Source organism: Marmota monax, unplaced genomic scaffold (assembly GCF_021218885.2).
Source record: "Marmota monax isolate L192 unplaced genomic scaffold, Marmota_monax_Labrador192_F-V1.1 WCK01_AAM20220418_F8-fsc00015, whole genome shotgun sequence".
Lineage (NCBI taxonomy): Eukaryota > Metazoa > Chordata > Mammalia > Rodentia > Sciuridae > Marmota > Marmota monax.
This window is the reverse complement of record NW_026692194.1, coordinates 393,624-537,802: the sequence shown is the minus strand read 5'-3', so window position 1 is coordinate 537,802 and position 144,179 is coordinate 393,624. Positions and strand designations below refer to the sequence as shown.

The 144,179-nt window shown below is 41.7% G+C and overlaps 2 protein-coding genes and 1 pseudogene across 5 annotated transcripts; 2 read left to right on the top strand and 1 right to left on the bottom strand.

The window, feature by feature from the left end:
- The first annotated feature begins 7,888 nt into the window (after nt 1–7,888).
- Nucleotides 7,889–19,309, top strand: Prokr1 (prokineticin receptor 1). Its single transcript, XM_046425815.2, has 3 exons — nt 7,889–8,181; nt 10,061–10,700; nt 16,770–19,309. The coding sequence occupies exons 2-3, from the start codon at nt 10,216–10,218 to the stop codon at nt 17,464–17,466; spliced, it is 1,182 nt and encodes a 393-aa protein (XP_046281771.1). The 5' UTR covers nt 7,889–8,181; nt 10,061–10,215; the 3' UTR covers nt 17,467–19,309.
- A 39,786-nt stretch (nt 19,310–59,095) lies between these two features.
- On the top strand, nt 59,096–140,222 carry Arhgap25 (Rho GTPase activating protein 25). Of its 4 annotated transcripts, none has more exons than XM_046422477.2 (11): nt 59,096–59,551; nt 94,974–95,173; nt 101,372–101,459; nt 104,777–104,893; nt 118,917–119,124; nt 127,068–127,200; nt 130,063–130,136; nt 131,765–131,886; nt 132,712–132,908; nt 135,721–136,250; nt 139,382–140,222. In XM_046422477.2, exons 1-11 carry the CDS (start codon nt 59,491–59,493, stop codon nt 139,587–139,589), a joined length of 1,938 nt encoding a protein of 645 aa, XP_046278433.1. In that variant the 5' UTR covers nt 59,096–59,490; the 3' UTR covers nt 139,590–140,222. The 4 variants fall into 4 exon arrangements, with proteins under 4 accessions (XP_046278433.1, XP_046278441.1, XP_046278451.1 ...); XM_046422485.2 differs by lacking the exon at nt 59,096–59,551 and adding an exon at nt 87,234–87,379; XM_046422495.2 differs by lacking the exon at nt 59,096–59,551 and adding an exon at nt 87,362–87,475.
- LOC124077940 (elongation factor 1-alpha 1-like) lies at nt 106,570–108,173 on the bottom strand (annotated as a pseudogene).
- Nucleotides 140,223–144,179: the final 3,957 nt, after the last annotated feature.

The window sequence follows — 144,179 nt, the reverse complement described above, 5'->3', positions numbered from 1 at the left end:
AATTTCCCTAGGTGTAATTTGAATTCAACCTCGTCCTGTGTATTTCTCTGTAAGTACAGGGAGCAGTTGGTCAGCACAGAGCTCTGATGCTTGATGTGACTTTGAATGATGTCACCTTTCTGGCCTGGCGCCTTTGGCTGTTCTGCTGGTGGCAGTGAAACAAATGTCAGACAGATCTAAAATCCACAGAGGGAAATGGTTGAGTGGAATCCACCGAATCAGTGTATATTTATTATAAAGCAATTTTGGACAGAATGCAGTAAAGACTGAAAGTATCTGAGGAGGAAGTTCAGGCCAAGATATTTCCAATGTTAGATTGTTTATTTAAATTCTTAAACTACTAATCCAACTTCTATTTTTACAGTTTATGTTTTTGGCTAATTTAATAGACAAAATGGTTCCATATTGTTTGTAGATGTCATATTTTGGGTTACTGGTGAGGATAAGCATTTTTGAATACGTTTTTATTGTTATTTTCATTTCTCGTCAATTGCCTATTTGTGTATTTGCCTGTTTTATCTTGAGACACTAGTATTTTCCTTAGTAAAATGCAATAGTACTTCATATGTTAGGGATCTTGCCCTTTTGTTTGCAAAAATTCAACATAAATATTTTTACTGGTTTGACATTTACTCTAATTTTGTTTATGATTTTTCTTACTTTGAAATGCTTAAACTTTTTTAAAAAATATTTATTTCTTTTAGTTGTACACAATGCCTTTATTTTTATTTATTTATTTTTATGTGGTGCTGAGAATCAAACCTAGGGCCTTGCATGCACCAGGCAAGCACTCTACCATTGAGCCACAACACCAGCCCCACAAATGCTTAACTTTAATGCAGAAAAATTTATCAATCTTCTCTTTTGAGATATCATATACTGCTTTTTTCCCAGTAAAAACCTCTACTAAATTTTCACCAATGTTCTTTTCAGTTTTTAACTTTAAACTTTTTATACTTCCATAATGTAGTGTGGAATGTAGTGTGAGAGAAAGACTTAAATAAATGTTTTTCCCTAATAGTTGAGTCTCCTGCTCATTGATTTTTAAATTACTTCACCCTTTTCTCCTTTATGATATTTAAAGCATTACACAAATAATACAGGTTCATTTTAAAATCAGAAAATGCAAATAAATGAGCCGAAGGGAAAAACACTTGCATTTTCTTTCCACTCTGAGCAGAGTGTTAGCAGTTTACTTTTGCCCCTGCAGACATTTTCTTCTGTGGATGTAGGCAGCACACATTTCCTCTCCAAATGGAATCATGCTGCAATACAGTTTTGTTAACCTAATGTGTTTTTTTTTTCCATTCAGTAATAGATCATTTTTCCTTGTCAATCAATGTACTTTTATAGCATCACATCCTAAATAACTTTTTAGAAATAGACTATACTTTCAGAAAAGCACACATTCTGTAAATATAAAGCTGCATAATTTTTTGCCAACCAAAGATACTCATGTTAGCAGCTACCAGATCAAGAGACAGAATGTGACTAGTACCCCAAAAGTGCTCCCAAATGATTCTTTTTGATCACCTCCCTCACTGTCCTTTGATCCTGATTTCTAACAGCTATAGATTTACTTCACAGCCCCCCACTTTTTAATAGCTACGTAGTATTCTGTCACACATACACGTGTCAGAACATATTTGTTACAGGCTAAATTGTGTTCCTGTGAAAGACATCTTGAAATTCTAAGCCCTGTTATTTGTGATTATAACCTGACCTGGAAATAGGATATTTGCAGATGTGATCAGGTTATGATAAGGTGTAGAGTGGATTCTGATCTGCTATGACTGGTGGCATTGTAAAAAGAAGACACCATGTGAAGACACCACACATAGAGGAAGGCCATGCAATGACAGAGGCCAGAACTGGAGTGATGTAGCCCTGAGCCAAGAAATACCAGGGGTGAATGGAAGGTGGAAGACAAGGAAGTATTCCACCGAGTATCTCAGAGGACTCAGAAGGAGCATGCCTTTCATGATACCCTGACTTTTGACTTCGGCTTCCAAAATTTCTGTTGTTTGTGATATTTTGTTATGGCTGCCCTAGAAAACTAACACAAGAACTCAATTTGGAATAATTTTTTTTCTAACATTTTATTATCCCTTGTAGGGTTATGTGTAAATAGTTCTTTAATATTTTTCCTCAAAACTATAAATCTGAATCAAAAGTATTAGTGGAAAATATTAGTAAGACAGTGGATATGAATCACCAAACTGCTTTCCTTGAGGTACTCTGGATGTAGATGTTACAGGCTGCTTGCTTTGTAATGCATTCTCAGGTAACTCCAGCGTCCCCAGCCTGTAACAACAATAGGCCCACATAAAGATAGAACTGCCTCCTACCTCTACCTACCTAATGCAAAACCTCCCAGACTCTTATCTCTGGGAGCCTGTGGGGGCTTATATTTGGGTTTTTGAATATTCCTCTCATATTCCCCTCCTGCCCAATATCTCAACACATCCTCTTAAAAGACGTTTGGGGGCTGCTTCCTCTAGGATGGTTACTTCCCCTGGGATGGCTCCAGATCAGTGGAAAGGGTGGCTTGAGAAGCTGTAGCTTAGGTGTCAGGGCACTGATGCCTTAAATGTGGCCCTGGTTGCATTAAAAGCAGCCTACATTATTCTAACAAGAGGAGAAGGCCTTTCTTCTTGACTGTGTACTGGAGTCTGATAGCGGTATTACCTGTGTTCTCCTGTCTCCAGAAGTCCTGCCACCTATATAGCCTTGTCACAATGGAACTAAGTCAGAAAGGCTTGACTCTGAGGCAGATACCATGGGGTAGTGGGTGATCTGTCCCTGTCCTTCCCTCTCCCTTTCACTCTCCCCATATAAAATATTCCAGAGGATGACTGCACCAAGTCTGCAGGCATTATGCCTACGCACGTCCCAGTGGGTGCCCTTGTGCTCAAGCTCATTATCTTATCACTGTCTTCTTAAACCTTCATAATATTTTGATATTAATGGGACATTAATGTTCTTATTACTTTTTCAAAATATTCTTCTATGCTATTTCCTATTTGTGCTTCCAAATAGGAAAAACTGTTCATATGTATTGAATAGTTTTTCTCACTTCCAAAATAATTTCATTAAGAATTGGTTTAGGGCAATAATAAGGCACTTAGCTGGGTGTGATGGCACACACCTATAATTCCAGCGGCTGGGGAGGCTGAGTTAGGGGAATCTTGAGTTCAAAGCCAATCTCAGCAAAAATGAGGTGCTAAGCAACTCAGTGAGACCCTATCACTAAATAAAATACAGAATAGGGCTGGGGATGTGGCTCAGTGGTTGAGTGTCCCTGAGTTCAATCCTAAGTACCTACCCTACCCCCCAGAAAAAGCAAGTTGAGAATAATGAAAGAGTTACAATTTTTGTTTAGGCTCTTTTTCAGAAACAGGGCCTGTCTGTGTACCTATCCAAATGCTCCTTCATATCCCCTCCAGCAGGCCTTAGGGGATGGCAGAGGGCAGCCCGCGCAACCTGCTGAGTGGGCTTTGGGAAGCTAGTCAAACATGGCTGGCTCGGATGCTGGAGAGGTAATTGGAACAGGAGGCAGGATGAGCTCTGAGCCAGTTCTGGCATCTTCCAGGAATCCTTGATTTTTTCATGGCACTGGATGAGGGTGTGCTGAGAGAACAAATTTGATGAAAGCAGAATATAAGCTGATTTAGTAAATTTTCCAGAGAGGCGAAATTGTGACTGGGCCCTGGAGCCAAGGATCATGGAGAGAAGGTCAAAATGAGAACAGGTAGATAGTGTTGTGAATATAGCTGGCCAGAGAAGTGGGTAGAGGGATGTGCTAAACATCAGGAGACTGGGACTTGAATATGGACTCTGAAATCAGCTGGCTCTGTATATTGGGTGAATGGCTTTCCCTTTTGACCATCTGTTGGCTCCTTTCTCAATGAATAGTACTCACCAAATGAACTTGAAGGTCCTCCTAGAGCCAGATTTATATGTGGTATTCATTATATCACAGGAGTTGCATGGTTGACAAAAGCACTAAGATGTTCAAAACTTCCATGTCTAAACCCAAAGGGATATAACTATGGGATAAAATAAATAAATGAGAATTATTCTTGGAATTATACCTGTGAATGGAATAGGAAAGGAAAAAAATAAATAAAAGCATCCAAGAACATTATTTGGGGGTAGGTGGACATCTCCAAAGAAAGTGCTTCCTCAAAAGGTTCTTTGGATCTTGTTTGTCAAGACTCCTGAGGAGGCAAATTTTCTAAGATATTGTGGATCATTGTAGGCAAGGTGAGCCAACGTACTTCTGCCCTTCATGGCAGTGAACTAATCACAGGCCAATTTTTCAGTTGTTGGTGTCCTTGGGGCTTTACATTTTGGGGAATAATTATCAATGGAGTTCCACATTTTTTTTTAACTCATTTCCTTTTCATCCATTAAAAATTAGTTTTGAGTTACAGTTATTTCTTTAAGCCAAGGTAGTCCTAGTTTAGTTCTGTCACAGAGACAGACTATCAAAATTCTAAATGGATTCTACTTGGATACTCAGAGAGTTTCAGCTGAAGAGAGGGCTGGGAAAGAAAGCAGAAAATAACATACAGGCTCCCAAACCCTTCAAAGGAGCCCCAATAGGACCTGTAGCACATAAAGCCTGCCAGACCACACCGACTCCCAATATTACATTTCCCCTAAACAAGTCCAATGAATCATCCCAATTATGTCCTTATGTCCTCCTGACTTATTTACCATGGCATATCCATTTATCCAGAAGTCATCCACAGCCTGTCCAGCCTCAGGTCAGACAGAAATGTCTCCATTGTGGCTACCCTCATTATTGGCCTCAACTACCATTTCCTACCAGGACTGTGAAGGAGAAAGGGGAAATCTGGAGTTCTACTTGGTACCAGCCTCCAAGATGTCTTCCATGTTAGTCACAGTGGCTCTCACCTTCTGGTGTTCATGCATTTGTGTGGTCCCCCTTCCCTACTTCCCTTTACTAGGGTTTGTCTGATGGTATAAGACATATGGTAGAAGTGGGAGAGGTCAGATGCCATGCTGTGAGGTCACTCAAGTAGACCCACTTGATGAGGCCCCACAATAACCACATGAGTGAACTCAAGGGCACATTTCTCTCTCTGTTAAACCTTCAAATGAGAATGCAGCCCTGGATGACAGCTTGATTCCAATCTCATGGCAGGCCTTGGGCCAGGAATCACCTGGCTCAGCCTCTCTGACATTCCTAGCCCTCAGAAACTGGGAGATAATACATGTTTGCTTTAACTACTAGGTTGGGATGATTTGATAAGCAGCAATAAATAAATAGTGAAATTGTTTTTTTTTTTTACTTCCAGGAAAAGATAAACAGAGTCAAGAAAACATATGCTATGTCTACACTGACAAATCAATGTCTACCTGGTGCCAGGCTCTGGTCTATGTTACCATATTCTCAAACACATTTGGCAATAAGAATGACCTGGGGTGGGGTGTTGGCTAAACCTACAGATTTCTAAGCCCCATTTCTAGGTTTACAGTCAGACCCAGGAATTAGTAAGATCTACTAGCACCCCAGATAATTTTTATCACCTGGAAAGTTTGAGAAACAACTGCAGAATATGATGCAAAACTGAAGGTGATCTAGCCCTTCCTCAGGGGACAGTACAATATGGAGAACAAATTGATACACAAAAGTGCATTTAAAGAAAAATTCTAAGTGATAAGGAAGAAATAAAAATAAGTAGGAGAAATAAGTCATATTTCCCACAAGAAATGGCATGTAAGCAGGGTCTCTTAGATTGGTTAGGATCTCACAGAGCAAGATAGGGAAAGAATCAGTTACAGTAATAGCTGGCATTTCTCAGAAACGTGGCTAAATGCCAATCATTGAGCTAAGCACTTTACCTGCCTTACTTTGTTTAATAATCACAACAAGTTTATGATGTAGGAGCTATTGTCAACCCTAATTTACAAATGAAGAAAGTGGGCTTTGGTTACCACACTGCCCAAGATCACACAGGTCATGTGTGTAGAGCTAGACAGAAAGCAGGCAGGTGACTCTGAATCCCAAGCTCTTTACCACTGTCCTGTTCCATGTCTCAGGAAGCTTGAGATTCAGACTTGAAAGTGGTATGACATTTTTTTTTTTTTTTTTTTTTGCAAATGACAGGAGTTTTGCAGGAATGATAGAACTTGTCCAGAGTGGGATGCAGGCCCCAAGAAGATACTGCATGAACTATTGGAATCTGGTTGTGATTTCTTAATGCAAGCACAACTCATCCATTTTATTAGTAAGAAAATGGAACCCCAGAGAGGTTATGTAACTTGCCTAAAGTCACACAGTTCAACAGTGGCAAAGTGAAATAACAGTCCAGATCCTGGGCAGCATCTTTTCCATTATGGACAGCTGGAGGCCAATCATGGATAGACACTGGATGTACGACTTGCTAAAGAGATCTGAGCTGTTCTAAGGGACAGGTATTTTTGCAAAATACACATAAAACTCACCAATTTATGCTTTTTCATCATCTCAAACAGAAAGTCTGAACCTATTAAACAAACCCCATCGTGCCTCCCTGCAGCCTCTGGAAACCATCATACTTACCTTCTGACTCTGAATTTGTCTGATCTAGATGTGGAATCATACAAAATTTGTCTTTTGGTGACTGGCTTATTCACTTAATATAATGTCCTTAAGGTGCACCCTTGTTACAGCATATATCAGAATTTCCTTCCTTTTTGAGGCTGAATTTCATTACATATTTACATTTACATATATCACATTTTGTTTGCCCATTTGTCCACTTCTATTGCTTCCATGATTTGGCTATTGTGAATAATATTGATAATGTACAAATACCTCATACATTTTTTTAGATATACACCCAAAGTAGAAATGCTGAATCATATGGTAAGTCTATTCTTTAAAATTTTGAGGAAACACTATACTATTTTCCAAAGTGATCACATTATTTAATATTCCCACCAGTGTGGTACACTAGAATTCTGATTTCTCCACATCCTCACCAACATTGTTATATTTCACTCCTTTTAAAGGCTGAATATTACTCTACCGTATGTACACATCATGTATTTTGTTTAAACGTTCATCAGCTGGACATTTGGGTTGTTTCCACCTTTGGACCATTGTGAATAGTGAACATTGGTGCACACACATCTGAATTCCTGCTTTCAATTTTTTTTTCTAGTTATATCCCTTGGTGTGGAATTGCTGATCATATGGAAATTCTATGTTCAAGGTTTTGAGAAATCTATAGGATTTTGAAGGAGATCCGTGTTCTGGAAGTCAGCTCTGGTCGTCCCAACCTTCTTCTGAGCAGACCTCCCTGGGGGCTGAGGAGACCTTTCCTTTCTCCGTGGTGCCCGCGTCGCCTCGCTTTGCTCTCTAGAAAGTAGATCTCAGGCAGCTGATGATGAAGATGACCCTGGCGCTCCGCTGGGCTCCCTGGAGAGGATGAGGTTTGGGCCAGTCCTCGCATATCCTGTGAGGGTCATGTTGTGGGCAGCAGAGGAGGCTCCTCCCGGTCCTTTGAAAGCTCTAGGCTCAGCCGGGGCCCTGTCCGCCCGCCCACTCTGGTGGCCGCGCTGGGTGGTTCGGTCAGGTGAAGCGGCGTGGAGCCGGGTGCCCTGGGGCGGGCACACCCCCGGCAGGCTGGGCGCAGAGCCCTGCTCAGAGCGTGGCGCCCTCCTTCCCGCCCGAGGCGGCCGTTCCGGAGGCTGAGCCCGGGGAACGCACCGCCCGCCTGGGCTGCCTCCCTCCAGCGCGTCCCCGCCGCGAGCTGCCGCCTCTGCGTCCCGGACACAACGGCCGAAGGACGACCCCCGGCTCCCAAGCCCCGCGTGTGCCCGAGAGACCCCCGACGTACCCCTACTTCGAGAGGGGACCCTGCCACCCCCCGTAGCCTGGCGCCCTGGTCCGGAGCTCACCTTTCGGAGCCCCCGCCGCCCCGCGACCACCGGGGGCGGGGACAGCGAGTGCGGGGCGGGTTCCAGAGGGGGTGGCCTCGCTGCGGCTCTCCCCGTCTGCCGCGCTAGAGACAGCGCAACTCCCTCCCTATCCGGGAGAGATCCTCCAGAGGAGAAGGAGAGAGGGGACTTGTCCCCGCCAGCGGGTCTCTGAAAGCCTGTACTGTCCACGGCCCTAGAATGAAGAAACCTGACCCTCGTCCGCTGGGCGCCGAGATGCCGCAGGTACTGAGCGCGCTCTCCGGGGAGATGCTCCAAAGACCCCAAGTGGTACCAGCCCGCAGAGGCCGGCGTGGTGAGGGTGATGAAGCCGGAGCTTTTGAATGGGGAGGGGACTTTTCCAGGGACTGGACTGCGTTCGTTTCTTCGGGGAGCCAATCTGCCCCCTCCCTCTTTCTTTAGGCATAGCCACCTAGGCTCCTAGGAGAAAGTTGGGAGCAGGAGAGAGTTTATCAGCAAGCGCTGCAAAGGGACGCTTCCAGCGATCCAGAGGACAGCGGAGGATGGGAACTGGGGTCCTCCTTGAGGGCTGAGAATACAGGGGAAAGGATCCCTGAGCAATTTCTCTTCCAGTCCTTAATCTCCTAATGCCTTAGTCTCCCCCCCCCCCCACCGCCCTTTAGAAGTTTCTGCTATTCTTTGTTCTAAATCCTGACTTTGAGCCTTCCTGGTAGGTGATTGTAGGGTACCTCTCTGGAGGTGGAATGCCTCAAAGACACACAGAGATTGCAAGCGGTGAGATGTGTCCCAGGGTATTGCAGCCCTGCCTTCCTGGCTTCCAAGCCTGACCCTTTTGGCTTTTCATCTCTGGGTTCTGCCTCACACCTGACAGAGACAGAGAGCAGGGATGAGATGGACCGAAGTGATAACTCAGAGAAAAGGCCAACTCAGGGTGAAGAACAGGGAGGGGGAGGCAGCAGTGGGTCTAAACTTCATTGAGGTGCAGAGGGAATTTAACCCTCCATAAAGACATGCTCCAGATGTCTTGTCTTTTTGAGGAATAAGGCAGCAGGATTTTGGGGGGTTCTTCTTTATGTCCCCCCTTTCCAGGAATTTAGATTTGCTATTCTTCTCCCTCCCGTTCTCCTGAGCTTTAGGATGCTCTCCAAACCTAGCCCTTCTCTTACATCCAGCTCCCTGGCCTGATGTCTTTGGCTGTGGAAGGGACTGCCCAAAGAAGGGACAGGGAACTCTGGCTTCCTCTCTTTTCCCATCCCAGCCCCCGTATGTGGTGTGGGGTCTCTGCAGCAGGATTTCCCTCCCCATGTTTGCAACTGGCTGGGAGGCCTGAGTGCAGTTCTGGGGTGTAACACTCTCCCTCTCCAGGGAGCTCCATGCTTTACAGACGATATTGATCTCCTGTCTGGAGGATGTTGAAACTCTGAGTGTTTAAGCTATTTACCTCAGGACACGCAACCAGCCAAGGAAGGAATTTGTTTTCAGGTTCTCTTTATAACTCACTCATTTAGTGACAGGCTGTGACTTCCACCCTGCAAGCTTCTGCCTGGGGACAGGTCTGGAGAAACATGGTATCCAGCTTCTAGGGTCACAACAGATTTTGATGTGGGAACAGGAAGCCCAGGGAGGAGAGAGCTCTGTGATTTTTACAGCTGTGTTTTGCCAGAAGAATAGCTCAGAAGAGCTGATGGGGTTGTCTCAGAGTGTTCACTCTTCAATGGCATACAGAGGAGTTTCTTTTGAGCCACTGGAAAGGATCTGTGGTTACCACACAGGACTATTGGTCTGGCTTTTAGGATAGTGAGTGGACTTTGGAATAGGTCACTTCTATTCCATTCAGCTGCCTCACACTCCCAACTTTGGTCCTTGAGAAAGAATGCATCATTTTTTTTTTTTTTTGAGTGGAATGGAAATAAATGGAAGCACAGCCTCATTATCTCTACAGCTATCCAGCATTCTCTAATTGAGTGAAGATGTGGTTTTCATTCATTTGTTTTCTCTCACTGGTTCCTTTATTTCCACTCCATCACCCTATCTATGTTCACTCGGAGCAGGTGGCTAATGGGTCTGCTTAGGTTACAGAATGATTTTAAATCCAACCAGGTTCACTTCAACATGCAGCCAACTATTTGTATGTCTTTTAAAGGCTTAGAATGGAGCTCGGATACTGCACCCCAAGGATGCTGGCAGGGACACTGACTCATTGAGGGAGAGCAGAGCATCAGCAGAGAGAGGGGACATCAGCCTGCAGAGATTTCTCCGGAATTCCCAGCAGTATCACTCAGAGCTCCGCAGGGACAGATGGAGATCACTACGGGGGTCGTGGATGAGAATGTCACCAACTCCTCCACCAGTTTCCTCTCTGTACTCAACCCCTATGGAGCCCACACAGCTTCCTTTCCATTCAACTTCAGCTATGGTGACTATGACATGCCCTTGGATGAGGATGAGGATGTGACGAACTCCCGGACATTCTTTGCTGCCAAGATTGTCATTGGCATGGCCCTGGTGGGCATCATGCTGGTCTGTGGCATTGGCAACTTCATCTTTATTGCCGCCTTAGCCCGCTCTAAGAAGCTGCGTAACCTCACTAACCTGCTCATCGCCAACCTGGCCATCTCTGACTTCCTGGTGGCTGTTGTCTGCTGCCCCTTTGAGATGGACTACTATGTGGTGCGCCAGCTCTCCTGGGAACATGGCCATGTCCTGTGTGCCTCTGTCAACTACTTGCGCACCGTCTCTCTCTATGTCTCCACCAATGCCCTGCTGGCCATCGCCATTGACAGGTGAGTGCAGGGTAGTTGGGGGAAACAAAGTTAGTCAGGGAAGAGGGGCCATTGGAATGATCCCTTCCTTTATTGCAGTTGCAGGCATGAGACACTCAAAAGTTTCCCCATTGACTGGACAGTTGGAAGATTTCCAGTTTTCCAGCTTTGGTGAGACAGGAGGCAGAGTTGGGCACTTTGGAGCTGGGCAGTAAGAAGGCATCTGGTTTGCCTGCTGTGGACCTGCTCATAGATGTTGTACCAGTTCAAGGTTAAGAGTAGCCATAAGAGATGTTCAGGAACAAGTTTAAGTTCCAAGTAATTATTTTAATATCTTAGGAGAAGTTTCTATCTCCTCAAGACTTCCTCCTCTAACACACGACCTCTTAGCACTAATTGATGGCTCATTGATTGAGGGAATTGTTTGGAAAAGAAACAAGGTAACCTATGCTTCCTTATTTTGTTTGTTGTGGTTACATGAATGGCTTTGTGCCTTCAAACCCATTTGCATGCAGCTCGGCAAGAGACCTGTTTTTAGAACTGGTAAATAAAATCAATAAGAGCAATCTCGGCAAACCTTTCTTATATTTAGTTGTTTCATTGGTATACACTTGTGCTAAATGGGCCAGAGTGGTCCTTGTTTCCTGGGGAGGTCTTTGCAAGCTCCTCTGCCCACTTTGACTTTCATTACAAAGCATCTTGTTACATCTAAGACAGTAACCCTGAGGGTCAAATCAAGACTCTGTGTACTGGGAGCTGAACAATCTGCCTCCCTTTATATCCAGAGAACCTAAAGCACCCACGCTTGTCCTGTCCCATTGCCTCAGGGCTCCGGGGTGTTCCATCTGCCTCTCACAGTTCAGGCACCCCAGATCAGTGATCAAGCGAGAAGCACAGCTAATAGAGCATGCTTTCTGAAGCTAGGGACAAGGTAATCAAAGTGGAATAACCTGGAAAAAGTCTGTTCTTAAGGAAAGAGACTACAGAGGAGCCTGGCTTTAAAACCACTGAGTGGGCAGCCACTGGAAGAATGTCAGGGAGTTAGTAGCTGAAATGGCTTTTGGTCTGTCACCTAGAGCAGGTGCTTGGAGGTATCATTCTTTCAGATGGCAGCCTCACCTTGGTCATGGTCTTCCACACAAGTGGCAGAGCCCCACAACATTTGTCCACTTAGGCAAGGACTCTATAGCAGGAGGGTGGTGATCAAGCACAGTATTCACCTAAGTTTCCTTTCAGAGCTACTGAGGAAGAGCTCCAGGGATTTGACTTCTAACCTTTTCTGAAAATGGAAACTGTTCCCTTTACTTCTAAAGACAAAGAATATGGGGTTGTTTCCTGAACTTTCATGCTAGCAAGACATATTTGCCCCCCAGTTTCTCTGAGCTACAAAAAGGAGTGTAAGTAGGTACCTGCTATGGAGTGGGGCCTTGTTCCCTGAGTGAGATCCATCTCACCACGGAAGGCCCACTTGTCATCAGATCTGACAACCATAGGAGGCTTCAAGGGAGAAAGAAGTTAGGATAAACTGAAGGGCACTGGGTTATCTTTAACATGTGGCGGTATTATCTTTGTCAATCAATCAACCTCAATCCACTGAACTCCTCCAAGCTCATATCCTAATTTCATACCAAACTCAGCTTGTCTGAAATACTGTGAGCATTTCTCTTGAACCATTAGTTGACATAATACAGATTAGATGTAATAAGAAAGAGGAATTGAAGGGCATACTTTACACTGAGCGCACTGCTATTGTTCAGAGTGGGATGTCTATCCCAATGCATCCAGACATTGGTGGAAAACAAGGTGTACTAACACTGCCATCCAAGGCCTGGCCTGACTGACCAGCTGCCTAAGGCATTAAGTTTTTTTAATTGATTTTTTTTTATTTTTTCTTCAAATTATGTTTTTGTAAAAATGCTGCTATCATGTAATTTAAATTTTGTGGCCTAGGAATCACTGATTTTTGTCTGTTCCTTTGTGATATTCAAAATCCTATGAGTAATCTTCAGGTTTAATTTGGTTAGCTCAAGGCAACTAAATTCTTATCTTGGTGTAACACACACCTTGACAGTTTGTAAAAATGCCTTTATTTTTGTTTAATGGAATTTCTGTAGGAATAGTGTTAGCCGTTACTCTGGGTTTGAATTGCTACTGTAACACCTATTTGTTGTAAGGCCTTGGTTTTTTGACCGATATCTCCCTCAGTTTTCTCATCTACAAAATGAGGACAATAAGAAAATCTAATGTATTGCATTTCTTTGAGGATTAAATGGAGTAATCTCTGTAATTGCTTAGGACAATGTTTAAGATAGAGTAAGCATTAAATGAAGAGTGTATCAGAAAATTCTTATATTAATCTCCTTTCAAAGAACAAGAACCACAAAACCAGGTAAATTAATGAATATTTTCAATTGGCTAACCTTTTTGGTCTTCACTGAAACAATTGTTTCCATGTGCTTTACACAAAATAATAATATAAGAATTTTAAAATATGTAACTCTCAAGATATGGCAGAACAGAATTATGTATTTTCTACCTGTTTGGATTTCTGTTTTAACTTTTTTTTTTGGTACCAGGGATTGAACCCAGGGATGCTTAACTAGTGAGCCACACCCCCAGCCCTATTTAATATTTTATCTAGACACAGGGCCTCCTTGATTTGATTAGAGCCTCACTAAATTGCTGAGTCTGGCTTTCAACTCTTGATCCTCCTGCCTCAGCCTCCCAAGCTGCTGGGATTACAGATGTGTGCCATTGCACCTGGCTCTGTTTCTTCTCTCGATTCTGTTGTTCAAACTAGAAGGCTTCTTTATCCTTGTCCTTCTGTTCTCCAACATTCTTTCAACTTCCAGGTCCTGGTAAAACTTACTCCTGCCCCCTACCATGTTCATGTAGGTTGGGCCATCCTAGTCTCACCTTGGCCTTCCTGACTTCAGTGTCTCTTGACTCTGCCTGTCTGTCAGCCCCTCCATTCATAATCCATCCTAAACATTCATTCCCTCATGCAGGCATTCATTCAAACAAGCAGTTACAGTGACTGCCACGTGACAAGTATGATTCCAAGGATTAAGGATATGATTAAAAAAAAATTTTGCTGTCATGGAATTTATGTCCAAGAGACACAAGGGATGGAGAGAAATGACTGTTACAGGCAAAGCCTTAGGAAGCACAGACTGTTATAGTCCAGCCTTAGGAAGCACAGATGCCCCCTGGACCCTTCATCAGTTGGGGACAGCTACCCCAGGAAGCAGGTGGTACACTCTGCCCATCCCATGACCAGGCCAGTAGCTGCTGTAACCATTACCATGGCTGCATGGGGTTGAGTCCTGGGGACAGAAAGGGAGCCAATCTTGTGCTTGATCACCCTGCCCACTATCTCACAGACTACTTCCTGGGCATTACTTTGTCCAACAGGCTTTATTCCTTATTCTCCTGGAACTGTTGGCTTTGGGTGGATCTGGACCGAAACCATTGAGGTTGGAGATGCAGAGGGCAAGCAAGGTCATGCTCATAAGTTGAGAAAAGTAGTTGTCAATTATCTGACTGCTTCCTGGAACATCAGTGGGTAAAACTCAGCATGATGGAGGGAAAGGTGAAGGGCTGCTGAGCTACTGGGAAGGTGGAGGAAAGGGCACTGTTTGTTCTTACTGAAAGTAAAGGGACAAATGGCATATTGAAGAGGCCTCCAGATTTGTAGCAATATGTGGGTCATGGCTCTTGTCAGTTTCTAGCTGTGTGGCTTTTAGCAAGTTATTTCACTTCCCCAAGACTTAGCTTACTCATCCATAAAATGGGTATCTTTGCTCTCTTACCCTTCTAATAGGGTTGCGCTTGCCTGATGAAAATATAGATTTGAAAAGTCTCTATAAATTGTAAACTTCTTTACAAACAGAAGCAAGAATTACCAATACTAGAGTCATTTCTGACCTTCACCCAGCCAAGGCTGATGGGAATCCCTGAAACTCTTTTCTGCAACTTACTAGGTGGTAAGTGTATGAGGAATGTCCTTTGCACAGCTCATGACACTGATCCTTTAGGGATGGATTTGGGATGATGTCAGAGACAGTCAGGATAAAATAACCTTGAAGGTTAGTTTTGAAGTGAAGGTTTGGGTTCAGTAAAGTAGAAAGTTGTCGAGGACTTGCAAAAGCAAAATTTATCAAGAACATTGTTGTGAATACAGAATAACTTTGAAAAATAAAAGTGATTTTAAGGTACTAGTAGCTTCTTGTATATTAATAGCTTATTGTTGTTTATATGCAGTAGCTCATTGGAACCTTACAATATCAGGGTGATATCTCCAGTTTACAGATGAGAAAATTAAACCAACAGTGCTAAGAAAAAAGACTGAAATTGATATAGCAAGTTGCAGGAAATCTGGGACTAGATTCTTGGTCTTTTGAGGTTCTAGATGGGGTTCTGGCTTGCGTATTCATTAAAAAACATTGAATTTGATTCATCATAAAGAGTTAGAAAGCTACTATTGGGAGAAGAAACAGAAAAAAGTCATATTGTGAACACATACGAAGGTAGAAATTTTCTGTGACAACCAGCAGAACCCTGTGAGGTAAATAGAAAGCAAATGCACCAATGAGAACAGAACTCCACACTCTTAATTTTAATGGCAAATCCAAGCACATTTGATGTTCCTGTAATATTGGGAGCATTGTGGCCTTTGATGAAAGGCCTCACGCATGTGCAACGGTCAAAATGTTGTCAATATTCTGTGGTTATTTCCATTCCATTTTCAGTACTAAGTAGCTGGCTAGAGTGCCGGGAATGGATGCGGGTGGCCAGGGCAGCCAGCTGGGTGTCCAGTAGGTAGACTCAACCTATCCAGCATCATTTAACATCTTCTGGGAGCTGGAAGAGAGCAGGCATCTCACTCCAGTGACCTCTCAAATATACTCAATGGCTTTGGCTGCCTATGTCATGTGGGGAGGGATGGAAGTAAGAGAACTACAATTAGGGGAAAAAATTTTTAAAAAAATGAAGCTCTCTTTAGTTTACAATCCCAAGAAACATGACCTCAAAGGGATCGGTTTCAAAGGAAACAGAACTGGTTTGGCCTTCCTTCAGGCCCCTGTCACATTTGCACTCCATTCTACCTGGGATAAGCTGTGGACACATGAGAACATGTTTATTTCCAGCACTGATTTGTCCTTCCCTCCCACTTCACTTCCCATTTTTCTTCTTCTCCAACTTCCACTCCCTACCAGGCACGGAAAGCCTTCCAGGAAACCAGAGCTCTTTGCAGAAGTGTGTGCATCCTCTGGAAAGGCTACTGTCATACCACACAAATGACTAACGGCCCCCAGAAAGTGCTCTCTCCTTCCTGGACCACTGTGGTAACTACAATGTGGGTTCTTTTGGAAAGAACAAAAAGCAATATCTTTTATTGTCTGATGCTTTGTGGTTAAAAAAAATACATTCGTGTATATTCTTAATTGATTTTCACATCAACCCTGTGAGGTAGGGTTAAATGTTTTCTATCAAGGGTCTTGTGTAGGTGACCTTGAGAAGTCACTCATCTCTCAATAGACTCCATTTTCCATCTGGAAAATGAGATAAATGGCAATGTGCATTTCCTCCACCCCTGCATGCAGATATATATATATATATATATATATATATATATATATATATTTTTTTTTTTTTAATGTGGGATGAAGACAAAGCTTAGCTTGCTGCTTCTACTGGAAAGGGTGAGTTCTCCCAGCAACTCTTTGGAGTTATCCGGCCTATTGTCTCTTAACCTCTTGATAATTTGGATACATGTCCTGAAAACCGGAAAGACCTGGGAATAGTGCCAGACTAGAAAATTGTGGCCATTTTTTTTCATTATATACCAAGTTTAAAACGTCTTCCAGGAATGAGTATACATTATCACATCTAATCTTTAAAAACAAATACTTTTGCAGGAAAGGAAACTGAGGTTAAGTGATTAAACAAAACCGACTTGAGGCTGCCCAGCTAATTAGAGGTGGAGCCAGGGCTTGCTATCGAGTCTGCCTTTCCCCTGCAAAAAATTAAATGGTACCCCAGCATTGGCTTCTCACAGGGCATGATTCTATTTGTGTTTTGCCCCAGGTATCTGGCCATTGTTCACCCACTGAGACCACGGATGAAGTGTCAAACAGCCACTGGCCTGATTGCCCTGGTGTGGACAGTGTCCATCCTGGTCGCCATCCCATCTGCGTATTTCACCACGGAGACGGTCCTCATCATTGTCAAGAGCCAGGAGAAGATCTTCTGTGGCCAGATTTGGCCGGTGGACCAGCAGCTCTACTACAAGTCCTACTTCCTCTTCATCTTTGGCATCGAGTTCTTGGGCCCGGTGGTCATCATGGCCCTGTGCTATGCCAGGGTCTCGCGGGAGCTCTGGTTCAAGGCGGTCCCCGGGTTCCAGACAGAGCAGATCCGCAAGCGGCTGCGCTGCCGTCGGAAGACCGTGCTGGTTCTCATGTGCATCCTCACCGCCTATGTGCTGTGCTGGGCGCCCTTCTACGGCTTCACCATCGTGCGTGACTTCTTCCCCGCGGTGTTTGTGAAGGAGAAGCACTATCTCACCGCCTTCTACATCGTGGAGTGCATCGCCATGAGCAACAGCATAATCAACACCCTGTGCTTCGTGACCGTCAAGAACAACACCATCAAGTACTTCAAGAAGATTATGCTGCTCCACTGGAAGGCTTCCTATAATGGAAGTAAGTCGAGCGCTGACCTTGATCTCAAAACCATGGGGATGCCTGCCACTGAAGAGGTGGACTGCATGAGACTGAAATAATCCAAAGGACCTTGCCAAAGTTTAAACCCAAGACAGGATCTTTGGGTCCTGGATCAGTGTGCTTGGATATACACATGGACCACCGATTCTTGGTTTTCTGCAGAGGACAAATTGAATGTGTCATGAGGACACTGTGTTCAAGGAGCTCAGGATTTTGAAAACTGATGTGACAAGAGACTGTCATTAGTAGTCGACATTCATTAAATGCCTAATTTGTATGATGAGTAGGCACTGGTGAAAACTAACATGTTGATGATATTTCGTTGACAAAATGAAATAGGCATTAAACCAAGGAAAATGTGGCGAAGACTCTGGAATAAAGAGGGAGCTGGAGCAAGTATCTAGGAGCACAGTACATGTGTGGACAGCATGAAGATCTCTCCAGGTCATTGCAGCTACTCATCATATACTGGTCGAGCTTCATCTCTAAGAGTACTCTTAGGCTTGAGTTCACTCCTAACATTTTGAAGGCTGGGGAAAGAATGCAATGGAGAGTCCCATCTCATCTCATCCCTGGTTCTGACCCTCACTGGGAGCAGCCATGCATGCCTGCACATAGAAACCTGAGGATTCATGGCCAAGTTCATGCAAACTCCCCCTTCCCCTGCCACACAATGCCTTATGTATGGATCTGCATAGACATAAGGCTTATCATCAAGAGGATGGACATGAGGAAGAAGCCACAATACCCTGGCCACCATTTGGACAGTGAATTGTAGAGTTTTGAATCTTTGGGGCAAGTCTGGAGAAGGGAAGCCTGGGCTCAGGGTGGGAGTGGCTCCATGGACTATTCACCCCTGGGTGAAGGGAAATACAGAGGGAAGAATCAAAACAGGACTTCTAAAAGCATTTGGAGCTCAGGGCAGGGGCTTCAGTTCTTTGGGTATAAGGATACTGCATCTTTGCTTCTCAGTTATTCTGTCCTAAACCTATTTAGGCTTCTCATTCAACCCTTTCCTTCTTTCTTATGTATCCATGCCTGTCCAGCATGGAAGTTTTGAAAGTTGACACAACACCTCATGGATGTGGCCAACAACCTATGTGAGAAAATGCTTCCGACCATACAAAACACCAAGAAAAACCAAAAAAAGAATAATAATTCTGGGTAATGTGCTGGGACAAAGAAAACCCTGTTACATTGCCATCTCCTTCTTTCAGTATTCTAACTGTGAATTATTCCCCTACTTTTTTTTTTTTTTTTAAAGCAGAGCCTCATGCATTCTGTTCCTAAAAACATGGTACAAGCAGAGCTGAGGGACTTGGAAGCAAAAACTTGAAGGGAATGGTGATGGGCCTCCAGTCAGGAGCTGGGCGCAGGGTGTTGGAAACTCCAAAATCAAAGCATCTTCATGATTCTGGAAGTAATGACCATCTTCCCTTGTGTGTTCCCAGTCAGCATGAATCTGTGTGATATAATAATGTTTCTCCATCTGCTTTTATTCTCATGAGTGTGTAGACCTACAGAGTGGACGTGTCTTGTCCTTCTTGTTGAATTCTAGAGCAGAACATTTTTGAGGCTGGGATTCCTGGGTCATGTTTTCTCTCCAAGTATGGTCAACTCTTTGTTTTAGGCAGCAAGGTTTATTTTTTCTTTATTTCCATGGAAAATACATCTCAAAGACCTATATATTCTCATTCATCACCCAACCGAATTACCCTACGGTTTAGTTAGAATTTTCTAAGAAAATAAAAGTTAACTAAATTATTAGCCTAAACCAAGCACACATTGGAAAGAATATCTTATTTTTTCTAATAGAATCACATATTACATTCTAAAAATCACTAGTTAGCTTTTGGATTAAAAAAATAATAAGATAATGCAATTTATGGACATTATGGTTACCATGACTTTTAAGAATACTAAACAAGAGTTGACTGTATTAAATAGAAAGGTTTTTTTTTTTTTTTTTTTTAAATATGACAACAAAATTCCTTTCTGCTTTTCAGCCTAAAATGTATCAAATTTTTCAGTTGTTTAACTGTCTGTGATATTTCTGGGTATTAGTGTCTGCTTGTGATTTTATAGTGAATGAAAGTGTTACTATTCAGTGAAATAAAAATAGATGTATATATAGGATGATTGACCATACAGTTCCTGTAATTTCTCTCTCCTGCCTATCTGTTTCCTAGCTGTAGTAGACGGTCTTTGAGTGAATATCAAGTCAATTCCATGATCATATGAGCTGTGAGAACAGTGCTACCTCATGCTCTTATTGCCTACAAACTTCCCCTTGCCATCCTGAAGAGATGGAACTGATTTAATGTATCCGCTTCCGTTAATTCTGCACTGGTAAAAATATGAATGCTTTTTAGCATCTAGGTGCCAAGACTTGAAATCTGAGGACCAGTTGATGCTGATTATGTAAGCTAGGGCAAACCCTTTGAACAGGCTCCATGCCCACACACGCAAAGTGAACAAGACAGGAACATACCATGCCTGCTGTGTTCAGATTCATCAAACTGGCTACTCAGCTGCTGGCTTCTCCAGAAAAGGGTGGTGAGCCCAGCAAGGTGACATGTAGGATTATGTATTTCTTTTCAGTTCTCAAAATATTTTAATGCACAAAGACATACTCACATGGTCCTATACAGAAGCATAAAGACTTGATTTTGTAAAATTAAATGATTTTCATAGCTAAAAATAAAAGATAAGGACAGATTTAGAGTAAAAGCTTTTGCCTGCTTAGTGCCTATTTTCAAAACAGCTTCTTAAAGACACTAAAACAAGGCAATGCGGTGGTCACTACAGCAAGCTCTGAAGCATGACACAAGTTCCATGCTCATTATGGAAAATAATGCTAAGGAATTGGCGAGATGGCCAAGAAATTATAAATAGGAGTCCTGTTTCTTGAAAAATAAGATAAATTTTGGGATGCATCCACAAAGAAGGAGTCCAATTCTCCTTCCTAGAGTGTAAGGGAGAATATCAAATTCAAAACATTTGTTTCATGGTCAATGAAACTGAACTCCAGAATGGGGAAGAGAGATGTTCAGGGTCACACAGCTGGTCACCGTGAGAGCCAGAGATAGAGCCCAAGGCTCCTGAAGCTTAGTGCAGGATTCTTCTACATGCCTGCCTATCATTTCATGCAAGAGCATCAAAATCTTAGAAAGGAAGGATCTTTGCCAAGAATCCTTGAGGTGACTGTTCCACCCCGGTCTGGCCCTCTCTGGAGACCCTTAAGCAGTTTAGCAGAGACATTTCTGGCTCCTTTGCAAGCCAGGTTTAGCTCATTCTACCCCTGGGAACTCAGCACAGACATGGAGGATGGGAGGGTTTAGGGGGAAAGAAAAATGCTTAGATGTGTTCATAGCTGCTCTTTCTCTAAGATACCTAGTTGTGGGTCCCTAGGAATATCAAAGAAAGATACTAAACAGCTGTGTGCCTTAGGGAGCAGAGGAAAGGGATGCAGAAGCCATGCTTGGTGGCATGTCTAGACTGGCAGGAAGGCCCTATGTGCCAGGGTTCAGAGGCTTCAGATGCCAAGTTACCTCCTGCCCCTGCCATTGAGGATGAGCGAGGCGGGGGAGATTTTTGGATGATGTAGAACTTCAACTGGACAAGTGAGAACTAGAAGCAAAAACGAAAGCATTCACTTGGGAAGAGAAACGTTTCTTTTTTGTGCTCCTAGAATCTGGAGTTGCTTTTCACCAGGGAAGGATTTCTTATACAATGATGGATTGTCGTCCCTGAAGAGGTGACCCAAACCCCCAAACACACAACTAAATAAGGGTTATCTGAGCCTCATCTGAGAGTGGGTTTTGCTAAGAGGAGATATGGATGGGGGAAGAGAGAGAAACTGGCCATAGGAAGCAGACCTGTATGATGGGGTGAGGGAAGCATCCATCTCCAGAGGGAAACAAGAGAAGGGGTGTACAGAGGAGGTTACTCAAAACAAGAGTGGCTGCAGGATCATTGGACTGAGCTGTATATGTCATAGGACTCCTCGGTCTAAGTCTTCACCCAGCCTCCTAGCCCTTTATACAGAAGAGGAGGTCGAATCTCAATGCATAGTGGTTTTTTGAGGTCACGCAGGCATTGAATGGTGGGCAGAGATCTGAAGCTAGGCAGCTTGACTCCAGAGCTTGTCACTCTGCTACAGCCTTTAAGTGATTTTTCTGGGCCTTCCTTGAACTTTTTTTATTTTTTTGGGTGTCAAGGATTGAAACTAGGGGTGCTCTACCACGGAGCCTCTTCCCCAATCCTTTTTATTTTTTAATTCTGAAACATGGTTTTGCTAAGTTGCTTAGGGTCTTGCTAAGTTCCTACAGCTGACCTCTCCAATTTGCAATCCTTCTGCCTAAGCCTCTGAAGTTGCTGGAATTACAGGCATGCACCATCCTGCCTAGCCTTCCTTGGACTTTCTAGCAAACTAAATACATATTCCAATCAATAAATGGTAAGTCAGCTCCTAAATTAACCATATTTTCTCCAAACCAGTATAGCACAACTCCCTCTTTCTCTTTTTCTTTTTTGGGAAGTTTTATTTGCCCTCAATACATGCCCCTAGTGCAGATGTCCTTAACCTCTGAGTTCCTCAGGGTTTTTTTTTTTTTTTTGGCATTTAGTGATATTTCTAGCCCCTTTTTAAAATAATATTTTCAAATTTATATAATAAAATACATAGAGCTACAAAAGAAATCAATTGTATTGAAATTCAGTTATCAAAATATTTTGAAAGTTTGTGATAAAATTACATAAATATTTATTTCTATTATATCTCTTTATAGTACATCTTTAATGCCTTAAGTAAGATTCAACATCAAGGCTATTAGCTAACATAGTTTTTTTTTTTTTTTTTTTGCTGGGGTGGGGAGGTTCTGGGGATTGAACTCAGGGGCATTTGACCACTGAGCCACATCCCCAGCCCTATTTTGTATTTTATTTAGAGACAGGTTCTCACTGAGTTGCTTAGTGCCTTGCTTTTGCTGAGGTTGGCTTTGAACTCGTGATTCTCCTTCCTCAGCCTCCCAAGGGCTAGGATTACAGGCGGGCGACACTGTGCCCAGCTACTACCGTGATTTTGAGGTAACAGTGAATGTGAATGATACCTTGAGATTGTTCACCAAACTGTAATGTGATGTGATTCCTCTGGGCAATGGTCTCAGGGACTGCTAGGCCTAGAGTGGTTGTTGCCTACTCTATAATGGCAGAAAATGCTAGAGTTCAGCTATGGGTTAGTGAGAAGAATGCTACTTTTTTCTCCCCCATCCAAGTTCATGTCCTTCTGAACTGCTTCAGAACACCTGCCTCAGAGAGAGGCTCAGACAAGCACACTGGGGTGGGCACTGCTAGAGATGGAGACTACAGGAAGGAGGAGGTACACAGATTTAAGTGGAATTAAACTGAAAGATCTTCATGGGACACTTTTCTTTGAGGAAACCTCAGTGGGCCTATGGTTCCCCAACTTTCTATTCCTGTGCCCTCTTTCTGATCTACGTGGCAAAGACTCATCTGAGCAGCCTGGAAAACTCTTCTTGTAACAAGGATTCCAGAACTCTCTCACATAGGTATTTAACAACTTGTAGGTTATGAAACAGCTCTCTCTCTCTTTTTCAACAGGCCCCTATAGGAATTTTGTGACTTATTTATGGAGGTCATAACTTATAAATCTATAGATTCTGGTTTTAAGTAATATAAGGGGTAAGCATATCCTGCTAAAAGAATTCAACAGATGAGGATTCTTCTCATATCAAACCATGATTCTGTTCTAGAAGATCCAGTGATCAATCAATTTGCAAGATTAGACTGGGTCACCTATCTTCTTACCTTGAGAGAATTCCTCTGCTAATAAGGATAGAAGTGGATTGCAGACTAGCTGCCTTAACACTTTCCTTCCTTCAGTAATTGGAATCCTTGGAAGGGAGGAGAAATTGAAAGGATAAAATTTATAGAAAAGATTAGTATAACCATTTGAGAAATAGAAGAAGAAAGAGAAACCAGGAGTGGAAAGGGAGGCAGAATATTAAAAAAAAAAAAAGAATGAATTTAGAGTGCCTGGGAAATTTAGCTTTCTTCCACTACTCAGTATCCTCTTTTTCTTAGTGAAAGAATCATGTTTTTAGTTCAGAGTAAAGATTTTATTTCCCGGGCTCCTTTTCTGCTAAGGATGTTCCTATGACCACGTATCTACTGGTAAAACCTAAGAGGTTTTAAGTAAAGAAAGCATGTTCCTTTACTTCCCCACCAAGAAGAGAAGTTCCTTTCTCTTTATCTTCTAAAATCCTGTAGTTTGAGATAAAAGATGTATTAGTAGGAGCTCTAGCAGCCATCTTGGATAATGAAAATAAGTTTTGCACCATAGTGATGGTAGACAAGAGGGTGGGAAGGAAAATGAGCCACTCTGTGGTATCCAAACCAACACTGGACTGACTATCTCTGGACTTCTCCTAAGTGAGATAAAAACAAATTTCCATTTTGTTTAAATCACTTTTTGAGGAGTTCTTTTTCTAGATGCCACTCTAGGGAAAATGTCTTAATTAAATGCTAAGGCTCAGACACTGTTAGTTCTAACTACACTTTGTCTTTCACACAATTTTCAACCAGAGTTACATTGTCACACCACATGAGTGGGATATCAGTGTTCTCCAGAATATTAGTACCTTAATAAAAATCCAATCTGAACAATTGTATATTAATTGTTACCACACCTATGAGGAGTGTGTATGTATATATGTGTATGAATGTGTGTGTGTGTGTGTGTGTATATTTTAACCTGATCTCCAGGTGCATCTCCTTATCTCCTTTATCATGGGAATACTTTTCTTTTGAAGGATAGAGATTACCTAACTGTTATTTTTTGGCTTTTGTGATATGGGATCTAATAATGTACTATACTATAAAACTATATTATTAATTCTAGTTAATCAAATGCTTTGTACTGTAATGAGTAATTTACAAGCATGATTTTATTTAATCCACATAACCCTATGAGATTGGTGGTAATGGTGTGCCTGAAGGTAACTTGTCTAGTAAGTGGTTACCTTAGAGTTCCAAACCAGGTCGTTTTGATTTTAGAACATGAGGTTACTAGGATATAGTGTTTGTAAATTTCTAGGTTTTCTTCCACTTTTTATTTAAAGACACAAGGCCAAGGAGTGGAAAGGATACCTTTGAATGACATCAAGTTGGAAACACCCTATCTGGTCTTTCTTTTATTCTACCAGTGTACAGAGGAGTATTTGAGGATGAAGGTCCCATGGTGGAAATTCAATCTAAGTACACAATTTTTTTCTGTTTGTTTTTTCCTCTTGTCTCAAAGGCTAAAAGGCAGTAGGTAAGACAGATGGTTCCAGGGAGCTGTCAGCTTCCACATACCAATAATTAGAAAAGACCCCAAACTGGTCACCTAAATGGGAGCTCAGAGGCTCTGAATAGTAGAGAAGTGTGCACCTGAGGCTGTTTCAGACTGAGTTCTCTGAAACGTTTCCAGAATGCTAAAATGAATAGATGGTTTGTAGGGAATATTTTTTGCAACCCAGAGTCAGAGCAGTTACAATATGAAGCATTAAAATTATTCCTATAGTTTTTTGGACCTTTTTATTTAGGAAGTGGGCCAACCAAAGACTTCCATGAATTTCTAGAAAGAACATTTTGAACATCAAAAAATAGTAAACAATCTTACTGGACAAAAAAATAATTGACTACTGGGTGTGGTGACATATGCCCATAATCCCAGCGAATCAGGAGGCTGAGACAGTAGGATGGCAAGATCAAGGCCAGCCTAATCAACTTAGCAAGAACCTCCACATCTTAGTGCGAACCTGTCTCAAAAAATAAAAAGGGCTGTGACTGTCACTCAGTATAAAGTGGGTGCAATCCCCAGTACCAAAAGAAAAAAAAATAGTGACAAGTTAATAAGTCAATTTTTTAGTTGAAGAGCATTGAAAAGTTGGGGACAGAGAAGGTGCTCTTCTTTGGCATATACACAGCAACCTGTGAAATCCCTGAATTAGAAGAGGCATTTGAATGTTAGTGTCATTAGTTTTAGGATTTACCAAGAAAAATATGTTTAAAAATTCAAAATAGTAGTTTGCAAAACAAACTGTCCCTCATTCCAAGTGGTCCTTCCAACATTTAAAAGAACTTTTGACCACAAGGAGAAGGTTGGGTTTTCAGATAAAATGTTTTCACAAGTCAATCAGTGTTTACATGACAACGCATCACCAAACCAAGTAGGTACACCATCGCCATTCCCACCTCATGCTCAATAAAAGCTAGTGATACCACATTTGTTTACATCTCACCCGCCCATCACACGGCAGACCTATCAATGCATGATCCTCCTTCCAAGTATTACTGGCCTCCCCCATGAAAATCTAGGTTTAACAGATGTCTTCTTGGTCCTTGTTATCACCGAGACAGGTCGTTCACTTTCTCAGGCTCCAAAAACTACTGGATTCTGTGGGCTGTGCCCCTTACTAGCTGACCTGGATGATAGGGGTTTTTCTGCCTCTTTCAAAGTCTCCCAATGCAAGAAGAGAGGGAAAAAAAAAATCCTCCTTCTTTCAGTCTAAGACCACACTGCATGCATTTGTTTTGGCAGAATTCCCTAATCTTTTCCACATTCATGGTAGATTGCTAATCTTTCTCGAAACTTGAACATATTCAATCTTTAATGAGTAGGAAGTCCACTCAGGTAGACTTGTGCCCAGGAAGCCTAAACTTTCATCTAACATGAGCTAAGGAGCAGCTGGCCCTAATGAGGGACCTTGGTAATATGAGCTTCAGTGAGTAAAATATACACTTATCTACTCAAAGTAAACCTGTTTTTAGGAATTATTCACAGTCCAATTTGGGGTATATCTGTGATGGGGGGAAGGGTTTCCTTCTGCAAGGACACAGTATCACCAAGGATCTAACCAATTACAATAAGAAAGTCAAATCAATCTTTTTTTGGGGGGTGGGGTACTGGGGATTGAACTCAGGAGCACTCGACCACTGAGCCACATCCCCTGCTTTATTTTGTATGTTATTTAGAGACAGGGTCTCACTGAGTTGCTTAGTGCCGTGTTTTTTGCCAAGGCTGGCTTTGAACTCACAATCCTCCTGCCTCAATCTTCAGAACCTCTGGGATTACAGGCATGCACCACCACACCTGGCCTCAAATCAATCTTGATCTGAAGAATCGGCATTCAAGTAATAGTATTTTCCCCATGAACAATGAACAGTTAGTGGGTATTTTATATATATATATATATATATATATATATATATATATATATATATATATATATATTATATATATACACACACACATACACACACACATACACACACATGTACATACATGCATACACATAAATATAATTTACTTTATATTTTATGATTGAGAGCTCCTCTCAACTCCCCTAATTTCCTGATAAATTATTGTTCTGAAACTGAATTTCCTCGTGCTGAGAGTGGAAACTAAGGAAATGGCCCTAAAGTTTGGGCAGGTGCCAGCAAGAGTTGAAAAACTGGAATTGTAACATATTTTCTGGCTAGCACAGCATGGCAAAATGTATATATGAGGATTTCTTGGCTTTTGTTCCTATAAATTGGAATGTTCCTATAGGACAAGGAGATAAATTAGCTACCTACCCTGTTTTAGTCAAACTAAGATTAAATTTTCCTTTTTATATTGTTTTCTCCTATTTCTGATGTGGGTGGGTGACTCAATTCAATCTGTTGAAACCAGCAGGGCCTGTGGCTTAGGGTTAGCAGAATCAATAATGGCCTTAGGATATCTAGTTCCTGACACCTGGAACCTGTGAATCTTGCCTTCATGGATATTATTAAGTCAAGGATACTGAGGTCGTGAGTTGGGAAGATGATCCAATGGGCCTGCAGGTATATAGAAGGGTTCCTGAAGGTAGAAGGCAGGGCTAGATTTGGTGACAGAGAGGAGGTGGTGATATTGACAGGTGACAGACAGACATGAGTGGTGGGAACATGAGGCTGGGGAAAGGATCTATAGACTGGACCCATTGTACTGACCCCCACGTGCTTTCACTTTTGAGGAGCAGCTCTTCCTGGCGTAAGTTGACAAGGTATGTTACTTTTCTCAGAAAATAACCTGCAAGATTTCAGGGGGTGACTTTTGTGACCCTTATACAGACCAGATTCTGCAACTCAGGGAGAGAAGAATAATTCCCTCCCAACAATAAAATCAGTAAGAACAGGTTCCAATCAGAGCTAGTCAGTATGGTCCAAAGTAATCTGGAGCTGTCATGGCAGTGGGGACTTGAAAGTCTGACATCATTGTATTTTCAGTCAAAAGTCAAGAAGTGAACCTGAACGGGACTCTCTGGAAACTTCTCTGGAACCCCCCCAATATAACTGGAGTGTTCCTTTTCTGTCTGACAGGACCCACTCCCTTGAGAGTGTCTTCCTTTTCCCTTTTTAAATCTCTTCTAATAAACAAATGCCTGTAACTCTGAGTAACATGTTGAAATCTTTCTGGCCTGTTTGCAAAAACTGGGCAGAAGGAAGGCCTTCACTGATGCTTTAGTTTCCTGGAAGGCCCCAGCAGAGATTGGAGTGGTACACTTTGAAAATGTAGAAAGTGGTCACAAACCAAGGCCATCCTTGGTTCTCCTCTCGGAGCCTTCTGAGGGAACCAGCCCAGCCAACATCTTGACTTCAGTCCTGTGAAGCTGTACGTCTGATCTCCACAAGTATCCAAAGACTCCAAACTCTCCTTAGGATTGCTATCTTGGAGCCCACTTGGGAGACTTTAAGTTTCTAAGCCCCTCCCTCCTCCCGCCCAGATCTGCTTGCAGAATCAGCTGGTAGGCTTTGCTACCTCTCAGTTCCTGGCTTTTGACTCTGGCCTCCTGCTGTTGCTGGATTGCAGTTGGATTCCAATTGCCAACATTGCACTGTCATGCTGAAGACACCTGCCAAGTCCTTCCTTGGGGGACAAGGCATTGTGGAGAGTGAGGTTATGATTTGTGGTAAGATGAGATATTTGGCTTACCACTGGATTTCTCCTTGTTCTCTTGACATCCCCCATGACAATGAAGATGTTCCAGAAGAGCTGACAGTCTAAATGTTCCTTTCAGAAAAAACTTCCTTCATGGGTTAAAAAAAACCTATGCCCAGAACTTGGAGCTGAGAGAAATCCGAATAGTTTTGAAAAAACAGATCAGCATTGCTGGATCTTTCCTTCCCCAGAGCATTCTCTTTAAGCCCTTGGTCAGAAATTACTTTCCTGGAGATTTTAGCTCATTTGGAACTAAGCATGCTGTCTCCTGTTGGGTTGCCCCAGAGGGAGAATTATATTCATGCAAACACCAAGCAGGGGCACCTGCTGGCTTGTTGACATGCTTAGTCAATACAATGCTGTGTTGTGCCCCTTCTGTGCTTGAAGCTCTCCCAGAAGAGAGCTATCTCTAGGGATCAGAGAAGAAATGTCAGAGCATACCATTAAGACCAGATATTATATTTGTCAGTATTCCCATCTGGGTCTATGGGTATAACAAAAATAAAACCAATTTCTTTTGTTTTGTGAAAACTTTTACTTTTATTATTTCACAGATTAAAAATTTAGGAATTCTATTAAAACAGTCATTGCAGCTGGTATTATTGGTTTTCCCATCCAACATTACTCATTCATTATTTCTTTAACAACTATTTATTTAATGCTTACTATGTATTAAGACCACATAGGTGTTGGAAATTCGGTAATGAATAAGATAAGTTAGTCTTCATGAAACTTATGGTTTAGGTCAATCAATCAAACACAAAACCGAATACATTCATAAACATGTAACTTCTGATAGTGATAATCTCTATGAAGAAAGAAGAGAAGAATAAATTGCTAGGAAGTGACAATTGAAGGAATGAGATAGAGAGGAGTTGGAGGTGGTTTAGATAGAGAGGTCAGGAGCAGCTTAGTTTCTGGAGGTTGAGATGAAGAAGCCAGCCCTGCAAAGACCTGGGAGATCTTTCTAACAGTAGGACTTACTAGAGCCCTGGGGGCAGGCGATGCTTTGTGAAGTAAAGAACAGCAAGAGGCTAGTATACCTGGAGTAAGGAGAAAATGGGCATGAGAGGAGGCCGCACCCAAGGTCACCCAGGACCTCATAGGCCGTGGTGAAGAGTGTAAAAATTTTTTTCCCTCATATGAGAGGAATGGATTGGAGTATTTAAATCAAGGAATTGATTTGGCTGTAAATAATCGCTTAAAACTAAGCATTATTGCAATAAGAACAGTCAGGGAGTGTGGGAGAATGGCCCAAGTTTGGAAGCTGGGAGAAAGGTTAGGAGGCTGACTTGCGCTATTGCTGGAAGACTTCTATCCCATTGAGTTTTCCACTTATGTTTCCCTATTTTTAATTGCAATGAGTCCTTAAATTTACTGAATATTCCATTTTCACAGCATTTTTCTTATTTCTTAAGTATGATTTCTTCCTTTATCTTAGTACAACTTTTTGATATACTGCTTTCTCCAAATTGTCTCTATGGTTAACAGGTATGTTCTATTTAATTATTTATTATTTTTTCAAAGCTGAGCAGTTAAAATCATAGTCTCAAGGTAGATTGCCTGGTGGTCAAATGCTCTTCCCAGTTTTTCACTCTGAGTCTTACAGCCTCAGGAGATCTGATCTGATAAAGCTGAACAGATTTTGTGTAAGTGTGTGTGTGTGTAAGTGTGTGTGTGTGTATGTGTGATCTTAATGTTCAAGAGCAAATAGTCCACTCTGACTTCCAGTAGGCCACTGCAGCCCTAGAGAGCTCATGATGTTGTGATTCTTCATCTTTTCCAGATCCTCATCCAAGAAGCTGTCATCTCTACTGGGAGAACATCTAGACTTTTTAATTTTCCCTCACAGGAGGCTAACATCTGGTGGAGGCTCTTCCTTCTAATAAATTAATTCTCACATGGTGAAATTCCTGTGAATTTTTGAGTAACACGGTGGATAGTTCTTCTTGGGAAAACCTCAACTAAACTATGAGATTACAAAGTAGTGTGATGAAATATACGGGATGAGTTGGAGGAAATGACATCAATGACAACCTAAGGATCAAGTAATGCTAATTAAGAGGAAAAGATGGGTGCTATTGTGGGACAGATCGAGAGGAAGTATTAGGGAGGTTTTATCTTCCTTAAGTTTTTATGATATTTAGTTGTGAATATCTTAACTATGAAAGAGAAAGAAATGTTTGCAATAGTATGTGTCAGAAGCTTAACTCTTGATTTTGCGGCAATTCAAAACAATAGATGGCTACAAAGCTTGACCCTGGTTAATCCGGGTAGATGATAAACTGTAAGAAAACAACTCTCTACTGGATCTGCCCCTCCATTTAAGCAATTTTTATTGAGACTCCTTAAACTCATATTCTACCCTTGTTAGCCAGTCTAGTATGGATACTTCCAGTTAAAAACACTTCCATTAAACAGCATTTCTGTAGAAATTTTCAGGCCATATTCAAGACCATATTCAAACTGAAAGAAAATATTACTTAATCAAAAGATTCTGTTTCATAGAAAAGGAGGTTTTGCCCTAGAAATTTGCTTAACATTGCAGAAACAATTGGTAGTAGACTTTTAGAAAAATTTTATTCCCTTTCAGACAAGGTTGCAATGGAGGGTCAAAGTCCTTAATTCATGCAATCTTTCAACAAATATTTACTACAAGCCTACTGCTTGGCAGGCAATGCTCTAACCCCTTGAGATCTAAGGTAAACAATCACACAAAGCTTTACTTTATCATAGAGTTTATATTTTGGTGGGGGTAGGGACCTTTTCTTTCCAAATACATATTTGAAGAAAGGCATGCATTCATGAATGGATATTTATACATAGCTTCCAATATAACTGAAACAAACAAGTAAATGAATATATAATGTAGAACATGAAGAAAAAACAAAAAGACTGGCATCAATCAGGAATAATAATTATTTTAGGTTTATGGTCAGGGAAATTTTCTTTGAAAAGGTGACACATGAATAGGCATCTTAATATTACAGTGCAGCCAGGTGCACACCTGTAATCCCAGAGACTCAGGAGGTTGAGACAGGAGGATCACAAGTTCAAAGCCAGCCTCAGAAACTTATTGAGGCATTGTCTCAAAGTAAAAACTAAAAAGGGCTTGGAGTATGGCTCAGTGGTTAAGCACACCTGGGTTCAAACTCCAGGACTTGTACACATTTCTGACAAGCTTTTGAATTCAGAATATTTAAAGAATCCCTGAAAATTATCAACAAAAATAAAATTGGAGATTTCAAAAAATAAAATATACTGAAAGCTAATTCCCAACCAACTGGAATGTTTAAAATTGAAAAGCAACAACAACAACAACAAAATAGTGGCAATACTACACATCAACAAGAATGTGGAGACTGCAACTCTCACACATTGCTAGGAGAAATATAGAACTCCTCTCATTAAATGCTGACTTCTATGTTTCTTTTTTATGATTTCCAATGGAAATGATTTCCCCTAAATGCGTCCAACATCCCATCCAGGTCACCGAACATGTATGAGCACCACCCTGTGCATATGTGTTTTGTCCTTACCCCACCACACACAGGAAAGTACATCTTAGTTTCTGTGTATAGGCTGGAAAATCTGAAACTTCATTTAACACATAATTAAATTTATGGTAGCAAATCTGAAGTAAAGCTCAATGTGACTACATTACCCTTCACTATTTAGTCTATCTTCTCTCTTTCAACCTATATTGTAATATCTTCCTGTACCTGCAGAAACTAGTTAGTATTTTAGTTCCTGGACTACAATGAGGCATAATAATTGGGCTTGGTCACTTTCATGTAAAACTCACATAAATGGTAGGAAATAAATTAGTTAGACAAAGTTATATATACTCAATATTATATATGCTATATAATAATATATATCACTCATTTATTCCAAAACATTTTTGAGCTCTTATTTTTTTTACTTATTTCATAAAAACCCAGGCTTTTGGAAGAAAGATCACATATCCATTTATCTCTTAGTTACTGGGCAGAACAGAAATCACTAATTAGGAGAAATTAAAAAATTTTATACACAAATTCAACATTGTAATTGCAGTGGAAATTATCATCTCATTCTAAATAAGGAAACAAGTTAATTTTGTCGGAAATATGTCTGGTATGAAAATTAAGTGCTTATCAATAACATTCCCAGGAAGCCATTTCTACCCAAAGAGTTGTTTGCTTTATTTACTGCATCCCCTGCTGACTTCAAAGTTTAGGAACTTTAGATTATAGAAATTCCTTTATCCCCAAAGAGTTGTAATGCCCTTCTTCAACAGGAAAGGAACTGAGAAATTACCTTGTCCAATCCCCTCATTTTATGAAGTCTTATGCAAAGACCACACAGATGGTAGAGATTTGGGATAAAAATCTGGTCTTTGAATCTCTTGGTCATTGTTCTTTACTAGAAGATAAATAATGGGTGTGGCTTGTTGTGAGGGTTGTGTGGGGAAAGAGTGTCAGTTCTGGGCAGAGTAGACTAATCTCAGAACTTTCTAGAGGCCCTGTTCCTGGGAAAACAAACTGTGTATCTTCTTCCCACCTGCCATCCACCACAGCCTCCTTGTGCAGGTTTACGTCAGACAGATGGCCACTGGGGACTAAGCGCTCTAGAGAAAATACAGTTCAGAAATTCCTTTCATAGGAGAGGAAATGAAACCAGAGGGGTTAGGCAATCTTCATCTTCCTCCTGTTGAAAGAGGCAAACAGTCTCAGAAGCTTGGCTCTGATGCAATTGGTATTGAATATTGCATTTAATCGTGGTCTCTGGGCTGTGGGCCTTATTGTCATGAGCCTCTCGTTTTGCTGACTGATAAAGCAGAAAAACAGAGAAGTAGTGTAGTGTGATGAGAAAGTGCCAGCAGGAAATGAGTGCCATTACCACCCATGGCTCCCAGCTTCTCTTTGTAAGGCTTCTCTGGAAATCTTGCTTTGCTGGTCTCATTTTGAGTAGTTTTGCAGGGCTTCATTTAAATCATGCTTACTTGCATTAAATTTCATGATGAAGAGTGAATCCTTAACTGGACTAGAACAAAGCCTGAGGTTACTTTGTGCCTCTGCACTGTCTCCATTTTCTGGGGCCTGAACCTATCCCGGTAAGAGTGAGGCTAGAGTGAGAGGGGAACAGGCCATGGTTCAGATGAAATAATGTAGTATGTGCCCCAAACACAGACAGCATTCAGGGGTGGTCAGCTCCCGGAATTGTTGCAATAGTCTTAGGGAATAAAATACAGCATATCCTTTGGTTCAAAGGTGACATAAAATCTTATAGTGAATAATCAATTTCATGAGTTAATGTTTTAGTTTGATCTTTACACTTGCTATTTAACCCATCAAGTCCCAAGTTTTCAATTCTTTGAATATTTCCACAACACCGGGGTATTAAAATAGGTTAATATTTGTTGTTCAATTTGAGTTTTTATAGGTGTTTTACATCTGCAGCAATGAAACAAAATGGGTTAAAATCTGAATATTGCATGTTAACCCCAAAGAGATACTTGATCATTTGTAAGTGTGTTTAGGAGTAGAACTTGTCTGGACTTTTGTTTGTCTACAATGAAAAAGCCTTTGTGGTCTTGTATCCCAGCACACAGCGCTTACTGGCTGACTGTCAAGAACATGTGCTTCTCTCCTGCAGATGGAGGGATGATGAAGTGCTGGGCAGGGGACCATGTTTTCCCAGGACTGGGCTCCAGGTTCTGCTGTGCAGGGAAAGGTTTACTCATCGTACTGAGACCCCAAGGGTTAGAATGTTTGGGGAGAGAATTCAGTTCTCCAATGTCACAGGTTTTTGCATTTGGAGAAGGTCTCTAATCATCAGGTGCTCAGCTGGGTAGGAAGCTTTCCAGGAAGTGCACTGCTAAGAGAAATGTTCCCTTTGCATGGGGACTGTGAAACTTTAGCAAGGCTCTAACCAATGGGAGTAAATTAATACGTTGACTTCCTGCCAACAGCTGGGGCAGGAGGGCCATACTCTCCATTTTCACAGGAACCTAGTCTGGAAAATTCCTATCCAGGTGAGGATGATTGCTTTGAGCAGTTACATAAATATACTACCAAATTTGAAGGGCAGAAAGCAAAATGATAAAAGAGGCTAGAGTCTCCCTGGGGTCATCAGTATGGATGAGTCAGGCCACTCAAGGACTTGGACAACTTGCTCTGCGATTTCATGTTAGTTCTTATACTTCCAAGAATTCTCTTGCTCTTGCTTAAGGCTTTCATCGACATGGTCTTTTCTGGTAGAAAGAGCCTGCTCAAGTGGCTCTAATAGAGTCCATGGACATCTGTCACTGTCAACCTCAGAAAATTCTACCCTAAGCTTTTATTGTTTTTCTTTTTTCAGTGAAGTCTCTTACCCAGATATGAAAGCAGTAGACATGTTTCCTTCCTATCAAACACAGACACACACACACACACACACACTTACACACACAGACATACATCCCTTGATTCTTTCCAAGAGGTCTTATTGTCCTTGTATGATATAGACAAAATAAAATAGGCATAAGTACTCTTAATCACTGACTCTTCCCCTTGCCCATAGTAACATTGTGGAAAATGGACCATTGTTGACATGGTATTTTCCTTTGATCATATGACCCTCCCTACCCTCCTTATCCCTCTGCTACTCTTCTCCCTAAAGGTTATTTTTATCACTATGAGGTCTAGTTTGTTAGAGAATGGGAGAAATGTTAGCTAGAGAAATTGATAAAAAAAATACAATAAATCTAGGAATGAGATAAAAGAGCCTGGTAGGATGGGTTTCAGGAAGTTTTAGGTTGAGAGTTGAAGATAGGAGGGAGAACTTTCCCAGGGAGTAACTTCCATTCAATATGGAAGATACTGAGAAGAAAGACCTGAGAAAAAGATGCTTAAGATATCTCACTATAGGTTTAGAAGGTGGATCCATGAAACCTATTCACATTACCTCGAATTGTTTCTCATGGCTCTGATTGCCTGACAGTTTTTCTTTAAATCAGGAGACATTAATTTAGAGTTTGGGCCATGGGATGGAGGCAGTTATATTCATGTTCTTCAAACAGTGAAAACATAGTGAAGCCATCTTTGCACCATATGTATGAAACCTGCCTGCAGAGAGAAGCAGCGTTTCTCCCAATAAACCATTTTAGGTGTGGCCGGTGCCAGTGTGTACTGACTTCACCTCATTCCCCAAACTTATTTTCTTGGGATGTGGGTAAATTATTTATTTTTGTTGCTCCCCTCTGCTGCAAGAACACTATCTTCAATTCTTGCTGATAATGCTAAATGTATAAGGGCAGTCCCTTTCCAGGAACTACTCTCTATCATTGCTTCTGATATCCCCTCTCCTGGTCATGCTCCAAAGATGGCTGGAAGCATAGTCATTCACTCAGCTCCTAAAGTTGGTTGTCTTCCAGCGGCCTGCCCAGCGGCTGTTCAGATCAAAGAAAAAAGAAGGTAGAATGGAGTATATGGAATGGTAGAGGGATGTGCACTATGGAGTGTAACACTGAGTCCAAGCTGATACATGACAGAGACAGCACATATAGAGCCATTGGCAGAAAATCCCAAGAGGATTTTCTGAGGATTTTACAAGAATCATCAGGAAGGCTTGAAGACTTTGGATTTCAAGGTTGTGGAATTGGGAGTTTTAAATTAACTTTGCATATATTCCCCGGACAACTGATATTGGATTTTCATTTAAAATAAGTTTTTTTTTTTCAGGACATACTTGGAGATAAAGCTTTAGAATTCAACTATCCCTGAAGGAGATGACTCATTGGCATAAAAGCATACTAAAGTATAAAGATCTGATGTCATTCAAAAGTACATGTAGGAAGGGAATAGAAAGCTGAAGTAGAAGAAGAGAGAAAGAGAAGAGATACTGGTATGGGAGGGAACGTGGGAAGAAGGAGGATGTATCTACACTGGGCTAATTAAAATGGCCACATGTATAAGAAGAAGTGGTATAATCAAATGACAAACAAGCGTTCATTTTTCTGTATTGCTGTAAAAATTGTCAATTTAATGTAGAAAATTCAAAGGGGTCTCAAATTCTGTTCCCAAATCTCAGTGGCATGAAATACTATCTACACATCACTTTTTAAAAATACCTTTAAAGGGGGCTGGGGATGTGGCTCAAGCGGTAGCGCGCTCGCCTGGCATGCGTGCAGCCCGGATTCGATCCTCAGCACCACATACAAAATAAAGATGTTGTGTCCGCCGATAACTAAAAAATAAATATTAAATAAATAAAAAAATAAAAATACCTTTAAAAATCAGGTATGAGAACCTGATATTTTGTGATTACAGTACGTAATTCAGAAGTTGAATTTTCACTTTTAAGTGTCTTTGATGCTTATTTTTTCATTGTTAATATGAGATCCATCAAGAATGAACATGTTTTTGTTGTTAAAATGTTTTTAATTTTCTCTTCAGCTTCACTAAATTGCTTCCAAAAAAATGATTTCTTAGTTGAATAATTTGACCTTTTCTGTTCTTGAGATTGGACACGTGCCTCTTCACCATCTCACCACTCCTGAGGATAAAACCTTATAAATGTCAATTAAAATGCAGTGATTCCAATAGCATTATGGACATCCAAAAGCTGCTTTGCATTTTTCTAAGTTCCTTTGGGGAAAAGCACCTCTGCTAATGAAACACACATTTTCAGTATGGAAATTGCAACTGAAGGTGCAGCCTCCTGTGAAGAGTTCAGCCATATTTGGTTAATTGATGAAGAGATTTGACAGATTGCTGTTTGTACTGGGGGCAGAAGAATCATCTGACTGGTGCTACAGCCTCTATCTGCATCTTGCTGGGGTTCAGACAAAAGTGGGTATTTCTTGTAAACTGGTGGGATGGCCTGAAAGAAACCTGCGATGGGAGGTCATAGCTTGAGGGAAGAAGAAGCCACACATAAGGAATTTGAACCAGTACTAAAGATGCAGTTCCCTGTGGAAGAGGGACATAATGGCTATTGCTGAAATCTACCCTTTGCTTAGATGCCCAAATGACTTGGGGAAAGGGAAAGGATTGAAGAGAAAACAGGAAATTCAAGCAATCCTGCTTTGGGACCCCTCATCCAGCATACAACACAACATGAAGGGAACCATTCTCTTTTGATGGTTCTTTAGAACAATGCACAGTCTGGTGCCCCATGCCTACTACTTGCAGCATAGCAGCCCAGCACAGCAGTACTGGATGAGCTGCACTGAGCAGGGACAGAATCTGTTTTGCAGAGTGATGGTGACCACAAGTCAGGAAACTACTGTGCAGTGGAGATTTGAAGCAAAACCCTGGTGCTCAGCCAATGGCAGTGCTCATTAAGCCATGCAGACATGTGAGAGTGCACACAGCCCATGGGGACAACCAGAAATACATAGGGTAGAGGAACAGTGTAGGCAGATCAGAGCCAGGTTATTTGTTTTCTAATTATCATTTAACTGCAATTAATAATATAATGCTTAGAGCTAAAATGTGAAGTATAAATGACATTAAAATTATGAATAGAATTGAAATATGTGTTTTAGGATATTGTTTACTGACTTTTATTTTAGGTAGCAGGACAACTTGATTGAAGTCCATGGAATCCAGGATCTAATAATGATAAAAGATGACCTTTGTCTGACCAAGATCAGGGATATAGCCTAGAGTCTTGTAACCATTCCTTTTTTTTTTTTTTAAGTGTAAATAGTGCCCTGGCCAGTGAGAACTCATCTCTTAGTTGCTGAACTGACAAAGCAAGGTCTCTTGTCTTTCCAGGAATAGGTTTGATTTACAGACCTCAGGACTATGGGTGTGGTGTGCTACACAGGTCATTTAGCACAGTGCCCTGTCTTCCTTGCCTTCATGCACAATGCATAACTGTAAGCAGGTCAAATGTTGTGATCCTTCTGCTACTGGTGGCTGTGTGGTTGTGGCTTACCACAAAGAGAATGCAATGACACTAGCAAAACCCTTAAGAAAACATGAGAAAACCCAGGATCAGAAAGCAACAAGGCCTTTGGAAACTCAGATGCTGAACATCTCTCTGAATTGCTACCACTGGCACCTGAGAATCTCTTAGGAGGATAGGAATTGTGAAGAAAGGGTAATGGGATTAAGTGAATTGAAGTTCTAGCCTTAAGAAGCAAGGTTATAGGGGCTGCCATGGTTTAGATGTGAGGTGTCCCGCAAAAGCTCATGTTTGAGATAGTACAAGAATTTTCAGAGGATTATGAGAGGTGTGACATAATCTGCGGATTAATTCACTGATATGGATTAACTGGGTAGTAACTGTAGATGGGTAGGGTGTGGCTGGAGGAAGTAGATTACTGGGGGTGTGACTTTGGGGCTTATATTTTTTCCTGGTGAGCAGAACTCTCTCTACTTCCTGGTTGCTATGTCTAGAGCTACTTTCCTCTGCCACACCCTTGTGCCATGATGTTTTGCCTCATCTTGGGCCCAGAGCTATGGAGTTGACTGACCATGCACTGAGCCTCTGAAACTGTGAACCTAAATAAACTTTTCCTTCTCAAAATTGTTCTTATCAGGTATTTTGGTCACAGTGATGAACAGCTGACTAAATGCAGGCATTTACATAACCAAGCATATTGAGGCAGGTTAGCAATTAGCTATTCTCCCCATTAGCTGTTTCCCCCCAAAACCTCCCCTGCAAAATGGGTCTAAGTTTAAACTGGTAATGGTAATTTGCATTAAACATAAAATACAACTTCAGAACTTGTGGGGAAGTAGACTCTTTCGGAATAAACATGCCTGGATCTCTTTATATCTTTGTGGGATGAAAAATCTGTATTTTAATGCAGATTCAACTTTGGAAAAGCTCCATTTCCATTTTTGTCTTTTGGAACACTGGGCTCCTTGAGAAACTAAAGACTGTTTTTCCTAGTTGTTATAAATCTGGCTTCCCTATCACCTCAAGTTTGGCAGGAAGTTGGTCCTCCAACGCATGCAAAACCCAGTATCAAGTAGGAGGAAGGAGGACAAATGATTTTTCTGAAAGTCCAGCAGAGGGAGCTAAGAAACAAGATTTTTTTTTTTTCCCCTTGCTAAATATTTTCAACAGTAATGGATGTGGAAAAAGAGAAAACATTTCTCTCCCAGGTTATAATTTGAAACAGATTAAACCAAGATCTGAATATCCTTTATAATTTGGCAAGTGAATGTGCCTTTTTGTCAGTCCCACTTTGCCTCCCTGAGCCAGCCTTAGGTTACTGTCCCTCAGGGTTAGAACAAATGAAACACAGACCAGCCAATGTGGACATCTGCCCTATGACCCTTCTTGGAGTGCAGACAAAGAAAGAGAGTCCAATTGAGTTTGGATTATAAGACTAAATGGTTAATATATTTCCCACCCCCCTAATAAGTTAAAGAATGACTTTCCCTAAGGTAATAAAGTTATCCTTTCTGAAAGATGCTTTATTGAGGAATATTATGACAAGCCCATCCATCTGATCCATACAGGAAACAGTCAATTACCTAAGACAGAATAGCATGAGGTTAATTTTATGTTAGGCAAATGGGTCAAATAGATAATTTGGAAATGAACAGGAGAATTGGCCATAGAAAGGAAGGGAAAATAATAATGCAACCTAGTGTTACAATTGTGAAGAGAAATGAAAGTGCCTTAAAAAAAAAGACACACACTTGAATTCCAAAAGAACATTAAAAGAAAAGAAATTGATGAACAGAATCCATTAAGTTCCCGAGCAAATGGAATAATAACAATAATTTTGTGCTAATGGCAGAACTTCAGATTATTTCCTGAGTATTAAAGGGGAATGATGACCAGAATCTAATGGAACATAAGTATCATTTGAATCAGTTTCTATTCTTCAGATGATGAATGAAATAATGATTATGGGGTGAATTACGATAAAAATAACAGAAGAGTTTTTATTTATTTACTCAGAGAGTGCTCTGCAATGGATCAGATTTGGCTTTTCTGGAGTCTTCCACAGATAAACTCCAGCCTAGGAGCTCTCGGAGTTTTTCCATCTAAAGGACATGGTCAGCTTCTGGTCTACAGTCACTTCCAGACCAGGTGGCTCTGGAATCTGATGGATCAACCTCACCCAAGCGTGCTTCTAGAAAGATGTCTCTGCAGCAGGTGAGTGACAACTCCTTCTTGGGAGGTCGGAGTACGCAGTCCTCTGACAATTTCAACGGACTGAAATGTTTGCTCCCTGATATAAACTTGTTGGCCTTTTCTAGTTCTTCTATCACTAGGAGTCAGCTGGGGACTGACTTGCCTCTTGAGATTTAGGTGAAAATGTTCAACTCTCTAATAACTGGGACTGTGAAAAGTAAACAACAAGATCTCGGCTATCTCTTTAGGGATGACAAACTTTAGGTACTTTTTAAGCTTTCTCAGCCTCCTTGGCCTTCTGTTTCCTCCTGTGTCATCTGGGTTCATCTGATCTTGCCCTCGAAACTTGGCCTCTTAGGTTTCCATCGCAAAAAAAAAAAAAAAAATTCACACAAAATAGAGCACCCTCCCTCTCAAAGGCACCCATTCTCTCTCCTTCCCTTTTCTGCTCTCTGCAAGATTTCCTGAAGAAGTCCAGTGGTTTTTCCCTTTATTTGCTGGACACTCAGTTCATTTTTCTTGGACCTTGGTGTAGTCCTTCATGGAGGTCTATGGTGCTGGTGATGGTAACTTGGGGAGGAGTGGAGGTGATCTGCTCCTCTAGGCCCTTGTCAAAATATCTTTTTCAATGGGGGAAGAGTGCCTTCTTAAGATAAATTTTAGTGCAAGTCATAGGTCAATATTTTGTGAACCTCATGATGATTTTTTAACTCAATTATTGGTACCTTTGAAAGAAAAGCTCCTTCCACATACATTAAGTTTCATTCACAACATTGATCTGGAGACACAGATGTGCCTGGTTCAAGAAAGGAAGATGAGAAAATTCTTTAGTAGAAAAGCATTCAGTACAAAAGTATTTTTAGAAAAGCAATCATAGAGTTGAAAAAAAAAATCCCTCCAGATGTGCATACAACAATAATAAAATGTCTGACCACTTTTCCTATCTCCCCCTCTTCTCCCAGCCACTCCACAGAGGTGGCCACTTTTGAACATTTCTGCTTTCAGTTCTTCTGATAGTTACAATCATAACTTCCCTGCCTGAGAGGGATGACTAAGCTCTGAGCATGACAGTAGGACATGTGCACCGGAAGGCTTAACTTGAAACTTGTGGGCAGGAAGTCAGCACTCTGAAAAATGCATAGAGACCTGGGCCCTTTCTCTGTCCTTGCCTCCTCAAATCCGTTTCTCCATCCAGCACCATCAGCAGCACTTGAGAACTCAGTTAAAACTGCAAATCCTCCGGCCCTACCCCAGGCTTACTCAAGTGGCACCTCTGGAAGTAGAACCCAGCAATCTATGTGGTGTTTTTACAAGTTCCCCACGTGATTTTGTTGTGTGCTCAAGTCTGAGAAACAGGGCTCCAAGACAACTGCCCCCTCCCCCATACCTTTTCCCTTGCCAGGGATTGGTTTAGGGCTGGGCATGTGACCCTGTTCTGGCAAATGAGGTGGCGGAAGCTTTGTTTTAGGGAGCTCCTGGGTAAAGAGTTCTTGCTCTTGGAAGAGATGTGCAGGAATAACAGGAGCGCTGCTCAGTCCTTCCTCTGTGTGTTTTCCAGTCTCGATGACAGGGTGGACCTGCTGGGGCTAACTTGGGGCAATGGTGTGAGCTGACACACAGAGCAGGGTGGAGCTGGGAGTGCAAAGACTCTGGAGGTTCAGTGAAATCTCAGAGCCCCCAAACTGCCATGCTGGAGTCCCCCCCTCCCCTTGGACTTCTTGTTGTGTGATATGTGTATCTGTAAGCTAAAAACAATAAAATCCAACTCAGGATTTAGCAGCCAAGTACTTACTCTGAAACTCTTGCTCCTCCCAGACATAAGAATAAGTGGCTTGCAAAGGCCAGCTCTCTGACTCTAGGTTGGTGCATAAAGATCAATATTAAGCGAATGGCTGAGGGGAAATAGGAGAATGAACCTACTCAGGGTTTACTCCTTAGGTCTCTGTTGAGTTTTTTTTTCTACCTGCCATTTCTGAGTTCAGGGCCTTTCCAGGCTCCTTGCTCTGTTGCAGCCATCTCTGGCCCCCAGTCTGAGTGGTTGTTTCTTCTGTTAATGTTCATCCCTTTGTGTAATTCCACCCGTTTACTGGTTTCCAGAAATTATGAAAATCCTTGGCATGCTGATACTCTCCCATACCCTTCATTTTTCCTTGAGCTTCTTTACTTCCATTTAGATGGGACTTGGGAGGGGTGGGGGCATAAAGAGAAAGGAGTGTGTTTGGTTTGCCAAATTGAATCAGAAGGACTGAATAGTTTGCTTTTATTGGGTGTTAGTATTCACTGTTTCTTGTAACCCATTTCCAAAGGAGGAGGAAAGATGGTCAGTGAACATCCATGGAACTAACCCTTGTAGGACATACTCTGATGCTGTGGAAGGGATTCGTAACTCTTATGTGCTATGTAAAACCCTCCAAGATAGACAGGAACATTGCCAGGTGTCAGCTTGACAGGGGAGTTGCCTGAGTTGCCCTGGGTTATCTTTATCCTCCTCTGGAGCTTGGGTGGACATCCTTCTCTCTAAAGGTGATGTAGAAAATGTGGTGTATGGGTCCCTTTGCCTTTATAATTTTGTGAAACCGAGGTTTCCATTGTCTGGCACAAACAGATTAAGATTGTGTGTGTGTGTGTGTAGTTCTATTCAAACCCTCATTCACATGATGTTATCTTTAGGTAGCACTTGCATTGGTGAGAAACCACTGTGGGGTCTCTAGGGCCATCTCAAATAGGCATCCTTATTCTCCTTCATGGAGTTTTCTGGCCCAAACTTCCTTCAATCTGATACGTCTTCCTTGATCCTAGCCATACAATACACACAGACCCCTTCCCCCATCAGAACATGACAGTCTTCTTTGTGTTTAGCAGTATTTCTTGATGTTTCTGGTATAGTTAAACACATGTTGAACCATAGGTCCTCTGCTATATCTAACCAGGGGCCCCGTTCATAAAGAACGAGTTATCACGATCTGGCCCAGGGCCAAGATGACTTTTTACTGACTCTAGAACTGAGTCAATTCACTGCTTTCCTTTTGGGCTTCAGACCCTTCCTCTACAACAGACCAGAGTTTAATCACAGTCCAACAGGCCTGGGGTGCTGAGGCTTGACAGGGACATTAGGTATAGTGTTGGAAATGTGAAGTCAAAGATGTGAAATATAGATAAGCACACCTTGACCACAGTGGGAATGAGGATGATTGCTTGACTTCTTTTTACATTTTAACTTACAAAGTAGATGCATATTCCTATGTCTTTTCTTGCATAAATTTTATCCATTAGACAAAGGTGGTTTTCCTTACAATGGAAGTGAAACCGAGATGTATTGTTAAGGCATTCTAAGTACAGAGTTTTTTTTGTTTTTTTTTTTTAATGATTTCCCCTTCCGATTACCCTCAGGTGAATTGACATATTTTAGAGTTATATGTAATTATTCTGTCTTACTAAAGCCATTAGCTTAGTTTTCGTTGAAGAGCTCTGTATTCTTCTTTGCACTTATCTCTCATTGGTTTCATCTGCTTCATATAGTAAGAATGCTATTATTATTAGAACAGTAAGTGAGGATCCTATTGCCTTGGGATGTATTCGCTGGGGAAAACAATACAACTGAGTCATTCTATACAATTTGCCTGGTGGAAATAGAAGTAAATGGCCTGCTATTAGCTGTGAGTACTACTCAACACTATCAAGAAGTTGGACAAAGGACTGTAGAGAATTTGGAATTTAGTTAAGGGAAGATTCATTAAAGGGGATCTCTTCAGTGACAGTTAAATGTGTTCCCTCAGAGGGGTCCTCCTGTCTTAGGCCTTACTATAGGTTTCTTAAATCCGAATCTTCATTTTAAAAAGATCCCAAGGGATTCCAATGCACAAAGACTGGTGTAGGGTCTGCTTTACGGCCTCAGTTCTTCTCACTCCATGCATTCTCCTTTGAAAGACTGGCCTACTTTTGAGCTTGGAACAAAATAGTTGTGTCATATATATGTGATAATCTTGTTCTGAAAAAATAGAGATGATGATTTTGTTGGAAATTGCCTCCAAAGCCAATTCAGGGGCCACTCAAGCAAATGGATTTTATAATCTCTGTATGAGTTTTCTTTTTCTGCTATCACAAAACTCAGCGACTTAAGAAAACAGATTTTTTTCCCAGATAGTTCTGGAGGAAAATTGTCCCAAATTGGTCTCAGTAGCCCAGTCAAGGTGTCAGCAGTGATGGTTACTTATGGAGAATCTGAGGGGAGAATCTGTTTAACTTACTTTTTCAGCTTCTAAAGGCTGTCTGCATTCTCTGCCTTGTGGCCCGTCCTTGTATTCCTCTGACCTCTCCCTCTGGACTCACATCTCTGTAGTCCAATCTTCTCCTGCCTGCCTCCCACGAGGACCCTTGTGATTATAATTAAGGCTCAACTAGATAATCCAAGGATGGGGTTCCCACCTCAAGATCCTTGACTTAACCACATCTGCAAATCCACTTTACCGTGCTGTGAAATAATATTTGGTCTCTTCCCTGGTTATTAATTTGACCCTCTTAAGACCCTTGTAATTTTCTAAGGGGCAGGGAACTAGGGGCATCTTTGGTTCTGATATTTGGCATTGGCTCTGGTTCCTGACAGTGTTCTTTAATTTCTTGGAAGTTCCTGGGTCATAGGAGTGTCTTTTGTTCTAATGAGGCAACTCTAGAAGGGCTCCTGGGTAACTTCAGGATGTGGCCTGGTCACCAGAAAGATCATGCCATGATTAGAAGCTTGGAACCCAAACCTCAGCCCTCATCCTCTGGCGAGGGTAGAGGAGCTAGAAGTTGAGTTAATAATCAACCATATCTACATGGTGAACCATTAAAAAAAAAATCCTTCAGTTACGGGGTTCTGAGAGCTTCCAGGTTGGTGAGTAATATGCATGTGACAAGAGGGTGATGCACCCCAACCTTGTATGGACAGAAGTTCCTGCACTTGGGACCCTTTCAGTTCTCACCCTGTATATTTCTTCGTCTGGCTGCTTATCTTTATCATTCAGCAGATCCTTTATTATACAATGAACCAGGAAACATAGTGTTTTCCTGAGTTCTGTGACTCATTCTAACACATTATGGAACCTGAGGAGGGGATCATGGGAACTCTGATTTATAGCTGGCCAATCAGAAGTACAGGCGACAACCTCGGAGTTGAGATTGGTGTCTGAAGTGGAGTCAATTTTGTGGAAGTGAGCCCTTAACCTGTTGGATTGTTGCCAACTCCAGGTAGATAATGTCAGAATGGAATTAAATTGTAGGACACCCAGTTAGCATGGGAGAATTGGTAGGTATGGGAGAAAAACTCCCATTTACCAGAAGTAAAGTGAAGTATTAAGAATATATACTGAAAAAGAGGTTTTTGTTTTTTCCTACACACATATAAAAGAACACATTCTCAAGTTCTAGAAATGGATATGAAGTTCATAGATGTCTTTAGGGGCATTATCAATTATGCACAGCCTATTGTCAGATACTATTTTAAGGTGATTTAACAATTATCTTTACTATTTAATACCTGTGTGCTATAAACCATGTACTTCACACATACACAGTCCTAATTCCTACAATAGATTTTCTCATTCTGTCCTTGTATATTAGAAGTCTGGAGTTCAGAAATCACAGGGCCAGGTGTGGTGTAGCAAAGCTATAACTCCAGTGACTTAGGAGACTGGGGAAGGACTGCAAGTTCAAGGCCAGGTTAGGCAATTTAGTGAGACACTGTCTCAAAAATATAAAGGGCTGGGGTGGAGCTCAGAGATACAGTGCTTATTACCTAGTATGTGTGAGGCCCTGGATGGTTCAAGAGAGAGAGAAGAGAAGAGAAAGAGAGAAAGAAAAAACAACCACAAATTAGAATAAGGCAGGGATCAGCACCCAGAGCCCAGGGCTGCAGGCTACTGAACTTCTCTTGGTACCTAATTCATGTTAGTATCATAATCACCTGCCTTACTCCCCAAAGAGCAAGAGTGATATCTGACTGTCCAAGGGTTGTCTAGTGACCTATATTCACTGATTTAAAGTCTGTGTGTATTTTGAGAAGGAACCTTGAAATGTGATGCAAAGACTAAATGAATGGTTTTCGTGAAAATCTTTGGCAGCTTCCTGTGCTCTATCAGCTGACTGATTGGGGCCCTTTTCTAGCAATCACACACCTAGACAGGGACAATCCCTACCTTTAAAATCACAGGACTCAGGTATTAATGCTGCCTCTTGGTAGTTCTTTAGGCTTGAGAGATGTCATCCTAAAGAACACTGTGGCTCTGTCCTTACTCGTTGTGCTTTTTTTTTCTTCCCTTTTAAAATTTTTTGTTACAGTGAAGCAGAGAAATGAAGCCGGGACAGAGCAGAAATCACACACATGGAGACATTTCAAATAGTGTTTTAAAAAATAATATCTCCTATTCTTACCCTAAAAGCTTCATTCTGTGCAAAGATCAAACTCTTCTTAATTATGTGGCTCTAACCACTTTGTTATTGGTATCCTCAGGAAAGGGCAAGTTCTTCGTCCATAAAGACCACGGTCGGCTTTGAGTCTTTTCCTGCCTCACAGATTCAAAAGTGTTATATCGAGGTGAGCAAAATCTATGGGATTTGAAAACTTAGTGACAATTTTCTGATACACCTCTCCCATCCCAGATGTTTTGGAACATTTGAAGGTGACCCAATAGACTTTTCTGCTTGACCAATATCATCGTTCAAAACTGAAATAAGTTTTTATAGAAATCCAGACATGCTCATGGAATGCTTCACTTACAGCACCCCAGACTCCAGAGCCTTTTTTTGTGAATTAACCTCCTCTTTGTTTTCCTGCCTCTTGTACATGTATCTGATCAGCTCATGAAACTTCTTGGCTCAACTTTAATGCCAACTCTAGATTAACATTAGAAATACTTAACATTAGAGATAGTTTCAAATGGAAATGAACACAAGTTTACTTGAACTGGCTACTTCAAATTTCACAAGTTTTTTTGCATATCAGATAAGGCACGATGATTCCTTTTATGAAACTGGGCAAAAACTCACCTCTTCTTGTTACCATAAGAATTTACACTCGGAAAAATAATTCCTTTTTTATATTGAATTTTATACTTTATTTCAAGGCTCATATTCTATATTTCGATATTTTAAGGATCGCTTCGTATATTTTTAGAGTTTGCAACAACTCATGGACACAATGTGGATTTCCGACCTGATCTTTAGATAAACTCTATTGCCTGCCTTTCTGTAAAATGAGATGAGTATAGTATCAGCTCTACGCACGAGGGCATGATGTGAGTCATGAGGGAGAAATGAAATGGCTACGAAAGCCAAAAGGTCATCTTTGCCAATGTGTGGACCTGGTTTAAAGTTGTACCCCATCCCCCATCCCCAGTCCTCCCTTCCCCCAGCAGGTCTGGGTGTTCTTCGTGTAATTACTCAGTGAGAACCTTGAGTTTCATATCAGCTGTGGAATCAGCTGCCTTTGTCACTTCCTGTTCTGGCAGTGCCCTGCTGAGCATCTCGTGATCCCAGGACAGTAAGCTGGCTGGTGCTGAGCACTGCAGGTTTGTCTTAGAAAAGTAGCTCTCAGGCTGGGGCATTGGATTTTCTCCCCGTGAAACCCCAGTTGTCAGATCCAAGTTGCCTTGGATCTCATTCCCTTCTCTGTGTCAGGGTAATGACTCTCTCCTTTCCAACCACCCCTCCCCAGCTCACCACTTCCTCTCACCCAATAAGTCCAAGCTAAACAAGTTGGGTGTGTCATTGTTTGCCCACGTGCTGGGCCACTGGGCAGGCAAGGAGGGGCCTTAAACCGCACCAATGGTTTTGTGGTCCAAAATTAGCCACCACCTCCAGCCTTGCAACCCTGCAGTGCTTTGTGGGCCGAGAGCGCCCTTCCTTTCTCCTTCACTTGCCTCTCTGCATCTGGCCCAAGTTGGCTTTGCAGCTGGATGGAACTTTTACACAAGGAAAAGCAGGTTTCCTCTGTTCCCCAAGTTGGAGCAGGGATAGCACACTTCCACTTGCTAGCCATCCAGCTTCCTTTCTTAATACACCACATAAAATGAAGCTTGAAGGCTCTTTGGGACTTCTACTTTCATCAATGGAAATTATTTTCTTGTCTATCATGTATGAAGAACTTGTAACCTGTCAGGCACCATATGAGGTACTTTTCATTGATGACCTCACTTGATCTTCTCATCAGCTTTAGGAGATAGATATAATTTGCCTATGAGAAAAGCAAAGCTTAGAAAGGCTAATCAACATGCCCATGGTCACACAGATAGGAGGCCAAAGAAGTACACTTTGAATCCAGGGAGTCTGGCTCAAAGGCCTCTCGACTCTTTAATGCCTTCTTGTCCCCTAGCTCAGGTTCCTGAACTCTCCAACCTTCCATTACATTTTTGGGCTCATGGATGCCCATGGACAGCTTTGTAAAGCACTGTTCAAACATGAGCAACTGACACTTGATCAGACATCCTTAGAAGATCCATAGTCACTCTCCAAGAAGACCCCCTGCTCCCCAAGCTAGTGAGAGGCATGCTTGGTCTGGATTCATCTGGAAACACAAGATCTTGTGCTCCAGCAGAGGCACACCAGCTCCTGTATACTCTCTCTTCTTAAGACACAATGGTGAAAAATCTGGGCTTAAGAGAGCCAACAGCAGCCCAAGTATACTGTGGCTGCTGGTGAGGGAGGGAGAATGGTCATCCACAGTGAGGAACACTCTGGTGGATTTACCCATGTGGGGCTCCTTGAGCCGCTGGCCTAGGCCTATAGTCCTACTCAGAAAGCAGCTGCAAAACAAAAAGCCATGACCTGGAGGGACTTTGAAAATGATAGGAATGAGCTTCATGTATTGGAATCCTTGCCACTCTTGGTAATAGATGAGACTGAGAAAGAGGGGACAGATAAAAACCTAGGATAGTTATAGGAGGGAGGATAACCATCCAGAACAGGGTCAAGGAGGAAGAAGGGCTTCCTGCCCTGGGGTTCCCTGTAGGGATTAGTGGCAAGTCCAGTGGATTCAGAGGACTTGGGAGAAAGGGCACCGAATCTTAGCATCTTGATTGCTGATATCCATCTCTGGGGTGCTGGTACGAGGTGAGTGCTTGCACACTGCCAACAAGCAGGGCCTCCCTGAGGGATTCCTATGCTACATGGAGACTCTTGGACCCTTGAGAGTGGAGAGCATGGGATAGAAAATGTTGTCCCTCCACTCCTGTGCTCATCTGTCTTGCTTGGCTAGTTCATCCTGTAAATTGCTCTAACCTTCTCTCCTGGGGGTTAGGGCTCATAGTTGCACCTTCTGCTACAAGACCTTGGAGACCGGGGAGACGGGGGAGACCAGTCAGTGTAGGATAGAGACACATTAGACCTATGAGCATACCTTGGGTGGTTTGACAAGCACATTGCTTGGTCCTGCAAGATCACATATAGTGGAAAAATAAGGCTCCCAGATATCCACAGAGCTTATTGCTCCAAAGAGGAGAGTTAGGCCCACTTTGGCAGGAGGAGGAGAAATCCTAATTCATTGAGTATGAACATACTCAACACTGGAAAGTGAGTGGGGTGGGGGTAAATATCTAATTAAGATATAACAGGGAAAGACCTTAATCAATGAGCCACTGGGGCCAGAAAGCAGAACTGCACAGCTGGGCAGCACCATCAGCTGAGGCCTCAGGAACTATCTGGACAGCCTAGAAGATGGCTTCCTGTCTTCCAGTGGGTGAACTATAGCCCTCTCTGAACTCAACTTCACACTGTGTTAAGGACCAGACACTGCTTCCCAACTTCCTAAACACCTATCCTCTAAGCTTACACCACATCAGAGCCTAAAATGTTTATTTTGTTTGCTTGATTTTTGAGGAGGAGAGGAGGTCTCACTATGTTGCCCACGATTGTTGTTAAACTTAAGGACTCATGTGACCCTCCTGCCTCAGCCCCCTGAGTAGCTGAGTGTGGGAGGCCAAACTAGCACGTGACCATGTCTGTCTCCCCTTCTGATTGGTGAGGCATCGTGGGTCACTCTGTGGTTTGGTTGCCTAGGGAACCCAGACCATAGCCCCGATCTTTAGGGTGCGAGGGACTGTGTCTTCATGCAGGGGAGTGCCTTCCCACATCCCCAGGGATCCAATTACCTCACCTGTCCTTGTAACCCTGGCCCCCTTGACTTTCATTGGATGGAAATTTCTAGGAATTTAGAGTCCCCCTAATAAAAGTCCACTCCAAAATGAGCTCGCTCTCTCGTCAGTCTCTCGTGTGAGTCCTCGCTCTCCCGTTTGGGGAGCTTGAGGCTGAGGGCAGAGGAGCCATCCCAGAGCTTGATTTAAAGGTAAATTGTGTGTCTGTGTTTTATTCTGATGCCTTGGAAATTTTCCTCGAGTGACTTTTAGTTAGCTGTCCACGCGGGTCATAGACGGCAGCTGGGACTACAGGAACCATGCTCAGCTTGAACCAATGTTTGCTTCTCTTGAGCAAAACCTTTCTCTTACTAGCCTCTTTCTACATAAAGGAGAAGAAGGGTGTGCAGCTGACCCAGCTGGGGAAGCCCACAGTGCCCGACCTCTGCAGGATGCTCAGAATGTGGGATTTCAGGCTCCTGTTCTCCCTGTAGATTGTTACCAATTGCATTTCCCAATGTTCTTCCAGAACCCTGTGTGTGTGTGTGTGTGTGTGTGTGTTTTACTGGGGAATTGAACCCAGGGGGCACTTTACCACTGAGCTACATCCCTAGCCCCTGTTATTTTATTTTGATACAGGGTCTTGCTGAAGTGCTGTGAGTCTAAGTTGCCCGGGTCGGCCTCAAACTTGTGATCTTCCAGCCTCCATCTCCCAAATTGCTGGGATTACAGGCATATGCCACCATGCTAAGACTTTCTAAACCACTTTGTGTGACCAAAATGATTGAAGGCCAAGGAAATAAGTCTTTTATATTATCTAAACTATCCGCCATTTCATGGATCTCAGTCATCAATACAAAACTCATATCCAACTGTCTATTGGACCAGGCCCATCTGAATGGTTACTGGGCATCTTTAACTTAATATGTGCTGATCTCTACCCTTTCAGCAGCCTGCTCCTCCACTGTCTTTCTCATCTCAGCAGGTGGGATCTCCATTTTTCTATTTTCTCAGACAATAACCTGTAATTTACTTTGATTTCTCCCTTTCTCTCACATCCTTCAAACAATCTGTTGGTGAAATTGACAAAACTGATTCAGGATACACTTGGAATATAAGTACTTCTCACCACTTCCCTGGGCTACCACCAGAACACTTCCTAGTTCATATGGTATTGCTTTTGTAAAATTTAGAAGAACATCATTCCCACATCTTCATGGTTGGACAGAGCCTTTGTGCAGAGAATGTTCCTTTGGGTAGATGCGGCTCCACATTTAGGCTCTGGGCTGGTGCCTGATATGGTGGTTGGGTTCCAGCCCCATCGACCCATGAGTGTGGTGTTTTGAACAGTGTAACAACTGCACAACCATGAGGGGTGTGTTGGATGAACCACACTGGTTCAGACCACCGTCCTCACTCACCTGGACCGTGACTTCAGCCTTTGATGTCTCTGCTTCTGTCTTTGCCTTCCAGCATTCTATTCTCAACGCAGAAGCCATAGTGATCTCTAAAAACATGAATTAAATCACTCCTCCACAAAAACCTCATTGCAAGTAAAAGCCAATGTCCTATAAAGCCCTGCACAGTGAGTCCCATCTTACCTCCTGACCCTGTCTCCAATAACCTTCCCTTTCTTCCTTGTTTATGAGCTAGGCTCGCTCCCACCTCTGATGGAGCCCTGGGCTCTTGTACTTGACCTCCTTTCTGCTGAAAGTTTCTTCCATGTATGTTTAGCTGACTCATTCCCACTTCTTCAGTTCTTTACTCAAATGTCACTTCTTCTATGGAGACTTTGCTGTCCAACTACCTAAAATGACGCTCTCCCTCCTTTTCTCCTCTAAACTAACGCTTCTTGCCTCTTCCCAGAGTACTTCTTCTTTTTCTCAAAGCATTTTCTCCCATCTAACATATTACACTTACTTCTTTCACTTATTGTCTGTCTCTTCTCACTAGAATAAGCTCCATGGAAGCAGGCATTTGAGCCTGGCTTGCGGTTGGGTGCATTCTTAGCAACTGGCAGCATCTGTTATGCAGGTGCACAATTTCTTTGGTATGTGTTGCATGGATAAGTGGCAGGAAGCAGGGTGGGCCTATCTCATTGAATTACATGAAATTGTTTTGCAGGTCAAAAGTTATCAAATATTGTTAGCTTCTTGTGATTAGATCTAATATAATGTCACCCATAATAATGGCCAAAAAGGAGGTGTTATGTGAAGGATATTTCTTCCTAATTTGCTCTGGGTGCTTCCACTTAAAGACATCAGTTCTCTTTATAAAGCCCTGCATAATAAATTCCCCATTGAAATAGACATTTGTGTCCATAACCCCATGATCCACAGATTAACTTTCTTCCAGGTAAAATTAAATGCTCAGCAGAAACAATGACAGTCTTGGTTTTCAGACCTCCATATATATATATATATATATATATATATATATATATATATATATATTTGCTATAGGATAGTTCAAACAGTAAAAGTTAATAGACCATCAAACTATAACCAGACATCAGGTCCAATGCTGGGGATCCTGCCAGAGGCGAGGTCAAACAAGAGACGGAACACCTCCCACTCAGCTCCCACTCAGTGCTCAGAGGTGGAGGAACAAGGCTCTGGTCTGAGCCCAGGAGCCCAAACCTGGTTTACTGAGCTCACACAGAGAGTCCAGAGGACAGGAATCTCTTCCTCCGCCAAGTGATGTTTTTCAATGGACCTAAGGAAAAGGGAATAAAACCTAGAATGTGTACCTTGTAAATCCACTCAAAGAAATAGACTATTAAAATCCAAATGAAAAAGATCTTTACTTTTGGTGTCTCCACATTCCAAGATACATACACTGAGGAATCTATCATTCAAGATAGCAAGATGCAGGGCTGGGGATGTGGCTCAGGCGGTAGCGCGCTCGCCTGGCATGCGTGCGGCCCGGGTTCGATCCTCAGCACCACATACAAACAAAAATGCTGTGTCCACTGAAAACTAAAAAATAAATATTAAAAAAATTCTCTCTCTCTCTCTCTCTCTCTCTCTCTCTCTTAAAAAAAAGACTATTTATTAGAAAAAAAAAAAGATAGCAAGATGCAGCCATTAGCACTTAGTATTAGCTGCTGGTTGAGTGTCCCTACGACATGGGGGCCCATATTCAGCCACCTGCAGGAGTCAGGTGGGAAATATAAACTAGGGCTGAAACATCCACCAAGAAATATGTTCAATCCCAATGTGCTTAATGTCAGGCTAATTTCTTCTCCCTGCTTTTGAAAGAGATGTAGGTAGAAAAAAGGGAGGGAGAAGGGGAATTGCATGGATGGTGGAAGGAGAACCTCATCATTATACAAAATACGTGTATGAAGATGTGAATTTGGTGTCAACATATCTTGTATACAGAGATATGATAAATTGTGGTATGAAGGTGTTTTAAGAATTGTAATGCAAATAATAATAATAAAGCTCATGTAAAATAAATAAATAAAAATTTAAAAAATAAATAAATGTAAAAAAAGGAAAAAATTGATATTTTATTCTTATGTCTGTTATAAGGAACAATAATACAAGTGTGGCTACCATGATAACTGGCATGGCCTCACTAGAGAGTAAGGTTTTGGCCCAACTCAGTGCACTTGACATGTTTGAAAGAGTCAGTCTGTGCTCTCTGCTCATCAGATCAGCCATTGCAGTATCTCAATGGGCATGTTCAGGGAATCCTTGTTTTACTTAATAATGGCCCAAAAGCATAAGAGTAGTGATGCTGGCAGTTTTATCACAGCATATCATTGCAATTGTTCTATTTTATTATTTTTGATTTCTTACCATGACTAATTTATTAATTAAACTGTATCATAGGCTTGTATGTATAGGAAAAAATAACAATGTATATAGGGCTTGGGACTATCTGAAGTTTCAGGTGTCCACTTGGAGGTCTTGAGCATATTTTTTGTGTGTGTGGATAAAGGAAGACTGTTGTATATTAAATGGTAACAACAATTTTCATTTTCTTTATACTTCTTTAAAAATTCTACAAAGATCATGGAATTCTCTTCTAGTATAAATAACAATGATAGTAATGTTCAAAATGTTCTGTCACCTCAGAGTAGTCCAGTCCTTCTGCAGTTGGCTCAGGCTCTGGCCCCAGTGGCCCCTGAAACCCCTGGCCATCTCCCACAGTAGCCACTTCCCTAAATGGGCGCCATGTTTTAACAGCTATCTGTCATTTTGTTGCCTACAGTGTCCTCTTCCTGATTCCCCACTTTGCTTCTTTGTTTTTTTTTTTTTAAAGAGAGAGTGAGAGAGATAGAGAGAGAGAATTTTTAATATTTATTTTTTAGTTTTTGGCGGACACAACATCTTTATTTGTATGTGGTGCTGAGGATCGAACCCGGGCTGCACGCTTGAGCCACATCCCCAGCCCTCCCACCTTGCTTCCTGATGACTCTCTCATGGATCACATTTTCTGGGAAGCCACCCCTGACCATCCAAGCAGAGCTGCCCATTTCCTGCTCCCACCCTATGCATGCACCAGTTTTGAACCTTGCGCAGTACACTATTACATCTACACTTCTCTCTCATGAGTCATTTGAGGATGAGGCCAGATTCCCAACCATCCTTGTTTACTCAGCATCCAGTGGAGTCCTGGATAGATGTTTATGGAGGGAGCAAATGAATGAATGAGTCTGTCTGAGTTCTAGGCTTACCGGGCTGCAGGAGATCTGAACTCGGGCACTCCATGAGTCCCTGAGTGCAATGGTCTCCAAACCCAGCCCACCCCCTTCTCCAAAGAGTAACTCAACTCCCTGCCCTCAACATTGATTTTCACTCTTCTTGTGTGTGTCCTGTCTCTGTGACTGGAATCTCTGCCCCTCCAGTGACCAGAGTCAGGATCATGATCTCTCTCTCTGTCTCTCTCTTTTTTTTTTCATAATAATTCCTCAGGGGTTAGCAATTCTGTCATGTAAATGGTGCTTGTGTATTTTCCTTTTTTTCCATGCCCACTGCTGCTGACCCCTCTCACACACACAGTCAGATATCTCCCATACTGTCCTAACCCTTACCCTGCTAAAAGTCCTCATCGATTTCTAGTTCCCTGTGGGTAAAGTCAAACTCTTTACCAAAGCTCACTGGGCCTTGTGTGATGCCATCCTGACCAGCCTCAGCCTATGTTTCCAACTCCATCTCTCCTCCCTCTTATTCCATTCGTCCTTCTTAGGAGCAATCCAAAAAGTTCTTTCTTGCCTCTGTGCCTCCTGTATGCTGTTTGCTGTGTCTGGAACTCTTGTCTCCCTAACTCATTCAGCAAACCTTTTTTTTTTTTTTTGGTACCAGGATTGAACCAGAGGCACTTAACCACTCAGTTATATCCCTACCCTTTAATTATTATTATTTTTTTAAATTTTGAGACAGGGTCTCTCTAAGTTGCTCAGGGTCTCGCTAAATTGCTTAGGCTGGCTTCCTTCCTCAGCCTCCCAAGCTGCTGGGATTACAGCATGTGCCACCCCACCCAGCAAACCTTAACTTGAAATCCACTTCTTCCCAGAAGCCTCTCCTCCTTCTCCTAGTCCCAATATGCCCCTTTCCATATCGCCTCCGTATCTCCCTACACTTCTTCCAATTCAACAGCACTTCTCATGCTATATTTAATAGTTAACTTAATTGTTCTTCTCCTTCAACAAACTGTTAGCTGCACATGGGAGTGTGAGGGAAAGAGGGATGAAGGAGGGAGGCAGAAACCAATTCTGCGTATTTGTGAACTTTTCTCCAGTATCCAGCAAATATTTAATGCTTAATAAATGGTTAGCATTAATATGCAAATAAATGGACGAATTTTGCTTTTGTTATTGTGGATGCTAATTTCAACTTTATGACCGGACATCTGGCTCTTCATTCCAGGAAAGTCAGAAAAGGGGAGCAGTAAGAGGACAGATAGCAGCCTTCTACCCCCACCCAAGGAGATGACACCCCAAGGAGGCTCTGCTGGGGAAAGGCTGCATACCGGGCCTTTCCAGGGACACTTTTCCTGATTGCCTTTCTGAGTATGCGCGATGCACAGCTAACTTCCCCCATGGGTCATGAGTTTTTCCAAGACTCACAGGACGCCACTCTAAAGAGTAAAGGAAGTTCCCTGTGTGTTTGTAAATGCCACCTTCAGAATATTTTCAGAGTTCTTAAGTTAAAGATCCCAGGACTGCAACTTTGGTTGATGTCAAGTTCTCCATGAGATGCTATTGGGCTAGAGCTCAGCTTGCTACTTGCTTTCTCCCACACAGTTAGGTCAGGAGAAAGAACACTGGTGTTTGAGTCAGGCAGGCAGTAGAGCAAGATTGGAGGCTTCAAAGTCCTTGACTGGCAGAGTTAAGGTCAGAAGAATCTAGCACTGCTGGGGAGCTGAGGGCAGCTGGGTATACTGAGTTGGTGAGATGGATCGAAGCCTTGATCTGCATCATTCCTGCCCTTCCTTTCTCCCCCTATGTCTCCCCCTTAGCTCTTGTGCACACTTCCTGCCTCAGTGACTTTGAACTTGGCCATGTGACCCATGTTGGCTAATGGAATGCAAGCAGACAGGATGGAAGCAGAGGCTTGAAATACACTTGCGTGGTTCTTCAGTCTTATGTTTCTTTCATTTCCAATGGAAGAATGTGCCCCATGTCACCACGGCTCCTTCAGCCTGGTCTCTAGATATGTTTTCAACAAGTTTAGCTTGAGATCCCTATTAGAGAGCAAAGCAGAGATTTAGAGTTCAGAGGGTGATCTGGGCTGGAAATATACAAGCAGTGATTGTAGATACATGGTTTCTAAAGTCTTGCGATAGACCAACTCACTTAGGTGTGAGTAGGGATGGAAAAGAAGTCCACTGATGGAGTCTTGGTTTCTACCAGTATTTAGAACTCAGAGAGAGGAGAGGGAATCAGCAAGGACTCAAGAGAGCAGCCAGAGGGCAGGCAGATAATCAGGCCAGTCATAGCTCCCAGGAGCCACGTGGAAAGAGGGCTCAGATCTGAAGAAAGGGTCAACACTACTGACAGGTCAGCAAGATAAAATGGAAAACTGACCTCAGGGATTAGTGACAGAAAAGTCACCAGTGTCTTTGATGAGAAGATATACTGCGGAGTACTGGGACAACTACATCAACAGGGAGAATTAGAAGAAAGTAAAAGGAAAGACATTTGCAAATGTTGACAACTCTTACCAAAGCTTTGCTCAGAAATGAAGGAGAGAAATGGGGCTACAGTCAAAGAAGTGGCATTAAGAGATTTTTGAAAAGATGGGATAAAATGAATAAGTTGAATGCTAATGGGAAAGATCCAGGAAAGAGAGGAACATGAGGGTGCAGTAGGGCTGGGGAAGCCATAGGAGAGGGTTCATCTATTGCAGCAGGCTGAGCACACAGGCTCACATGTGGGTAGGTAGGTGGATTGGTTGGGGAAATTTGCAGGCGTTCTTGTCCAGTTGCACCAGTTTTCTTAATGAGACAGGAAGCCAGATCATCAACAGAGTAAGCATGTGGGAGGTGAAGAAGAAAGTATGAGAGTCACCCAGGGGACTGAAGAATGAATATGGGCCAAGAATGCATAACTCATCTGCTGGCCAGCAGTGATTATTCTGAGTGCTTTGTACCTGCTCTCTAACAGCCCTAGGAAGCAGGTTTTATTATTTGCTTCATTTGCAAATGAGAAAATTGAACCACAGAGTGGTCAAGAACTGGTTCCAAAGTCACACAGCAAGGAACTTGATAAAGCTAAGACTTGAACATAGGCAGTCTGGTTCCAGGGCCCAAATGCCTAACCACTAGGTTAGACTGACCCAGTTAAATACATGAAAGCCTGTCACAGAACTAAATAGAATAAGGATAGAAATAGTGTTTGTGGTATAACCACTGTGTGTCAAGGTCTGTATTAGATGTCTTTGCAAAATTTCTATACAGCCACAGCTACCTCATTTTTTTTCTAATGACAGTGAGGTTCAGAAAGATTCAATTGCTTGTTAGAAGTTGTAGAGCTAGAAAGTAGAAAAACTGAGTTTTGAATCCATGTTGGTCTGATTCTAAAACACACACCCTGGATTCAATGCCAAATAATCAAGATGATATTCGAGGGGTCTACCTGCCGAAATTGACTTATTGACTCAATACACCAAACCCTTCCTACATCAGGCTGGTAGAAACCTTTACCTTGTGCAGGCAGAGAGCCGACTACATGGTCCTTACACGAGAAGGATTTTAAAGAAGGTAACTTTGGCAGAATGCTGGCTGTCTACAGGCTATCTGGGGATGCTTGATCCTTTAGGTGAGGAGAACACAGAGTGGAAGAATATGGTGAAGGATCTTGGGGTTTTGCTTTTCCTTTAAGTAAAACTGTAGCCCTATGTCACAGATGCTTTCGTTCCAGCTTGACAAGCATTTCCCCAAATGATTTTCTCAAGAAAGTGTGCTGCTCCTGCATCCTCCACACTGAGCAGCACCCACTTCCTCAAATGCAAGGAAGCAGACAGTTAAAAAAAAAAAAGCTGAGAGGAGCGGTTGTTTATCACAACTTTGCCTCAGTGAGGCCTGAGATTCTTTCGAACAGGATCTCTGCTTCCCACAACTCAGAGCAAAGTGTCACCTGGGATATTTCCGCTAAAACTGAAAGAAGGAAAGCAGGTATCAGTCCCTGGAAGACTGTGGGTGGGGGACGAGGGGAGTTTGGGTGCCATCTCCAACTGACAGATGGATGGACCTTGCATCTGAGAGAAAGGAGGAGACACGTTGCAGATCAACTTCAAACCTAACCCCGGCTTGTGAAGCGAACATTAAGGGGAAAAGACAAGGCAGAGGACGAGATCGAAAAGTCCAGAAGAGCACCAACTGGGACAGACTGGCTGCTTCACCAGCTACTCACCTAAACCGAAAGCAAAATGTCCCTCAAGCTGCCAAGGAACTGGGATTTCAACCTAAAAATGGAGGCTGCAAAAATAGGTATGGCCCACGTGTCTTTTCATTGCTGCTGTGGTTCTTGTACTTGAACCCCCCCCCCCATTTGCATGTTGGTTTGCTGGGAGCAAAGTCTACTTAAACATGGATCTTGCAGCAAATTTGAGTTTGGGGGCAGGAAATTTGCATTCAAATTAATATGCTGACACCAAGTTCCACCAAAATGTGAGGTGGGGAGGGGGAGTCTTCTTCTGGAAATCGTGGAGAAATGGCACTCCTTGGTGTATGAGATTGGGGTTCTTTGGTTGGTGGTGGGCTCCAGATCACACACTAAACTGAGTTTTCCTCTGTATATCACGGAAGAGCCATCTCCCTCTGGTTTGAAAACTCATCCACATTTTGAATGGCTTTTAGCAGGAGTTGGAAGGCTAGAGTCTTCTGAAAGCCTCCATCAGTGAGTAAGCTCAACAGTATCCTATTTTGTAAGCCCAGGGGGGCACTGTGGGGCTACCTGTAGCAAAAAGTAGACAGAGAGGACAAGACAGAGACATTTGAAGGTCTCTAAAGGAACAGAATGGAAGGGAACTCAGAAAAGTTGAAACAGACACGTGTTTTTAATTAGTTATCTTAAGGGATAATTCTGAGATAATCCGACCTTTAGTTCACACCTTTCCCTCTATCGATGATGATACATTAATCTTCATCTTTTATTTAATTGTTATCACGATAGTCTTTATGTAAATGTATTATATGATTAAACTGATCACAGTAATTCAGGGTTGCATTTAGTGATGCCTTTATATCTATACACATATTCCGAATAGTGAGATAATGTCCCTAATATTGGACATAGAGAAATGTTAAGGTGTTTGTAACAGCTTGAAAGTCTTGCTTGGAGCAAGTTTAGGTTTAGTAGCATGCAGTTGGCATGCTACTAAAATAAGTGTTCTATTGAAAAGTCACTAGTGGGGAGTGACTGAGAAAGGGTTCGAAAGAAAACTGAGTACTCAGAGAAACCACTTTTCTTGGTAATTAGGGAGGACTGGCGCTCTCTAATCAAGTGGGCATCATTTTCTGCTGAAGTCATTTCAGAGAATAGGAATAGGTACTGTTTGTATCTCTTACATAAGCAAGAGCTCTTTCTCCTGTTGAAGTAAATATACTTGGCCAATGCTCACTCTATATGTCATAAAAATTCATTTTCAAGGTAGAACTCCAATAGCTCTGTTCCTTTGGAAATGTCCTGCTTCTCCTTACATAAGGTCATTCTGCTCTCTCACTATCTGTGTTTGAGCAGGTATTGGGGTTTTACTCTCCGTTTAAAAATGGAAAACTTGAGAAAATTCCTAGGTAAGTGATTTTTTTTCCCCCAGGAATATAGAAAATTACCACATTAGATTCTCAAGCCTAAGATTAGTCTGTGTGGATTTCATGATTTCTACCAGCATTTCTTAAAGTGGGGTTCCATGGATACCCTTCTTCTCAGTCCTCTCAAGTGCTGGCTAACAATTATAAACTCCTGGGCCCTCATCCTGATGCATGAAGTCAGAATCTCTGCAGGGAGGCTCAGGAGTTGGCATTTTAACAAGAACTCATCAGATGATGAACTGCTGCAGGTGCGGTGGTTCAAGTGTACTAGCCTTGGGGAGTTATCATTCAGTTAGCAGAGTGCCTAGTACCTGGACTATCTGGCCACACAAGAAATATTTGTTGACTGAATAAAGTTGGACTACCAGATGATATTACTTAGTATTTTTCTTAATGAAAAAAAAGTAATGATAATGAAATTTAGAGGAGCCTTTAACTTTATCCATGGCGTCAACAAGTTTGTTGCCCCGAGGGACTGGACTGCTGTGCACTGCATTTCACCAATGTGGTGGTATTAACTAGAATCCAGATCATGAGCTGAATTCTCAGAAAGAAGAGAGTCCATGACTCAATTACAGGACCCTGGGCTCCTCTTCAGCATCCTGTGTCCAGGTGCAACAGTAGGAACTAGCTTAATAGTTAAAGAAGCCACCTCCATTAGGAGGACCTGTGGAATTGGGAGTCATGTCAGGGAAGCCAATGATCTTTCATTTTTCCAGTCTGGGTAATAAGGAGTAGATCACGGTTTCTCGGCCTGGTCACTGTTGACATTTTTGGCTGGGTAATTCATTATGGTAGGGACTCTCCTGTGCATTATAAGATATTTAGCAGTGTCCCTGGCCTCTGCCCACTAGGTGGTAGCACCTCTCTATCACCAACCATTGTGTCAACTGGAAAATGTCTCTTGACATTGTTAAATATATCCTGAGGCATGGAGTGGGGGTGATAGTGTCCCTAGAGGATCACAGAAAGGGGTGATTATAAGGTCATTTGAAATTGGAACTTACAAATCACCTCATGATACACTCTCTAGCTTGATTTTTAGGAAGTTTTTCTTAAAATACGACTTCAGGAGGATAGACAGTAGCTCAGAAAGATCACCAGGATGGACACATGCTGGGGAAATAACAAGACACTGACCCACTGTGTTGCCCAAGAAAGGGCCCTGTCTTCTCTTGAGTTTCCAGTTCCCCTTAACCCTGAGTGCTGATCCAGGGCCGGAGTGAAAGCAAAAGTGTCTGAGAGTGGGGGAGACTCTGTGCTGCACTCCATCTCGGAGAGCTGAAGACCCTTGGATGGCAGGATGGCCCTAGAGACCACCATGATGGATCTTGGTGCAGTTATGAGAGCACATGACACAGGCCATGTGTCCTATGGATCCTGATAGGAAAGAGGGGTTGAAAGGAAGAGGGAGATGCAGAACCAACCATCTTGACTTGAGGGCCTAGGAGCACATGTTTCTTCCTTTGATCCTTTACCATTTTCAATTTTAGTCCAGAAATTAGAACCAAATTAGAACCTTCCACTGTGTTCACTCGGTTACTCAGATACACATTTGTGTCTTTCCAGCGGAATTGTCGTCCCTGGAAAGTAGGATCTGGCACATTTAGTGTCTTGCAATGTAGATGCCACATGGAGAGGGTATCAACCATCCAAGGAAAGTCCCCTCTACTTTGTGGTTTGGGAGTTTTAGTTGAAAGATTACTGGGTGAATCTCAAGGCCACCCGTACTGAACTACTGCAAACACATCTTATTATTATTTTTTCTCAGATTCCCTAAGCCAAAATAGGAGAAAATGGAGCCAAGTAGGTAGATGATCCTAAGATACACAATGAAAGTGACTATGGAGGTGGCTGTGTTTAACTTTTTCCTCCTGAAATTTAATATAGAAAAAAAGAAAAGCTATTCAAAAACAGAAATTTATTCATTGTAGTCTCTAAGTAATGGAGTGAATAAAACCAATAATGGGTCCCCCCGACACACTTGATTTTCCATTTTCTATAAGCCTAATCATTATTTATTTGACGTAGTTTCTATTTTTGCCCTTTAAAAAATCAGAGTGAGGGGCTGGGGATGTGGCTCAAGCGGTAGCGCGCTTGCCTGGCATGCGTGCGGCCCGGGTTCGATCCTCAGCACCACATACAAACAAAGATGTTGTGTCTGCCGAAAACTAAGATATATATATATAAATTCTCTCAAAAAAAAAAAAACATCAGAGTGAAAGTAATAAAAATATTTGGTACTTAAAACTATCATAACTCAATTTATAAAACCATAACACTTTATGTAATAAAGATTATTATTCTTGTTAAAAGAAGTCAGATTTGAAAGTATAGTTTTAGATAGATTCATATATAAATACATAGAGATAGATTTGAATATATAAAGAAGTCTTGGGAAATATTTAAAAATAGGTAAATAACATGAATAGGCATTGCACAGAATAGAAAATAACACTTGGCCAATAAAAATGAAAAGATACTTAATATCAATAACCAGGGAATGCACATTAAAAGCAAAATTACATACTTGTTCTCACCCACCAAATTGACTAAAATGACTGCTCATACAACTGTTATCCCCCGAGTGGAGCAGCAGGATCTCTCAAGGCTGAGGATACAACCATATTTAAAAACAGTTTGGCACGGCTCAGTAAAACCCACGATGCACAAATCCTACAAAGCAGCATTTTTCTCCTGAGACTATTCCGTAGAGAAGCTCTGTGCATGGGAACCACAATAAATGTGTAGATATTTTATAGCAATATTGCATGTAATAATGGAGACAGGAAACACTCCAATGATCATCAATAATAGGAGGGGCTGGGGACATAGCTTAGTGGTAGAGCACTTACCTTGCATGTGTAAGCCCTGGGTTCAAATCCCCAGTACTGCAACACAAATGCATGCACACACACACATACACACAGACACACACACACACAAAATGGGAAAGTGACTGTAGCATCTTTTTAAGATGGAATACTGCACAAAAGCAAAGTGCAATTAATTGTAGCTATGCACTTGTATGAAATTGAATAGCAAAATCTTAATATTAGGCAAAAAAGGAAGTCATGGAAGAATAGAATGGAATTCTGTTTACCTCCCTATCTTCAGTAGTACATGAGAGTTTATATTACTGTATGCCAAATGAACAAAGAAACTCACATGTAAGTGAACACTCAAAAATCTATAAAGATTTATAATCTTTGTTAATAGCAGTGAGCAATAGGTAAAAATTTTATGGGTGAGATATACTCATCCACATATTTTTTTACTTTACAAGTTCTTTCCAGGTTTTCTATAACAAACAAATATGAGCTGCATTATTAAAAATACAGAAAGCTAAAGCATATTGCCCACGGCTCATCCAGGCTCATATTGGCCTATGTTGTTACAGAGGGCACATACTCTGTGGAAATTCAGCAGCTAGTTCCAAAGCCCTGGTCTAGCTGAAGAGATTCCACTAAGAGAGGGCCATACATGGTTTTTTCTAGACTTTCTGGACTCCTAGTCTCATGAGACAAAGGCCTTTTTCAATGAGCTACATGGTTCCACAGAGACCAGGTCAGTCTGCTTGAGCATATTTTGTGCCTTACCTGAACTCTGAAATGCTGATTCCTCAGCTGGGAATCCTAAAATCATGCAGTCTGTGATGAGCTGATCTTGTACACTTGGGGAGTTCAGTTTTGGTGAAAGAATTCTTTATGATTCATTATCAAACTCAACATGAACTAATCCAGACCAGCCTGGATTCTGGACCTGGTGTAATGTGTTTGATATGGCTGATGTCACTGCATTTCCTGGTTCACTCCCAGGCCCTGATGGTTAAAGATCCCCTCACATGAAGGCTCCTTAATAAGAGCACGCCTTCCTTAAACAATGAACATGGACACAAAGGTGCTTTTTTCCAGTGCCCACACCTGTCTTTTTGCAGAGGTTACACCATTCTTCTTCATTTTAAAAATTTATTTATTTACTTTAGTTGTAGTTGGACACAATGCCTTTATTTTATTTACTTTTATGTGATGCTGAGGATCAAACCCAGTGCCTCCCACATGCTAGGAAAGCGCTCTACCGCTGGGCCACAACCCCAGCCGATGAGCTGATCTTGCACACTTGGGAGCTCAGTTTTTTATTGTTTGTTTGAGTAAAAATGTTATTGACTTACCTTTAGTCATAAATTAAATTCTTTTCATGAGAGACATGCTTCTTGCTGTCCAGGCCAAGAACCTTCTGGCTACCTGGGGAAAAGGGGTGGGTGTCATCTCTGTGCCTCCTGTAGCAAAATGAGGAGCAACCTGAGTGGTGAAGGATAGACAAAACTTGTTTTATAGTCACTTTTGCACAAAGTCCTGCCTGCAGACACAAGCATGGCTGACTTATGACTCTCTCTGTTAGATTGGGAGCCAAGTGCACTTGGATGGTCAGAATCAAGAGCTCAGGGGCTCTTGATGCGTGTGTCTCTGACCCTGGTGTGGGTATGCATATCCACATGCTACAGGAGCAGTGGTACTGTGTTCCTCTGTCTCATAAATCTAAGTGTATAAAGCACTTTCACGCATGCCATGGGGGAGCTCAATGGAGACTCCCCACAGCTGGAGGGTAGTCCTTGAGTAAGGAGTGCTCACTTTGTGGGTATCAGAAAAATCCTGGGACCGATGGAGAGAATGAGGTTGGTGATGATGGTCCTTTCTTATTCAAGGCAACTTGAAAGAAAATAATCTCACAGAAGACAGCATCATGGTTGAATATTTAGGGAAGCTGAGATAGAAGATGTGGGAGGGAGGGTGTAAAGAGCAATAGAGACCAAATGGTGCCCTGCGAGAGTGGGGAGCCATGGGGAGAGCCACAGAGAATGGGAGATTTGGAGGGATGCCATCACACACCATGTGATGTGATGGGATGACATGGGAAATTTTCAGAATCCCCATAAAGAACTAAGATATGAAAGTTACAAAGAGAGAAAAAGAATTTACAGTTCTTGCCTCAGCCTTTTTTCTTGGAAAGCTTTCTTAAAAAACTAAAAACTGATTTCCAGAAAAATAATGGTAGCCATAATTTAGGCCGCAGTGTCAAGATTGTCCTGCTCACCACACCTGCAGAGCTCACAAGTTAAGTGGAGGCACAAACAAGGAAATTATCCCGGACAGTAAGGAAAGTCCTGTGATGAGAACACCTCTGGGAGCCACTAGGGGTGCCAGTGAGCGGGAAATCTGGTCCCACCACACCTCTCCCCAGTGCCACCAATCCTTTAAGATATAGACCAGCATATTCTTCAGTGAGTCCCAAACTGATTTTTCTGTGCATAGTCTTTATCACCCAGTTGCCACCCACGCTTTGGTCACACTGAGCACATCCTATCTATCTGAAGTCCCTAAGTTTGCTAACCACTGGAAAGAGAGTATAATAATACTCTTCCAAACCACTGACACAGTGATGTCTGCAGCTTAGAAGACCATGGACTGCCTCTGGGGTGAGATCCGTGAATGCTTTTGAACTTGCATTATACAAGTTGAGCCTACCAACTAACTGACGTTTATTTTTTAATCAAAATAATTTGTTCTTCGTAAAATATGTAACACCACCATTCTATGCCTCATGGGAGAGAATAACCTCAAATTGCCTCAAAAAAAAGTGGCATCATTGTATAAGCGCTGAACCATCTTTTCGATATTCTTGATAGGAGTGGCAGAAGCCAGGAGGGCTTGTGGTGTAGAACAGGGAGGAACAGTTTACCAGCTTGGGCCCAGATCACCAATTGAAAGCGAATGTGGGACAAATCGCTTAACTTCTACAATTAAGGTTAATAACACGTATGGTGAGAGGAAGAAAAGATTTCATGCACATAAGGCATATGAGGTGCTCAGCAAGCATCTGCTTCTTTTCTTTATAGACAATCTCATTTCCAACCTCGGATCATACCTGCAGCTGTGCTTGGACACCCTTATCTTAGCGGCCTCATAGGAGAGAGCTCCCTGGGTTGTGTTTTAATATCACACCTTCAGTTTTTATCTTTACTGAAAGTCATGATTTCATGAAAGTTGCTCCTAATTGTGTTGGAAAAAATGAAAACCAGGACAGGATCATGCCAGGAACTCCTATGCATAACTCTGTGGGAGAAAGTTATTTGAGAATTCAGAGCCCCCCCAAAAAACTTCACCTCCTCTGAGGGACTGCTGGGCTTCCTCTTGTCTGACAAGGCAGTGCAACTCACTGGCTCTCCATCTTTATCGTGACTGCTGGGAAGCGGAGCTAAATTTGAAGCTTAGGCACAGTGACTTCCACCCATTTGATTTACATACTTACTGTCTTTGTCTTTTTCTCATTGAAAATTATTTTCTCTGTGAATATGAAAACCCCATCGTCTCTTTTAAGAATAGGGTATTTGTATGCAATATATCAACAAACAACTCCTCAGACATCCTGCAGGGAGATTTCATATTTAGTAGAAACTGAGTGTTATGATTTTTCTCAGAAGGGTTTGAACAACATCAAAATGCTGAGGGTCATTGACTTTAGTTCAAAAAAGAAAACCCAATTCTATGATCACTCATATTCTTTCTTTGGAGTTACATAAAACTGTGGTGTTTTCAGTACATCCAGGCCAGTCACTTCATTCATTCATTTATTCATTCATTCATAAAACATTGATTTGCTCACCTCTATGTAATGGGCAGTTGTTAAGGAGCATTCCCCTGCTGTGTCACTCAGGTTGAGCGTCCTCCCTCACGCACACCTTTCTAGAGAAAGTCTTTCTCAACTTTGCTACCACAACACACTCTCCATAAGCTCTGAGATCTCTATCACCAAGACTGTGACCAACTCAGGTGACAGCTGCTTCACTCTTTCCCTCCCCATGCCACTCATCTGTCCCCAATGGGCACACAGCCTGGATGAGGCTGGGACACTGTACTGCTGGCATCTGGCCCATGGCGCCTCAGCCATTTGTGTGCTTCCTTGTTGGTTTGGAGTTTCAGAGTGAAAGAGGAAGCTCTATAGCATAGAGTTCCTGAGTCTGATGTAGAATGATTTTCATATTTTAAAGTAGTTTCATAATGTTTCCTAAAAGGAATTTGCTGCCCAAGACTAACATAACTATAATGGAAGACGCCAGCAACAGTACAGTGGTTGGGAAGCTGGCTTTGGAGTCAGGTTGTCCAAATTTGAATCCCAGGATCACAATCGCTAGCTATGTGACCTTGGCCTTCAGCTTCTTCCACTGTTAAATGGGTGCGATCATAGTGCTAACCCATACAGTTAGGGTGCAGATTGAAGAAGACAATTTATGTCAAACTCTTGGTGTAACAGCTGGTATATAGCAAGTACCCATAAACATTAGCTGTCATTATGGCCACCATCATGGGCATAACTACAATTAGGTCTGACATCAATCAACCCCTTAGGATCAAGTCATTGGTGAAAACCAAAGCCAACTGGGATAGGATTTTTTGTTTGTTTTGGTTCTTTCTTTCTTCTTTCCTCTTGGTCAAGTTGAGTTTGTCTTTCTTTTCTTTAGACATATGATGTTATAATATTGGCCTACTTTCCTGCCCAATTTCCATCCCTGACCCACAAACATAGCTGGTCTGTCGTTGACAGGTTGTATTTTGTTTCTTACTCTTTATTCCTCCAAATTCCACACGTTCAGTTTTTCCTTAATTCACGTGAATCTGATCAATTGTGTTGGTTTTCTTCTCTTTTTGTTTTGTGGGCTTATTGTTGCCAGTTCGTTCCCAAATCAGCAAGATGTCTGAGTTGTGATTTTTCTAAAAGTATAGGGATAGCCCCAGGTGAGTTTCCTGAAGCACCACTGTCCCTGTGCTGCTGTGACAGGTGTTATGTCCTCATTTCCTTTCATCAGGTGGGAAAACAGTTGTGCACTGCCTGGAAGACCCTCCTCCATGAGTTAGGAGCCACCTCCTCCAGAGCTGTTACTGTCTCCTAGTGTCACATGTACTTGTGGCCACTGAAGAGAGGTTGAAAATTGCTAGTTTGGGTCTCCTTAAGGCTCCGTGGTTAGCTGTTTGTGATCACTTACATGGGGATTAGAGGAACAGCACAATGTTTTTTTTTTGTTTGTTTTTTTCCTACTTGCTCTAAGAATCCTGCACCTGGCTTGCTCTTCATTTTCAGATTGTTATTTTTAAATATAATTGTGAGGGTAGAGGACATTTGAAAGGAGGTTCCCATCTTTCTTGTCCTCAATTCTTCTGTGAAGCCCCAAGGGTTCCTGTGAGTACATCCTTCCCCTCTCAGGATTGCTCTAGGTTTTATTCCATGCACCTTGTCACTTAAAACCTAGAAGTCCCCTTTGCTGGTGCAAGAGGCATCTTATCCTGCACACAACCCAGAGTTAGGCTGATGACAGATACACAGTTGTCTCCTCTGGTCCCTTCTCAGCACGGGTCCTCTGCTCTTTCCTGAATCCCAGCTGTCTTATCCTCCCTTTTGGCACTGGTCTTCTCCTTCTGAGCACTGCAAGTTTTCCTTCCCCACCAGGGTGACCAGCTGTCTTCCTTTGCCTGTTAATGTAGAGAGTTCAAAGACATGGGACTCTCAGTATAAAAACTAGTCATCTCAGAATCAGCTCTCTAGACCTGAGAATATAAGGTATTTTGAGAAAACAATTGCCATGATTTTGATAGGCCCTCTGTATGTTTCTTGAGCTGAATTTCCCATGAGGTCACCCCATTTGGGGTAAAAATGAAGTCAGGGAAAAACATCTTTAAAATAGGAACAGTTGTTCTTTCTAGTACCCATAGAATGTTATATTCTGTTCAACCCACTTGAAACTGTCATGCTAGCTTCCTCCATCTATTTTTAACAAATCTTTTATTCTTGCTCACACTGGAAGCTACACCTATCAGTATCTTTCAGGGTTCTTCTTTCCAGAATCACACAAAAATTCCTGCCCTTATAAATCTTCCATCTAGCTCCCTGGTTTGTCATTCTACTTCCTGGGGTTCTTTTTCTACTCTATTCTTCCTTCCCCGTCACTGTGGCCTCCACCCTCCCAAGTAGGATTGGTCCCTCCTCCTGTGAAACCACACCTCAGTGCTCATTGTTTTCCGTTCTGGCTGACACATATTTGTTGGATACCTATTGTGTGCTAGACCTTGTGCTAGATTAACACTCGATAGTCTCACTAGACAGACTGAGGGGGAAACAGGGCTGTCCCACTAAAGAGAACCAGACACCACAAGCATAATCATCATTGTGACGTTTAAAGAGCTGACACAGAATTTGATATGTAACTACTGTAGGTTTTTTTTATTCCCCCCCCCCCAGCCACATCCCCTAAAAAATCTACGAGGGGTAAGTTTTTACATGCTAATTGAAATCCATATGTTTCTTCCAAAAAAGAAATAGTTTCCAGTCCCAGATTGCTATTTTGACTTAGCGCCAGGAGAGGGCGCCTGCAGATAACACACTGTAGTCGCATTTCTATCCATAAACTTTTATCTATTTGCCTTATTTCTCTCCAAGTCCTGAATTGAACCAGTTCTCTGGTCAACTCAGAATTTTCCCCATACCTCACCTAAAATGTTTATATGTCACTATAATCAGGGGCTTCCCTCTACCCACACCTTTGCCTCTAATCACCCTTAGACATGGACGACACAGGCTCCACCTGGAGACTCCTGTTTTAGAACGTCCTGCTCTAGCCTTGCTCTAGCTGTTTGCCTCCCTGCAGGGGAAAGGAGGCAAGCCAAGGGACATGCCCACCCAGACCTGGGGCCCAGCCTGCCTTCTGGACCACATGGGATTGTGCAATTCCCCCCACAGACGGCCAGGAGCTACAAGTGTGTTCCTGGGATGGTTGTCCCATGGATGGTGGGTTGCAGGGAGTGGCAGAGCAGTTTGACTTTGGGGCTGAAGTGTCCATGTGAATGTGTGTGGGGTCCTTTCTATGCGAAATGGAGCTGGGGGTGGGAAGAGCCTGGGTTTTAAGGCAGGGACCTCCCTTTGTATTCTTGCCATAGGCTCCCAAATGTCAGTGCTGGACCTGGTCCCCTCTCCCTCTGCTGTCAGCCTCATTAAGCATTGCTGCATGCCACCCCCCAGGGAGTGCTAATCAAAGCCACTAGTCATCCATACCTCGCCAAGCCAAGGGGGAGTCCTCCATCCTCCTCTTACTTAATTATCCTGCAACATTTAATGCAGTCAGCTGTTTTCTCCTTAGCGTAGTTTATTTCAAGGCTTCCTTGATGCACCCCACTATCTCCCACCTTGGCTTTATTACCTGACCTTGCTGGTCACTTTCTGAGTTAGTTTTAATGGAATGTCCTTCTGAACCCAGACCTCTTAACATTGAGGTGTCCCAGGCAGCGCTGTCTACATCACTTGTGGGGTTAGTGCAAAATGAAAATGTGGAGTCTCTGTTCAAAAGGCATTAAGGATTCCAAGATGGTGGCAGCTGCGCCTTAAACCAAGTACAGGGACTTCCTAAGTGCAAGACCCTTTGAAACTGGGCAGGCTACATGTCCATAAAGTTCGTCCTAATCCATAGGCTCACTCCTCTCATCTTCTCTTTTTTTTAATCCAACCTCCTTACTTAGGTGATCTCAACCCTTCCGATGGCTTTGAACTCCACCCATACTTCACCCATACTTTTGTCACCAGCCCTCACCTCTCTTCTAGGTTCTGGGCAGCTCCTCATTCCCACTTGGATGCTTCATGGGATGCTCTCTCCAAGGTTGGCCAACACAGGATTCTGCATTCTCTCTTCCAGCCCAGCTTACCTAATTGGTATGAGCTCCTGCTATTCATCAGCTTGCTTAAGCTAAAAACCTAGAGTCAACTTCTGCTCACCTTTTTCCTTCCCACCCCACTGGAAAAAACACTTTGGGATTCATCACCAGTCCATGTCTCCAATTTGATCCACTCCATTGTCTCTGGTGTTATAAATCCCATGACTTCTCACAGTCTTTTGTTCACTAACCTTCCTGCCCTCCCCTATTCTTGTTCTGTACTATATATTCTCCATACCATGGCCAGATTCAATGGCTTTTAAAAGTAGAAATCAAATGATGTCTTCAAACCATCAGAGATCTTAAAGTGAAATTTAAACTCGGGATCCCCCACCTGTGGGCCAGGCCCCTGACCTGTCCCCAGACCCATGTGCTATTCCTCTGCCGCTCTGACACTACACTGGACACACCAACCTTCCATTTCTGGAAATGGTGCTTGTGGCTATCTCAAGACCTGTCTACTGTGCTCCCTGAAACACCCTTTCCCAGATCTTACCATGGCCTTCCTCCACTTTAGTTCACTTTCCCTCCAGAGAGGTCTTTCCTGACCACAGGATCTAGCAGAACTGCAATCCTTCTTCTGTCTCTTTATTCCATCGTCTTACTTTGTTTCCTCCGTAATGCTGCTGAGAAATGACCTCATTTGTTTTCATGTCTTTGCATGCAACAGTAGTCTCCTTGAAGTCAGGACTTTTTCTCTCTTGTTCACTTTTAGATTAGGCAAAGAACAAGAGCAGTGCCTGTCATACAGCAGGCAAAAAGATTTTAGTGGAATTGCTTAGGTCTGGTCTCTGCCCTGCCAACTCTCCTCCACCCCAGTGATATTAAAATAAGACAAAAGCATGCTTTTTAAAAAACATTATTTACATATTTTCTGTCCTGATTAATGACTGAGCAGTGGTTTAGTAGAGAGAGATGATGATGACTTTCTCATGGAAGGGAAGTAGGTAGGACTTTCGGTTTCTGAAGCTAAGTTAGAAGAGCACATGGGTGACTGACCTGTTCCCAAGGGAGGTTGGGTCTCAGTCATGGGATTTATACTGCTGAATAGGGTCACAAAGGGGTGGTTCTTGCTTCTACAATCAGAAGTCTTCCTGATGACTAAGGCTAATGTCTGGGCAAAGATTTCCCCAGTTTCTGACTCAGGGAACTCGGGGTGGCGGTTCTTGCTCACCCACCTCCCCTCCACCTCTTCTCTCTGAGTGGACATTCATTCTTTTTACCCTTCAGGCAGCAAACAACATAGGCAACTTGAAAGCTTTTTCATATTGAGGGCTACAGGGGAAAAATGAGCACTTTAATTTTGTTTTTTTTTTCTTCCTTAGAGAAAAATACAATTCATATTTTACTAGTGAGCATGAGAAAAATAACTACTCAGGAAATACAGACCTGGAGCTCCATATCAGTTTTGTAGTATGGTCAGTTAGCTGAGATGAGGGGGTGAGGGTAAGTGAGGGTGACCCCACTGATTGGGAGGGGGCAGGAATTTACTGTCCTTTCAGTCCCTTCACTTTGTCCTTATATCATACAGGGAAGGCAAAACTACCCTTCCCCCTGCAATCTATAAGGAGGCGACCTCGGGACTGCCAGGAATAAGCAAGATTTATAATGAGCAAGAAAATCAGTTATGCAAATCGTGGAATATAAGTTGTGGCTCCATTTGTTTTATAGCAATTGTCTCTGGTGTTATAAATTCCGTGCAAACTTCTTCTTCAATACAGAAATGAAAAAGAAATACTATGAATTTCATTTCAAGGAGAGACCTGCTATTCCTTTTTCTAAGTTACCTGGAACCCATAGCCATTTATTGAGTACGCTTCTGAGGGTAGGTGGCATGATTACCCCTTGACAAGCCAATGTAATAGGTTTCTTTGTGGCTGTTTTCCAAACTCCACCTTTCTGAGGGTTCCCAGCCCAGTTTGTGTGGATGGCCACAAGCTTGAACTTGATTGACAATCCTGTCCCTACCACATGGCTGACTGGAATAGGGTGAACAACTGACTTGACCTGAGTTTACCTCTTTTTTTTGGTCTGAGGTTCCCAGAGAATAGACATTTGGAACTGAATCCTGTAAATCAGAGGGTGTTAAGAAAAAGGCCCTTGAGCTCTTCTGAGGACTCAAAAATCTGAAAAATATGCCTCGATTTCTACTCTTGTTGAGCCATGATTTTTCCTCAAATTTTTATTTTGTGAAAGAATATGCTATCCTTGAAAAATTGTGCCTACATATACACTATTTATACATTGAGATTTCTTTCCAATGTTTTGACATGTTGGGGCCAGATAATTCTGTTATTGGGATCATCCTGTGCATTATAGGATATTATCGGTGTCCCTGACTTTACCCACCTAATGCCGACAGCAGCCTTCTCAGTTGTGACAACCAAAAAATATCTCCAGACATTGCCAAATGTCCATGGCCAGGTGGGGAAGGGTGTATAAACCACCCTCAGTTGAGAACCATTATCTATCTATGTTTCTATCTAGATTAAACCAATTTGATTGAGTACATTACCTGTTTTTTAAGACAATAAGAAAATAAAGGCTTGGAGAGAGTATGTAAAGTGCCCAATATGAACACAGCAAGGTGTGACAGCACCAAGACTAGATGTCAGATCTTTTTGACACCAAAGAACTTTCTACTTCTCTCCCCAAGAGAACTCCTTTGCAGTCTTTGACTACACACTTTCCCAACATGTCATTGTTCCTTATACTAAAATTCAGGGGTACTTGAATTAAGAGGTCATGTTTATGGAAGGAAACACCACTGGCTACATTCCTTTGTTTCTGCATAATCTCTAAAAATTAGAAATAACCCTGATACCTTTCAACTGATGAATATCAACATGGTTGGGATTCCAGAATACATAACAGGAAGTTGAAACACTGGGCTTGTTGCTAGGTGTAGCATTGCCATGGCTGTCCCTACCACCTGTCAACAGGACAAGCTAAATGAGGGGACACTGTTGGTCAATTCTGGTCACTTACTCCCAGATCAGTGGGGAAGATTTCCCCACATTTCAGTTTGGTAAGGTCACTCACTTCATCCAAGCCACTGGGAAATGGCCAATGTTACTTTTTTTTTTTTTTTTCATTTAGAACTTGTATTAGCTATGGAAACATTGAAAGGTCACAAGGAGGCTCGAGTGTCAATTCTGTGTAATAAACGTGCAAAACAAAAAAGTAAGAAGTTGAAAAAAATGTTTATTTTTAAATGGACGTTCAGTAAAATTTATTCATTTTGGTCTGCAGTTACGTGAGTTTTGACAAATCCAGAATCATATATCAGCTGCCGCAATCAAGATATAGAACAATTCCATTGCTGTAAAAAATTTCTATTATCTATTTCTAGCTAATTCTTCTTCCTCAGTTGTCACCTGAGACAATCAATCTTCTGTTCTTTCCCTATAGTTTTGCTCTTTCCAGAATTGACAGATAAACGGAACTGTACAGTATGCACTCTTTGGAGTCTGGTTTTTCAAATTTAGTATAATGCATTTGAGATTCATCCATGTTATTGCTTGTACAAACAGCATTGTCCTTTTCATTTCTGAATAATATTCTATTGTGTGGATATATCCATTTATCAGTTGAAATATATTGGGGTTATTTCTAATTACTAGAGATTATTAATAAACTGCTACAAATATCTGCTTACCGTTTTTATGTGAAAACAGTGTTTCATTCTCTTGGGTAAATATTGAGGAATGGTATCACTGGATTAGATGTGAGTATATGTTTAACTTTATAAGAAATTCCCAATTGTTTTCTAAAGTAACAGTACCATTTTATATTTGACAGTAACAGCCATGTATGAAAGTCCTCACCAGTCCTAGATATTGTTAATTTGCCTTTAAATTTTATTTTAGTCTTCTAATATGTTTGTAGTGTTATATCATTTACATTTCCCTACTGACTAATGATGGTTAGCATCTTATTATTTGGTAAAGTGTCCAATCAAATATTTTGCCCATTTAAAAAATTGGCCTGTTTTATTATCATTGTTGAGTTTTGATATTTCTTTTTTTAAAATTTTTATGTCTTTTATTTCTCCTAATTAGTTATACATGACAGCAGGATGCATTTTGATTCATGGTACACAAATGGAGCACAGCTTTTCATTTCTCTGGTTGTATACAATATAGAGTCACACCACTGTAATCATACATGTACCTCAGTTAATGATTTCTGTCTGATTCCACCATCTTTCCTGCCCTATGCCCTCTCTCCTTCCCATCCTGATATTTCTTTATATATTTTGAATATAGTTTTTTGTCTGACATGTGATTTGCAAATATTTTTTTCCCAATCTGTTACTCACTTTTCATTCTCTTTCACAGGGCACTTATAATTTGGATGAAATCTAATATCAAATTTTCCTTTTATAGATTGCGTTTTTAGGGTCAAGAATTGTTTTTAATAATCTCACCCTATTTGAAATTGAAATTCTGTGAATATCAGCATTATGGACTCTGGGTCTTCCATTCAACTCCTCCCTACAGTGCCTTGTAGACATTTTCTTTCATTTTTTCCCATCTGCACTGCCTGTGAACACACCCACACACCGGCATTACAACATAGATTTCCTGTTTCACTCTGTATCCTTGGCCCTCCTTTTCCAGGCCTCCCAAAGATCATAAAATTCACATTTTCCAAAATATCTTTTATCACTCAGAGAAAAGTTCTGGAAGAATAGAATGGTCTGTGTATTTTTTTTTTTAAATATGGCCGACTACTCGGGAATATCATTTGCATCTTCTTTCTCAAAATTGTGCAATTTAATTTGAACCACATCCTGGAAATTCATCCTCCCAAACTGCATCCCTGGTATAACAAAACTCACATTGTATATCAATGAAGTTTAATGTTCAAGTCAATTATTTGTAGTCATTTATTGGTATTTTGGAATATCTGCTAAAAGGAACAGATGTTTTCAGAGTCTTTTATTTCATCTCAGTGCAACTCCATCCCACATCTTTTCAGTCTGACTTTTAGTCAGCCAATTTCGCAGTTGATGCAATTTTAAAAAATGCAGAGAAAGAAAAAGGAAACAGAATAGTTTGGTTAAAAAGTTAAAAGAGGAAAAAATATAATTTTTCTACACACGAAACAAATCCTTTTTCTTCCATTTGTTAAATTTCACATTAAAATGTCTACCATTTCTTTCCTAAATGTACCTCATGCCAGTTTATATTTTATGTTTAATGAATATCTACTTCATGCATGCATTAAATTTAGTGAATTATTCCCTTAAAATGTAACCCATAAATGCGTTGCTGTGAAGATGGTAGAATAGGAAGAAGCAGAATCTCTGTCCACTTACACAATAATTACCCTTGTACAATCCATCTGATGTAACTATCTTGGAAGTCTGCTGTCTCATGGAGACTTGAATCTCACAAGGGAAGACTTGGATAGTAAATGTTGCTCTCTTTTGTTCAATTTCAGCTCTCAGCACACTGTTAGCTGCCTATCTTCCACCCCAGCCCTATGGCATGCAGCTATGCATGCATTCCTGCAAGCTGAGTACAAGCTATGCATGCAGCTTGTACTCAGCTTGCAGGAGCCAGCGTAGGTGGAATGAACCTGGTCTCCAAATAACAGGGATCTGTGCTCTGATCACTAATGGTTGCTTCTGATCAAACAGGTAAAGAACTGGCCACCACTCTTCCTGCATCTCACCCCACTGTTGTGAGCTCTTGCTTCTCTGACTAAAATGAGCTTCAGAAGATTTAAAGACCCTGTACTTTTTTCCCCCTCATTTCCTTCAATTTCCTCCTCATCCCCTTTGGAAGTCAGACATTGAAGAGTAGGACACTCAAAAGCAACTACATATATTAACGAAATTAGAAAGTCATTGAGCATGCCCAAACATAGCAGAAAAGAACTGAGATCTTAAACTTATGCTTCAGGCTGATCGTTAACACAGAGATACCCTCTACGGGTCATAACAAAGAACCAAAACAAAATGCCATCAAATCTTGAGAAAGGGGGTAGATAACCTAGAATCACTGCATTAGATTCAAATGATTCAGTTTTCAACAAAAATAACAACAACAACAACAGCAACAACAAAAATCACAAGACATACAAAGAAACAGAGAAGTATGGTCTATTCAAAGGGGAAAAATAAAAATAGAAACTGTTTTTGAGAAAGACCTGATGGCAAGTCTACTATGAAAGACTTTAAAACAAAGGGCTTAAAGATACTCCAAGAACTAAAAGAAGATGTGGAGAAAGTTAAGAAAATGATTTATGAACAAATCGGAAATATCAATGAAAAGATTAAAAACCCTAAAAGGAAACTGAAAGAAATTCTGGAACTGAAAATTATTATGCTGAAATGAAAAGTTCACTAGAGAGAGTTTCAAAAACAGATGCAAACAGGAAGAAAAAAAGAATCAGCATACAGGAGGACAGGGTCATGGAAACTGTTGCATCAGAGGAACAAAAACAAGAGTAAAGAGAAGTGATCAAAAGATGGTGGAATGAGATGGACATCCTTACCCTAAGTACCTGTATGAAGACACGAATGGTGTGAATAGACTTTCTATACAACCAGAGATATGAAAAAATGTGCTCTATATGTGTAATATGAATTGCAATGCATTCTGCTGTTATATGTAACAAATTAGAATTTTTAAAAAAAAGAAAAGTGATCAGAGCTAAGAAACATCTGGGACCAGCAAGCTGACCAATGGACTCATTTTGGAGGTCACAGAAGGAGAAGAGAGAAGCAGAAGAGGGAATATTTGAAGAAATAATAACTGAATAATCCCCCAAGTTGATGAAAAAGCATCAATATAAACATCCAAGAAGCTTAATGAACTCTAAGTCTGATGAACTCCAAGAGACCCACACAGAGGCACACAACTCAATCAAGCTGTCAATAAATAAATAAAGAGAATTTTGAAAGCAAACAGAGAGAAGTGACTCATCACACTCAAAGTATTTTCAATAAGATTTGAACAGATTTTGCATTAGAAATTTTGGAAGATAGAAGCTTCCAAAGAGCTAAAAGGGAGGGGGGAACCCTCTCAACCAAGAATCTTATATCCAGCAAAATTATTTGGATAGAGATAATTAAGTGATAGAAAAATTAAGATGTTTCCATTATAATGCAAAACGGAGGGAATGTGTTACCATTACACCTGCCCTGCAAAAATGACAACAAGAGTCTTCACAGGTTGAAATGAAAGGACACTGAAGAGTAATTCAAGTTACTGAACAGTAACACAAAGCTATCTGAAGTAGTAAGGACTTCAGGAAAGGTAAATACATATACAATTTGAAAAGCCAGTATTATTGTAACAATGGTGTATATTTTTAACTTTTGTTTGCTGAATAATTTAAAAGACAAGTGAGATAAAAAGCAATTAGTTTAGAAGCAAATATTACTGTACTTTTAGTTTATAACTATACATTTTGTTTTCTATATAATTTATTAGACTTAAAAATTTTAAAGATTTCTTTTAAAATTAGCTATTTTCTTGGATACACATATATAAAGACATAATTTTGTGAAATTAACAACTGGAAAGTATGGGAACATAGCTGTTAAAGAAGCAGAGTGTTTGCATTCTATTAAAGTTAAGTTGGCATAAGTTCCAAGTTATAGTATTATAATTTTATATGTTCAGTGTAATTCCAATCATAACCAAAAGAAAAGAGCTAAATAATATACACAAAAGGAGACAAGAAAAAATTAAAAACCTTTTACTACAAAAATATCAACTAGGGCTGGGGTGGTGGCTCGGTGGTAGAGCACTTGCCTTGCATGTGCAAGGCACTGGGTTCGATCCTCAGCAGCACATAAAAAATAAATAAACAAAATAAAGTTTAAAAAAATCAACTAAACACTGTAAAATAGATTGTAATGCAGGAAATAAAGGACCAAAATGCTATAAGACATGTAGAAAACAAACAGCAAATTTACAGAAGTAAAATATAATTGAGATTAGGCTCTCCATTCGATAGATTGAGAATCTGCAGAATGGATAAGAAAGTATGGTTCAGCCATATGCTGTCGACAAGAGACTCACTTAAGATTCAAAGACAGGAATAGATTGAAAGTGAAAAGATTAAAAGGAAAGTTTTTCCATGCAAATAGGTATTCCATTAGTGTATTAAGCTATACTAATATCAAACAAAATGGAGTTGAAATATAAAATGCTACAAGAAACAAAGAAAGACATTATATTTTAATACAAGATTCCATGTGGGAATCAATCTAACAAAAGAAGTGAAAAACTTCTACATGAAAAACTACAGAACAAAAGAAATTGAGGTTCTATAAAATGGAAGATCTTTTATGTTCTTGGATAGGCAGAATTAATATTATCAAAATGGCCATACTACCAAAAATGCTATGCAGATTTAATGCAATTTCTATTAAAATTCCAAAGACGGTCTTCATAGAAATAGAAAAAGGAATCATGGAATTCATTTAGATATATAGGAGGCCCAGTATAGCCAAAGCAATCCTTAGAAAAGTGAAGCAGGAAACATCACGGCGGGTGCCGGTGCCGTTGCCGCCGCTGCCGTCGCAGGGGGGGAGTCGGGCTCCCTCTCCTGCTGTATCAACGTGCACAAGTTGTTCGTCACCCCCTGGTTATTTTGCAGCCAGCCGGCCTTCTACACATCACAATACCAGACCTTAAATTATACTACAGAGCTATAGTAACAAAAACGGCGTGATATTGGTACCAAAACAGACATGAAGACCAATGGAACAGAATAGAAGAAATAGAGACTAACCCAAATAAATACAGTTTTCTTATACTAGCCAAAGGCGCCATAAACATACATTGGAGGAAAGAGCCTCTTCAACAAATGGTGCTGGGAAAACTGGAAATCCATATGTAGCAGAATGAAATTACATCCCCATCTCTCACCCTACACAAAACTCAACTCAAAGTGGAGCAAGACCAGAAACCCTACATCTACTAGAAGAAAATGTAGGCCCAACACTCCATTATGTAAGCTTAGGAACAACAACTTCCTCAACAAGACTCCTGAAGCACAAGAATTAAAATCAAGAATCAGTAAATGGGATGGTATCAAATTAAAATTGTTCTTCACAGAAAAGGAAACAATGAAGAACATGAAGAGAGAGCCTACAAAATGGGAGAAAATCTTTGCCATCTGCACCTCAGATAGAGCCTTAATCTCCAAGATATAATGACATAAAACCAAATAACCATAATGACAAAAAAATAAGATAAATAACATAATGACAAAAAACCAAATAACCCAATTAATAAATGTCAAAGGAACTGAGCAGGCACCTCACAGAAGAAGAAATATGATTAGTCAACAAATATATGAAAGAATGTTCAACATCTCTAGCAATTAGAGAAATGCATCTCACTCCTGCAGAATGGCAATTATCAAGAATGCAAGTAACAATAAGTGCTGGTGAAGATGTGGGGAAAAATGTACACTCATACATTGCTGGTGGGACTGCAAATTGGTGCAACCTCTCTGGAAAGCAGTATGGAGAGTCCTTAGAAAACTTAGAATGGAACCACTATTTGACCCAGTTATCCTCCTCCTTGGCATATACCCAAAGGACTTAAAATCAGCATGCTACTGCGATGTATCCACATCAATTTTTTTAGCATCTCAATTCTCAATAGCTAACCAATTTAGGTGCCCTTCAACAGATGAATGGATAAAGAAAAAAAGTGATAAATTTACATAATGGAATATTACTCAGCCATAAAAGAATGATTTTATGACATTTGGTGGAAATGGGATGGATCTGGAGACTATTATGCTAAGCAAAATAAGCCAGTCCCCAAAACCCAAAGATTGAATGTTCTCTCTGATATAAGGATACTAACATAACAAGGTGGGTGGGAATAGAAGTTTAGTAGATTAGACAAAGAGGAATGAAAGGAAGGGAGGAGGGAAAGGAATAGGAAAGACAGTGGAATGATTCTGACATAACTTTCCTATGTACATATGTGAACACACTATGGTGAATCTCTGCATCAGGTACAACCACAAGACTGGGATCCTAATTAGAATAAGATGTACACCATATTTGCATAAATAAATCAAATTATACTCTACTATCACGTATAACTAAAAAGAACAAAAATTTTAAAAAATTAAATATGCAAGGTTCTATATAGTAAGATCAAGAAAATTAACTAAATGGGCTATGAGAAAACAAAGACTCAAATGATGAAAATCAGAAATGAGAGTGGGGACATTATTACCTATCCTACAGATACTAAAAGGATTGAGATTATTATGAATAACCTTGCACTTACAAGTTTGATAACCTAGATTAAATGCAAACATTCCTAGAAACACAACCCTATGAATGCTAACTCATGAAGGAATATATCTGAATATACCTATAAATAATAGTAAGGCAACTGAATCAGTTATCAAAAGTTCCCTGACAAAGAAAACACTTCATGGCTTCATCAGTGAATTCTACCAAACATTTGAAGAATTACCATCCTTTGCTCTCTTCCAAAAACTTTTAGAGGAGAGAAAACTACCTAACTCACTCTACAAGGCTAGCTTTACCCTGATAGCCAAAGCCAATAAAAAAATTCTACAAGAAATCAACAGACCAATATCCCTTATAACACTTATAGGAAAATCCCCAACAAAACACAGCAAACCGAATTAAACGTCACATCAAAACATGATACATCATGAAAAAATGGGATTTATTTCTGGAATTCCAGAACAATTCAACAGTAAAAAAAAAAAAATCAATCAATCACTCTGATTCGCCACATTAGCAGAATGAAGGGAAAATAATTCATGATCCTTTCAATTGATTAGAAAAAGCACAAAATTCAACATCCCTTCATGATGAAAGTGTTCAACAAGTTAGAAATGGGAGGAAAATATCTAAGCATAATGAAATCTGTGTACAGTGGCTGGGCATGAGTAGCACATGCCTGTACTCTAATGGTTCAGGAGGCTGAGGCAGGAAGGTCACAAGTTCCAGGCCAGCCTCAGCAACTTAGCAAGGCCCTAAGCAGTTTAGTAAGACCCTATCTCAAAAAAAAAAAAAATGTGACTCCGTGGTTAAGGGTCCTTGAGTTCAATCTCCAGTACAAAGAAAAAAAAATAATCACAGTGAACATCCTATCCAATGGAGAAAGACTGACAGCTTTTGCTTTTCTGCTCAGATCAGGAACAAGAGGTGAATGCCCACTTTTGCTGCTTAAAATCAACATACTACTAAAAGTCCTAGTCAGAGAAGTTGGCAAGAATAAAGAAATAAAAGACATCCAAATTGGAAAGGAAGAAGTACACAGAAAACACAAAAATTTCACCAAAGAACTGTTAGAACTCATAAATCCAGCAACCAGCAGGACACAGAGTCAACACTCAAAAATCACTTGCATTTTTATATACTAACTGTGGTAAGCAATCCAAAAATGAAATTTAAAAAAACAATTCCATTTATAAGAGCATCAAAAAGAATAAAAATATTTAGGAATTAACCAAGGAAGTCACCAAAACTACAAAACATTTATGAAGGAAACTAAAGGAAAAAAAATAGATGAGAATGAATAGATGTAAGATGTGTTAAATCAACTTTCCATTACGGTCACCAAAATACCTGACAAGAACAACTTAGGAGGACGGAAAGTTTATTTTGTCTCACAGTTTCAGAGGTTTAGTCTATAGTTGGCCAACTCCATTGCATCAAAAGACATTATCAACACAATAAGAAAGGCAACCCACAGGGAACAAACACCTTCAGAATATACAGAACTACTAAAACCATACCTCCCCAATTCAAAAATGAACAAAGGACTTGAATAGGACATTTCTTCAAAAACGATATACAAATGGCCAATCATTAAGGAAATACAAGTCAAAACCACAATGAGATAGCATTAGGATGATCAATATTTAAAAAAAAAAAGCAGAAAACAACAAGTGTTGACAGGATGTGGAGATATTGTAACCCCCGTGTCCCGTTAGAGGGAATGAAAAAAAAACAAAAACAGTGAAACCTCTGGGGGAGACAGTATAGAGATTCCTCAAAAAGTCAAAAATAAAATTGCCATATCCTCCAGCAATTCCAATTTTGTTATACTTTTGAAAGAATTGACAGCCGCTGGGTGCGTGGGTGGGGGTGGCACATGGCTGTAATCCCACTGACTGATGAGGCACAGGCAGGAGGATTACAAGTTTAAGGCCAGCCTGGGCAAATTAGTGAGACCCTCTCTTACAATAAAACTTAAAAGGAAAAAAGGGCTGGGGATGTAGCTCAGAGGTAAAATTCTCCTGGGATCCATCTCCAGTACCACATACACCTAAAAGAATTGAAAATAGAGTTTCAAAAAGATGTACGTATACTACATTCATAGAAATATTATTCATGATAGTTAAAATGTCAAAGTGATCTCTCGACAAAGGAGTGGATTAATAGAATATGGTAAATATACAATAAAATTTTATTCAATCTTAAAAAAAGAAGAAAATTCAGTGGATGAACCTAGAGGACATTATGCTAAGTGAAATAAAGCAGTCACGAAAAAATAAATATTGTATGGTTCCACTTACATAAGTTACCTAGGGAAGATAAACTCATGACAGACAGAAAGCTGAGTGGTGGTTAACGGGGGTTGAGGAAGGGGAAATGGGAAGTTACTATCTAATAGATACAGAATTTCAGTTTGGCAAGATAAAAGAGTCCTGGAGATAGCTAGTGGTGATGGGTTGTATGACAACATGAATGTGCTTTTCACTTAAAAATGATTACACTGGTAAACTTTATTATATTTTACCACAATTAAAAATAATTAGAAAAAATAACCCAAGTCAAACATTCCAAGTTTTTTTTCTCACCTTAAAAAGGTCTCATTAGCTGGGCCAGGTTCAGTGTACTCAGAATGGAGAATAAATCTTGGTGTCATGGCCTCAGTTTGCTGAATGGTGCTTCCTTTTGTTTGTTACTCTGTGGTTCCTGAACTTGTACAACCACTCTTTCTTTGCACCAATGACTATCAGCTCAAACAAACAAACAAATACACACAAAGGAGCTTTTCTAGTTCTCCTGTGAAGGACTGGCCACCCACAGAGACCTAACAGGGCAAAAATCCAGTGGATGAGCTTCAGGAGATCCTGGGTCCCACAGAGGCACCACGGTTGCCTGCAGATACACATGAAATAAGTCCAAACATTTTTGTGAGTACCTTGGATGATAAAAGGGAAACCCTCTACAGCATTTTTTTCAGACAGCTGATAAAGTTTGACAGCTTTAAAGAGGAAATGGAACTGACAGATGTCGGCAGAATCAAAGGGAAAATTCTGTGTTCCTCAGAGCCTCACTTCAGAACCATGAAGCATAGCCTGAAATTGGTAAAAATGCTGGTGAATGACATAATTCTATAAAGAAGTAAAATATTAATTTTTCACAAGTTAGTAGCTCTAAGCAAGACCTTTAAATTTTTTTTCTATTCTATTTTTTCCATTATTCTATTTCTTCTGTAAGACTGACTTTTTAACAGAAATGCAAAATGTCACAACAGTGGAAATTTTCACACACACCACAATACCAACTATATAACACTGAAGAAACATCAGAAATTTCCTGCTGTGTCATTTTCTGTTTCTTTAAAAAGTCTCATCTGTACTTCATCTTTTTTTCTTACGCAGCTAAACCACCAAGCAAATACATCACCCGATTCCTAAGAATTTGGAATCCTTTAAATTTTCAGTAGTTGAATTTTCATAGAGTACCCTTTCAATTCTCTCCTACTGTTCCTCCGAAAACCTAAAAATTTTATTCAAATTCTTGTTAATTAAATTTTAATAGAGACTCTAGTTGGATTTGTCAAAAGCAAGTTCATGATTTTTTGAGAATATGTAGGTGTTTTCTTTTAACTCTCCATGGGATAAACCATTTATTAGTTTTCTTAGTATTGAAATATTTCTTAGTACTGAAATATTCTCACATTCCTGGAATATTCTGCACACAGAATAGGTGAATGACAACAATAAGCAAAAACCTCCAATTTTGTGGAGCGTTTGTTTTATTTAACTTTATAAAATGCCCTGAGATTTAGTCCTTCTTTTTTTCTTACACAGAGACTATTTTGCTCTCACTGTTTCCATTTTGAGTTTTTCGTGCATGCAGCACCTCTCCTTCACGCCCACCTACACACCACACACACACGCACACACACACACACGTGCGCTATCATTTCAGCTTTCATTTCACTAATTTCAGATTTCCCTTTATTGTTACTGAGATAGTCTTTTGATCACTTCAATGTCAATTTGGAAATGGGAGCTGTCACCAGGAAGTCAGGTCCCCTAGAAATCCAGGTGGTCATTCTGTCCAGGGCTCCTTCGAAGTTCACCTGGTGTTCCCTTGGGGCTTCTGCCGCATTTTCCGCCTCTCCACCACCATCGAGTATTTGAGTAAAGCTGACTCTACGGGTAACACTCTCCACACTGGAAGCCCTCTCTGTTCCTTTCATTCATTAACTGATAAAATGACAGAGCAGGGGAAATGGAGGGGTGGGTCTGACAGGGAGAGAATGTTAAGTGTGTGGTATAACATCTGGGTAGTATCACTGGCTGTGGGCTAAAGGATTAACTAACAGGTTTGGAAATGCAGGCCTGGGAAAGGCTGAAGTTGAAGTTCAGAGCAATCACTGATGTGTGAAAAAAAATAAGCCTACTAGAATCTTTAAAAAAGATATTTTTTATCCTGCAAACACTTGAAGCAGCAACACAGAGAATAACAGACTCCTGTGTATACTCATCGCTGAAATTAAACATTAGATTTCTTTATGTCTGCATCTCTCCTTTTCTTTACTTTGTTGAGATATTTTAAAACAAATCTCAGATGCAATGTCATTTTCCCCCCCTATGCCTAAGTAAGCATCTTTTAAAATATGAATATTTTATTCCTAACTACATTGCCCTGATCATGCTTAACAAAACTAATCAATAATTTTTGGCATCATTTATCTCCTATCCATAAACATAGTGCCTCAATGTGTGATGGGATTTTTTATCAGGTTGTATCCCAGGCCCATCAATGGCAAGTAACTGCTCATTCTTCACACTCTCAGTAGAGTTAAAGGCTAAAATCAGGATTCCCAAAGACCAGGGAAGGCTCAGGAACTGACTGGAGCCCTATCTTAGGAAGGACAAAGTCTCTCAGGCTCCTGAGGTCCCAGGATTGATTGTCATTAGTCCCAGAACATTGTCACCTGGAAGGATCCTTACTGTGAAATGCAGGGCTCTTATTTGTGTTTCTGAAACACAAATAACTTCAAGCATCCTAATACATTGTTTATTTATGAATGTTAATGACCAATGACGTGGAATGCCTTACCTAAAATGAGTGACGAGCTTTGACGATGGAGAGATCAATGCTTCTCTCAATGGCTTTAATTTGACACATTACTCAACAGAGCTTATGGGGCTAATTACCCCACAGTCCTACATGATATGAATTGTTCTTCCTTCTATTCACCCCTGGGAAGGCAGATAGTTTCCCTATAAGCAGTTAACCAGTCACATTACACAACTCAGGCTAAATTTACCAGCAGATTGCCAAATCTCCACTTTGCTTTGTGCTGAGGAAAAGGCAGCGCCAGGGCAGAGTTTAGTAGGAAGTGTTCACAATTCTGAGAGCTTCTTGTTATTACACTGGCTTCCTGTTATGCAGAGATGGGCGGAGAGAGCAGAGAGCGGCTGGGAAGGTGTTGCAACTGATGGAGATACACACACAGACCCAGAAGAGGTAACTGAACCCTAAATTCCTGGCTGCTGAGGCCTGCATTCAGGGAACAACTTTTAGATGTGTCCATCCATTAAGTTACATAAATTGGTCTCAAGGGTAAGTGTCCCGGGAAGGCCCGTGCGGTTTAATTTCAGAGTACACAGAGAGCGCCTCGGTGCAGTCGTCAGTTTTACAGCTTGTCTGTCTTCTGGAAGGGATAACATTTTTATTACCAAAGTTAACAATGATATTTAGAATTAAAATAAACCCAGAGAATGACAGGATAAGTGTGTCTAAAAGTCCAAATGACAGGTCTTAAATTGGAAAGATTTTAAAAGTCCTTCCCCCTCCCTGAACGGTGAGTGTTTTTAAATGGAGGGAAGCTTGCTTTATTCACAGAAAAAGAATTAAGAAAATGAGCCTTGCCGGGCGCAGTGGCGCACCCCTGTAATCCCAGAGGCTGGGGAGGCAGAAGCAGGAGGATCACGAGTTCAAAGCCAGCCTCAGCAACTGCGAGGCGCTAAGCAACTCAGTGAGACCCTAGCTCTGAATAAAATACAAAATAGGGCTGGGGATGTGGCTCAGTGGTCGAGTGCCCCTGAGTTCAAACCCCTGTACCCAAAATAAAGAGAGAAAGAAAGAAAAAAGAAAATGAGCCTTGAAGTTCTGTAGCCAAATGTCCTCATTTTCTTCTGGTGGAAACTGAGGTCCTTCATCCCAAATTCTGATCAAAGGCCGGTCACAGGCTGTGTGTGTGGGGGGGTGGGGGGGTTGTGCACATGTATGGGTTGTGCACATGTATACCATGCAGGGTGTGGGCGAGGATGGATGGACCTAGCTTTATCATTTCAAGAGCCAGTGGTGACAGCACTGCTGCCCCAGAGGCTCCCCAGGGGTTCTCATCTCCACCTGAGCACTGGGTCTGAGAGCTGGACCCACATTACTTAACTGTGTCTCCCTCCTCCCCACACCTTGGTCACACTTGGCTTTGATCTGAATATTTGCGTCTCTTCAATCAGCTTGGGCACAGACCACTGGTAAGACCAAGCTTATGACCTAATGTGTCCATTTTCCTGTTGGGTTTCGGCACAGCTCCGGTGGTGGGCTTGAGGTTTCAGTACCATTTCTCTGTGACTGTTTTTTTCAAGGCTTACTGAGTCCTGCAGAGGATATGTTGGGCGGAAATAGTAGCACAGAGTTGTTTATGCATGATGTTGAGGCAAAATTCATGATGACAAACCCACTCAGCCTCAAGTGTTCTGTTACAGCAGCAGAAACAGACTAAGACAAGGTACTTCACATGGTAGTTAGGAATTGTGGCTGTTTTCTTGTGCAGAGGAAGGATAGGGCTGTCTCTTCTGTCTCCATCTCTTATTCTCTAACTACCTTGATTTGTAATGTGGAAATTTTGCCTCATTTTTGCCTCTCTTTACCACTAGAATATATGCTCCTTTCTGGGCCGTGTAGCCTAAATAGGGATATTGGGCTTTGAAATCAGATTTCTAGCTGCGTAACTGAAGCAAATCATTTCACCTCTTCCAGCTTCAGTTCCTTGCCTTTAAAGCAGAGGTGACAATGTGGTATTTATCATGAAGAGTTAGTGTGAGCAGTAAATGAAACTAATAATGCAAAATACTTGCTTTTCGGGCTGGGGTTGTGGCTCAGTGGTAGAGTGCTCACCTAGCATGCACGAGGCTCTGGGTTCGAGCCTCAGCACCACATACATGTAAAATAAGGATACTGTGTCCATCTAAAACTTAAGAATAAATATTAAAAAAAACCCAAAGTACTTGCTTTGTGGCTAGTACATTTTAAGTACTCAATAAATCAATAAATAACTATTGGTTTTTATTGTTACTAGATTAGGGATTATATTTTCTATACGCCACTCTGTTTGAATGAGCACAAGTGAATGTATCTAGAAGTTGCAAGATTAAGTAAATTTGCCAATATTTGTTAAAATATTAAATACCTTGAGGGCAGCTCTTAATTCATTCTAAAATATTTATTTCACCTACTCAGCAAATAATTACAAAAGTCCTTTAGTTATCCAGATGCTTCTTTAGGATATGGGGAGATCTTAAAAATCCCCAGGGAAATAACAACCTTATCTCTTGCATCTAGATTTGTCTGTCTCCATAGCCTGAAGTGGTAAATGCTTCCCTCAGCTAGTTTGCTCTGTGTTCAGCTTCTTTTTTGGTTTCCGAATATCTATCATGCTGCTTTTCTGCTCAGAGATTTTCAAGTCACTCATATCTCCTGGTTTTCACTTGCACCTCTTCCAAGCACTTTTTAAATCCTGAGGCTTCAACTGTCAAAACCAGAACTCTGGGGGAAACTGGAATCTCTCAGTCTACCTTTGAATTCCACACAGCCTCACTTGTCTGTTCAAAACAGACTTCCTTCTTTGCTTCCAATTATGGCTCTCCCAGCTCTGGGACCTCTTTAAAGTAGAATTATTTCTAGCTGAACTTAGATCCCCAGAACCAGATACTTTTCCCAGTGCAGACACAGTGCTCGGCCATTGTAGTTACTATGAGTTGAATGATTGATGGAAAAGACTAGCTAACCTGAGCCACTCAGAGATCTTTGCCTCCTGCTCCTTGCTACACCAAGAGCCAAGGTCTGTCCATCTGCCTTACTTCTGCCTTTTATAGTCTTTCCATTTTCATTAGCATCATCCTAACTTGGGCCCTCCCAGTTCATACTTAAGTTACTGCAATGTCCAGTTAATCTTCCTTTATCCACCTCTCTCCATCTTTTTACCCCTCATATCTTCCTTTCTTTTTCTCATTTAATATAAGATGAAGTGCATACTATAATAATGTTAAAATATAGCTTCTCTTCAGGAGGTGGATGCTGGGGGTCATCAGAGGCTTTTAGGAGAAGGAAACATGAGATTTGTGTTTTACAAGGACCATGTCTGTGCCTACTGGAGGAAGGAGAAGGTTTCTAGTGTTAGTTGGCTGGGAAGATGTCCCCTTTTAGTAAAATACAGAGACCAGTGAAGGATGGCAGGTTGGTGTGTGGTTGTTGGTGCAGACAGGGAAATCATAGAAGGTCAGAAGGAGGTCAGTGATAAGCCTGGACAACAATGTGGTAAGCTTGAGAATCTCACTAGGTACATACAGACATACAGACAGCTGGGTAGATGGGGTCTGCAGCTCAGGAGACCCGTCTGCGATGAGACCAATTGTGCTCTATTTCTTTCTGGCACATTCCCTCATCTTCAGATCCAAACTCAACACAAACAGTCCAATAACATAACTCACCTGTGGTCCTCTTTTGCTCAGCAATGTGAAATGGCTCCCTGATACCTCTCAGGTTCAAGGTTGAGGTCTTACTCTGCCATCTAGAGCCACTTCTCTGGGACCCCCAGCCTGATTTCTCCATTTTTATGGCTCACTTAACCCCATACTTTGTAATGATAGCACTCAGATTCCAGGAAGTGAGTGCTGACCAACAGAATCAGAATCAAAAGTTTTCTCTATCTCTGATGTCCATTACTGTAGCCATGTGTTGCACTTGCGATGAGGCTGGTGTGACTGGTGAAATGAATTTTAGTTCAATTTACTTTAATTCATTGAAATGTAGACAGCCAGTCACAGTGGCTAATGTACTGGACAGTGCACAACTAGCTAGGAGCCTGTTCTTTCTCTCTCTAATACAGTAAGGATGTGTTTCTAGTCTCACCAAGTTACCCACTTGCTCCAGAGTGTTCTATGAATCTTAAACAACTGCCTTCTCATCCTGGTCCACTGCAGCACCTCTGCAGTCCACACCTGACTCGGACCTCCTTCCCCAAGGGAACACGCATGATGTGTACAATGAATGGCTCACAAGCAAAGCTTATCATGGTTATTATTTTCATTATGAAAAACAGCTCCATTAATAGTAATAGATATCTTTGTTTATTTTATCCAGGAACAACTCACACCCATAAAGAAGAGACTGTTCAAAGAGATTAGCAAAGAAACTTAGTCAGAACCAAGGCCCACCTGGCTTTCTTCTCTGATATCTGAACCATCCCTTGATAGGTCTGGCTTGTGAACAATGCTGAGGGTTAAGATACAGATCACTCTTCACGTAGGATCCAAAATTCCCCTATTTAGTCACTGGCTCACTGAGCACCTAGCTGTCAACCCTCCCTGCCCCCAGTGTTTGGGCCTTGTTATAGTAGTATAGAGGTCAGTGTGGAGCCATTATATCCTCTAACTCGTAGTGGGTGGCCCCAGGCCCATAGTCAAATCAATTTTAGTGGGATGAGAATAAGCACTGAAAAAATACTGGCTGGATATGTGGTGAGCAGCATCATTTGAAAATACAAAAGAAGGTAGTCAGGCCTTGGCCAGTCATAGGCTAACAGGTGGTTTGCTTTGCTGTCTCAAGGTTATCAAATCTCCTTTTGGCCAACTCTGAGAAAACAAGGTCCTCATACCTCTTGCTTTACCAGGCCATTCTGCAACACTCAGATGCTCCTAGGGGAAGGGGTTTGTTGTGGTTATTGTTGTTTTTGCCATGAAAAGGCATGAAAAATTCCCCAGAATTAAGCACAAACTGATATCCCTACAACTGAGTTCTTCTATGCAGAGTGAATTCTCTTCAATCTGTGGTTGTCTTAGTGGCTCTTGCTAATGCCTGCCCCACCCCTTCTGTGCTGCTGGACACCTTTCACTTTTTCTGTCTCCCATAATGGTCCTAACAGAGTCTTTGGAGCTGGGCATTGTGGTGCAAGCCTATAATCCCAGCAGCTGGGGAGGCTGAAGCAGGAGGATTGCGAGTTCAAAGCCAGCCTCAGCAACTTAGTGAGGCCCCAAGCAACTCAGTGAGACCCTGTCTCCAAATACAATTTTTAAAAAAGGGCTGGGGAGGGGCTGGGGATGTGGCTCAAGCAGTAGCGCACTCGCCTGCCATGCGCGCGGCCCGGGTTCGATCCTCAACACCACAAAGATGTTGTGTCCACTGAAAACTGAAAAATAAATTTAAAATTCTCTCTCTCTCTCTTAAAAAAAAAGAAATATTAAAAAAAGGGCTGGGAATATGACTCAGTGGTTGAGTGCCCCTGGGTTCAATCCCCAGAACCAAAACCAAAAACAAAAACCCAGAGTCTTTGGGTTTCTCTGGGTGGCCCAAGAGGCCTGAGTCCTTGTAGCCACTGTGTGACACCTGCTGATCTTCCCCTCTCCTGTGTGGTGTCCTTTTGTGGCCTCATGAAGGTTCCTTATTACATTACTGCAATAAGCACCACCACCCCATGTCTAATATCACTACAGGTGGATGATCACAAAAGTTACATTGGGATAAGCTACACAGAGACTATTAAGGTGGGATAGAATGCCCACATCTGATGGGCTGCCTTGCTCTTCCACTTTCTCTAAAAGTTTCATGTATGAACCACACTTTTCATTTCTGTCTGCCCTCTTTCTAGGGCAGATAAGCATCTTTGCAAGGTACATGTCTGACTTGGAGAGATACAGAGCTGAATATAGGCCTTCAAATTCCCTCCTCCCCACTGTACTCCTGCAGAAACCCTCCTGTAGTTCTTTTGGATCATTTGCACAGCCTTAGAGTAAGTGCTCAGCTCCAGTGAAAGACCTTGAAAACAGCAGATGGCTGAGGAACAAGATCTGAAACAAAGTTCTCTATTGGGTTGCCAGGAAACACTGACATGAAACAAACCCTTTGCACAAATGTTGCCAAATTCTCATCAAAATACCAATTTTTACACTAATATTGAGTATACATACACTCTTGTGATGATGTTCATTTAGTTGGGGGCTGAGTGAGGTGCATCTTGAGACCTCTCCAGGTCCCTGTGGGAAGTAAGAAGTGACTTCAGCTGGAACCCAGGTGTGAGGGTATGTTACAGGAATGTGGACCCCTTGTGAGGGTCAAGAGACTGCAGTTAGGACAGAGTTCTCTGCAGACAGCACTACAGAACTGAAGGGCAGAACCTTAAATGAGATGATAATTCTGAATACAACCGGAATTAATGGAATAAAGATTATCATTCTGTATAAAATTCTAGTATTTGAAAGTATGCTATAAACATGAATAAAAGCTGAGAACCATAAACCTGGAAGGAGATGGGAATAAAGGAATCAAAAGCAATGGGGAGAAATTGGCAATTAAAGGCACTAAATGTAGGAATGCAAGAAGAGAGGAAGTTTAATGATAGAGCAACATTTTGAAGAAAGAAGTTGAGGAAGCTCTCAGAAATGATCTCCATATTTGTAGTAGGATGTAAAGTCACTTTTGACAAAATAAGAGTGACATATGCTTACCTTTGTCCAGGGACAGTGCCAAATGGTTCGTTTGTTTAATCTCCACAAATATTCCATATAATAGGGGACTATGAGGAAAATGAGGCTCAGAGAATTTGTATAATTTATTCATGGTTAAGAAATCCAGGAAAGCAAAAACTGCTCTTTGATCAGGTGAAATGGGGGTGAGAGTGGAGCTGATGGCTTAGTTCAGCTATGTCTTGAATGTTCCAAGGATCAACAAATTCTGATACAGGGTTTGTAAAGATGGAAACTTCCTCCAGCAACCTTTGCCAGAAGAAAGAAATGCAGATGCTTTGTATGAGTAATTGTGGAGAACCAACATAAAGTCCAGGAGCCCTGGAGCTCTGAGTGGTTTTAGAGTCATGATTAAACTGGCTGGGAAAGAAGGAAGGTGGACATCAGAAGGAAATGTTGAATGGGGACCAGAGTGATTGATTGGTGCAGGCAAGGGAAAAAGAGAGAGTTGCCCTGGGTGAGAGTCACCCAGGAGGCACAGGTCAAGACCCAACTGAATGACCATGTAGAACTTTTGTGGGAAGGCAAAAGTCAGTTATACCTTGCAGTGGGTGGAGGGGTCTGGCTTCAGGTCGTCCTTCTGAGTTTTATTGGCAGTGACCACCTGACTGGAATGGTAATAGGAAGGCAATACCCAAGGCCTTTGGTTCAGCATAAAGGGCTATAAATCCTCTCAGTGGGCAGGGGGACAGAAGGGTCCAGCACCTCACACAGAAGGAAAATCAAGGAAGTGCCAACTGCCTGATGGGGGTCACAAGGACAGCCCTGGGGATTTTAGTGGGGTCTTCTGGACAAGGACTCCACTGGACAGTGAGGTCAGAGCTAACACCCCAGCTCTTCCTTGGAACCCGTGGCTGTGGAAGAATGCCCAGGCAGCTTCCGGAGGCAAAAGCAGCTGCGTGGAACTCACCGTGAACCCTCAGAGCGAGGCATTATTTTTTTCTCCTCTCTCTTGTCAGATACTAACTCCCACGCAGGAAAAGGAAGCACCTTTTGTCAGATGCTGCGGCCACTTCCTTTTTAGAAGGCTCCAGCCAATCTTTCGCTTTGCAGAATGCGGGGGCTGGCAGCAGCTGCTGGCCGGCGGCGTGCGAGTCGCTGAGTCCGGCTGTGGTCAGCAGGGGCCCCTCGCTCCTCTCCCGGCCTTCGGGGGGGACTTTCTCTGATCCAGATCTGGACCCTTGAGCTGGACCCAGCAGTGGCTGCACCCCACTCCTCAGCCCCCTCGGGGCTTCCTCTTTTGCCTCCCCACTCGCCCTTTGCTCACTGGTTCATGTCCCTCGGTCAGTCGGCCTCTCTCTTCCTCTCTATAGCTCGGTCCAGGAGCGTGATGACCGGTGAGCAGATGGCGGCCTTTCACCCATCGTCCACTCCCAACCCCCTGGAAAGGCCCATCAAGATGGGATGGCTGAAGAAGCAGAGGTCAATCGTGAAAAACTGGCAGCAGAGGTACTTTGTGCTGAGGGCACAGCAACTCTACTACTACAAGGACGAGGAGGACATGAAGCCGCAGGTACCCTACGGGCATTTGTCCCCATTAATATGGCTCTCCCTCTGCAGGCACAGAAGAGGCCGGGCTGGGGCCAGGTTAGACAGCACCTAAACTCACGTGGGCCTTCTCAATAGAGCTGCACACATATCCATCTGTGGGGAGCTTGCTTTTGCTTTTTTTATTATATTCTAGATACATAAATGTAGCAAAGATGACAGGAGCACTGTCCCCAGTGCATTGCTTCCTAAGTGCATTGCTAAGTCAAGGATCCCATTGTGGTGGCAACACTGAGTCAATGGCTCAGAGAGTTCATTTGGGCTCAGGAAAACTGATTTGGGGGCTCTTTGATTTGTTCCTTTGATCAGTATATATTGATCATTTGTAATGTTTGAACATAAGGCATTGAAACGTTAGCGTTCTAATGCCAGATGGTATGTTGCGTACTGAAAATTAACCAGTGAGTAAAACGGGTAAAAATGCTGCCATATGGAGCTTAGAAAGATAGAATATAAACATAATAAGGAAAAGTATGTAGATTGTTAGAAAAAGATTAGTTCTAGGAGGAAAAAAATTGAATGAGTAAGGGATATGGAGAAGTTGGGGAGGTGTTGCAATTTTAAATAGGGTGGTCAGAGTGGCCCTGTGAAGAGGGTGATATTTTAGGAGAGGGAGTTATCGTGGCAGATCTTGGGAAGCAGCATTCCAGGCAGATGTGACAGCCCCCATGAAACCTAAAGGGGAGCATGGGTGGCCTGTGTGGATAGTAGCAGGAGGTCATTGTGGCAGGGAGAGAGCTGGAAATGAGAACCAGAGAGGATGAGGCCAATGAATTGAGGGCTGAAGTCAGAGTTTGGGGTGGGGGATACTTTTCGTGAAGGGCAATATAGGCCTCTCTGAGGACTTGAGCATTTATATTGAGTATCACAGGTGGCATTGCAGGTTTCTGAGCAGAGAGGTGACATCTTTTAGTTTATGGCTCTGGGTACCATGCTCTAAATATGGCTCTGGGTACCATGCTCTAAAATAACTGGAGGCTGGAACAGGACACAAGGCAATCTAGGTGAGAGGCTGTGCTATTTAGAATCACAGTGGGCTAGAAGCATGTGGTCAGACTTCGGAGGTGCTTTCAAGGTAGAGTGAGCAGGGTTTCCTGATGGCATGCACAAGGCTGTAAGAGTAGGGTTAGCGATCCCAATTTTTGGGCCTAGGACTTTCTTCCTCACTTTATGGATTCTTTGTGGCCATTGTGGTATGTGAGAGAAAGAGAAGATTCCAGATGTAAGCTGGATGTCTTGGGACAACCAGGATGCCTGGGTACCCACCTAGAGCTTTTGTCTGTGTAGGTGAATAGGTGGTCTTGACTGAAAAGAGTGAGGATAAGAATGTGTGGATATGGACAGGTGAAGCCAAAATGAAATAGTCATTTTGGAAGAGGACAGCAATTTTGGAAGGCAGGCTTGAGGACCAGCAGCAGATGAGCAGGACTTGGTTAACCATGCATCCCTTGATGGCTCTGAGTGTTTTGAGTGTCTGTCACTCTAGAGGCTGAGGAAGGGCCCCAGAGTCCCTACCACACACTTTGTTATTGCTGGTGTCCTGTGTGTGGTAACCAGACTTCCTTTTCTTTGTGAACAACTCAGACCTTAGCAGAGGTGAGCAATTCCAGGCCAAGACAGTGGTGGTTGGTGCATTGAGACAGTGTGGGAAGTTTTCCCATCTGCAATGAGTGAGGGAGGTGTCAGTCCTTTTTGACCATCCCCAAAGCAGTGGAAAGGGCCGCTGGGTGACTTTTGCTTCTGTGAAGTGTAGAGAGTGAAAATTAGAAAAAGTTGTGTTCTTGTCCTGGTTCCACAATTGGTCATGTAATTATTTAGTTTTTCTGGGTGCTTCTTTCTTCTTTTATATAATGAGACAATACTATATTGCCTGCATTTGTTTCGTGATCCAATGATATGAAGCATGTGTAAGAAACTGTTTTGTAAAAAGAGACTAATGCTGAAGAGTAAAATTAGTATTTGGAGGTCCTTGCTTCTTCCCCTTACTTCTAGGAGGAGGAAACCCAAGGCTTATCAGGATTTGGTTAGCCTGAGATAATTAGGTAACGCTTCAAAGATTATTTATTTTTAAGAAATCTATTAAATGTAATTCACCAATGCCCTATGGAAAATTAGAAAAACTACACAGCCTCTCAACAGGTAGCTGTATAAAGCATTTGTTAAAATCTAACAATATTTTCAGATGCAGAAAATTTAAAAATAAAGTTTTTAGAATTCCTTCAGAAGAATGAGTATATTTTACTATATATCGTCATGTGTATTTTGATTATAAAAGTTATACATGTGCATGGTAGGAAATTTGAAAAATGTAGAAAACCCAAAGAAAAAAATTACAATCCCATCAATAAGAAATAAAAGTTCAGTATTCCCTATACATAGACATTTGGAAAGTCATCTATTGTAAATGTAAAATTAGTATAATACTACTTAATTTAAAAAGTAATAATGTATCATGAATAGTGCCCCTTAATATTGACATTATTCTGTGATATAAATAATAATAGTGGCAAAATAATTTATCAGATGGATATTCTGTATTTTATTTAACTAATTTCTTACTGTTGGGAATTTGGACTAACATCTAGGTATTATCACAAACAAGAATTAAGTGGCCATGCTTATAGACTGCATACACTCATAATTATTTCATTACAATAAAGAAAAATATACTTAAAATACTATTACTATACTGTCACTTAACATTGTTTTGGGATTCCTAGTAATGAAATGAAATGAAAGTTTTACAGACAATTTATTAGGTAAGAGCAAAGGTACATTTCCACATTGCATTTCACACCATTCATGATTCTAGATTAAGACTTAAATGTAAAAAAATAAATTTATAAAAATACCAAATGAACATGTAGTTATCTGCATGATCTTTAAGAAGCTAAAGTTTATTAAAGCACAACAAAGATGACATAAGGGAAAAATTAATTTCATAAATAAAAATTATATCTTAAAAATCAGCATAATAAAATAAAATTTCAAGAAAAAATTGCATGTATCTCTGATAAACAAATTTTCTTAATATTCAAAATATTTGTCTGAATCCATGAGAAAGTTCAAATGACTTAAGAGAAAATGAGCAGTGATTCAAAGCGGCAATTTATCTAAGAAATGTGATGGCCAGTAAACATATATTAAAAAGTTAAATCTCGTTAAGGACAAGCAATATAAGATATTGAGACAACACTGTCCCCTTATCAAATTGAGAAGGGTTTTCTAGAAATTTTAGTGAATTAGACCTAGGGAACAGGAATCCTCATGCACAACTAGAGGAAATGAAAATTCAAACAACCTTTCTGGAGGGTATTTTGTCTTTAAAATGTACAAACCTTTTGACCCACATTTCTGAGTGTAGGAATTTAAACCAACAGGTAATTTTCTGTCAGTGGTGTGCTGGTGAAAACTTAACAACAGGTTCTGTGGTGGGGAAGTTGACTTGTGTGTGGTACTCACCAACTTCTGTGGTGCAGGTATTCCTATCATGATTGATTCAAACCACCAATATGTGACTGACCTCAAGAAGAGCTGTGAGATAGCACCATGTCATACAAATTTCCACCACACAGATAACTACAAATGAAAATAACCACCACAACAGAAATAACAGTCAAATATAGTAAGTTATTAGGAAGTTATAAAGTTTGAGTGAATCTTTATTAAAATATTTGATCGCAGGTTCGTATGGTTTAGGTCTTCCTAATGGCTGTATTTGGCAGCTGGCTCAAGTTCCTGAAATGACAGTTCTCATGAGCCTGTAGCCTCTGACTCCAGCATATCACTGCCATATCTGTCACCCCTGCTTCGATGCTGCAGGACTTGTGGCCTCAAAACCCTTATACCCTTCCCCTGTCTTTACATAGGGTCTACCCTAGTCAACTTGCAAAGTGGGTGAAAGTGGTTATAGGCCGCTTGGGCCCTTCCCTTTCTGGGACAGCTTCTTCCTCATCAGTGACCCCACCCTCACCCCAACTGGTGTCTCTTCCTGCAGCCTATCTTTTTTATCCATTTACGATATTGAAGGGTCTCTCCTGCTCGGTCTGAGGAAAGGACCAGAAATTTATAATTTATGCCTTGGAGTGAATAAGTTCAACTCTTCTAGCAGGTGGGACTTTTAAATAAGGCCTTATTTATAATTCTGGAATCACACTGACCAAGGTTTGAATCATCGTTTTCTTATGAACTAGCTTGTGATCTTGGGTCCACTCATTAACCTCTCTAAGCTTTATTTCTTCATCTTTGCAGTGGGGGAAAATACTAGATTTTCTAATACTAAATATTAGAAATCATAGATTTCTTGTGAAAATTACATGTGCTAATATATTCAGGGAAATCAGATAGGAGTCTGGCACCTAGTAACTGCTCAGTAAACAGCAGATATTTATTTAGTATTTTATTTCTACTATTTTCTGTTGAAATGATACGGAGTACCAGTTGCCAGCCTAGAGAGGCAGTTCACTCTGAACTTGACTTTCCTTCCCTGCCTAGCAGTTGTTCCTTCCTGTCTAAAAGCAACAGGGACTTTTGCTCTGGTGCCATAACTCATCAGAAGTAGCCTAGCAGCAACACAATCTCAAGGTCATTTTCCTGAAGGCATTGATGTGATTGACTAAAGATGGTGAAGATCATGTGAATGGAGGTTATTTTTAAGTAATAAAATCAGAGGAACGTTAAGGAATTACAGAATTCCATTTTATAGACATATATCTTTTTATTTTTTCTCTCTCCTCCTGCTTCTCCTTCTCCCTCTCTACCACCACCAGCTCCTCCTTCTCCTCCTCTTTTTCTCTTCCTCATTTAGTCTTAGACATCTTTATTTCCTGACTCTCAAAAAACACTCATTCTTTCAGGCTCCTGAGTTGCTCTTACTTCTGAGATTCTCTGAAAACTCTTCACACTTATAGCTTTCTGGGTCACCTGTCTTCTTCTCCCCCCCCCCCCCTTTTTTTTTAAAAAAAAATAAAGACACATGAGTCTTCTTAGAGGCATTACTTTCAACATCCAGTGAGATATAAGTTACAAATAATGAACTCCATTAAAATTAGCTATATCACTTTGTGTAGTCCTTTATATTTTCCTAGTGCCAGTCTCCTTGACTGCAAAGTAGAAGTCATAAATCTTGCCCTGCTCTTGATCTGGAGCTGTGGTGGGGATCTAGTAAGATTTTTTAATTTTTTTTTTAGTAGTAGATGGGCACAATACCTTTATTATTATTTATTTATTTTTGTGTGGTGCTGAGGAACGAACCCATTGCTTCACATGGGCTAGGCAGGTGCTCATCCACTGAGCTATAGCCTCAGCCCATCTAGTGAGACTTTGTGTGTGAAAGTGCACTGCAGGTGATAATGCACCAGGCTTACACACGGTGGCATTGACTTGTTTTTCTGAAAATGCATCTGTGCCTCTGAGGTCACTGAACCTTCTCTTCCTTCTCCATGGATCCAGGGGTGGTGTGGAGGTTTAAGCTGTTTGTTCCCTACCATAACGGTTGGGGGCACTGACTTTGAACTCACTTCTGGGATGTACTACCATTATGACATTTACCAGCCCTGTGTAGGCAAATTACAGAATCTTTCTCATCCTCCAGTTTCCTTGTTTGCAAAATGTGCATAATGATGTCTTTCTTGGAGGACTGCCAGAGGAACTAAATGAATCAGACATTCAAGGTGGTTAACAAAGGGCAGGCATCTGGACCGTGCTTCTCATTGACTGCTGCTACTAAATTCCCCTTCAAAAGGCACCTGTGCTTCCATCCTATTGACCCCCTCTGGTGGCCTGGCAAGTACTATGGTCCCACTGGTGTCCGCCATTGCCTTCACAAGGATCATGTGTCTTATATGACCATGAAGTTGGGTCTTAGAAAGGTGGAATGTGGCAAGTGTTGGTGATGACATCCTCTCAGCACATTCTCCCAGCTGGACCTCGACCTTCTCTTTCTAGGAATCTAGCTTGCTGTCAGATTGCTGCCACTTAATTTGGCCAAGGCCTGAAGAGCAGAAGGGCCCCCATTAATATCTGGATGCCACTTTTCCCGTTCCTCTCTACCTGCCTGCCTCCTCGCCCCATCATTTTTATCCCATCTGTTCTTCAATTTAATTTTAGTTCATAGGGGATAAAATTTCTGCTTATCTTAAAGGTCTGACTTTGGATCTTTCAGGGTTGCATGTATCTACCAGGAAGTACCATCAAAGAGATTGCCTCAAACCCAGAAGAAGCCGGGAAGTTTGTCTTTGAAGTCATTCCAGGTAGGTGCCAAATGGTTAGACAGAGGTGTTTTATATTCCCATTTGACTTCTGGATCCTAGAAGTCAAGATTTTATTCAGTGAGTCCTTCACCAACTAACCAGTCAACCTGTTAATAACATAGAGGATCCTCATGTAGTTCATAAGCCTATCCAAGTTGGATAGCATCAAGGGCCTGAGTAATGCCCTAAGTGGGTGATCATTCAGCTCAATTCTATAAGCACATTGTGAGTGTAATTGGAGCTAGATACTGTCCCAAGCCCTGCAGCCCTCATATGGACAGTGGATTATCCTGTAACCACTAAAAGTAGCTCAGCCTAGAAGGTGAATGGAACATTAAAATTAACAGTTGAAATATAAATGAACCATATTAAATGGCTCTTTAGGTGGGTTAAAAATGATGGGAAGTCAGCAGTCTCATGCAACTCAAGAGGACCTAATGAGAAATGACAACTTGCTGCACACTTAACACTTAGCACATGCTAGGTGTTGCATGTCACTTGTTGTACACTTGATCTGTATGATGGAGGATCCTCTTCCCAAGCAAGAGTTACCACCTTGAAAGCATTGGAAGCAAGGGCGGTTTGGCTCAGACTCCTGAATCTGCCCCACTGAGGCTGCTTTTCCTTGTCTCTTGCCCCTCTGCCAGCCCTAGTCCTTTGAGTCGTCAAGACTGCCCACTTGGCTGTGATGTGTTGCTGCTATGGCAGGGGAGCTTACAAGTTCCCAGAATGCCCTTTTCCTTAATCCCACTTGCACAAGGCAGCTGTGTGCATAGATCAGGACATTGATGGAGAAGGAGGCATAGCAGAAAGGGTAGAAGTGCCCAGTCTAGAACCAGCCTGCCCAGGTCCAGATCCTGATGCTGCCACTTATAATTTGTGTAACAAGCCTCTGTCTCTGTTTCTTTATCCATAAATGGGGACAGTGATCATGAGGATGAGGGTAAAGTAGAGAAATCCATATGAAACACTTGGTACAGGGTCTGGTATATAGTAGTGTCATGTAAGTGCAGAGACATTTTGAGGATAAGTAGAGAGAATTATATAATACAGAGAAAAATCCTAACACCGGCTATGATTCGAGAAAATAAAGGAAAAAAGTCTGAGTCCCAGGGTGGTTCCCTCATGGGCACACCCTTGCTTTTTGATCTGAAGGTCTAGCTTTCTTTCTTCCTCCTTTGGTTTGAAGGTCTAGCTTTCTTTCTTCCTTTCTGGGAAAATCCCATCCTTTCCTCTTAAAACCTCTTTTGTTCTTAAAATCCCTCTCCCAGTGCAATTTGTGGGACACAATCATCCATGGGAACACCTTTCCCAAAGCCTGAGCTTTCAACTCAGAAAACTCTATTGAGAGCTTCCCCTGAAAAATTCACTGTGGGCTTTGCACCAAAGTCCAGTTCCCTAGAAGATTGCTCTGTGGGGCAGGAGGAAGATCTGTCCTCTCTTGGTCATTCATGCTCACAGCAGTTTCCTAGACTGCTGGGGGAATTCTTGGATAGATTCATATTCATTCTCTCCCCCCAACATACACTTCATAACAACAAATAATTCTAAAGCAGTAGTAAGGTAGGGAACCATTTTTCTATAGCCACCACTGTCCCTAAGGCTCCACCCAACCTAAAGTGAGATTGCTCTTCATGCTGTGAATTTTCAGATTTTTCTCTTTAATGCAGAGAATTTTCAGTTCCTCTTTTTATACTCCTTTTGTATATGACAATTCTTGGAGGCCAATGCTGGCATAAGAAATGGGCTTTATAATCAGGACCATCTCTCTGGGATCAGCAGTTTTAGTCCTACAAGGTTCAGATAGAAGCCTTTAATTGTTGTTAGGCTATTATTTTTAAAATGTGAGGCAGGCAACAATTTAGATCTTGCCGTGAGTTTGGCAGTAACCATCTGGGCATCTTTGGATCTTTGGGCTTCAATTTTATTATTTATAAAACAGAAATAATACAACTCCTCATTTTATTTCAAAGGGACATTTTGGTACCTAGGGTATCTTTTAGTTCTTCCCCAAGCACGTTTTACTTTTCATTTTACTTTTGGAAACATCCAGATCGTAGGATTTTTTCCGAATGGCCAAGGCTTTCACAAACTGACCCTTCAGGTCAGACAAACTGATGATCTGATGACAAGATGTCCCAAAGGGAGAAAATATGAGAGGCTTGTGACATTTCGCTAACTCCAGGAGACCAGAACCAAGGCGAATTTGAAAATCTTTTGTTGCCTGTAGGAAAATACAGGTTTGGACAAAACATAGCAATAGAATAGGCTCTCTCTGAGGGACATGGCCTGACACTGTGAGAATAACAGGTTAAGGTTTACAAGGCTATTTTGAAAGATGACAGTATCCTATAATTGAAAAGTATTACTATTACTTTCTTATCCCTTCTAAAGCCTTTTTTTTTTTTAGCCAACTAAAGAAAATTCCAATTTTGTAGATTCCTGCTTATAAGGAGTCTCATGGAAGATGTTAAAATTCTAGTCCCAGATCTGTACTAACTACATGGTCTACAACCTAAGTCTCATAGGTTTACTAGGTTAATACCCATCCTTTCCCTCTCTTACCCTTCTCTCCTGATTTTCCTTTTTCTGTCATTTTCCCCCATTCTTTCCTTTGGTCTCCCTCTGTACCACCTTTGCCTCCTTATCGTCTCACCCTTTTGAGAATACCAAACTCAAGAATACTACATATGTCTGTATCTTAGGTTTAAATTGAAAATGGTAAAGAAAGTCCTAACAAATTCACATGTTCATTAACTAAATATTGAGAACTTACCATTTGCAAAGTTTTATACAATCAAGAGAACAGTGATCTGAACAGGAAGTAGTGATTTTGCTAAAAGACACACTTATATTCATTGTCACTCCCACCTAAGGTTACTGTCTCCTTCCAATTTCCCACAATTGAGCTCCGAGCTAGCTAGCTTAGGGAAGTACCCATGATTGACATAATGACCTGAAGACTCCAGACTTGTGGGGTTGATCCTGTCTCTAATGCTGAACTTGTATGGTGAACTTCCTCTTTATTTTAGGAGGATTGGCATCTGTCTTCTGTGAAAGCAGCTCTAGGCCGAAACCATCCCAATTGCAAACCATGGTGTTTAATTATTTTTCTGTAGATTTAGAATTTCTGCAAAAAGCATAAGAGTGCATGGAGATCCAGTCGCACTGGGATCTTGGAGAATGCCTTATGTTATTTGACTGGTAGTGTTTGCTGAGTCAAGGAATCTGTGCAGGTTCAGCTTCCTTTCCTTCTTTTACTTAAAGTTCCTCCCCCACCACTCTAAGACCTTCATGTGTTCTACTTTTCCCTCCAGCCCCATGGGACCAGAATCGCATGGGACAGGACTCCTATGTCCTCATGGCCAGCTCCCAAGCAGAGATGGAGGAGTGGGTTAAATTCCTCAGGAGAGTTGCTGGCACACCTTCTGGAGGTAAGGGACCAGGCTCTCCTGGGCAAGTATCTGTGGCATCTCAGGCATGAAGAGGAAGTAGCTCCCAATGTGATCCCTCCTTGAAACAGTGGTTCAAGGGAGACAACCAGAGAACAATGCTGAGACCGTGGTCATGGCCAAGTCCTCTGCTGAATGTGAAAGAAAAGAGGGTTGAGAGCATTTAGCTTTTCTCTTGGGTCAACTCCAGATCAACTGTAGGGATGGCAAGTCCTTTGCATTGATCATCAGATGGGTGTGATGCCCTAAAGCATCTCCAGAGAGGAGACTCTCTGGGCCAAAGCACTCCCATCTGTGAAATGAGTAGATTGGTCCAGCTGACCCAGGGTTCCTCGCAGCACTAACCCACATGGAACCTATGGATCTTCCCAGTTATGGGACTTATGGGACCCAAGAGGGCTGATAGCAAGAGCTGTAACAAGCTGATCGGCACAAGAAAATAAATCTGCTGTCCAAAATAGGAGCAGTCAGACTGGAGGTCTTGCAGGCACATGGTGAATTCTGTATTCAACACTTCTCGGGATTACATGATTCAAGTGTTTGAGCTCTCTGGGAATTTTATTGATATTTCCACACCAGAGAAGTATATCTTGACTGCAAAATAGCCAACAACAGCAGCAACATCAAAAGTGATGGCAGAAGGCTTCTAAAATCAACAAGCCCATGAATCTAGTGTGTTTTCTCTTTTCTATAAAAATGTGAGAGAATTGATATGGATGAGCTCACAAGACACAATTTTCTCCAGCTTTTTAGGGATACTCGTATTTGTGTCAACTTCAGGACCACTTTAGAAATATATAAAATTAGAAAGAAATTTTAATTTCTTCTTATTTCAGAAATCATTTATGGACACTTTCAGGGTTTAAATAGTAAATCTGTTAGATTACCCAACAGATTATTCCAAAAGTTTTAAGAACACCATGATAATTTTATGGAAATTTGAAAAAAAAAATACCCCTTAAACCATGAGAGGTACTTTTAGGTTTGTTTTACATGTATACAAACATTTTTCAGAATGATAAACATAGGATATATGCAATTTGGTATCTTTTATTTAATAACTTAAAAATTTCACCATGTGCCTATCATTTTTTGTTCCCTAATTAAACTTTATTTAAAGGAGTATTAAAATTCTATGACAGATTTTTGGTCAAGTTGTTTCCATTAAGAAGTAGAAGTAGAGACTGGGTGTACCATACCTTGTAATCCCAGCAGTTCAGGAGGCTGAGGCAGGAGGATTGCGAGTTCAAAACTAGCTTCGACCACTTAGCAAGGTGCTAAGCAACTCAGTGAGACCTGTCTCTAAATAAAATACAAAAAAAAAAGGACTGGGGATGTGGCTAAGTGGGTAAGTGCCCTGAGTTGAATACCTGGAACCAAAAAAAAAAAAAATTAAAAGTACTGATTTAAAAACTAATAACTTAAAACACTCTCTCTCTCTCTCTCTCTCTCACACACACACACACACACACACAGTGGCCCCAGAACATTCTCCTTTTCCTTCTGAAGTCTTTATGATGCATTGTCGTCATTAGCCAGTCTTTAACTCTGAGACTTAAATGGCTGATTGAGACAAACAATTCTGAGATGGTTCTCCCACTGTATATTAAATATATTTTCATATTTATTAAACAAATATTTAATGTTAGGAGTGGCATTCATTTAGCTACCTGAGCTTTCTGGGAAGATGTAGTGGCCTTGCCAGCTCCAATAGCCTCTGTCCATGCTTTGATGTCATCCACAGCAGCTGTCAGTCTCGTGTCACAAAGCAGCAAAAGAACCCAGAGTAGGATAGTGAGAGAAGCTGGACACGCATGGCCTGCCTGGAACCATATCAATGATAGAAGCATCACCAGATTTCAAGAATTTAGGGCCATCTTCTGTCTTCTTACCAGAATGGCAATTAATCTTTTCTTTCAGCTCTGCACAGTTGTTGGCAATGTTAGCTGTGACAGTTCTATCCAGGAGCAAGGCTGGCACTGAGTTGGCCTGGATGATTCAGGATGATCACCCAAACAGTGAAGCCAACTGCTTCCCCTGTTGGGTCACTTTTGCTGTCACCAGCAGTGTTGCCATCACAAACATCATTTTTTTTGGGGGGGGAGTGTTCAGAACTGGGTATTGAACCCAGGGATGTTTAACCACTAAGCTATATCCCCAGTCCTTTTTTGTACATTATTAAGAGACAGGGTCTCACTGAGTTGCTTAGAGCCTCACTAAGTTGCTGAGGCTGGCTTTGTACTCATGATTCTCCTGCCTCAGTCTCCTGAGCTGCTGGAATTACAGGCTGGGGCCACTGTGCCCAGCTCTACAAACATTTTGGACAGACACATTCTTGACATTGAAGTCTGCTTTGTCTCCAGCTTCACTCAAAGCTTCATGGTGCATTTCAACAGACTTTACCTCAGTTGTGACATTGCCTGAAGCAAAAGTGACCTCCATGTCAGGTTTGGGAACAGCAGTCTCCACTCAGCCCACGGGGACTGCACCTATCTCACCAATGTTGTAGACGTCCTGGAGGGGCAGACACAAAGGCTCATGAGTTGGACATGTTGATGGCAGGATGCAATCCAAACTCGGGCAGAGTGGTTCCACTGGCAGTGTCAACTTTGTGGGTGGCCTTCCATGCCTTGGACCAAGGCATATCAACACTTAGCTCCAGCATGTTGTCACCATTCCAACCAGAAATTGGCCCAAATGCTACTGTGTTGGTGTTGTAGCCAGATTTCTTAGTATGGGTGCTGACTTCCTTAATAATTTTTTCATCTCTCTTCTGGCTGTGGATGGCTCAGTGGGATCCATCTTGTTAACACCAACAATTGTTTGTTCATACCCAGTGTGTAAGCCAGAAGGGCATGCTCAGGGTTCTTCTCATTCTCAGAGATGTCAACTTCAAATTCACCAACACCAACAGCAATAATCAGGAGAGCACAGTCAGCCTGAGATGTGTCTGTAATTGGGTTTCTGTTAAAGTCTCTGTGTCCTGGGGCATCGAGATAGTCGTGTAACACTTGCTGGTCTCAGATTTCCAGGGGACATGTCAAGGGTGATACAATACTCATGCTCAGCTCTCAGTGTATCCAAGATCCAGGCATATCCAAAGGAGCCTCTCCCATCTCAGCAGCCTCCTTTACAAAATTTCCAATGGTTCTTTTGGTAGATCCCACCATATTTGTAGACCAGATGGCCGGTAGTGGTGGGCTTTGCTGGAATCTACATATTCGATGACAACAATGTTAATATGAATCTTTTCCTTTCCCATTTGGCTCTGATTTAGTGGTGGTTTTCACGACATGTTCCTGTGGCAAACCTGTTGTGAAAAAGGATCTTAATTGATGCATTTCAGGGATTATTTGGAAAGAAATCATATATGATGACATTAAACAACACAGAGAGAGGACTTACCAGGCAGATAGAGGAGCTACTCATAGAAACCAAAAGCAGAAACTGTGAGGGGGCCTGACAAGAGCCAGGGGTGAGGGATGGAATGTGGAAGTGAGCTTTATCCTGTCGGTTTCTCTGGCGACATGCAGTTTCTCCTGCTTTTCTCTGCAAATCTGCCTGTTTTCATCTAGTGGGCATGGACATGCATCTGCCTGTCCCAAGTACTGCCATGCCAACCTAGCATTCCTCCTCTTCTCCCACAAGCACAGTTTCATCCTAAACAGTCCCATTATAAACTGAGAAAAAAACTGCCTATTTCAGCTAAGGTCCCGAGTTCATTTGTGGTTCCAAGACCTGGGGTGGCAGGCAGCTCTGGTTTGGGCCCACCAGCAAGGGCTTTGAGAAAAAAAAAATGTGACCTGAATGGGACAGCTAAACTCAAGAGTGCCTGCCCAGCCATCTGTATCCTGTAGCAGAAAGAGTTACATAGTTTTGTTAACCATTTCCCAGGCCCTAAACACTTTTTTTTTTAAACTGTGCTAAGGGATAAGACAAGGATTTTTATGTATTAAAGCTTGATTATATGCTGTTTCAGCCTGCATAATCTTAGCTGTGTGTGACCTTCCTTCTTGCCTTAGATTATATTATTTCGAGCCCTGTTGACATTTTCCGCTTTCCCCAGTATAGGGCTTATCGGGCTGCCTATATTGACCAGGACAGCCAATGTTGCCCAAATATGCATTTGCTCTGAGTCAAAATGCTGTCAATGTACTTTCACCAGGATCTATGCCTTTTGCGATGCTTGACTGAGCCTTGCCATGGTGACCTGCTGTACTTTGTCTGAGTACACAGGGGACTTCTTTCCCCGCCCCCCACCCCAAAGCCGCCACCCTGAGAAGCAAATCAAGCATAAGTCCTGTAGGTGGTGGAAAGTCCAGGGGAGCGGAAGTCAGAGTACATCACTACTTATTAATTCAGAGATCAGTGTTGGTTCTGATGTGGCATCTCGGGTATTTTTAAAGTCACCCAGTGAACCAAATCATAGATCCCAGCCTAAGAAGGCATTTTAAGACAGCAAAGTCCCATGTAAGGCCACTGGGCAAATCAGATACTTGTTCTTTCTATTCCTAAGTCAGGGAACTTCAGTTCTAAGGGAATAAATGGCCTGTCCAAGGGGTGGGGCAAGAGGTAGGGCCAAGGTTTCTTTGCACAGTACCACTTGTAAAGCACACCTAGGTCCACGCACACCTAGGTCCACAGGACATGTCCCCCAAGCTTTGTGAAGTCACTGAGATGTTTTGCTGTCACCTCTTTCTAGTCCTTCGTGCAACTGTGTGGCTTTTCCCACTAGGGAGCTACCCACTACCCACTACCTTCACTACTACCACCCCCTGGAGAAGGAATCCTTTCTTGTCCAAATTCCAGCCATAGCCTCCAAACATTTCCACACCCTCACCCCTGCCTCCCTGCAGTCTGTTGTCATTGAGCTGGGGTAAGCCTGTTGAACCTGTCACATCAAGGTTCTGTTCTGTTCAACACTGGCCGATAGCTTCTTTCTTACTCAGAGTAAGAGTTAAAAGCCTTATACTGACTCATGGGGTACCTGGTTACCTCTCTGTTCTTGTTTTCCAGAATGATCTTGCATACTATTTCTGTCCAGCTACACCTGTCTCTTCTCACACTCGAGGCATGCTCCTGCCTCAGGACCCTCTGCCTGGCATCCTCTTGTCCTGGGTGGCTACATGGCTTGCTTCTTTACCTTTATCAGGTCCTTGCTCAAAGATCACCTCAGGAGGCCTTCTCCTGACCGTTCTATTTAACCCTTAACCCTTTCTTCCCTTCCTCCAACCCTCCCTATCACTCTGTTCTTCATTTTTCTCTTTAGCATGTACTCCTTTCTGACAAGCTAAATATTGTACTCATTTTCCTTTGTTCATAGTTAGTTTCTTTGGCAGGAATTGTTTTTCTCTATATTGGTCAGTAGGTGTATCCCAGAGTCTTAACAGTGTCTGACATAGCAAGTGCTCAATAAACAGTTATTAAATGAAATGAAATGAAAGGCTACCTCTTCCCATAGTGTCACTTTCTACTCTCCCAGGCTGTCCTCTCTGTTGAATGATGATCAGCTCTTCTGACCCCCTCCCTCTAGAATTTTCTCTAAGCATGCCATGGATGAGTCTGGATGAATCTCTCTACGGTTCAAAGACTCCTTTAGAAAATCTGATAAAAGCTATGGAAACTTCTGGAATGATAACTAGACACAACCAATTTTTCTCTCGACAGCAAAATATTTTACAGACAACTGTTAGCCCATCTGTACACCCCAGGTAGTGAATCTTAATATTAAATTAGAAAAGTCACTCTGGTGATAATCCTACAGAGCTGACACCTCTTCCTGCCCCCAATTCGCTTTTGGCTCCTTTCTCCCTTGACTGGAGAAATGGCCACGAAGTCTCCATGGCTCTCCAAATCTTTCACCTAGCCTCTCCTGCCTGGGAGCTGGCTCTGGAGTTTCCTTGAACCTTGGAGAATGGCACCTCGCTTTTCAGCCTTCTCTGTAGGCAAGCTTGTCATAACCCTCTTGCTGGAAAGTTTAGACCAACTCTTCTCCCAGGAAATTCTGATTGCAATTCCAAGTTTCCCTAATATAAGTAGGAGAAAGGGAATAGTCAATCACATCCCAACTTCTGTCAACGTGTCCCAGTCTGGCTCTGCCTGTTTTCCCCAAACTACCCCTTCTATGCTTTCTCTGGATCCCTACATTGAAACCTGCTTTCTGTTGCCAGTTTTTATTAATGCAGGCTGCTTTTACGGCTTCCTCTTGACATTAGCCATCTCAAGTTTAGTTCAGGTCACTTCTGGGCACGGAAGTAGTGCATTAAGATGTTCATAGTTCTGTTCTGCTCCAATTGTGGGCATTGGGGCAGGTCCTGTGTTCTCAGCACCTTTGTGATTTTGCCAGTACAAGGCATATAATATAGTATGTAAATATCAGATTGTTCTCTGGCTTAAGTACCTTTTCTTTCTCTAATTCTTTTAGGTTCTCTGCATCCTTAAGAACAGGATTTCACAATCTACCACAGTTTAGCCTGTGGCATAAGCTGCCTCTGTGATTCACCATTCTTCCATGTGATCTAGTCCTTTCTCTCTAGCTGAAGTGAATATTAAAAGAAATGATTTATACTTGTTTCACCTAATTCCCTTGTCTCACCTTCATACAGCTCCTAACTTAAGTTAGATACTTGTTTATTTATTTATTCAACAACTATTTCTTGAGCGCATGCATCATGCCAACCATGGTGCCTGCCCCAGGGGTTCAACAGTAACAAAGGAAGAGAGGAGAGAGAAAAAAAAGACAAAATCCCTTCTCTCAAGGAGCTTTCAGTCTACTAGTAGGCCCAAAAGTCAGTCAAAAGAGTGAAGGGAAAAATACAAAATTACACCTGGAAAAAAATACATGGTAGTATGTGAAAAAAAATATGAGTATTTGTCAAGAAGGTAAAGAAAGGCATCCCTAAGCTGGTGATGAGACTAGCCAGGCAGAGAAGGGGGACAAGGAATGGCATCTCAGTCAGAGGGAGTGGCATGTGCAGAAGTCCTGTGGCAGGAGAACAGGCTCTGAAGGACAGGGAAGGTGGTAACAGCAGAGATGGTTTGGTCAAGGGTGTTGATCTTCATCCTAAGACCAACAGGTAGCCATTGGGAGGTTTCAAGTAAGATACTTGTTTATTTATTTATTCAACAACTATTTCTTGAGCGCATTTCTTGAGACAGATTATATTTAAAAGATCATTCTAGTTGCTTTGTCAAGAATGGTTTGAGGGTTGGGGATTTAGCTCAGTTGGTAGAATGCTTGCCTTGCACAGGGCCCTGGGTTCAATCCCCAGCACAGAAAAAAAAAAGAAAAAAGAAAAAAGAATGACTTGAACCAAAGGTCTCAGATCTGAATAAAGGCAGGAGACTAAATGTGAAAGTCAGGCTGTCATCTGGGCAAGAGAAGCATGGACAAGAGTGGTGGTCATGGAGATGGAGAGAGTGAAACAGGTTCACCCAACATTCTGGAAGAAATATTGTCAGGATGCGGGAGTGGATTTAACACGGAGGAAGAAGGTGGTGTCAAAGCTGAGTCCTCCATTCCTGAACTGTGACTGCTGGAGGGATGAGCATTAGGTTGGCACTGTGAGACTACCCCGGGGCCCTTCCTGGCAACCTTGCTCCTGCCTGTTCCTCTGTGTCCCTGAGAGCCCACTCTTGGCCTCCTGGGTTTATCTGTTCGGTTGCTGTAATGTGGGTTTCATCTTCTCTGTGGGGGTGGGAGATCATGTTGGTCTACCCAACAGCCCACTTCCAAGAGCATTGTCTCTGAGCCACGTGCAACTCTGAAAGCATTTCCAGGGAAGGGTGGGCTGGCTTCATAAATGCTAAGTGAAATTCTGTGTTCCTGCCAGACACTTTGATATATGGAGCAATGCTGGTAAGCGTCTGGGCTTTTCTTCTTTTCTTCTTCTTTTTTTTTTTAATCCATCTCTGAGCTATCCCCTGAATGGCTGTTGACAATTAGCTGCTAAGTAAAAGGAGGCACTTATTTTTATTGCAGCACCGACAGCTTTATGTTGACTCTTTAAAAGCCACAGGTCCTGTGTGTAAAGGTGAGTGAGGAGGGGAGTGGTGTGGGAATCAGGGCCAGGAGGGCTGGGGCAGGTGCAGACAGATCCCATGGTTTCCGTATGGGACTCGGAGCCTGAGTAGTGTTTGCAAGCATGTGCTGATCTGGAAAGGAAAAGGGATGGTTCTTCCAACGCCGGGAGGAGAGGAGGCCTGGGGCTAGCTTGTCAGAGGCTCTGAGTCCTCGGTGCAGCCATGCCTCATATTCCCAGGATGCCGCGGTGGGAACTGGACTGTGGCTTTCCTGTCCTGGCGCTGCTCTTTTGCTGGGATTTCAAGAGGAAAACCCCTGGTCTCCGAAAGAAAGGTATTTCTTCCTCTTTTGTGATTCGATTCTTCTGCCAGAAGACACACTTTTTTCTCAGTTCCTTTTTGCTGTCTTGCCAGGGATGGGGGATGACGCTGGAACTGAGCCACTGGGACATGGGGACCAGTTCTGGGATGGCAGGTGGGGGTGAGGGAAAGACTGTCCTCAGGGTCTGGTGGTATGCAGGGGGTGGGGTATTTGAGTGATGACAAAGAAAGAATGAGATTGGGAGGGAGGTGACAGCTGATCTTTCCATCTTTAGTTCCCCAAATCACCCCAGGGTCCTGGTGTTTTCTAACCCAACTTGGGACGGGGAGATGGAGCTGAGGATGGAGGATGTGCTGTGTACAGAGACTGGGCAGTTGTCCAGTCTGTGATAATGAGTTGTCACCCGCCTGTGGTTGTTCAGGGTGGGGTGGGTGCCTTCTGTCCAAAGCCGTTAGGTCTGGAGGGCTGGAGAGGAACAAGGTAGACATAATGGAACGGAAGTGGGATGGCACGGGATGGCCAGAGGACTGTGGAATAAGCACCAAGAATCTCCATCCCTTAGTCCCTCCCCTTGAGACTTGATGGTATCTGAAATTTTATTCTATAGACTTTAAACAAAAGGAATTAAAGCAGTAAATATAGACCCACAGAGTAACTCTGACCTAAAGATAAATTCTTCTTCATCTGTAAAATAGAACACTTTGTGGGGCTTGGCGAGGACCAACCTAGATAGCACACATGAAAACATCTTAGGCAGTTCCCAGCACAAAATTAACTTAAAGTGGCCAATTATGAGGATCATGATATTACCTTTAGCAATTATAATAATTCTATCACGTAGAGCAATTATAATTAATGGAATGTTATAATGGTTAGGATGGAAATGCCTGTGTAATGGTGACTGGCTCAAAGTGGTGATGACTTCTGAGTAGGAGTTGATCAGACCCCATCCTGCTGCCAGAGGGTAGTCAGCATGGAGCACCAGTCCCCTGAAAGAGTGGGTCCAGTCTACTAGGGCATGACACAGAAGTGGCAGCCTGGGACTTGCCTCTTCTTGTCCTTGGCGTGGAGAATGGCCTTGCAGTAACTCCTGCCCCGGTGTCTTCTTCCTTCAATGGCCTCTTCCTGTTTTCTTCTTGGGCTTGTCTCTGTTTATCTGTTTTCCCACATTTAGGCTTTTTCACGTCCACTCAGAATCAAAGGGTAGAGATAAGGGTCTAGAGATCAGAAATCAGTACTATTCAGGCTTGGGTCTTTGGAGTTCCACTGAAGTTTTGGATTCCAAACTCCTCATATGTGATCTGAGTTGAAGAAGGACAAAACCTGACCTAGACAAACTAAAAGTAACAAGAATGTTCTTTGTCTCATGGAAGAAGAGGCACTGTGGTCCTAATGTAGCCCACAGTGGTGAGTTCTGGCTGGAGGAAAGAGCTTCAACTCATTTCTAGGCTGGAGATGTAGAGTTTGGAGTCTTTAAATCTGTGCGATATTTAAAGCCATGAGATTATGAGGAAGCTCATGAAGATGGGGATGGGAAGCCCTGGAACACTCTGGCATTTAGGGGACAGTGAGAAAGGACCAATGATCTGGAGAGGCCGAGAGGGAACAGCCAATGAGATAAATGAGGAACTGAGAGACAGTGGTGTACCCAAGGCGACATGAGCAAGCGTCTTGAGGAGAGGGAGTGATTTGCTTTGTCATATGCTGCTAATAGCAGCCTGGACATTTGACTCCTGGGCTTAGAACTATAAAGGCCATTGATCTCCAGACAAGAGCAGGTTTGGAGAAATGCTGAATAGAGAAGGGGTGGAGACCCAGAGGAATGGGAGGCAGCAGGTAGAAATAGCTCTTGGTGGTCTGGTCCATCACGTGCCAATTTCTGTGCCAGGAGATAAAAATAGATGGTGAGCCAGACAAGCTGTCTGCCTTTGAGGAGCCACAGTCCAGTGGAAGGGAAAGATGTTTAAACAAATCATCATAAAACTACAGGAGAGGCCATAAAAACAGAGGTGTGCATCGGGGGCTCCATTAGCCCAGAGGAAGGAGTGGCCAGATCCCTTTGAAGAAACATCGAAACTCAGAATGATTGGGTTTCCAGGTAGTGGATAGGAGGAATGGCATTAGCGCAAGAGTTTTTAAGCACAAAGATCACCTTTCATTCTTTCTATCATAATCTCCAGCCACCAAGGAGCCTGGCACGAGGACAGATGCTCAGTTGGCATTTGCTGAATGATTTTGTGAATTCTGGTAGAAGGGTTTTTCTTGAAACAGAGCTGCAAAAGAAACCCTTGTAGGCTGGGCACAGTGGCACACTCCTATCATCTCAGCAATTTGGGAGGTTGAGGCAGAATGATAGTGAGTTCAAAGCCAGCCTCAGCAACTTAGTGAGGCCCTAAGCAATTCAGCCAAATCCTGTCTCTAAATGAAGTACAAAAAAAGGGCTGGGGATATGACTCAGTGGCTAAGGGCCCTGGGTTCAATCCTTGGTACCAAAAAAAAAAAAAAAAAAAAAAGAAAAGAAAGAAAGGAAAAAAGCAACCATTGCAGGAATGATGTAGATGTCAGCATCAAAAATAGAAAGTTATTTGAAGCATATGTAGGATGGGATCTATATTGGGGGAAAGAAAGGTATTATGGATAATTCTAATTTTTGGAATTTTGTTCATCAGGCTATTTGGGTGCAGGTCGTAAGAGCTGGGTAGAAGATTATTCTTTCATAAATTGCCAAAGACCTAAGCTAACATAGGCTCTCTATATCAAAAGAATACAATTTATATTATAAAGATTAAGTCCCAGATGAGATGGAAGGGATGGAGCTGACAATTCAGGAAAGCATCACTCAGGAAGACAGAACCCTTCCTTCCCCTGAGAGGACAGGGACAGAAGTAGAGGAAGGAAAGAGAGGCAGGACTGGGGGTGAGGGAGTACACTCGTCTTCTCCATTTGGAAACATAGGGACAGAGGAGACAAGGTTACCTACTGACACAGAGGGGAGGGAAGGGGTAGTGAGCTCAAGGGGGTGACGATAATTTGGAACCAAGGTCTTAGAAAGATTGGAATTATAAATTTTCAGGAGATGGCAATGGCTTGTTCCTCATGGCTCCCAGGGGCCTGATGAAGACGTGGGGAAGGTAGTGGGAACCGGCATGGTGGGCATGTTGGAGGGAAAAGTAATGTTGGGAAGTGAATGTCCTCATGAGAACAACTCAGAGTATTTGGAGGAGTGGAGGCCGGACACAGCAAGGCTGATGGTCTCCGCTGAGGAGAAAAGCCTGACTTCTCATCCTTATATTATGTTTGGGTTTCCCCCAGGTGAGTCCTGAAGACTCCTGGAACCCAAGTTTTAACTGCTCCAAAAAACATCTGCCTGGCCCCCTAAGGGCCGACCACTCTCTGGACCTCACAAAAAACTCTTCAAAGGGAATTTCCCAAATACCATGTGGTCTGTTTTAAGTCAGATCATTTTAATCGTGTCCTTCTCATTTGGTGGAAATCTCTCTTCACCTCCTTTCACATACAAACAGAAACCTAATTCTGTTTATGGACATTCTCTGGTTGTCTCTCGCCATTTTTTGTGTGGTCCTGTCATTTCCATAACTGGATGGTAAGCTGTAGAAAGCAAGAATCAGGTCCTACATGTCTGCAGAGATGCCTGCTAATGTTTCAACTAAAGAAATGCCAAAATACTTGCTTAAGGATAAGTTAATTCATTAAGTAATTCAGCAGAATTTGCATCTGCCTTGTGCCAGACATTATGCTAAATATTGGGGACAAAAAGAGACCCTCCCCCTGCTCCTGGCCTCAGGGGGCTTCTGATCTCCTGCAGCACATAGGCTCGGTGTAGGAAGAAATAGGACATTTGAGAAGGGAGGCAGATGCACAGAGTAGGCATGTAGACTGTCTATCCAGGGACTTGCCAGCAGAGACCAGCCCCATTTGAGAGGGGCCAGGGAAAACACATAGAATCCATCAGACAGGGAAGGGAGAGAACAGGCTGGGCAGCCGGAAGAGACTGTCCAAGGACACGGAGACTGGAGAGCACTGTGTTTTGGGAACATCAGGGTGAGGTGCCTTTGGGGCATGACAGTAAGTCACACCAAAAATGTTGGTGGGTGCCAGGCCAACCTGAGGAATGCCAGCCTTGGCTTTCACACTTGTACCACAGGACTATTTAATCTAACTAAGTCTCACTGAAATGCAGTGAGACAGACAGCAGCCCAGACGATCTGGTTGGGATTAGACCCAACATTCTCACCTTCCAGCACTTGGGACATGATGAGGGGTGGGGCTCAGAGGAGGTCCTAGGTTTGGAGGAGCAAACTGAAGACCACTGCTGTGGCAATTGGAGAACTAAATGATTATTCAAGCCCAGTGAAATGTTGTTGCTCGGGTAGAGCAGTGATTCAGGAAGGTAGGGAGCAGGAGGGTTTTGAAAATGGTAAAAAGAAGAAACTGTGACAGTTTGGCTGCAGTGAAGGCCAGGAGGACATAGAAAATTTGAGAGAGCCTGGTGTAGCTCTTTATAGGTGGAATCCACCTTAATTAGACTCGTGATAGAGCATTTCAGCCAGAGATAGAATCATGAGGAGAACCTAGGATCTTTGCAAACCGGTGTCCTGGGGATTGAAGTGCCAGGGGGAGCAGAGTCCTGGTTGTAAAAGAAGTAGGACCAGGAATGATAGAACTGAAGCCACGGCCTGTCTTCTGAACCCTCAGGACACTAGGGGCCTGGAGCTTGATGGCAGAATAGGTCGGCAAGGATTGTGCTCATTTAGAAACTCATTTTGTTACCCAGGGTGGGTGGGGGAATTCCAGATAGCCCAGTGCTTTTGGGGCTGGGGTGGCGCTGGTCCATGCTTGCTCTGCTGGAGGCAGTGCAATTGGAGAAAAGATTTTTTGGAAAGCAATTTGCATACCATCAGGTCATAAAAATGTTCAAACCACTTGACCCTGTAATGCTTCATGTGGGAATGTGCCCTCTGGAAATAGTTCAAAAGAATGAAATGTCTGTTCACCTAGCCAAGTGTTAATTAATTAAGTAATTAATTAGACATAATGCATGTGTGCTGCATACACCCCAGGAGGGTGGAGAATGTGTGCACCGTGGCAATGTTTATAATAGTAGTTATTTTAAATGTCACAATGGTTTAGCACAGTATGAGACAACCCTGTGTGGCTATTATGCTTTCGTGCTCTCTGCCTCAAGCAGAATGACGGCTGCTTGCTGTCATGGTTTACTGCACGTTCCCAGGAGTTTATTGTCTGGGCTTGAATTCTGACGGTGCTGTGTCCTATATATGAGCTGGCAAGTTCACTAGCATGTCTAAGCTCAGCGTCTTTAACGTAAAACAGGTGCAAGATTAAATAATAAAAGGTGTACAAAATACTTGGTACCATCCTTAGCACACAAGTACTTGTTAACTCCAGCTGTTGTTTTAAATATATAAATATGTGGGTGAATAGAAAAAAAAAACCTGACAGAGACTGCCCCAAATTTATAGCTTCAGGAAATATAATGAGTAATTTGTCTCCCGTGTTTTGGTTAGTATCTTTGCACTGAATTCTTTAAAGCCACAGGCCACACAGAAAAGTAAGCAAAGCACTTTGATCTGTCAGTTGATCTAGGAAAGGTCCGAATGATGGGCTTTGCTCTCTTTCCAGCGGTGTTTGGCCAGCGCTTGGATGAGACTGTGGCCTATGAACAGAAGTTCGGCCCCCACCTGGTGCCCATCCTGGTGGAGAAGTGTGCAGAGTTCATCCTCGAGCACGGTGTGAATGAAGAGGGCATCTTCCGCCTACCCGGTCAGGACAACCTGGTGAAGCAGCTGAGAGATGCTTTTGATGCCGGGGAGCGGCCCTCCTTTGACAGGTACGTGGTCCTCCCCTGCGGTTCTCCCTCTGCCCTCTCCTCTGCCTGGCCCTGTGAGAGGACCTCTCTATTCCAGTTGAGCCATGGGTCCTGCACAGACACTTCCAAGAACTGTGGTGTACAACAGAAAGAGCCTTTTGTTCTGTTCACAATTCAGAATTCGGGACCTGTAGCACAGTCAAGAGAGTTTGCTGTTATTTATAGCAGAGATGATGTGAACTGGCACTAGAGCCTTTTGGATAAGTGACATCCAGGATACAGGGAACGGGACGTGCAGAGTAGGGCAGAAAGCTGAGAACTACTCTGAAGCCACCCTTTGGGAAGATAGGAGTTGAGCCTACAGACATGCATGCAGTATAGCAGGGAATGTACTGTATCAAATGATTTGTCTCTTTTATTGTTGTTTCACTTTAAACAATTTTTGTTTGTTTTTTACTATTTATGCTGTTTTTCTCATTTCTTTGTTTTCTTCATTCAATCTATGGGTGTTTTCTGTGTTGGGGGCTATGACAAGTAGTGGACAGTGTATAATGGAACAGGATTCTGGAAGCAGAACTTCAGAGAGGAGGTGGCACAGAATCCTGGAAAAGGCAATGAATTTCTGAACTAATGCAGTGAAAGGCAAGGGGTGGGGGCTGAGGGCTCAACATGACATCCCAGAACTGAGGGACTTTGGGAGATTGATGGATGTGTGTGGTGAAGGAGAGGCCCCAATCAAACCAGAGTCCCTAGGTTCTAATAAAGATATCGGGATGAACTGCCACATAGGAGCATTTAGAGACTGCGGTCTTGCAGATTGTCAGCTGATTATCTTTCTGCCATTTTTCTTGGGAACCTCTCATTGTGTTTCAACAATAGTACATTTCCCAACCTGACTGTGCCTAAAGGCATTTTTAGACAGTGACTAAGCAGGGTATTTTTTTTTTTTTTTCAGAATCCTTGTGTTAAGGGAATGGTCCCGCCCCAGATTTCCTGAGGTCAGCCATGGAGTATAGACAGGGCTCCAGGCCAGCTTGTGTTCTCCTTTTGAGGTAGAAAGTTCACAAGTTGCAAAAGGGGAAGTTCTCAGAAGATAGTGCCAATTATAGGCTACCAAGAGCAAAACCAAAAAGGAAAATATACTCACAAATCCAAGATGTAGCTTTACGATCAGGTACTCGTGGTGTTCTTGTTTCTGTTGCCTCAAATGGCTCCCTTCTCCTGTCCCTATCCACCCATCCTCTCCTTGGTCCAGGAGTTGCACCCACCCAGTCTGATCTATAATCCCCAATCCTGAAACCAAGGAGATTCTCAGGTTGCCTGGACCTCTTACCACTTCAAAGATTTTCAGTATACTCCCAGAGTTTCCTTTGAGGAACAGCAGTTTTTATTAACCTGAAATAAACATTTCTTCACTAAAGAGCTTCAAAGACAATCATATTGTCACATAAGGTTTTGGTCAATGACAGACCACATATACAATAGTGTAAACCATACAGCCTAGGTTTACAGCATAGGAACATCTAGGTTTGTGGAAGTACACGCTATGATGTTTACACAATGACTAAATTGCCTAATTACTCATTTCTTATAACACATTCTTGTTGTTAAGCAACACATGACTGTATATGGTAGGTGAAGATTTATTTTCCCTTACAGCTCTTGGAAGCTGTGGGTATGAAAAATTTTCTTAATGAGCCACATATTAAATATTTAGGATTTGTAGGCTAGATGGTCATTGCCACAAGTAGTACATGATGTTCTTACAGTAAGAAAGCAAAGACAATATATAAATGTGGCTGTGTTCTTCTAAAATTCAATTTATGGGTACTGGAATTTGAATTTTATATAATTTTCACATGTCATGAGATTTTTTTATTTTAATATTTTTTATTTTTTATTTTTAGTTATACATGACAGTAGAATGTATTTTGACATATCATACTCGTGGAGTATACTTCCTATTTTTGTGGTTGTATATGATGTGGAGTTACGCTGGTTGTGTATTCATATATGAACATAGTAAAGTTATGTCCGATTCATTCTACTGTTTTTCCCCTTTTCATCCCCCCTCCCTTCACCCATTCCCCGCTCTCCATTCCATTAAACTTCCACTCCTTGTACCTCCCACCCCATTGTAAGTCAGTATCCACATGTCAGAGAGTACATTCAGCCTGTGGTTTTGGGGGATTGGTTTATTTCACTTAGCATAATAGCCTCCAGTTCTATCCATTTACCAGCAAATGCCATAATTTCATTTGCCTTTATGGCAGAATAATATTCCCTTTTATATATGGACCAGATTTTCTTTATCCATTCATCTGTTGAAGGGCACCTAACTTGGCTCCATACCTTAGCTATTGTGAATTGAGCTGATATTAACATTAATGTGGCCATGTCACTATAGTATGCTAATTTTAAGTCCTCTGGGTATATTTCGAGGAGTGAGATAAATGGGTCAATTTGTGGTTCCATTCCAAGTTTTTTGAGGACTCTCCATACTGCTTTCCAGAGCAGTTGTTCCAATTTGCAATCCCACCGGCAATATATGAGCATACCTTTTTCTCCACATCTTCACCAACATTTGTTGTTATTTGTGTTCTTGATAATTGCCATCTGACTGGAGTGAGATGAAATCTCAGTGTAGTTTTAATTTTCATTTCTCTAATTGCTAGTGATGTTGAACATTTTTTCATGTATTTGTTGACCATTTGTATTTCTTCTGTGAAATGTCTGCTCAGTTCCTTAGCCCATTTATTGATTGGGTTATTTGATTTTTGGTGTTAAGTTTTTTTGAGTTTTTAATACATCCTGGAGATTAATGCCCTGAGGTACAGGTGGCAAAGATTTTCTCCCATTCTATAGGCTCTCTTCATGTTCTCGATTGTTTCTTGCTGTGAAGAAGTTTTTAGTTTGATACCATCCAATTGATTGATTCTTGATTTTTTTACTTCTTGTGCTTTAGGAGTCTTGTTGAGGAATTTGGTTCCTGAGCCAACATGATGTAGATTTGGGTCTACTTTTTCTTCTAGTAGGTGCAGGGTCTCTGGTCTAATGCTAAGAAACTTGTTCCACTTTGAGTTGATTTTTGTGCAGGGTGAGAGATTGGGGTCTAATTTCATTTTTTTAACATAAGGATTTCCAGTTTTCCCAGCATCATTTATTGAAAAGGCTATCTTTTCTCCAGTTTATGTTTTTGGCATTTTTATCTATTATGAGATAACTGTATTTATGTAGGTTTGTCTCTGTGTTTTCTATTCTGTACCATTGTTGTTTTGCTGTCAATACCATGCTGTTTTTGTTACTATAGTTCTGTAGTGTAATTTAAGGTATGATGTTGTGATACCTCCTGCTTCACTTTTCTCACCGAGAATTCCTTTAGCTATTCTGGGTCTCTTATTTTTCCAATGAATTTGATGACTGCTTTTTTCATTTCTATGAAGAACATCATTGGAACCTTAATAGGAGTTGCATGAAATCTGTATAAAGCTTTTGTAGTATGGCCATTTTGACAATATTAATTCTGCCTATCCAGGAACGCAAGAGATCTTTCCATCTTCTAAGGTCTTCCTAGTGTCCCAGATATTTTAGAATGCTATATTGCTTTTCTCATTTACCTCTGAGTATTTTTATTTCACTCCTGATTTTCTCTGCTATTGATTGGCCATCCAATAGCATATTATTTAGTATTCAGGTGTTAGAGTAGCTTCTATTTTTATATTTTACTATTGATTTCTAATTTTATTCCATTATGATCTGATAGAATGCAAGGTATTATCTCTATTTTTCATATTTGCTAAAGTTGCTTTGTGGACTAAGATATGGTCTATTTTAGAGAAGGATCCATGTGCTACTAAGAAGAAAGTGTATTCAGTCATCAATGGATGAAATATTCTATATGTGTCTATTAAATCATAATTAATTAATTGTATTTTTTAGTTCTATAGCTTCTTTATCTAGGTATTTGTTTGGAGAATTTATCTAATGGTGAGAGAGGTATGTTAGAGTCAACCAGTATTTTTGTGTTGTAGTCTATTTGATTCTTGAAATTGAAAGGTTTGTTTCATGTACATAGATGCTCCATTGTTTGGGGCTTAAATATTTATTATTGTTATGTATTATTGATGTATAATTCCCTTAAGCAGTATAAAATGTCCTGTTTTGTCCCTTTTGATTAACTTTGGTTTGAAAGTTTCTATACTTATCTGATGTAAGTATAGAAACGCCTGCTTGTTTACAAGAATCATGTGAATGATATGTTTTTTCCCATCGTTTTACCTTCAGTCTGTGGATGTCTTTGCTTATGAGGTGAGTGTCTTGAAGGCAGCATATTATTGTCTTGTTTCTTAATCCAATATGCTAGTCTATGTCTTTTGACTGATGAGTTTAGGCCATTTACATTCAGTGTTATTATTGAAATATGATTTTTATTCCTTGTGATTTTGATTTATTTCTGGATTTTAATTTGAATTAGTTTCTTCTTTGATTGATTATTGTTCTAGTGTAGTTTCTCCCTTTGTTGGTTTTCACTTTTATTTTTTATTTCTTCTTCATGAAATATCTTATTGAGTATGTTTTGTAGTATAGGCTTTCTAGTTGTGAATTCTTTTAACTTTTGTTTATCATGGAGGTTTTTATTTCATTGTCAAATCTGAAACTTAACTTTGCTGGGTATAGTATTCTTGGCTGGCATCTGTTTTCTTGCAGAGCTTGGAATATGTTATTCCATGACCTTCTAACTTTGAGGGTCTGTGTTGAGAAATCAGCTGAGATCCAGATTGATTTCCCTCTAAAAATAACCTGTCGTTTTTCTCTGGCAGCCTTTAACATTTTATCCTTATATTGTATGTTAGGCATTTACATAATTGTTGTGGATCTGTTGTTATTTCGCACATTTGGGGTCCTGTAAGCTTTCTGTACTTGATTTTCCATTTCATTCTTTAGGTTTGGGAAATTTTCTGATATTATTTCATTGAAAATATTGTACATTCCTTTGACTTGTGTCTCTGAGCCTTCATCTATCCTGATTAATCTTAAATTTGGTCTTTTCAGGTTATCCCATATTTCTTGGAAGTTCATGGTTTCTTAATATCTTTTTCCATGGTCAACTTTCTTTTCAAGATTATATATTTTTTCTTCATCACCTGAAACTCTGTCTTCCAAGTGATCTAGTCTGCTCTTAATGCGTTCAACTGAATTTTTAATTTGGCTTATTGATTCCTTCATTTTGAATATTTCTACTTGATGTTTTTTAGAATCTCTTTCTCTTTCTTGAAGTGATCTTTCACTTCCTGTATTTACTGCAAGATTTCACTCCTTATATCATCCCTTACCTTGCAGATCAGTTTAACCATTACATTCTAAACTCCTTCTCTAACATTTCTTCCACTGTGGTGTCAATGGATTCTGTTATTGGTGTATCTTGGTTTGTTTGGGATGATTTGGTTCTTTCTTTTTCATGTTGTTTGAATGTCTACCCATCTAATAATATGAATGTGAGGCAGTAGAGTTTCTACCCTGTGGACTTATAATGTCCCTGAAGGTTTCCAGTACATTACCATTTATGGGGAGAGAAATAATAACAACAACCATGCAAAGAATATATGGCATTAAACCAAATATTCCTGCTATGACAATGTTAGGTGTCACAAAAAAACCAGAAATAATATGATCAGTTATTGCCTACAATAAGAAAAGTAAGTTTGCAAAAGGGTTTACAATTTTGAATGACGAACAGGAAGAGAATAGAAGTGATATAGGATATGATGATTGTGAGGGAGTAGGAAAGAAGATAGAAATAAAAAAGTAAAGGAAGAGTAAAAGACAGAAAAAAATATAGATTGGCTGTTAGCAGAAGGAAAGGGAAATAGATTTTATATATATATATATATATATATATATATTTTAAATAAAAATAAAAGAATACAAAACAAAACTGAAATATACTAATTAAGCATCCTAGTCCTCAAAAAACTGATCCATGAACAATGACTGTTTTCAAAATCTAGAAATGGGAAATAAAACAAATATGAATATGTATAAATGTCCATGAACCATTAAGGTCACAATTAAACAAAGAAAAGAAAAAAGGAAATTTAAAAAAAAAACAGATGAAAAGTTAAAGAATTCTTTTGTTGGAGTTCAAAAGATTCTCAGCTTCTTGTCTCAGCAGTTTTAGGTGAGGTTGTCTGGAGTGTGATGCACTACCCCTCTGGATTGCTTGGAGTGGTAATCTCACAGGTGGAATTCCTTGAGGCAGGGTTTAGGCTTAGGTGGGCTCCAGGCTCTTTACTGAATGCCAGCTGGTCTGGAGATTTTAAATTGGTGCACCTCTGGGGCCCAGCAATTGCCAGTCTATGCTGGAAGACTGCACCCCAGGGTCCTCCCCTGGGTTCTACTTGTGTGTTGGAGGAGCCACTATGTCACCTGCAGACCCCATATTTCCTGGTCTTGGATTCAGTCTCCAAACTCAATTTGTCCCACCCCTGCCTTTTCGAATTCCCAGCCTATCACGTGTCTCCCAGCCCATCCTACAAACAACCAGATTGGGGTGGCCGGGGAGTCAGGTGGGTTTCCATGACCCGTTGTCCCCTGTGTAAACTTATTTCCATGTTTAATATTCTCCTGGTCACTTAGGCACACTCTGTGTCACACAGTTTGGGTTTGATCTCTAAACTCTTCATACCCAGACACATTTCAGGCCTCCTAAAAATTCAGGTTCCTTTAATTCCTTTGTCCTTCTACTTGGCTCATGGGGGAACCACCTTGGCTGGTGCTTCTGGCCGTCGCAGCTGTGGTACTAGGATTTCTTCCTTATTTTATTATACCCAGCCTCCTGAGTTTCTGATTTGCTTTCAGTATCCAGTTTTAAATTCCAGTAAAGTCCCCCTCACCATTTTTTGTTGCTATTGTTCATCCACCTTGCTGAGAAGCTACCTGTCTGCTTTCTTGGTTTCACACCACAGAGCAGCCTCAGGAAAGCAACCTTCTCCATTCTGACATCTTGTGAGATAGTCTTTGAGCTTTTTCACCCCAATCATTCAAACACATAGAACTCATTTTCAGCTTGCAGGGGCTGGGCTAGATTTGCCTCCCAGGCTGTGGTTTGCCAACCTCTGCTTTAAACAGAGAAACTGAACCACAGAGCCAGTCTCTTTCACTCGATCACACAGTCATCTGAATGTTGTCCCAGCTCCTACAGTGGGAACTCCTCTGCCTACCCTCCAGCCACATGCCACCTGTCTCATGGTATAACTCCTTGACACTTCTCAGAGGTGCGCCTTCATCTGAAAATCACCTATGGCTCCCCAACCCTGGCTTGGGTTCCCTTTCTGTACTTCCATATGATATACTTCCTGAGCCCATCCACTTCCTGGGTCCTGGGCTTCCCATTTCATGGCACTAACCACACAACATGGTAAGGACCTGGAAACACTGATGTCCTTCCAGCTGTGTGGCCAGTGAGGTCAGGGATCCTGTGTATCTCTTGGATCTAAAATCCTTGTGCTTGACAAGAACAAAACAAAAGAAAAAAGTTCTCTCGTTGCTTATCAGTTGAATGGATTATTGAGGAAATCCATGAATGAATCTGAGAGTTATTTTAAGCACTCTGGGAGATTAAAGAAGTCAGTGGGTCAAAGATATAAAAGAGTCAACACATAAAAAATTAGAGACAAATTAGACTGCAAATTGTTTAGATCTAAATGAATTGAGGAAAGAAGAAAGCAGTAAAGACAAAATAGTAGAAAATGGTTTAGTGAAAAAGTGGGCCTTGAATTTAACTTTGAAGCAGTTGGGTGGAAATAGAGGGGGAAAGTGTACAGGGTTGGGTTCCAGAAGGAGGAATAAGTAAAAATTTGTGGGACTCTACAGATTGCAACTTTCCCCTCGAACTCCTGGTTGTACTCAGGGTGGAGGTGAGGAGAGTTCTGGAGAGTCAAGGAGTGTTGCTTATTTTCTTCCAGAGACACAGATGTGCACACCGTGGCCTCTCTGTTAAAGCTCTACCTCCGAGACCTCCCAGAGCCAGTGGTTCCCTGGAGCCAGTATGAGGGCTTTCTCCTCTGTGGGCAGCTCATGAATGCAGATGAAGCAAAGGTTTGTGTCTCCTTAGTTCAGTTGTCCTGCTTTAGAAGAAAGTGATTGGTTTCCTGAACATTCTTGTGGAAGGAAGCAGTGAGTCAGGGGGCCCCACACCCTTTGGTGAGATGCTTTGTCAAATTGGGCCTTCCTCTGCAGCATAATGACAGATGATGCCAATCATGGTGATTGGTACCCAGCCTTCTCTAAGGAAGGTAATGCACCACAGTCAATTATCTGAGAATCACTTTTAAAATAATGAGAGAAGGAGAATAGACCTGAGAAGGCTTAAGAGCTCTGTAGCCTTGCTGAGACCTGCTGGGACACAGGGACAGGCTGACCAAGCCAGAGGGCTGGTGCAGGTTTGGGCTGGTTAAGCTCTGTGACAGCAGTGGATATCAGGAATGGTTACTGGAGGAAAGCACATGCCAGAGAGAGGAAGGATAGGGAGGTTTGCTTTGAATTTTTTTTCTGTGATAGCTGACTGTGGGGTCTGGAATCACCATCTGCAGCATCATGCTAGTGAGAATACGTAAGTTCACCAGCAGGAGTTTTGATCCTATGCAGATTGTTTCCATAGAGGTCTCATAGTCCACCACCATCACCACAGGAATCATATTAGAAAACCAATTGACTAATCAACAAAATAACTAACAGTAATAAAACCTTCATTTTTTAAACAAAGACTTTTAATACCAAATGTCCATGAATATATTTGTGCTACACAGTTAATTTGGGGGCCTAAGTCTCCCCTTTTAACTAGGTTGACTCAGCATGACTTTTTCTAAAACTCTGTCTGGCAAAGTGGTGCACAGAAAAACCTCTGATGAAGACCTGGACTTAACTTTGCTTTTACCCTTCAGCAAATTAGGCATCTTTTATGAAATTTGGTTTACTTTCTCAGACCAATAGAACTTTCTATAAGGATGGAACCATTATATATTTGCACTGTCCACATATACTGTAGTAACCCCTAGTCACTCATGGCTATTGGGTTCTTGAAATGTGGCTAGTGTACCTGAGGAATCAAATTCTTAATTAATTTAATTTATTTAATTTTTTAAAATATTTATTTTTTAGTTTTAGGTGGACACAATATCTTTATCTTACATTTATGTGGTGCTGAGGATCGAACCCAGTGCCTCGTGCATGCTAGGGGAGCACTCTACCACTGAGCCATAATCCCAGCCCTGTTTTTATTTAAATTTTAAATAACCACATGTATCAATTAGCTATTTTGTTAGATAACAGGGGCTGAGAAAATTTTCATAATATTCACAATATCCAGGATTGCTTTGAGGGCTAAGGGATATGACATAGTGAGTGACATTTTTAAAGAATATTGGTATGGGGGTTTATTTTCTAATCTGCCTCAGAATTTTTGAAGGTCACATCCACAGAATATATATATATATATATATATATATATATATATATATATTTTTTTTTTTTTAAATAGAATTTTCAAGCGAATGAAGAAATAGTGTCCTAACCCCTTAAGAAAACACAGCTGTGAGAATGGCCATCCTGACTGTCAGTGGGAAGCCTCAGATTCCGGCATGAGTAGAAAGGCTATTTTACATTTCAAAATTGGGACAGGAAGAGAGCAATAAAGATGTAGCTAACCTGCTGTGGCCATTATAGCTGTTTTTCTGAATAAAAATCAGATCACATGATCTGATGTAGGATATTTTGTATGTAAATTATGAATTTTGTGGGGTGAGGGAGATGAGGATGTGAAAAGTCTTGATTTATAGACTTTTAATAAATCAATTTTATTGTTTTATGAAAAAATGTTATGAAAAAAGTTTTAAAATTGGGCTAAAAAGACAGATTTTTCAGGTGATATCCCACCCCTCAGTTCTAGGGAGAAGAAGAAAGACTCTCAGATGCAGCCCAAACAAGATTCCAACCCCTGAACTTCCTCCTGTTAGACCACCTTCTCCCAACATCTCCAATCTCAACATATTTGAAAGTCTCTATGTCCATGGTGATGCATATTCTGTTAATACCAAGGGCCAAGATCTCACTAGCTAAAATATGGCAGGGGTGGTTGCTTGGAGGGAGGACTCAGCTGACAAGGAGGGATCTCATCATGAAGTAGGCACTCTGGATCAGACACCATGAGGCTGCATTTGGACTGACAAGGCTACAGGGTGAGTTTTCTCCAGGAGAGCAGCTCAGGTTTTATGATGAGGGTGCCCTTGGGCCACATGTGAACTTGTGTACTCTCACAAGCTGGAGATCATAGATGATGACTGTAGACCCCACTGATAGCTGAAAAGAACAAAGGTCTCGTGTCCTTCCTCTCTCTGGAACGTGCTTTCCTCCAGCAACCACTCCTGATATCCACTGCGGTCACAGAGCTTGACCAGCCCAAACTTGCACCAGCTCTCTGGCTTGGTCAGCCTGTCCTTGTGTCCCAGCAGGTCTCAGCAAGGCTACAGAGCTTGTAAGCCTTCTTAAGCCTATTTACTTTGAAAGTAATTCTGAGATATTTGATTGTGGTCCAATTCTTTATTTAATGGATCATCACATCTCAAACATGCATTAAGCAAACAATTATTGTGTGAGTGGGTAAAATTGTCCAGGTTTTATAGTAGCTCAAGGTCAAGGGTGGAGTAGGCTGGCAGAATTACAGTCAAATGTAAAAAAAAAAAAATGCACCATAACAAAAACTTTGACACACCCTGTGCTATTTTTTGCAACTTTCTGAGAACTTACAGTTATTTCCAAGTAATTTTTAAAAACTCACAAAAGTATAGGAACAGGAGTGACTGCCAAAGTGTTGTTTCTGCACAGATGCACCAATTATGTTGCTTGATCTCATCGTTGGCAACTGGGCAGGCTTCCTTACTAGTGTTAAAAATCTCTTCCCAGGCTCAGCAGGAATTGATAAAGCAGCTTTCCAGCCTTCCTCGGGACAACTATAGTCTCCTGAGCTACATCTGCAGGTGAGGGTCTCCTGATGTCAACTCTACTATGTTTGGCCACATCAGAAAATTCAGAACGAATTCCCTGGTTAGAAAAGGAGAAACTATTTCCAAGATTGCAGTGATTCAGACCCAGAACTTAGAAAGGTCAACCCTATTCACATAACACTGAGGAAGCTTCCTGTTTCTACAAGATAATTTCAAGGATCCCTAGAAATCTGGTTGGCACTCAGAATGAACAAGCTCCTCCTTCATGCTTGCCAGAGTCCTGGGGCATGCCAGAGAACCCAGAATCTTTTTAATGTTTCTAGAATGATCTCTGGTCTTCCTGACACAGGACCATAACTTAACACCCAGAGACATTTATTATGAGCCACGCTTTTTGTTTCCTTCAACCTTTTCTGGGGACCTGCCATGTGACATCCTTGTGATGTGGGTGTGCTGGGGTGGGAACCTGAGTCACCATCCCAGACAGACCCAAATTTTGTCTTCTATTTTGTAAAAATAAATTTGTTATAATTTCCAGATCATAAAAGTGTTACTTGCTTGATTTGGAAACCAGAAAGATACAGCAAATTGTAAATAAAAAATGAAAATTACACAATCCCTCTTGTAGCACTAATCTCTGTGAACATTTGGACACGTTTCCTTCTGGAGATTTCTCTCTGTGATGGATCTTTTCATACATCCATCTAAAAATAGGAAGACGTTTTTATATCAGATTGAAATTTTTAAATCGCATCTGACTTTTTTGCCTTATATTTGTGCCGTGAGCACTCTCCTATGTCATAAAATAGGATTATAAATGACTCCGTAATATTTCATAATGTTTTATCATTTGGACATATCACTATTTAATAATTTCTGTATATTTGGGACTTTATTTTTATTTTTTTATATTTGGAAACTTCCTAGGTTTTGGCAAGTCTCTGATTATCACTATTGCTATCATATTTTGTAAAATTTTTTTATTAGCTCTTTAGTTTTACATGGTGGTAGAGTTATGTTGCTTCAGTCTATCCATTTAAAAATATTTTTAGCAAAAGTACCCTGAAATTCCCTTATAGATTCGTTCAGGCTTTGGTGGTGGTTGTTTCTTTTACAGTGAATCTGAGAATTTCATGCCTCAAATGGGTAAAAATATAGTCAAAATTAATGGTCAGTTATTGGACCTGCTGAGGGTCAGAGCCTCTGCTGGGCCCTCTGAGAGGAGGATGAGAGGGAGGAGGCACCATGGCTTTTGACTCTGAGACCTCACTGACAAAGTTGTCCTCTCTGGAGACATCAGGGGATGTCTCTGAGAACTGGGAGACAAGTATGTAAAGGCAAGACAGGAGGGCAGTCACTTGCCCATTTTAGTCCCCCTGGTCATCCCTTAGCTCCCTGAATTTCATCCAGCCGCCCGCTTATGTGATTCTGTGTGCCCAGACCCACCCAGCCCCCAGCAGCTGGGCAGTCCTCCATGGTTTCTCTTCCCTCCTTAGTCTTGAATCTTTCAGGCCAAAGCTAAACTCTTTGTGGGCAGAGCAGATTCCATTCCTGAGACAGAAGGAAAGAGTAGAGATCTAGCAAGAATCTTGCTGTACCTGTAAGTACTTTCTCCTGGCAACTTCCTGTTTTCTACTGTGGGATTTCTTGGCTGCCTGCAGGTTTCTACATGAAATCCAGCTGAACTGTGCTGTCAACAAGATGAGCGTGGACAACCTGGCTACTGTGATTGGTGTGAATCTCATCCGGTCGAAGGTTGAAGACCCTGCTGTGATCATGAGAGGTACACAAGCCTGGTCCTGCAGAGAAGGCAGGCCCAGAGGCAGCAACAAACGATAGCACCGTCCCTCCTGTTTGTGCACGGCTCTGCATTTTTGCCAAGGGCTTTCAATTGATTATCTTGTCTGAATCATATTAACAAGCCCTGTGAGGCAAAGAGGGCTGGAATGACATCCCTTTGCCAAACCACACATCTGAGAGAGAACAAGAACTTGCCTGTGGGCACGCAGCATAGTAGGTTGACATGTGAAACAACTAGTGTTTCCTAGTTTTTTTTTATTACTTTTAAACACTCTTCACTAGGTGGAGTAAACAAGATTTCATGTTGTAAGTCAGATCACAAAAAGGCTTCTGAAAACCTGGATGGAGAAGACTTTTGAGGTTGTGTCTTGTCTCCATAAGCAAAAGTCCTGGCATTGAGTACTGATGCCTGCCATGGGTGCTGGAAGGTAGTGTACCCAGCACACATTTGATAGGTGTCCAGTATGAAACCAGGTGTCACTGAGGACCACAGCATAAATGAATGATGTCTTCATTTTTTTCTTTTGTCATATTGCTATTTTCCTGATCAGAAATGAATCCAGAGAATGATAGGCTGAAAATATCCTTCATGGCTCCCTCTTTCACCACCTTAGACCATCCCTTTCACCATAATTTCTTACTCCAAGCAATTAAGAAGGGTCCTGAAAAAAGCAAAATGAGGTTCTTTGGGGCCCTGTGGTTTAGGGCCAAGTTTGGAGATAAACCATGGTTGGAAACTGTTGAAGACTAACTACCTGCCTCCTATCCCATAGTCCAGCACTACAAATCTCTTTCTTCTTTCTTTCAGGGACTCCTCAGATCCAAAGAGTGATGACCATGATGATCAGAGACCATGAAGTCCTCTTCCCGAAATCCAAGGATGCACCCCTGTCCCCCTCTGCCCAGAAAAATGATCCCAAGAAACCTCCAGTGCCCCGAAGCTCTGTGGGCTGGGATGCCACTGAAGACCCCCCAATTTCTAGGACGGACAGCTTCAGTAACACGGTAAGACACAGAGAAAACTTTCTGTCACCATAGAACTTTCCTTTCATCCAGGTCATTCCGTGTAGAGCTGCTTTGGGTGACAATCTGGCAGTTATGGATGATGCTATGGCAGGGGCCCCAGCTGCTGCAGACCCACTGAATACATCTTGAGTTCCTGGCCTCTTTTAAAATTTGGCTTCTGCGGGCTTCATGGAGATGGAGTTACTGACATGAATACAAGCTGCCTAAAGACTGGGCAGTGCCATCCCCTCTGCAAGTCTCTCTAAAAGAGAAACCTTTTCAAACACATACCAGGGAAGTTCAAGGGGAAAAAATAGATACCACATTGTAAATGTTTTGGTGAGAGTTGTTGAAAGTTCTGTGTGAAAGTCCAGAGAGAACTGGCTTCCTGCTAACCCTGAAACGTGATCCCTTCCTCAGAGTAAGTGATGTGTTCGTGTAATACTTCTCATTCCCTGATAAGCTGTCTCAGCAATGTCAGTCCCCTCATTTGTACAGAAGAGCTGGAGCTCACGTTCCCAATGTCCCCAAACTGCAGATTCCAACATGTAGATGACTCGAGGGCAATAATTTACAAAGGTCAAATATTTTTATATATTTATAAGGGCAAATATTTTTAAAAAGACCATGTGAACTTTTATAGCAGCTTCATCTTTATGTGTGGCCAAGAAATGAATTTAAGATTTCTGGTTGACCAGATAACTGAAACTATATATATATATATATATATATATATATATATATATATATTACTATTAGTCCTGAAGATGAGAAAACAAAAGTGATAGTGATTGTAGCTGTGGCTTTTCTTAAATGTCTGGACATAGGCATCCTACTAACACTCAAGAATTAAATTGCACTTTAAAAATGTTCATATTTCCTGTGAAAAACGTTATCCTAGCAGTCTTTGAGAATAGCCATTGCTATACTTATTTGTCAGGTTTCCACTATTTGCTGTTTGCTATGGCCAGCTATTATGCTGGGAAACTTAATTAGATCACCTCTGGAGTTCTCACCATGATTGTAAGACAAAATTTACCATGATCATAAAAAAAAAATTTTTTTTAGTTGTAGATGGACACAATACCTTTATTTCGTTCATTTTATTTTTATGTGGTGCCAAGGATTGAACCCAGTGCCTCACTTGTGCTAGGCAAGCGCTCCACTGCTGAGCCACAACCCCTACCCTGCCATTTACATTTTTTGATTGAGGAGCTTAGGCCAGAGAGGTCGACCAGTTGGTCCAGCATGACAGCACTAGAATGTTATAGACCAGGACTCGGGTCTAGTTCCCACTTCAGGACCCAGGTGTTTCTGACACCAGGGAGTATGATAGAGGGAGATTGAACCCTGATTTTCACATTTTATGTTCTGTGCTCAATTCTGTCTGTCTCTGTCTCTCTGTCTCTGTCTCTCTGTCTCTGTCTCTCTCTCTCATTTAAATTTAAAATATACAATATATACACATGGTTCAAAAAGTGAGGAAAATGATGTGCATTGAAAAGTCGTGTTCCCTCTCCTATTCTTACACACCTATTTCCTACTTTTATTAGTTTTTTTATTCATGCCTTCATTTTTTGTACAAATATAAAGACTTGAATGTAAATTGTTATCTCTCTTTTTACACAAAATGTAGCATGATTTCTCTCTTTCTGTCTACCTGCACTCTTTCTACATGTACACATTACTCTGTCTCTTGCATTTTTTAACATTGTGGTATACCCTAGAGACTTTTTCATGTTGACACATAAACAGCTACCTCACATGACCTCATATTTTTAGCAGGTATATTGTATTCTATTCTGTACATGTGCCATACTCTACATAACCAGTCTGTGTAGATGCTCAGCTTATTTTCAGCCCTTTGCACCACAGACAAGGCCACAAGGAATAACTTTGACCACACTTCCTTTTGTAGTCAGCTATATATATTTGTGAGATAAATTCCCAGAAGTGGGGTTGCTGGTTCAGAGGGTAAGTGGATCAAAAACTATAATTTTGATAAAAATGATTAGAGTTTGTGTCATTTTATATTTCTACAAGCCATGCATGAAAGAACCTATTTCTCTACAGTTTCACCACAGAGTGCTCCATCAGATTTAGGGGTTTGCCCATCTGATAGGTGAGAACTGGTATTTTCATAATTTTAATTTGAGTTTCTCCTACTATGAGAGAGGGTTGAACATTGTTTCTTATGTGAAAGGTCTGGTTGCATTTTTTCATCTATGACCTGTCTAATCTTGTCTTGTGCCCATATTTATGCTGATTGTTGATCTTTTTCTTCCCAATTTGTGTAAGCTTTATGTGATAGGAAGAGTAGCCAATGGGAGTTACCCCTTTATATATTGGGGAGAGTTGCCTAGGAGATGCATTGCCAGTATTTTTGCCAATTTGTCATTTTGCTTTTGTTTAGCATGTGATAATTTGTTTGTTCTAGTTTTGCTATTTTTACTTTTGGAGGTTATGGAAATGCATGTCAATTGAATTTATTGAACTTTTCTTTATGGTCTCTGGATTTTGAACCATAGGAAGGATTCCCATCATTCGCTCATAAAATAATTCATTTACCACAGTCAAGCAAATGATTTTAATCAGTGCTTCATCTCTAGAGCATGGACAAGTTCCTTATGTACAGTATCTTTTTGGAAAATTACCATGCAGATAATCAAGAAAAGTGACAAATTAAGAGACGGTCTCCTAATTAAAAGTGTCACAGATGTGACCCATTTCTGCAAGACTCTAGTCCTTATCTTAGGGGCAGAACACATAGATGGGAAAATCCCATGTAACACCTATGACCATTTTTTTCTAGGCAAGTGACTCTGATGCCACAAGCCCTACTGGACTACAGCCAAGTGACCAGCATCAGGACAACAGCAAAGCCCCCAAGGAAAAGCCAGGAGATTGGAAGCTGCAATCCCGAAAAAGGACTCAAACGCTCCCTAACCGGAAGTGTTTCCTGACATCAGCTTTTCAAGGTGCCAACAGTAGCAAAGTGGAGATCTTTAAAAATGAGTTCTGGTCACCTTCATCAGACGCTAAGACAGGGGAAGGGCACAGGAGAACCTTGTCTCAAGACTTGCGCCACCTCTCGGACTCCCAGAGGACTTCCACCTATGATAATGTCCCTGCCCAGCCCGGGTCCCCTGGGAATAAACCCAGTGCACTCTCTGCCCCTGCCTGTGACTCCAAGAGAGATCCTCTTGCCAGCACAGACTCTGACACTGGGCCTGCAAGAAAGAACTCTGGAGAAGAGGAAATTGATTCTTTGCAGAGGGTGGTCCAGGAACTACAAAAGGAAATAGAAACACAGAAGCAAATGTATGAGGAACAGATTAAAAAGTAAGTTATGGTAAGAGGAGCACCAGGCGGTACTTGGTTTCCATCTATGGAAGCAATAGATGTTGTTCTTATTGGCCAAAAAATTCACATTATGAAACTTTTAGGGAAGACAGTAATCTAAGAGCAGTCAAGCCTAATAAGTCAAAGGGTTAAGGGAGAAATGAGATTCCTCAATGAATGAAAACCCTAAACTTTAGATTAGATTAATAAAAACCTAAATAGCTAAGCCTAAATAGCTTTACCAACATTTTCCAGATAGTGGTCCCTTAAGGTAAACAGTCCTTAATGAGTTAAGAAGAACTTTAAAAAAATATTTCATATCATATCATTTGTGGAGTCTCCAAATATTTCATGAGCACCTCCTGTGGACCAGGCACTGATCTAGATGTTGGAGAATAGCACTGAACAACACAGATAAAAGTGCCTGTGCTTATAGACAGCTCTCTTCTAGTGAGGACAAGCAAACAATAAAAATATATAATAACGGGGCTGGGGATGTGGCTCAAGAGGTAGTGCGCTTGCCTGGCATGTGCGGGGTGCTGGGTTGGGTCCTCAGCACCACATAAAAATAAAATAAAGATGTTCTCTCTCTCTAAATATATATATATATGTCATGCCAGATGGTAGAAAATGCTGTCGGCCTTGGAGAGTTCAGGAAGTCAGTTAGAAGTGCTATGTTAAATGGGATGGTTAGGGAAGGCCTCTCTAAGAAGGTGTGTAAGTAAAGGCCTAAAGGAGATGAGGACACAGTCAGGCCCATAGATGGGGAAAGAGAAGCAAAGGTGCAGAGGCCTAGAAGCAGGTAGGTCTGGCATATTCCGCTTACAAAGAGCCTGGAGTAGGAGGAGAATGATGAGTAGGAGATCCGGGAAGAGAAGTAGGGTGTTCAGCGCACAGTAGGGTGTTGTCAGCCATCAGGAAGGCTGATTAAGATGGAAGCTTCTGGACAGTTTCTACCTCACTTAATGCTTTGTCTGATCATTGGCTTTCTGTTGAGCACAGACTGCAAGGGGCAAACGGAAGTGGGAGGCCAGTTAGGGCAGCTGGTGCTACAATCTCATACAAATTCCAAAAATGTTTGCCCACAATTTATTCCTTTGGGTAGATAATTTTTTTTTTACTAATGATTGGCCAGCAAATTGTTTTTTTGCAAGAGGAAAACCTCAATCTAAGTTTGCCTGCATGAGCACTAGTCATAAGATCTTGAAATGTGAATTAATGGGGATTTGTATTTATGAATACTTCATCCATTTAGACTCAGGTACCTGAAAGGAAGACTGCTGTGAGCCCCCATCCATTGTTCCCTGCAGAGAGCTCCATCAAAAGCAAAATGCAGTTCCTTTGTCTAAGAACCTATAATCAATCATCTGTGGAATTACATGCTTTCTGTGACATCTTGGCAGTGAACAAACCAGCCCTAGAGAAAGCTCACATCACACTCTAAGACAAGTGTCATTGACAAAGTAGAAAGAGAAGCAGCTGCCACAAAGGTGGTTGCTCCTGAATAGAACAGAGTCCTGTGAATCGACCTGTCAGGGGATCCCCTGTCCACAGCAGAGGGAGGAGGATTGACAGCCTGGCAGTTAGCGTACTCTAAGTTTTGTGTTTCAGAAACATCTTGTCATGGAACCCCCACAGCAATCCTGAACCCTCATTTCCCAGAAGAAAGGGGGACTCAGGAAGTATAGAAGGTTCCTAAAGGTTACATGACTAATCACTGCTGGGGCTAGGATTTGAACCCAGGTCAGCCAGGCCCCTGAGCCCATCCAGCCTCCACCTCTCCACTGGATTCAGGAGTCAAGATCTAACACAGTATCTTGCTTGGGATTTTCTCCAATCCAGAAGGCATCATAGAACATGGAGAAGAAAATTAGATTTGTAATGAGAGAGTCAAAAGGAATAGGACAAGGTTTGCTCTAAGAAGAGATTGACAGGGATAGGCAAGGCTCTGAAGTTGGGCTGTTACATGCAGAATAAGCCAAGGCAGGCCCTAGAAGATAGAATCTGAGACATGGGCTCTGATGGCAGCTCAAGTCTCCACATAAACTTGGGCAGGCTGTTCAGAGAGTAGGGAGGGAGCACCCCACAGAATGAAGCTGAGTCAAATTTCCAATCACACAATCCGATCTGAATTTCACCCCATAGGACTAAAATCTCTTCCTTTAACTTAAAAATTCAAAGTGTACACTTATTCCTAAGGGTTAATTCAGCCTAACCTGGCAGGGGGCACCTGGGAGTCTATTATGATTTTGGCCAATAATAATGAAAATTCTTCCCAGAGGTTTGGGAGGCTGAGGCAGGAGGCTTTGTGAGTTCAAAGCCAGCTTCAGCAACTTAGTGAGGCCCTAAGCAATTCAGTGAGACCCTGTCTCTAAATAAAATACAAAATAGGGCTGGGGATGTGGCTCAGTGGTAGAGTGCCCCTGAGTTGAATATCCAATCCAAAGAGAATAAGAGGAAGGAAGGAAGGAAGGAAGGAAGGAAGGGAGGGAGGGAAAGAGGGAGGGAAAGAGGGAGGGAAGAAGGGATGGAAGAAAATTCTGAGAATTCAGGAAAGCCGCAGATCTTTCACCTGAAGCAAGATTCAGAAGTGGGAGTGGGGGGCTGCTAGACCAGACTTCCTAAGAGCAGTTCCCTTTGCTTTCTAAGTCTTGATCCCCCAGAAGGACCTTAATAAAGGCAGGCTCCAAACCACATTTTGCATGGGAGCAGGATGAGGAGGTATCATGTGCACAAAGGTGTTGAGAGTCTGGAATTTGGATGAGGCTTCCATACTTTCTATTGAACAGAACAGGTACAAAGTGCTGCAGAGGTGGTCACAGACATACATTAGAGATAGTCTCTTCTTTCAAAGATTTTATTATCTGGTTGAAGATACAAAACACAAGATGACATAAAAAACAGTAATGCCAGAAAGGTCACAGGATGGTGTTAAATGACAAAGGTGGGGCTCAGACATGAATTCATATTTACTGGGGGGTCTTTACCTGAGAGGAAGGACATCAATAAGAGGCGCCTGTTGGATCTGGTCTTGTGTTTTGGAATGGAAAATGAGCAGGAGGTTCTGAGTAAGGGTGAAGGGTCTCGAATTAATACCCGGTTCCTTCATTCTTTTCCTTCTTTCCTTGTAGCCTTGAGAAGGAAAATTATGACGTCTGGGCTAAAGTGGTGAGGCTCAATGAAGAACTGGAGAAGGAAAAGAAGAAGTTTGCGGCTCTGGAAATCACTCTCCGCAATGTGGAGCGCTCCCGGGAGGATGTTGAGAGGAGGAACAAGGTCTTGGAAGAAGAAGTCAAGGAATTTGTGAAATCAGTGAAGGAGCCCAAGGCTGATGCTTGAGGGTCCCGGGAGTACCAGCGATGACCCAGAGGAGATCAACTCTGCTCCTTTTCTTGGTGCTACCTGACAATGGAGGAGCAGAATTACTCCCTAAGAGGGAAGAGATGGTTTGGGGGGAAACATCAGTAAATCAAAGGAGTTTGAAAGAAGATGAGGGGAAGCAGGGACACCTATGATCACCTGTTGCTGTACTCAAAGGGACCATTTTATTCCACTGCAGTGGCAGGCAGAGCAAAGTGGAACCTTCTAAGGTGGATGGTGAGGTCCAGTGAAGAAGTTTGAGACAAACATCAGAGGACACAGGCAGACATCTGGTCCCGCCCCTGAAGCTAGGCTGAGGCCTGAGTTCTTTGTTTCCTATGTGGAATGATTCGCTGAGTCAGATGGCCTTAGGGCATCTCTGGCAGACAATGCAATTCAGTGCTCAAGTGTTCACCCCAGAAGACTGTTTTGGCTAAGGTCACATCGCCATTCTGTCATGCTACCACGAGATGAAATTCTCCAGGAATTCTCAAACTTCACCATAGACAAAGACAAAAAAAAAAAAAAAAAAAACCACAAAACAATGAATTGTATTTATAAAAGCAAAATTATGAGAAAATTATATCCAAATAAAGAAAAATGAAAGAACAAGATGGTTGCCAATCCATATAAAATCTTTATGAGAGCTAGTGAAAGACCCTTGCTCCTTGAAGCAGATGCACCCTTCTCAGGGGACACAGCTTGGTGAACAGATATGAGCTGTGTTACAGTCTCTTCCTGCCTTTCAGTGGCCCCAGTTGTGTGTATTGTGGGTTTACACAGTAATAGTCATGATTACATATATATTAATTTTCCCCCCTATTTTGTCCAAATGCAAGAGAGTTTACTGACCGAGGGGCTTTCCCAGCAAAGAGCTGACTATTCCTCATCTATGTCAGGACTCAGGTAGTCCAGTTGAGCCTTTTATGGTCTTTGACAGCATTTTAGTTAGGTGGACTCCAAGTATTTTTGATCATATGCCACATCAATAGAAAATGTTCAAGCCCACATCCCTCCAAATAGGCATATTTATTTTATTTATAAATTACAGTCAACCCTCTGTATCTGTGGGTTCTACATCCATGGATTCAACCAACTTCAGATGAAAAATATTTGGGAGAAAAATTACACTTGTACTGAACATGTACAGACTTTTTCTTTTCCTTGTCATTATTCACTAATCTGCTCAGCATATCCACTGTTTGCAAAGGGTTTACATTGTCTTAGATATTATGAGTGACCTGGAGATGGTTTAAAATATCAGGAAGATGTGCATAGGTTGTGTGCAAATATCATGAAATTTGACATAAGGGACTTGAGTATCTGTGGATTTTGTTATCTGCAGGAAGTCCTGGAATTGATTTCTCAGAGACATCGAGGGTTGACTAAATACTACTGTATTGCTACATCGTGTATCTTATAAAACACAGGGCAGAAATTGAATAATGATGAAATTAAAAGCACAGCTTCATAGATTTCCCCAGTATGTTTTCAGCTCTGGAGACCACTGGCCCCGTTTTCCTTTCTGATCTGTCCCAATTTTATGTCTTTTATTCCATTGCTTCTAAAATTTACTTGAACTTTAGAAGCCACATGGCTTAATGAGTGGTTTCCAATCCGGTCACCACAGTGAGGATTCAGCCTTCCTGGCTCATGTGCCTCCTCCGGTGTTCTTTCCCTTTGTTTTCCTTACTCCAGTTAATCCCCCTGCCTTTGGACTTATGACCTACAGAGTGGGAGGTAAGGACAGGAGGGCCAGTATTGCTTATTCCTGCTACTCAGGCCCTGCTCTGTCACTCCGATCTCCCTGAGGACCGCCCCGAAGGAGGGGTTGGGGACAGCACAGAGCATCTTCTTACAGGCCTCCTTGCCAAAGATTGGGAGGAAATGAAGTGGAACCTTTGAGTTGAGGAGTGCCTGTGGTTAGTTCTGCTAGCTTATGTCCCTATGTTCCCCCACAGATGCCATGCACCAGCTCTTTGGGTGCCCAGAGTTGGCTATGAAGGTAGCCTGTGTCACAATTCCACAGGGAATATCTGCTTGAAGGTACAAAGAGGAGGCCCTGAAGCCTGTTTTGAGATCCATGTCCTAAGACCTTGCTGGGTCTGGCAGCCAGAGCTCAGGCTAAGTAGAAGGGTCACATTTGAATCCCAACCCGCTCCTGGCCTGGTGATGCTTCTTATCCTGTTCCTATCACCCATCTTATGAGTCAGAAGAGCTGGATCCAGCTTCCAAGCACCAGACAGTGAAGAGAAGAATCTGGCTTGCTTCAGTTGCCCCGCCCACATTACTCTCCATTCAAGGAGAACACAAGAAACAGTTCTTCTTGGACTCCAGGCCCTCATGAGTCCAAGGGAGGGCCAGGCAAGATCTGAGGTCTGATGCCACTGTCCTCAAAAGGAAAAGCATGTGATGCATGACAGGGTAGCTTCAGACCTCACCTGGACCCATGGGCCAGTTTCTAGAGGGCAATTCTGGAGACAGACCCATGCCAGGTGTTCTGTTGGACCCAGGAGTTCCCACCTTTATTTTCAAAGCCATTCCATGAACAGGGCTGTACTAAATCTGCCCCCTTTTCCAGTCACACCCCCTACCTTCACCTTACCCCTTCTCCTGCCAGCTCACATGCTGAGAACTTGGAAGGTCTGCACTGTGCACTGTAATCCCCCTGCCATCTTCCCTACTAGTCTTTTTCCTTCCCAGCCTTGAGCATGCCACATATGAGGGCACATTTCTCTTACATTTAAGGCACATTTGGTGATTTTCCAGTAAGTTTATGTATCAGATGGGACAGTTTGTACTCAGGAGTGTCAGGGATGATCCCCTCCCAATAGATTTTGGTTGGAGTCTGAGACCAAGTGCTGTATTTCTAGTTCAGAGCCTGCTGCATAGGATGGAAGCAATAAAAATTCTTGGTTTTTGGTTTGGACCAACTTCCTCAAGCTCTGCTCAGAAAAGTAAGAAGCAGAAGAGACTCAGAGACAACCGAGAGCTGCTGAGGGGGGAGGACAAAGAAGCATGGTGCCACAGCAACCGCTGGCTGGGCTCCACCGGCTGGGAACGGGAAGATGCGCGTTCACTAACATCGGGTAAACTTCCACATTCCACCACTTCCTGTGCAGATACCAGCAGTGATCAGGTCATGTGCTTGCCGGGCAGCACAAAGAGCTCTTGGAGGCTGCTCCTGCAATTAAAATGGGATGCCTTACAAAAAAATCACATGAAATCCTTAGCATCCTGTTGAGAAGGCTGGGAGGAGGAGGGAGGCCCCAAAGACGGAGCTCCAGCTGCCACCAGCTCAGGCTGTAATTTGTCCAGTAGCAGAGAGGGCTGGGGCTGGAGGGAGGCTCAGAAGACTTCCCAGGGCAACTTCAGACAAAGGAATGAGAAGAGAATGCTAATAAGGATGTGTATCTTCTAACTTATATTTTCTTGGATGCTGGAAAACTGTCTCGAAATCATGGGATAACAGAACAGGAAGATACTCTTGAGTCTAATCCAATGTGTTCCCTTAATGGACAGGAAAACTGAGGCCCAGAGACATAAACTGAAATGACTGGTGCTCCCACTGCTCAAGGAAGAGGATTTAAGGTGATTTTTGAGGGCTCCTCTAACCCACCATTCAGAGATTCTTGGGATTCTTGGCTTCTCTCCAAGGTTCTTTTTTTTCCCAAACTGCAATCATGGTGTGAAATCCACCAAACATCAATTGCTGGATGCTTTTAGATATAAAACTTTACTCAGATATCAATTGAATCAAAATCTTTGGGGATGGGGTTTCAAAATATAATTTTTAGAATTCCCAGTTGATTTCAATATGCAACCAGAATTGTTCACATGGTTCTAAAACTGATAAGTTTGTTCTGAATCATGACTCCCCTCTCTTGTGTACAATCAATGCAACTCCATTCTCTGGTCTTCCCTACATACTGGTTTATCTCTTGCTCATTCATTTAGGATAACACAGGTGACCATCAGCTTTCCATTGCTGTGATCAAAATACCTGACAAGAACGACTTAGAGGAGGAAAAGTTTATTTGGGGCTCTCAGTTTCAGAGGTTCAGTGCATGGTTGGCTGACTCCATCACTCTGGGCCTGCAGTGAGGCAGAACATCATGGTGGAAGGGCCTGGTGGAAGAAAGCTGCTCAATTCATAGCAGCTGGGAAACAGAGGGAATTTATAATCCAGACCATGCTCCCAGTGATCTACTTCCTCCAGCCATGACTCACCTGCCTATAGTTACCAGCCAGAGTCCATTCAAATTATTAAGCCGTCAAATGGACTGATCCACTTATGAAGCTATAGCTCTCATAATCTGATCATCTCTTAACGTTCTTGCCTTGCTTCGCACATGAACTTTTCAGGAAACATTAAAGATTCAAACTGGAGGTAAGCCCATGTTATCTGGTCAGACACACAGCACGTGCGGGAAGGGGCAGAACTCAACCAACTGTGGAAGGCGATGGTTTGTCCTTCTGTGAACCAGAGCCAGAAAGCCTTGAGAACTTCAAACTAAGCAACGATTTCATCCTTGACAGGGACATGGCACAGGAGAAAATGGAAATAGA

Excerpts from the sequence above, each read along its gene's own strand:
- Prokr1 (XM_046425815.2), top strand. The coding sequence starts at position 10,216 with ATGGAGATCACTACGGGGGTCGTGGATGAGAATGTCACCAACTCCTCC. Across the intron at positions 10,701-16,769 it reads CTGGCCATCGCCATTGACAG|GTATCTGGCCATTGTTCACC; the intron begins GTGAGTGCAGGG and ends GTTTTGCCCCAG.
- Arhgap25 (XM_046422477.2), top strand. The coding sequence starts at position 59,491 with ATGTCCCTCAAGCTGCCAAGGAACTGGGATTTCAACCTAAAAATGGAG. Across the intron at positions 104,894-118,916 it reads TGCTGGCACACCTTCTGGAG|CGGTGTTTGGCCAGCGCTTG; the intron begins GTAAGGGACCAG and ends CTCTCTTTCCAG. Across the intron at positions 131,887-132,711 it reads CCCTGCTGTGATCATGAGAG|GGACTCCTCAGATCCAAAGA; the intron begins GTACACAAGCCT and ends TCTTTCTTTCAG.